The sequence below is a fragment of the Suricata suricatta genome, chromosome 4 (assembly GCF_006229205.1).
Source record: "Suricata suricatta isolate VVHF042 chromosome 4, meerkat_22Aug2017_6uvM2_HiC, whole genome shotgun sequence".
In the NCBI taxonomy this organism is placed as follows: Eukaryota; Metazoa; Chordata; class Mammalia; order Carnivora; family Herpestidae; genus Suricata; species Suricata suricatta.
The window spans coordinates 82,801,395-82,945,573 of record NC_043703.1 but is presented as its reverse complement, the minus strand read 5'-3'; the positions used below and the strand labels follow the sequence as shown (position 1 = coordinate 82,945,573).

The window sequence follows — 144,179 nt, the reverse complement described above, 5'->3', positions numbered from 1 at the left end:
GATTTTCATGGAACACTGGTGACATCCTGTGGTCAGCTTGGTTTAAGACAGCAACTGTCTCCAGGAATAAAGAAGCAGATGTCCCCCATAAATCTTACTGTGGTTTGCAAAATCAAAAAGAAAAGAGAAGAGACGTTCGTAGTCTTCATCATCTTTTGAGCAACACAGTTTTCCAGGGAACAGGGACCAAGCAGGTTCCAGTGATCGGTACTTTGGGCAAGGATAGATAATCCACGAAAACAAACTACAGCTGAATCCGCACAGAAAACGAGGGCCAGGATATCAGGCGGAGTTCTGCGATCATACCTGTTTCCCACCATCTGCTGCTCTAAGTCTTCCGTACCTTGGCTCAACTTCCAGTCCTTGCAGGAGACAGCCTTCTGCAAAAGAGAACACAGCATGGCTTAAAGGGAAAACAGTGGGTATTTTGGCATTTTTATACCAGTGACAATAAATTGAAGCCATTTAGTTGTAAATGCGATATTACACTTGACGGTTTCCCTTGGCAAAGCATGGAGCGGCCCATAGTGAGAGGGGCAGAGTTAGGGAGATGGGGAGCAAAGCCGGTCGCCAGAGGGGCCTACCGAAGGGGCTCGTAAAAGCATTTGTCGGTCATTTACAATCATAACTCAGCTCAACACTCACGGACCAGGGGCAAGCAGCTCGGTTTAAGCTGTGGAGGGCAGGCAATGGAGTTTATGTTGTTCTTCTGTTTATTAAAAACGGATGGGAGCACTTGACAGAAAAATCAAACTTCTGGCCATGGCTCATTAATCCCTGTTGTGTCTGTCAGGGGTATGTGTGTGGACTTCCAACTAGCTGCTAGGAGTAAAATCGTGGCTAAGCCTCGGTTGCTCTTTCTAACTTTGAATGGAAAAAAAGATGCCAATCACCTTGAAGGGGAGAAAATAGGAGGTTATTTTTAATCCACATGCTTTGGTGGACATTAAGTATAAGTGAGTTGGTTTGAGAGAAGAATGATGGTGAATAATCTTACCACCAATATTTGTCACAGAGATTTTCTCCAGGAGAAGCAGAAATGTAAACGTGAATGTGGGATGAAGGTCTAACATTATGGTTCTTTTATAAAAAGCAGAGGTGGTGGAGAAAGATCACTGGGGAAACTTACCAGACTCCTTCTATCTGCCTGTGGTCATGGAAGTGCCGTCGTCTAGGACCCTACATCCTGGCATCAGCCGCCCTATTGGACATGGACATTAGATTCTGATCAATCCAGACTGTTTACATCTACCCAGAAGAAAAAACCAGCAGCCCTTCTGTTGAGAACAATGATCATTTGTAAGAAAATGTATGTTTCACAGCCTTCTCTCTGTGCCTGGTACATCCTTAGTTGAGAAAGGCCATGGGACCAGGAGAAGTGTGGCTTTTTCCTGCCGATTTGGGGCTTCAGCTCTGAACCTCTCAAAGTCTGAGATCCCTTGTGTGTAAAAGGTATCTGAGGGTAATAATTGGGCATCCACCCCGGAGGCATTCCAAAGGAAAATTAAATGAGACCATTAGTGTGAGGCCCTTTAACTCAACATCTGGCTTATAGAAAGCACTTAGTGAAAGTCGTCCTTGAAATTATCCACAGTGACACCATCATCACCGGCATGGACAGCATCATCTGTGCTCCATTGCACTTTCCCCACACCCCATTCCTGATCGACGTGTCAAGAGCAGGTGACATGAGATAGGGATGAGGTCGGAGGGAGGTCCTGCTAGGTCAATGCATTCCACTGGCGGGAGCGATTGTGAAACTAATGATTTTGAACTCTACATTGACTTAGGTGCTGCGAACTGTACAGCCAAGTTTTAAATATAGTTTCTGCATTCAATAAACTTAAATCTAATCCATGTTCATGGATACAGGAAGTTTCTGTGCAGGCGATCTTAAATCAATAGCTTGAAAGCAAAGTAGGCTGAAGCCCCTGGAGGGAGCCCAATGCTACCCAGAGCAAGAATTCCGGAGGGAGCAGGGGGGTCAAACCTAGCACCTGCTACTCATTTGGATTCACCCCCTAGGAGCTACAGACAAGCTGGAATCATGCACTCAAGGGTTTCCAGTAGGACCAGCACCTCCTTGTATGTTCCTGGTTCTTTTTAAATTTGGCTTCTGTTTAGAAATGTACACGGTGGATCCCTCTCTTTGGCTAATAATCTTTGCCAATAGTGAATTGAAACCAAATCGTCTGAGCAAGGAGCACGTCTGAGATAGAAGTTAGGTGCTCTAATGACCCGTTTCACTGTGGTACTTCCTTCATCTCTCACCTAAATGCTAAATAAATCCTTCCAAAAATCATTCCCGAACACCCAAAATGGTGAGTAAAAAGCATGATGCCCATCTGGCCGGAAGTAGCCGGACGGTAGGGTTCCTCCATCACGGCAACTACATTCCAGGCAGAAAGGAGCCTCCCATCCACGGAAGAGTACTTTGTAAAACAGTAAGTGTTCGTTGACTCACTGGCTGTGAGCCAGCGAAACAGGACGGAGCGGAGGGGAGCCTATCTCTCGAAAGCCACCACGGAAGCTTTCTGAACTGAGAGATTTTGTTTCTCTGGGCCTTGGACGGGATGACTGGGATTGGTCAGTGTGATGCAGGGTCGGAGAGAGGGTGTTCCAGGAAGAGGGATGCGCACGGGGCGCCTGGGTGGCTCGGTGGGTTAAGCATCTGACTTCAGCTCAGGTCAGGATCTCACAGCTTGAGTGTTCGAGCCCCGCATAAGGCTCTGTGCAGACAGCTCAGAGCCTGGAGCCTGCTTCAGATTCTGTGTCTCGCTCTCTCTCTCTGCCTCTCCCCTGCTTGCTCTCTGTCTCTATCTCTCAAAATAAAATAAAGACATTAAAAAAAAATTAAAAGCAAAAAAAAGAAGAGGGAGGGGCAGAGCAGAAGCCTGGGGCCAAGAAGTGAGGGTGTATATACAGGAAGGTTTATATAAGGACAGGCCTGCAACATGGCCTCTGGAGCTCTCTGCTCACTAAAGACAAACGAAGACAGTCCAAGCCCTGCTTTGTGTGGGAAACGCTATCTTGTCGGGACCAGTTTATTCCGCCCAAAGAGGTGAATCAAGATTTGGGGACTCTGTGAACCTTGTGGTTCTTACTTATGTTATAACTCAAACCTGCATCCCCTTATGGCCAGAGCCTGGGCATCTAGGACCGTGGGCAGCATGGCCATAAAGGAGCATCGCGGCTGTGAGCCATATTTTCAATTTTTATTAGCATTTCTTATTTGCCCACAGCCTGATTTCTTTTAGGCTTGACATAATTTGCATGATTGAGTTAATCCAAGTGTGAAATGCAGTAGGGGCCCGATTCAGTGGGTGGCCGGAAAGGCAGTGTTCTGAGGGCATAAACGCCTGAGCAGGAGCCCTGGTGCAAACAGACTACAATAGAGCACTCAAACTGATCTGCAGGACAGAGAACGCTCCAGAAGAATAAACTGTGTGCACTTGGAATCCGAAATGCATTGTTCAGGGCGCTTCTTCTCAAAATATCTTTCAGGGGAGGCACTGTGTTTGAGCTGGGCAAACAGACACTCTCCTTGTGGTGTCAGAATCTCTCCATCTCCTCTGGCCCTCTTGTAAAAAGGATCTTTTCAGTACTGTACTCATTTTTTAACCTTATGTTTTTACATGATGTTACATTTTCAGGAAAGTACTGCCGAGAGCCTCTGTCTACCCTTCACCAACCTCCCCTAATGCTAACATATGACATACTAAACTTAGTACAGTCCTGTGACCCAGACAGTAGACTTCATACGGACCTCCCAGTTTTCCCACTAGGGTCACTTTATGCCTTTTGAAAGAGATATGCCATCCTAAACTGATGGCATAAATTTGGGGTAATTTTTCACCACCAGAGAAAGTCGTCTGTGAATCCCATTTTGCAAACCAATGGCCCTGTCTGATCTCGGGGTTGATTAGGGTGTAAAGCGCACTTCCCACAAAGCTGAGCAAATCATGACAGGCCCCATGTGCACCTCCGTCCTTCCTGGAATCTCTGAGGAGGACAGATTTCTGCTCAGCCATTCTTAGAGCACTGAGAAAGCCAGAAAGGTGGCTCCAAGGAGCAGCTGTTCATTGACCAGCCATCAATCGATTCTGGCTCCGAAATCCCAGAAGGGGTCTTCAGACCCCAAGGAAAAATCCCAAAGGGCAGTAACACAATGATGTTCAAAGAGGGAGCATTCGGTGGGGTCTCACCGCACAGTGGTTCTTGGCTTTCACCTTTTTCCTGCTAAGTCCTTTAATAGTAATATATAATCCCTCATATTCTGGAATTACTTTTCCAAATAATTTCACTGTTTCATGACTTTTCAATTAAAAGTATTTTATATCGTGTTATCTTAAAGTTCATACTTTACCATCTTTAAATCTTATTACCTATGAAATATATCGCATTTTAATTTTTTTCCAGAGGTGAATGATATAGGATGTGTCACTTTATTATTTTTTAACAAAGCATCTCTTCACTTCTTTTTTTTTTTTAATTTTTTTGTGTGTGTTTATTTAATTTTTGAGAGAGAGAGAGCATGAGCAGGGGAAGGCCAGAGGGAGAGAGATAGGGAGAGAGGGAGAGAGGGAGAGAGAGAGATACAGAATCCAAAGACAGGCTCCAGGCTCTGAGCTAGCTGTCAGCACAGAGCCCAACGTGGGGCTCAAACCCACGAACTGTGAGATCATTACCTGAGCCAAAGTCAGATGCTTAACCGACTGAGCCACCCAGGTACCCCAGGATGTTTCACTTTAAATAAGAACCTATTGATGAGTTAATTTTCCTGATGAATTAATTCTTAAATAATACATTTTCCTATCCTTGGAGATTGAATGTATATGAAAATGCAGGTTGAAATTCAACGACACATTATTGTGTCAAATGGACTAAGAATCTAGTTCATGGTCTGATATTTCAAAATCTTGTATATTGCTCTTTAAAAAGTAACTGGCTTGTGTTTATAATTTTTTAAATTTTCCTATCCATGGTAAGATAAGGGAGAACATCTCACACTGTTTGTAAAACCTTTGCAAACCACACATTGATTATATAAATAATTAAAAAATTTTAATTCCCAGTAAATTAAAAGCCAAATTGGATATATTTTATCTTTTTAACACTGAATTTTGAAATGTTAGTGACATAGTTGGGTCCAATATAAGGCATTCTGCAGGTAATATTAAGAAAATTTGCAGACTCATTGCCATTTTATGCTTCTTTTTAGTGACCATTTTGCAATGCCAATGTCCATTATGTTTCTTTTTCTAGTCAAATGGCCAAATATAAGTTTAAACAACATACTGTGTGACTGAGAATAAAAATTAACTCTGCGTTGCAGTGAAAGCCATCCTGGAATAAGATGTGTTCAGGGGGGTGACAAAACCAGGCGGTCATTAGCATGCTCATGAGATCCTGAGTCATCCCCAGGCAGACCCCCTGGAGACCTATCAGAGGGCTCCCAGTGTTAAAACAGACAACCCCTCCAAGAGTTATTTCATCCATTTAACCCGATGAACAATCGGATGTTCGGGGACAACTGCCCGTACAGCTCTGGTCTCACATTGCAGAAGACCCATGAATGGGCCCCACAGGCTTTGACTACTTGGGGACAGGGAAGGGAGGAATGTGGAAAGAAGAGAAACAAGATGGGTGTTTGATCTTTTGCTACTGGTGAGCTCCCTTCAATTTCATCACCTTTGACCCCCTTCTCTTCTGCGGTTCCTGTATCTGAAGATCCTTATCTCGTAAGTTCACAAAATTTCCCCACCACACCTTTTTTTTTAAGTTTGTTTATTTATTTTGAGAGAGAGTGAGAGAGAGAGAGAGAGAGGGAGAGAGAGAGAAAATCTCAAGCAGGCTCCACATTGTCGGTGCAGAGCCCAAAGCGGAGCTCAGTCCCATGAACAATGAGATCATGACCTGAGCTGAAACCTGAAATCAAGAGTCAGATGCTTAACCAACTGAGCTACTCAGGCACCCCTCCTATCAAAACTTTCTGAGAGATCATTCCACATGGGAAGAGACAGGGGGCCAGGTGGGGAGAAAAAGAGCAGAGAGAAACTTTTCAACAAAAACACTAGTCTTCAGCCTAAAGACATATATATATAAATCTGGTAGCAAAGCCTTGAGTGTGACACGTGTAACACAGATATGGAACATTAATTAAATTATCCATTGTCATAAACATGCTACTGTAATACGCAAGATTATAGAATTTGGCATTTTGATTTTGTCTGTAGTTTTATTTTATCAAAGAACATTCCAGACATCAGTTCTGTTATCCTCCCTCCACAAAATAAAGCCAGTAATTGAATTTCCGGGACTTACTCTGATCAAATCAAACCTCCTGGCCCATGTGATACAACTTTTAGCAAACTATACACTTTTATTATGTGATAAGAGTTAACCTACAGCCTCTGGTGAGAGATTATAAGCGTGAAAACATCCAATTTGGGACAAATTGTAAAAGGACATTTTTATATTATTGACTCTCTAATCCTCAGTAGATATGTGATTTCAGCAAACTCAGGTCTGATGGCCAGTTTCCATCTGGTATTTGAGTTGAAATTGGGCTATGCGTAGGGAGACAGATCAGGGGCCTGTTTCAGGACAGAATCCGAACTTCTTGGCACTACATCGACCCCTGCCATGTCCTTGTCACCCACCCACTGCTTCAGGACTGGGATTGTAGATCTTAAGAGGGCTCAGCTCTTGCCTGTTTAGCTCACTACTGTATGCCCAGTGATTTGCTTTTAACTGGAACAGGGGAGAGACTCAGTGAATATTTATTTCATAAATGAGTGTAAATCTACAAATGAAGGGAGGGGTAAAATTAATGAAACCCACATGTCAATCAAGTAAGTCATACAAAGAAAAAACTAATAGAAGGTCTGGAGCCCTTCTAGGCTGGTCAATTCATAAATTCAGACCAGCAAATGCTACTAAGAGAAAAACAAACTTGTGGTGCACCTGCCTTGCTAACAGTGGGTAGAATATTTGTAGAAGAATGTTTCTTTTCTTTTTTTTTAATAAATTTTACTTTTTATTATGAGATTGTCTAAATACATAAGAGTAGAAAAAATAACGTGATGAGCCTCCCAGTACACATCACCCAGCCTCGATGGTTGTTTACACAAGGCCAAACACCTGCTTCCCACTCATTCACCACTCCTCAACCTGCACTGGATTATTTGAAAGCAAATCCCAGATGTTGTATAATTGTATCCATAAATATTTCAGAATATATTCATATTATTATTATTATATGCAACTAAATTAATTAACAAAAACTCCTTTATACTATCAAGTTCTCAAGCACCATTAAGGTTTTCCACATGGTCTCATAATTTTTATTAAAATTTTGTTTATGTAATGTTATAGAATGCAGAGAATTGTTGAATCACTATATCGTACACCTGAAACTAATATAACACTGGAATTAGTAATTTAAAAGGGAAAACAATAAATAAAACATTTAACTTAAAAAACCCCTGTTTGTTTAAATTAAGATTGCAACACGATCCAATTTGCATTTAGCTGATGTGTCTCCTAAATTTCTCTTAATACAACTTATCTGTTGAAGAAAACATGTTGATTGTTTTGTAGAGTTTCCCACATTTTGGGTTTTCACTGCATTCCCATGGGCTCTTCAATGTATTCTTCCATCTCCTGTGTTTCCCATGAACCGGTGGGTAGAATTGGAGGCTTGGTGAGATTCAAGTTCACGTTGTATACTTCCTATTATATCACCTCAGGAGGCGATGATATCTGGCTGCTTCTCTTTTTTTGTGATCTTAAGAATGGTTAATAGGTTTAGGCATTGTCAGACTGATCTGTCCATTGGAATCTTTGTCACCAGCTATTGACCTAATGGTTTAGCCACCATAGTGGTCATTAGCTAGATCCATTCTTTTATCTGAGGTTTTTAAATAGTGGTATTTTATTTCTGCCATGTCTTGTGAAAACACATTTCTTAAAAACAAGTCACTGCTCTATGAGGATCTATGTATATATAAAGTGAGGACAATAATACCTGCTTTACCTACCTCACAGATGCTCTTGGGTAGATCATGAAGGATTTGGTAAATGGAAGTCACTATGCAAATGTAATGGTAGACATCATGGCTGATCCCCTAAGATCCATTCCACTTTAAAGGAAGCATAAACCAGATTCCTGTTGGTCACTGACTTGGGAATGGGCTTGTCACACTGCCCTATGGATGAGTCATGAAGAGAAGCCTCTCAAGAAGCTCTGGGGAAAAGTCCTTTCTTCCCAGATAGAGCCACAGGAAGAGACAGTAACTCTTCTTTCCCCTAAACAATGTCATATCTGGAATGTCACCAGGAATGAGTACTGTCACTTGCTACCAGCCTTGCTGTCCCACTGAGGAGAGATGGTAAGTGCCTGGATCCTTGGCAATGCTATTAATTTGCTGCATCAGTTAACTGTGCCGCTGATCTGCAGAATCTCTGGATGAAACATATTGTATGTATTGTTGATGGTCGGTTTGAGTTGGGGTTTCTGTTGCAATGAAAATCATCCTAACTGGTAAAGGAGGTCAGGAATGATCATGGTGATAGTGGTGGTGAATACAGCCTTATAGAAAAGCACTGAGTAGAAGTTGGTTTTAGAGGTGTTGAATAGAATTTAAACAGGTAAGCATTCAATGTTAGTCAACACTTATTGTATATAGACTCTGTATAAAGCCTTGTACAAAATGCTAACATAATTTTAAGCATAGAAATTTCCAGAAATGATCTACACATAATTTCTACTTAAAAGATGTCAGGACTGATTTCCGTGCTGGGAAATGGTATCAGCGTATGACTTCATGGTCCTTCTTGAATTGGGTATTCTTTTCAATCTTTAAATCTTGAAGTCTCTTTGAAGGGTAATGACCTTTAAGAGTGGAGGAAGTGTTAAATTCATCTGCACCTTAGGAAAGTGCTAGATGACTTACCCAAATTGTGACTTCCCACCCACAACTCATAAGATACTGTCAAAGGTACTTTAAAATGTACAATGTCTTTCTCATTTGAAAAAAAAGTTCTTTTTAGAACACAAAATAATGTATCTCCAAGAAGATACTTTTAAATCCCAGGCATACCCTGTATACACAATTCTTGCATCTAACTTATATGCAACATCTTCTCATGTTACATTGCAATGTAAAATTGTGTACTTTGGAAAATGGAAGAGAATGACCCTAAAAGCACATCATGCAATTCTTAGACCTCCAAAATGCTATTATGAGGCCTCAGTCTTAGGGGTCAGTCTGGATATAGTAGTTTACTGGAAACTGCCACCTAGCAGAAAACACTACAATCCATCTTCTTGCTGGGAGAGACCTTAACCAAGTGAAGAGAAAGGGTCAAGCCAGGATAAAGTTGTGGACATGAATGTAAAAGATGGAGGAAAAAATATGGGGGAGGAACCAGGCCTTGGCTTCTATAGATGAAGCATAAAAGCAGACCCCAGCAACCCCAGAACAAATCGAATCAAAGACTGAATGTAGGACCCATCATCCAAGATGTCTTGAAAAAGAGGAAAGGGTTCATGTTTGGTCCAGGGAGATATGGTCAATGGGGTTACCAAATGGAGGCCCAGAAAAGATGAGGAAGTGGCTCTAAGATTGGTATAGATTTTACCTGACACCGGTGTGACAGTCCTGGACAACAGAGAAAATGGCCTTACCTTCCATGATCCAGGCCCAGCATGACCTAGAAAAGGTGGTCAGTGTAGGAACCAGTGAAGCCTGGGATGAGTCAAGGCTCCCAATGCATGAAGTCTATGGATAGAAAGTTCCTGTCTCACCTGTTTAGTGGAGTCGAACCATTTAGAGCAATGGAGATGAGACCACGCATGTCAGATATCAGGAGAACAAGAAAACAGCCAAAATTCAGTGACAGAAGGGATGCAGGAAGGGCTAAGGACTCAAATGACCAACTACAGGGAGCCAAATCCTTATAAGAATAATCTTAAGACAAGGTCCAGAGGAAAGCTAAGATCAAGGTCATTGGGCATTCGCAAGAAAAAGGGCAAGGACCTCGGTCAGAACAGCTAATGGCCACGAAGACCTATTTGCCAGGGGACCACCTGTGAAGGCATGGTACACCACAAGTGCCCCTCCCTCAGCCTTAAAGCCCTGGACATTGACAAGACCGGAGAGCTTTTCATCCTGAAATCCTTATGGCAAGACTATGTATGGGATTGGCCTGTGGAATTCCTGGCAAATGTGACAAAGTATTTGGCTAGGTCTGGGCTAGGAAGTCTTCCACATGCCCCTCCAGATTCACTGCTCATCCTTCTTCAACTTGCTCAATGGCCAGGGAGGTTCACCTGCATGGACTGTATCCATGGGTTCCATTGGCTTCCAGCCTCTGGTTAGTTTGGCCATGAGAGGAGGACGCTGGTGGGAGGTCAGAGGGAAGGCAGAGAGTGGAGGATAGGCATTCATTCCCTCAATACCTTCCCTAAGTCAGAGTGTTCTGAGAAAGGCCACAACTTCTCCCAGCATACTCCATCTGGTCAACTCACACCCATACTTCCTTTGCACCCCAATCATACACACACACACACACACACACACACACACACACGCACGCACGCATGCACGCACGCACGGCGTGCACACACATCTTTCAGTCATTCCTTCCCCTTGTCCCTGGTCAAGTTCAGGTATGGTGAAGCTTCTGCTGTTAGTAGATACAGATACTACACCTGCCCTTATTGCTTTTCCTAAATTTTGCCCACACGGTTGTAAAGAATCCTTTTTATTTAGCTTGGCTCCATTTCTCAGTTCTGGACGTGCCATTACACAGGATTCTTACTGCTACATGGAATAAACAAACCATTGACAATAAACTTGATGTTTTTGTTTTTGTTTTTGTTTCTTTGCTGGCAGGATGAAGCCTTAAAGGAGTTGGTAAAGCAATCTCCTTGCTTGTAATGAAAAAGAAAGGGCAAGATGACCCCCTTGTGGGAGTCAGTGTGGGGCAGCGACTGCATGCTAGAAAGAGAACCAAGACCTCCCCACCCCCCGCCTCTGCACCCTACCACAGTGCTAACAAGGAAAATCAGCCTGGACACACATCACCAGGAGGTGTGCACACACACTGTGGTAGCCAGGCTGTCCATGCCTGCTGCAATGCTGTTTCAGGGGGACAGCTAAAGCCAGGCCGTGGGACCCCCAGTTTTGCAGGAAGTGCAATAGCAACAACTTACGAGTGAGCAGAAACACAATCCGTTGCTGCTTTTGCATGACCTATCTGAGCCCTCTTTGGCAAAACTCTTCTCTCTCTTCCGGCGAGGGTGGGTTCTCTGCCACCAGCATTCACCCACAGGCAGGAAGTCAGCTCGGTGTAAAGGGTCTGCAGGCCAGTGAAGGACAACCTCCTCCTGCATCCTTCTGCATCTTTACATTCTAGAATCTGGGTCTCTGCTGGGGGTTGGCACATCCTGACTCCCTCACCTTCAACAAGACTCTCCAGTGCCTCTGAACGGAGTTCCACAAGACATTTTAGTGCTTTTAGATGAGGTCAGTGACTCAGTGGTGAGCAGTCATCAACAGATACTCCTTGAGCTTTCTCTTAGAAGCAACATCCAATAGATGGTTCTGCAGGTAACTCGGTTCTCACAGGTCTGGTCAAAAGATTTCAGTACTGGGGCACCTGCGGGGCTCAGTGGGTTAAGCGACCGACTTCGGCTCAGGTCATGATCTCACAGCTTGTGGGTTTGAGCCCCATATCATGCTCTGTGCTGACAGCTCAGAGCCTGGGGCCTGTTTCACATTCTGTGTCTCCTTATCTCTCTGTCTCTGTCTCTCTCTCTTTCTCTCTCTCTCCTCCCTTAACAATAATTTAAAAAAAAGATTTCAGTACACTCTTCCTCACCGAAATTAGGCAGTCTCTTCAAGTAGCCCAGAGCCACTAGGTGATTGCATGGACTGTTGTAATTTATACCATGTAGACCATTTCTCCACTCATTCACTCACTTGACAAATATTTATGGTTTGCTAGGTACTGGAACTGTACTTATTCGTAAGAATAAATAAAGACACGGTGTGTGCCTAAAAGAGCTCCAACTCTCTTCAGGAAGTGGAAAAGTCAACAATTGCCTAGAGCATAGAGCCCAGGAACAAAGAACAATTAGGGACAGGAAAGTGAGTGACCAATTCTGCCCTGGTGGGGCTGAGGGTAGGGAGTCAGAAAGGCTTTCAGAGGTGGTGACATTTTAATTGGGTCTTGAAAGATATATGGGATTTTACTAGGCAAAGAAAAGAGAGGCAAGGGCTTTCCAGATCAAGGGAACTGTATGAACAAAGATATAAAGATTTGCCTCAGCCAACCTACCCCTAGTCTTGTCTTCCATAACCTCCAAGCATTGGAAACCTTTGGACCTTGGGCCTGGGCCTTGAGTTTTCTTCTCTCCTCTATCACATGTTCTCATCAGTGAACTCATCTGATTTCGTGCATTTAAACCTCTATGCTGGTATCTCCGGAACTGTCTTCTGCGCTCCAGGCTTATTATCTAATCATTGCCTGGACATTTCTCTCTCTTTTTTTAAAAACATTTTATTTATTTATTTTTTTTTATTTTCAAGAGAGTGGGGGGCACAAGCTGAGGAGGGACAGAGAGAGAGGGGTGACACAGAATCTGAAGCAGGCTCCAGGCTCTGAGCTTCAACACGGAGCCCGATGTGGGGCCCAAACCCATGAACCACAAGATCATGACCTGAGCCGAAGACACTCAACTGACTGAGCCACCCAGGCAACCCTGGATTCCATATGAATTTTAAGATTATCCCAACCAAACTGGCTCTCAAGAAAAGGCCACGCAGTTCTCAAGTCCTTAAATCCACTCATTTTTCTCCATTTCTATTGTTACACTTGTGTCTAAGTTACCTTCATACCCTGTCTGGATCATTGGAATAGTCTGACAACTGGCCTCTCCAAGTCTATTCAATTCTCCATATGGCATCCAGGCTGATGTTATTAAAATGTAATTATTTTACTCCCCAGCTTAAAATCCCTTAATGATTACTCATTGCATTTAAAATAAAACCCCACACACTCTGCCTAGCTTACGGGGGCCTCAGGATCTGGTCCTGCCCACCTCTGTCAGTTCCTATCTTCCTCGACTCTCTTGCCTAAGATACCACCTCCTCTGCTTACTCTCCATAATAGTCTCTTAATGATTTCCTTTACTGAACCCACCACAACACAAGCAGCATGTGGATTTTTGACTTAACACTTATCATGTCTCTCCCTCACTGGAGCTCAAGCCCTTCAATGCTGGAAACCCTGACTGCCTTGTGCTCTATCTTATTCTTAGAGTCTGGCTCAGCGCCTGGCACAGAGTGGGCTGTACAATGATGCTTGCTTGTGACCAAATGAATGAGTGAGTGATGGTTTACTCTCTCCTGGCTATCTCCTCACCCTCATCACTGAACTCTCTTCCAGGGGCACGTTCCTGGAAGCTCGATCCTACGCCAGATCCTGCATGGACTGACTAAGGAAGGGATGGACTTCTTTCCAGGTTGCGGATGTGGGGTGGACATCACAATATTTGGAGTGCAAAACTTCTCCCTGAGCTCCCTTCGCTGCCAATTTAGAAAAGATGCAGTGCGGATGAGGACATCCTCCTGGGTTAGGTTTGGTTTGATTTTTAAAATCTAAATCAAAGCTTCTTCCTCAACCCCACTTCTACTCCTTCATTCCTTTCCTCCCCCTTGTCCACAATGGCTCAGGGCCAGGACTGACCGGCTGCCTTCAGTGTACTTCTGACATGTTAGAACCAAGTGCTTTTGATGGGAGAGGTTGAAGGAGCTGGTGAATTACCTGCCTACTGAGTAAGGTCACACCGGGTGGTGGGGCCTTTCTGACTCTTGCTCTTTTTTGACCTTGCTCAGTATGAGAGGAAGTCAAAAATAAAGATGAAACCTGAGCAGTAAGAACTGGATGGTGAATATTAATACAATTATTCGTTTCCCTAGTAAGACTTAAGAACAGCTTTCCGTAGCTTCCATTTATACTCCTCAATTTTTTCAAATTTACTTTTAATTTTCAAGATGATCATAATGAGTTGAAAAGAGGGAGATACCTGTTTGGGAAATATGTAATTAAATACAGGATTTAATCTAACCATTAGTTGATATTCTCCTTTCTCAATTTATGTTGATTACAATCCACTTACTGTATGTGTGGACAAGTAATTTATTGTGGTTCAACCTTTACTGGATATAGATTATATGCTGGGTAATAAGCACATCAGCCACAAGGGACCCAGAGATGAATTAGACACCCTATCTGTCTTGAAGGAAGTTCAGAGGGCAGGCAAACACATAAACCACTAATTAAAACAGCGTGATGCTTGCAATGATGGTAGGGTGTACGCAAAAGAGAGAAGGGGGATGTATTTTGCACACAGGAGAAATATAAATAACTTTCAGCCACGGGTTGGGCTGTGGCAGTTTGTAAATGTAGCCCTGAATCCTGAGACTTCTTTTCATGAGAGCAGATGTCTGTGTCCCCTGCCCTTGAAAAAGGGCTCTGTGACTACTTGATTGATAGAGAATATAGTGGAGATGACACCACCAGTCCCCAAGCCTTAAGGAACTGGTAGCTTCCATGGCTTGTCTCTGATGTTGTTTCCTGTTAGAAGCTGATACTGTGCCTGGAGCAGGTCCAGAGTAGCCCTCCTAGAGAAAGCATGTGTGTGGTCTTCAAACTGGATGAGAGAGAAAGAGAGAGAGATGCTGGCCGGTGCCCTCACCGCTCTGCCCCTCACTCTTCTGTCTTCTGTCTGGCTGACTATTCTGCTGGTCTTCTGGAATTTCTCTATAATTGCAATCTGTAGGTAGCTGGGGCTGGAGTCATCGGAGATCTTGACAGAAGCACTGGGGTGGCTGGCCTCTCTTCCTCTCCATGTAATCTCGGGGCCTTTCCATGCAGCTACCTTTGCCTTCCTCATGGATGATGGTGTCAGGGGAGGTGGACTTTTTCCATGGCAGCTATCTTCCCCCAGAGTGGGTGTTCCAAAAGAACAAGATAGAAGCTTCAAAGCATCTTATGACCTAGCCTTAAAAGGCTTGCTGGTAGCCCAGATGCAGCACCAGAGGGCCCACCAAAGGGCATGACTATTGGGAGACAGGGCTGATGGTGGGTGCCATCTTTGACAATAAGATGGTAGTCTAGATATTACCTTATGGATAACAGGGCATCGTTGAAGGCTTTTAAGCAGGAGCAGGATTTGATTAAAGTTTTGTTTGAAACACTGATTCTGGGACCAGTGGACTAGATCAGGAGGAAACAACCCGTTTCTCTTCTGGGTGACACCGTGGTTACATGGGGAGGCTTGGAGATCTCTGAAATGCCTAGAGAAGGTGCAGGGCTGGAAATCTCATGGCCTCCCAAACAGAAAGTCTTGGCCCCTATAAATAGGGCAGTCAGAGCCACAAGGATGGAGAGGCTTCAGCATGATTAAATTCTCTCTGCCACATTGCAATGTAACTTCCTAATGTCCCAGAGGAAGCCAAGAAATGGATACCAGTTGGAAACAAAGCGGGACGTGAAACCAGCTCCATAAAATGCAAAAGGCACGTCTTGGTTTTCTTTATCGCTGGATAGCATGAACACTATAATTATAGGTGTCTGGGTGGAGAAGAGGGGGAAATTAAGGTAAAATACGAAAAGCAAAGGGTAATTGTGACTCCTCTCTCATGGGCAAGAGTGCACCTCATCGTCACGCCAACCTGGTCGGTTTTGCCTTTAAGGAGTGGAATGCTCGGGGGAGGAGAAAGGCTGCCAACAACGCTGTGCAGGTGTTAGATGCCAAGCCTTGGCTCACCTCCTTACCAACATCATCTTACTTAATTTCCAGAATGGTCATCCAAGGCAGGAATCACTGTTGGGCTTTTGGAGATGAGGAAGCTGGAGCGTAACTCACCCAAGATCACTAATGTTATAAATCCTGGAACCAAAGATAAAATCCATGGCTTTCCTTTTAAAAAAAATTGTTTTCATGCTTAGTTATTTTTTTTAAGAGAGAGAGAGAAAGAGAGAGAGCTGGGGGTGGGGAGGGCAGGGAGGGAGACACAGAATCCGAAGCAGGCTCTGCACTGTCAGTCCTGACTTGGGGCTCAAACTGACAACTGGTAAGATCATGAGCTGAGCCAAAGTTGGACATGTAATCATCTGAGCCACCCAGGCAGCCTGGAACCATGGTTTTCTGACCCCACATTTATGCTGTGTATTTATTAGGGGAGGGGAAGGAGAGAGGGAGGGAGGGAGGGAGAGAGAGAGAGAGAGAGAGAGAGAGAGAGAGAGAGAGAATCCTAAGCAGACTCTGTGCTGTCATCTGAGAGCCTGACATGGGGCCCAAACCCAGCAACTGCAAGATCCTGACCTGAGCCAAAATCAAGACTTGGATGCTTAACTGACTGAGCCCCTAGAAGGGTTTTTAAAAGCCCCTCTTCAGCATTTTCTTGTCAGAGTGTATATAAATGGAGAAGGAAAGGACCTTACAGCTGACCATAGTTCCCTGAATTCCAGATACAACTCTGGCCACCAGAAGTGTAGTAAGGGCTTCTGACAGCTAATCTGGGACTTTGAGCTACAGTCACTCAAACCCAGAGCCAAACATTCCTTTGTGTCATCAGAGATTTTAGGATCCTCAGCAGTGCCCAGCTGGAAAAAATCAGCAAATGCTGCCTCTGTGGCTTCCATCTCTATCATTCCTTCAGTCTTCCTATTGCACGGACTTTTCCTACCAGTTCGGTACCAGGCAAGGTTTGGGGGGAATAGAGTTTCTCAGCCAGCAGCTCTATCTTCACAGAGCCGCACAGGGCTCATCTCAGTGACAGCAAGTCCTGGTCCATGTAGTCTCGGGGATCAAAAGGAGGCGGAGATCTCAAAGCCCCACGGGAAGTAGTCATCTTAGTGCCTCCTCGGCACCTGATGCATGCATCACTTGGTGTCCAGCCGGGAGAGGGAAACCACATCAGAGGTCATGTCACATTAACAGAGATCATTGAATATAAAGAATCGTTGGCTAGATACTGAAAGTTGGAAGGGCAAAAGGGAAACACTAAGATATGACAGAGGTAGCAAGTGCAGGAAGCAGCCCCCTCCCCCAGCTAGCAGCCGAATTAGAGATTGTGCAGAGCTAGGACCTGGAGGTCTGAGAAGGTGTGGGCATCACCGACTGTGGGAGATGAAGCCGGCCCTGGAGCCTCTGCACAGCCATGGACTTGAGTCAACACTACCGTATGAATGAACACTGCTTGTGTGAGCAGAGAGGTGGGCCTGGGCAAGGCTACAGGAGCAGAAGACAACGCAAAGGACAGTGGGCCCCTCCACCTCCAAAGTGCACTTGCCCCTTCTAGCACCCCCAACTGGCAGGGTCCGTCAGGGCAGCGCTGGCCAAGCAAAGTGTGGTTTTCAGAGTCCCAGCCCCAATATCGTAAATATTACGCAAGTGGGTTGGAGAGAAGTAGGTCCAGACGAAATAGCTTCATAACTGGCACATTTAGTGACACTTCAGAAATACAGTTGACCCCAGAACACCACCTCCAAACCCCCACCTTCCAAAAAAATCACAACACGAAGAGACACTCATTTGGGAAAATGTTTTGAATTTAGTCACTTGCTTTTTATATTAAGCCATTGCCTTGGTACTGGAAGGGGAGAAAAGTGTTACATTATTATTGGAAACCCTGCATTGAAGTAATGCAAATCTGTCTTCAAGTTCATTTAACAAAGTGACATTTAAATTACTAAGAAGAATGGAATAAACTCTATGTTATTTGCACTCTCCCAATACACTGGGATGAAATTGTCCTGGGATCAGCAACTGATTAAGCTGATTACATACCTCATACATGTAGGATGTGGTTTTCAACCGGCCACAATCAAAATACAATTGACTTCTGTTAGTATCGTAATGTAGATGCTATAAAAGACATCTTTTGGTAAGTGTTTTTCATTTACATTTCTCCTACTATTAGCAGAGTATTTTCACAGCCTCACTCTGACTTCTCCCTGCCTTCAATTCCAAATTCTTATAGTGGAATCTTTTGGACCTTCCTGGGTCAATACTGAAAGGGAACCTTGAGGTGTGATGGGAGCCGACAAGCCTTGAAAGCCTCACACACACACACACACACACACACACACACACACACACACACACACACACACACACGCCAGCCCTGAGAGTGGTGATAGAATGTGGATAGTTTCTGTAAAGGTGTTAGGAAGACAGTGTAGGCCAGCAGAGCAGCTCAAAAGTGCCAAGTTGAAATGGATCTTCCAACCACGGTCATTCTCTGGGGGCTTCTGTTCTAAAAGCAATGCGGGCATGAGGACAGTGATCCGCATGGCTAATGGTTCATCAAAGAGGAAGGCAGCTGTACTGACTCACTCACCACTCAGATGACTAGACTCCTGTCTACGGTCTCTGCTCTGATCAGCATGTCCGTTATGGGTGTCTGCATGCCTCCTCAGATCACAGGAAGTCTGCAGACCATTACCAAAGTGTGGGGGGCTCTTCTCATTTGCTTCTAGTCAGTCCTGCAGGAACACGTGCACCCGTAAGCCATCTGTCTGTGCCCGCTGCCGCCACCCAGTCCATGTGTAATTACTTTTGCTTATTACTACATCATCGTCCTGTTCCTGTCCCTTCCAATGATTCTCCACAAAGCAGCCAGAGCGAGCTTCTGAAAAACTCTTGTTGAATCATCCCCTTCTCTTATCCAAAAGCTTTCAGAAAAGGCAGGTTCCTGGTTGGCTCAGTCGGTTACGTGACCGACTCTTTTTTTTTTTTTAATAATAGTTTATTGTCAAATTGGTTTCCATATAACACCCAGTGCTTCTCCCCACAAGTGCCCCTCTCCATGACCGTCACCCCCTTCCCCTGCCCCCTCAGCCTTCGGTTTGTTCTCAGTATTCAATAGTCTCTCATGATTTGTGTCCCTCTCTCTCTCCAACTCTCTTTCCCCCTTCCCCTCCCTATGGTGTTCTCTTACGTTTCTCCTATTAGACCTATGAGTGCAAACATATGGTATCTGTCCTTCTCCGCCTGACTTATTTCACTTAGCATGACACCCTCGAGGTCCATCCACTTTGCTATAAATCATGACCGACTCTTGATTTTGACTCAGGTCCTAATCTCACTGTTTGTGAGTTCAAGCCCCGAGTCAGGCTCTGTGCTGAAAGCTCAGAGCCTAGAGCCTGCTTCTGATTCTGTGTCTCCCTCTCTCTCTCTGTCCCTCCCCTGCTCATGCCCTGTCTCTTTCTCCCTTTCAAAAATAAACATTAAAAAAAATTAATAAAAATAAAAAGCTTTCGGAAGTTTCAGGGTGTCCTGGCTCAGTTAAGTGACCGACTCTTGATTTCGGCTCAGGCCATGATCTTATGGTTTGTGAGTTTGAGTACCAACTGGGCTACACACTGCCAGTGTGAAGCCTGCTTGAGACTCTCTGTCTCCCCCTCTCTCTGCCCCTCCCCTACTTGCTCTCTATTTCCCTCTCTCTCAAAATAAATAAACTTTTAAAAAAAAGCTTTCAGAAGTTTCCATTTCGCTTTGACTGAAATAAAAAAATTTTAGCAGAACTTCCAAGACCCTGCATGATCTCATTCCTGCTCAACCTGTTGACTTCAGTGGGTGCCATTCGCCTTGTTTCGTCTGCTCTAGCTGTGAGCCTGCTGCTCCACCCGTCCCCCAGCTTCCCAGAATGTTCTTTGTTCCATGTCTCCTGCATATGTCTGTTAAGCACTCTTCATCCTTGAGCTCAGAAGTCAGGTACTCAGAAAAGCCTCCCTTGTTTCTTTTAGCTTTACCCAATTTAGGAAAGATCCTCCACATTGCTCATTTTCTTCCTTATCTTAATTATAACTCACAATCCAAATGCATTTCTCTAGTTAATATCCTGTTTCCCACCAGCAGATAAGTCCCAGGAAGGTAAAGAACAGGACTTTTTTTTTTTTTTTTTTGTATTCTAGGTGCCTAACCCAGGACCCAATATGCAAAGGTGCTCAATAAGTACCTACTGAGTGAATTATTGGTGTACCACCATACAGTCTGACTAGCTGTCCTCAAAAGTTTTGTCATCCATGGACATAGAAAAGGCCAAGTTTATCCTTCTAGGCCCATCTTTTTGGTAACTTTTCAAATCACTTTCCCACTCAGGCATTCCTGATGTCTTTCCTCACCTCACTGGCTGCCATCCGCTGACATTCAAAGTCATATGACTTTATTTTCTGCCTCAGATAAGGACTGCATGTACCTGATGCCTATGCAAAGCGCCAGATCCACCATTCAAAAATTGATGAAGGTGATTTACCAAGTTAATAACGTACTCTTCTGGCCTCAATCCCTTTCTGGCACTGGGAACCTCCACACTGATAGTTTGTCCTTCAGCCGAGGCCCCTCTAACACTGTTTCTGTAAGTCAAGGGGAAACTGGTTGTTGTCGTTGATTTTATTAATGTTTATTTATTTTTGAGAGAGAGGGTGAGCACAAGCAGGGGAGGGGGCAGAGAGAGCGAGGAAGACACAGAATGCACAGCAGGCTCCAGGCTCTAAGCTGTCAGCACGGAGCCCGATGCTGGGCTTGAACTCACCGACCGAAAGATCGTGACCTGAGCCGAAGTCGGATGCATAACCAACTGAGCCATCCAGGCGCCCCTGTTTTGTTTTTTTTTTAAGATCTTTTCCCTTTTCAATCTCCAGAACAACATCTTAAAATCATGAAAAATTTTAGTTCCCTTTACACATGCGGTCTGTGGGTGGTGTCTAAACCCAGACCACTGGATTCTGGGTGGAGGACAGGAATTTGTCTCTGAAGTCAGAAAAGTGTAGCCATTTGAAGGTGGAGTCTGGGCTCACTCATGGAAGATACCAGGCACAGTGCGGATAAAGCAAATAGACCTGGCCGCTGCCGATGCACCCTGCTTCTAGTGGGTGACGGAACACGGGGAGAAACCTTTCTTTCCTGGGGACCTGAGAAAGATGGAAATTCTGATTTTCAGCACAGACTTGACCTCATTGTTAAAATTCCCTAAAACATGCCAAAATATTTAAAAATTAAGGACCCTATGCTTTATGTCAAGAATATTTCACTTCTTATTTTCAAGTACTCTGGTTTACATAGAGGCAGTGAAGAATATTTTAAACTAGATAAGGAGACTTACATTTTCATACATACACATAAGGAAAACACCGAAAACACCCAGGAGACCCTTTATTACCTTAACCACAATGGCAACATCCCTGATTCAGTAGGTGGGTAGCAGTGTGACTGTACTTCCAGAAAGAAGAGTGTAAGGTAGTTGAGTTTAAGGATTTATGAATCAGTACCTGAGGCAGAATTATAATCTCAGTCTGAACCAACACGAAACTAGTAATCGTTGCTTTGGTGAGAACCTGACGTGCCTTCCTGCACTGACCACCATCACGTGTGCCGCCGTCCTGTGCTCGCAGTGGTAGGAGCATGACCTTCTGTGACAAATCTGCCAGCATGATGCTACGGTCCCAGATCCTGAGAGCAGCAAAGACAGTGACGGAGTTGATCATGCCTAAAAACAGAGAAAGGATATGCCATCATTAAACCGGTATAAAATAGGACCCTTTGGTGCAGCAACATTAAAGAAAAAAAAAAGTCAGGGAGTTTTCACTTCTACCAATTGTAAGCCGTTCGACTTTTTTCTTTTTAAGTTCAAATACTTAAAACAGAGACATATGATCCAAATGGATAAGTATAGTCAGAACTTCCATGAGCGCCTTTTTCCCCAAGGCCTTTTTGCTCTCTTAATGCTATGCTGAGCTCTGTGTGTGAAAGAGGAGCAGAGAAAAAAGCAGTGGTCTCCCCAGGTCATTGGTTACAGGCTGAACCTGTAGCGTTTCATCTTTAAGCAAACACATCGGCCATTAGTCACTGAACCTGCATTGCCACATTGTGTGGCACTCTGGGAGAAAAAAACGGAGCCTTTGGGAATTGAGCTCTGGGGATGCTGGAGTGGTACATGGAGGCTGGTTAATTCCACACCCTATGACTTAAAAGCAGTTTTTAAAGATATTTTTTTATTAGGAAGATTTTTGATCTAAAGAGGTTCTTCAGGAAGTAATCAACTGTTTTACTGCCAGATTGAGAGCATAGCTACTTCTCAGCCTATATAAACTTAAATAATATCCATATCTTGGCCCGCGCCAGGAGAATGAAGCCCTTCACAGCAGATTGATGGGGAAGGGCTTTTGAGAGTTAGAACCCCCACGACTCACTGAGCAGAGGAGAACACGTACTGATCAAGTGATGAGATAAGAGGCAAATTTTATCCACATCAGTTTATTTCTTAACACTCAGTAAATGTTTAGATAATTTACTCAGTTTTTCAAAAATGTTTTTTATTTATTTTTGAGAGATGGAGAGAGACAGGGCAAGCAGGGGAGGATCAGAGAGAGAGGGAAACACAGAATCTGAAGCAGGCTCCAGGCTCTGAGCTTGTTGTCAGCACAGAGCCCGACATGGGGCTCAAACCCACGAACCTAAGATGATGACCTGAACCAAAGCCTGAAGCTTAACTGACTGAGCCACCCAGGCGTCCCTATTTACTCAGTTTTTAAAAGTCATTAAAAAATGCTTTTGTCAGTATGCTTCCTTTACCAATGATTTAATTTTCTACACTTTTCTAAACTATGCAAGAATATGGAGACCCAGGGGCGCCTGGATGGCTCAGTTGGTTAAGCGTCTGACTTGGCTCAGGTCATGATCTTGTGGTTCATGGGGTCGAGCCCCGCATCAGGTTCTGTGCTGACAGTTCAGAGCCTGGAGCCTGTCTTCAGATTCTGTGTTTCCCACTCTCTCTGCCCCTCTCCAATTCGTGCTCTGTCTCTCTCTGTCTCAAAAATAATTAAACCATTTTTTAAAAAAAGAATATGGAGACCCAGAATGATATTTATTCATGAATTTATTTTTCTTTAATTTGCCTTCTGTTTTTTATTTATTTTTGAGAGACAGAGAGAGACAGTGTGAGCAGCAGAGGGTCAGAAAGAGAGGGAGGGAGACACAGCATCTGAAGCAGGCTCCAGGCTCTGGGCTGTCAGCACAGAGCCCGACGCAGGGCTTGAACCCACAAACTGTGAGATCATGCCCTGAGCCGAAGTCAGACGCTCAGCCGACTGAGCCACCCAGGTGCCCCTACTCATGCATTTAAATCTGGCCCTTTAGTGTGGAGCTGGACGGCCCCAGTGAACCGACAGAGGTGAATCTGGATGGTGGCGTGGACACCGTGCCACACTGTGGAGGTGTTCCTTGCAGAAGTGTGTTTACACTGTTCGTCCAAAAGACTAATTCAAATTCATGTGTTGAATACATAATACATGTAGAGGACACTTTACATTAAGTTGTAAATTTCTTTCATAGATTTTAAAGTATTTTTACCTTTCTTAAAATCCATTTCTAAAACATGGGAACATTCTCAAAAAAGAGCAGTAAGTTTTCTTCTTCCTATTTTGCAGACTGAAAACGGAAGAGTGATGGAAGTTCCTTGAAATTTCAGAGCACAAAGGCAGAAGGGGATAAGACCAAAACAAACAAAAATTTCTTTCCACCAGAACACCTTGCCCTCAACACTAATACCATCACTGAGATTTCATTCTGAACTCAACTTCACATAAAATTAAGAATTTTACGCTCAGGGAAAGCTTTGAAAAATTAAGACACATTTCTTACTCCACTTAAAAACGTTCTAAATGCAAGGAATTGTGAATAAATGTTTCCACTCATTTTTCATTCACTAATAAAAGTAGAAGGAAGACAAATTGATATAATCAAGCCAGAAACTCAAAAATAAGACTTATCTTGCCTTACAGTTTCCACAGACGTATTGCATGTTGCTCCTTAATTACCCTTCAACACCTAGGTGAAGCAAGGGTTTAGTGCAAATAACCACCTTTCTTTCTGATGAAATAATGGGCACATTTTGAGCTGCAGCGTGATATGCTGGTTATATTTACAGCAACAATCATTCTAAAAGTTTGACTTAGATTCTTTTAGCATCGAAAACACTTTCAGGAGCAGCTCCATAATTATCTGTCATTTGCATTCCTTTGGTCAAAGGAAACATATGCTTCCATTCACTAATCCCCTCATTCAGGCATTAGTTGAGAGTCTACTATGTGTTCCAGGCACTAAGGCTGTAGCAGTGGGGAAAATGTCATGTACATTCACGGTCTGGTGCCTGACATCCTAGATGAGGAAACAGGTGATGAACAAAACAAGCAAGTATATGATAAGGAGACGATGATGAGTGTTTTGGAGAAGAATGAAGAGGAGAAAGAGGATAAGGGCTGCAATTTTAATAATGCGGTCAAGGACATGGCATTGAAAATGGGACGTTTGAAAATATTTTTGGGGGGTGTCATAGGAGCAACTATAGCAAGGGGTGAATGTCTGGACTGTCAGGAATCCAGGACCTGAGAAGAACAAGGGACAAGGTTCTACATGGGAGCATAGTTGACATATTTGAGAAAAAGCAAAAAAGACCCAGTGTGGCCGGAGCCCGTTAACAAGGGGGACCCAGTAGGAGCTGAGGTTAGGGAAGAAAGGGCAGGTCAGTAAGCAGGGTTTTGTAGTCATTGTAAAAGCTTTTCTTTCACCCTAGGTGAGACGGGAGCCACTGGAAGATTTTGAGTACAGGGGTGACAGGACCCGATTGACATTTCAAGGCAGCCGAAGTGGAAGTGGGGAGGTCACTCGGGAAGTTATTGAAAGAATCCAAATGAGATAAAAGAGTAGCTTGAGCCAGGTTGGGAGCAGCGGAGGTGGTGAGACATGAGTCTATTCTAGTATATCTGTATATACTTTCAAAGTTAATTTACTTGTTTTGCTATTTTGGGGGTGGGGTGGGCAGAAAGAAAGAAAATCCCAAGCAGGTTCTGTGCTTTCAAGGCAGAGCCCAACATGGGAATGGGCCCTATGAACCATGAGATCATGACCCGAGCCAAGACTAGGTGTCAGCCATTTAACCAACTGAGCCACCCAGAGGGCCCCTATTCTAGGTATATTTTTGAGGTAGACTAAACAGGATTTCCTGAAGAAGTCAAGAATCCCTGCAGGTTTCTGGTTTGAGTGCTGGCAAGGCAGGAAAGAATGGTGGTGCAGCAGGACTGGGGGAAGGGCTGAGGTCAGTTCACTCTGGGGAATGGTAAGTGAGAGATGAGTACTGGACACCCAAATGGAAGGGTCAAGCAGACAGTGAAATTTACCAGGCTATTGTTCAAGTGTGTTCAGAACTGAAGATTCCAATCTGAAATTTGAAACCATAAAACTACATGAGATCATCAAGGGAGGCGAGTGCAGGTTGAAAGGCACAAAGGTCCCAGGACTATTCTCCGAGCACTCAAACCTAAAGAAGCAGAGAAATGAGGAAGAATGGGCAAAAGTAAGAGGAAGATCAGGGACTTGTGCCAAGCTGGGAGTCCAACGAAGGACATGTTTCAAGGAGGGACCAACCAGCTGTGACAGCTGCCACTATGTGTAACCACTGAGAATCAGTAATGCATTTAGCCAAGCGGAAATCATCATTGGCCTTGTCAGTAGACTTGGTTTAAGATAGGAAAGGAGGAGAGCATTTGGCAAATTGCCCAGAGAAAGCGAGCAGGAAAATGGCACAGTAGCTCAAAGGAAAGCGGAACCAAGGCAGAGGACTGCCTCCATCAGGTCCCCTTGAGAACTTCACATGGACTCTATGACTTCTGTCATGGGCAGAGCCAAGGAATTGATATACTAGTAACATTTTTTAAACCTAGACTTTAGGGGCCCCTGGGTGACTCTGTTGGTTAAACCTGTGACTCTTGGCTTCAGCTCAGGTCATGATGACATGGTTCGTGGGTTCAAGCCTTGAATCAGGCTCTGCACGGACCATGTGGAACCCACTTGGGATTCTGTCTTTCTGCCCTGCCCCCACCCCTGCTTGCCAACACATGCATGGGTGCTTTCTGCCCATCTCAAAATAAATCAATAAGCTTAAAAAAATAATAAATAAATATAGACTTTATTCTTTAGTGCAGTTTTAGTTTCACAACAAAATTAAGCAGAAAGTCCAGAGTTTTCACATATTGCTGCCCACACACATGCATAGCCCCTCCACTATTAACATCCCACACAATATAGTCCATTTGTTACACTCAAGGCACCCACCCTGACACATCATTAGCACCCCAAATCCCTAGTTGACATTAGGGTTCATTCCTGGTGTTGTACATTCAATGGGTTTTTCACAAATGTACTAATATTTTACATAATTTAGAATAAATTTATGTGACAATGACTTTTTTTTAACATGGTAAGAATACTTAACATGAGATCTATCTTCTTCAATATTTTTAAAATTTTGTTAATGTCAATTTATTTATTTTGAGAAAGAGAGAGAGAGTGTGTGTGTGTGTGTGTGTGTGTGCATGAGCAGGGGAGAGGCAAAGAGAGAGGGAGAGAGAGAATCCCAAGCAGGCTCTGTGCTGTCAGCGTGGAGCCCCATGCAGGGCTCCATCTCACGAATAAGATCGTGACCTGAGCTGAAATCAACAGTTGGACCCTTCACCAACTGAGCCACCCTGGAGCCTCCACCCTCTTAAACATTTAAGTGCACAGAACAGTATGTCCGATGTTGAATGGCAGTGCTCTTGAACTTACTCATTTTGCATAATGGAAACTTTACACCCATCACATGACAGCTCCCCATTCTCTCTTCCCTCCAGTCATGACAACCACCATTCTACTCTGTTTCTAGGAGTTTGGCTATTATTAGAAAATAAAAGATAACAAGTATTGGCAAGGATGTGGAGAGATTTGAACCTTTGTTGGCAGGAATGTAAAATGGCACAGCCTCTATGGAAAACAGTTTGCAGGTTTTCAAAAAAAATTAAAGGGGCCCCTGGGTGGCTCAGTTGGTGTAGCGTCTGACTCTTGATCTCAGCTCAGGTCAGGATCTTACAGTTCCTGGGAGCAAGCCCCACGTCGGGTTTTGTGCTGGTAGTGTAGGGCCTGCTTTCGATTCTTTCTCTCTCCCTCTCTCTCTCTGCCTCTCCTCTGCTCATGCTCACCCTATCTCTCAAAATAAATAAATAAATCTTAGAAATAAATTAAAAATAGAACTTCCAGGCTCACTCAGTTGAACATCCGACTTTGGCTCAGGTCATGAATTCACAGTTCGTGAGTTCGAGTCCCACATCAGGCTCACTGCTGTCAGCTCGTCAGCACAGAGCCCACTTCTGATCCGCTTACCCCTTCTCTGTGCCCCTCCCCCAGTTAAGCTCTCCCCGTCAAAAGAATATTTAAAAAAATAGAACTCCCATTTGATCCAGCAATCCCACTTCTGAGTATATATATCCCCCCAAATTGAAATCAAGACCTCTTAAGTGGTAACACCCCTCAGTCCATTGCAGCGCAAAAGCCAGGATGTGGAAAAAACCTAAATGTCCACAGATTGGATGAATGGATAAAGAAAAGGTGGTATATACATACAACGGAATACTATTTAGCCTTTAAAAGGAAATCTTGGCCTATTGTGACCAAGTAGATGAACCCCAAGGACACTATGCTAAGTGAAATAAGCCAGTTCCAAAAAGACAAATACAAGCCACTGACGGGAAGTTGCGAACAAAATAATATTCAAAGCATTGTTTTTAAGTAATTGAAAACATCTTTAATTTAAGGTAGCATTCAAAATAATAACATTTTAGAAAGTGGTCATACTTTTATCATACACTGTTCTGTGGGCTAATCAGGAAAAATATTATCAACTAGACTTTATAATTTCAAGAGCAAAAGTACAAGGGTGCTGCCTCCAAAGGCAGTGCTTTTCCCCTGACACTGCACAGTGAGTACACAACACAGTTAACCGTGCTCTGTCCCACAGAACCCACTTGGGTGTCAAACGGCTAGGTGGTGCTGCTGGCTAAGTCGCTGTCACAAATACTAACAAGCCTAACAGAATGTGGGAACTAGTTCAATGTGCAAACAAAATGCTTTACACAGTAAAAGAAAATTTCAAAGGACCCAACTTAAAGAACTACACACAAATACAGACATACTCTGAGCGAAGTACAATTATTATAACATCTACTAGTTATAACATACCTACTATCTGCTAAGATTTTAGCATTCCTTGTTGCTAACTACCAGCAACCACCTCCATTGTTGGGGCTGTTGTTCCAAGGCAGAGGCTGAAGTTCAAGGGGGCTTGTCACTGAAAAACTAGAAAGTGTCCATGGTGGATTCTGAACTGAACTGTTGGTGTCTGACAGCAAAGCCCATGTTGTTTCACTTGCACCTTGACACCTTATCGGAAAAACAAACAAGCAAAAACAAAAAAAACCAAAAAAAACCCCAGAAGTCAGTAACTTTCTGTTCACGACTCACAAAAACCTTCCTGGGAAAAATAGGACGTTGCACATTTAAGAATAAAATGCTACCCTAAAGGAAAATGGACAAGGGTAATTCTGCAGCCTGTAGTGTTAAATGCATTCTGCTCTTTCCGGAGAACATAAAACAGCTTCAAGGAGGTCCCAGAGATAGTAGTTGACCAGAGGAGATGTGCAAACGCTTTATGAACTCAGCTGATAAGACTGTAGGTATCCAAACAGTTTCATCCTAAGATTACCAGAACGTGTGACTACGCTGTAGCCAAAGGAGTAAAGTATGCCCTTGCCATATATTTTTTAACACTTTATGTAATTCTGTCATCTACCCGGAGAAACAAGCATCGATAATATTCAGCCGCGTGCCAAAAATCTAGACAGATTGGGTCAAGTTTCCATCATCATATTACACCACATTATATTGCCATTTCAGCAATAATGTCAGTAATTAGATATTGGCTAAGTGCCTAAATCCTGGTTCGCAGCTACAATTTAAATACATATCATACTAAATAGTGTCATTGTGCAAAGCCAAGAGGTATTCCGTGGTTAGTGTTTTCCCCCTTCCTGAGACACAAAGAAGCTTATTCTCTTCTCCAGAATGCAGGTGTAACATTGGAAAATGCCTTGAAAATTCCACATGTGCATTTGCCTGGGAAAATAACTGATTTTTTAAGTTATAAAAATATACTGGCTTTTCTACCTCAGTGGGCAGATGGAAATGGGTAGAAATGTATCATTTCCAGCTGATACGTTTATGTTATTGAAACCTTGAAAACAGTTCAAAATAAACAGCTCTAAATAGTCAGGCTAATAGGTCGAAATGTTTGTCATACTTATTGTTTTACATTGAACCTTCGCTTGTACACAGGAAAATTAGATTAAGGCCATTTCAGTACATTTGGAACTTGTCTTTTCAAACAGTAACTTGCTGTAGATGCAAGGTCAAGAAAAAGCAAACATCTTCTTAAACTCAAGCCCAATACATTTGTGGCAACCGAAGAATTTCCAGAAAAACATGAGTGGGAGAGGATAATCATGCTATGTACGCCTCCACTACCCGCACTGAGCGTCAGACAAACGGGAAATAGCGTAGAGCATCCACATACCGTTATTGCTACTTGAACCTGAGTTTCATTGCAAAATGGCTTTGGTCACAGCATGCAGTATTTACAGAAATCCTATTTCAGTTCTCCTGAGCCCAAATTAAACAGTCTTCGAAAGTGATACTTATGAAAAGGAAACAAAGGGCCTATTTATTTGATAGTGTGGACCAAAAAGAGAAGACGTAAATGGCATTAATGTCCCCTTTCTATTCTAACTCCCCAGGTCCAAAGCAGCATTGCCTTCGTGGTCTGGGCACTCTTACTCAGGATGGTTGAAAGTGGCCAGAGGAGTGATGTCCGTGACCTGTCCTGTATTCTGATTTGGCCCCTGCTGGCCCTCTGTTTTCTGTTCCTTGGCTTATTCTCCTGGGCGTGCTGAGAAGGAGGCATATAGGTTAGGGCATTATGGTAGATCACTAAATGTAGCCATAATTTGTAACTCCACTCATCAAGGCCTAAAGTCTATTTCTCCAGCTCTTAAATGTGGGCTGTTTGTGACCTGCTGTAAACAACAGACAGTGGTAGAAGTGAGGTGGGGTGTGTTCCAAGCCCAGGTGTCAGGAAGCCTCACCGCTGTTGCTTCTGGGAACCCGTTGGGCACCACGTGGACAAGCCCGGCCCGGCCTGCTGGACAATGAGCCACGTGAAACTGGCGTCATAGCCATCCCAGGCTTCTCGGCCAAGGCCCCAGACAGGTGAGGATGCCTTGCTAAGAAAAGTCAGGCTGGGAACAGACCAGAGAGGGAGCCCAGTGAGCTCAGCCCAAATCACACAGCTGTAGGTGACTGTTACAAAAGCCCTGTAGGCCATAACAGCCCTCTTAACAGTGACTCCCTTGGCTCAGTCCTTCCCCTGAAAGGAGGTCAGATTTTCTGACAGATCTTTATCCGCCAAAGGTGATTATATCAACTACTACTTTATCTAACTTAAGAAGACAAGCTTAATTGTGAAAATCAAAAGGTGTCTCTAAATTAGGTATGCTGGCCAACGAAGAAATTAACTCTAGTCCACTGTACAAATTAAGCAAAAAGGAGAGTGTTCCCCTAGATTGAAAGAACTATAAATTAAAGGTCCCCAGTAACAAGAACATCCAAAGAATTGACCAAAATTTCCCCCAAATAAAGATTAACTTTGACAACTCTACCAGGATCAGTGGGCACAATACTGTCCTAGGAAAGTACCAGTAAGACATTTCTCCTCACTTTCCACTCTCCTGCTTTTTGGGGTACTTTGCTTTGATGGACAAATGGGGAACAGAGCCTAGGGAAGAGATAAAGGGGCATGCTCCATGTCCTTGGCCTACCTAAAGAAGACTCCAGCTGAGTGGGGAAGCAGGTTTTAGCTAAGTCAAGTTTAAAGACTTGATTACTGTAGATATGGGTAGTACATCAGAGGGATCTAATCCTCAGCTTGAAGCTACAAGCTGCCCCGTAGAGGGCCAGAATCTGAGTAGGTGATAACCAGGTACTATTGTGGTATTGCATTCAGAAAGGAAAAATTGGCATGCTAACCACTTTGAATCAACTTTTGCTTTGGGTGTCCTAAAAATGGAATTTAAAACAAATCAGAAAATCACCTGGTTGAGATGACAATTTATTTTCTGAAATTAGTAGTCTCTAAAATGTCTAGGGGTATATGTCTCTCTATATCACATCAGTCCTACATGTCAGAGAACTAGGCACTAAGAGGAGAAAGGCATTGTGGATGCCCACTCTGTTCTACCAGCAGTCATAGTCATGAGCTGGTGTTGGTGACATAACTTACAAGACAGAATACTCTTCACTTAGCGCCAAATTCAGTTCTTTATATTGCCCAACAAAAGTATGATCTATAAAAGGAAAATTTCATAGATTATAATTCAACAAAATTAAAATATTTGCTCTGTGAAAAGCCCCATTAAGGGTATAAAAAGATGAACGCCATCACAGGAGAAAATATTTGAATACCACATACCCAACAACAGACTTCTATCTGGAATATGTAGGGAAGTCCCAAAACTCATCTTTAAAAAAAATTCTTGGGGTGCCTTGCATGGCCTAGTCAATTAAGGATCTGACTTCAGCTCAGGTCATAATCTCACAGCTCCTGAGTTCAAGCCCTCCATCAGGCCCACTGCTGTCAGCACAGAGCCTGCTTTGGATCTCCTGTCCCCCCCCCCCCCCCCCCCCCCCCCCCCCCCCCCCCCCCCCCCCCCGCCTTCCCCACTTGCAGGCACTCTCTCTCAAAAATAAATAAATCTTAAAAACAATTTTTGTTAGAAAATAGACAAAATACATTAACATTTTACTCAAGAGGATACATAGATGGCAAATAAGCATGTGGAAAACTGTGCCATTTCATTAGCCATCAGGGAGATGCAAATTGAAATCACCACGAAATACCATTACACACCTATCAGAGTGGCTACAATAATTTTTAAAAATAGTGTTAACACGAAACACTGGTGAATATGTAGAGAAACTGGATCACTCATGCACTGCCGGTGGTAATGAAAAATGGTATAACTGATCTGGAAGACAGTTTGACAGTTTTTAACCAAACGAAATTGGTAGCTATCATACAATCAACATTGATCCCAGAGAGATGAAAATTTATGTCTGCACAAAACCCTTACACAAAGATCTTTAAAAAATTTTTTTAATGTTTCTTTATTTTTGAGAGACAGAGCACAAGTGGAGGAGGGACAGAGAGAGAAAATCGGAAGCAGACCCAGGCTTTGAGTTGTTAGAGACCCACGTAGGGCTCAAACCCACGAGTTGTGAGATGGTGGCCTGAGCTGGTCGGACACTTATCCGACTGAGCCACCCAGGCGCCCCTATTAGTTGTTTTATTCATAATAGCTGAAAACTGGAAACAAACCAGATGACCTTCAACATGCAAATGGTAAACAACCTATGGTACATCCACACCATGGGGTGCTGGCCAGCAGTAACAAGGAACAAACTTTTGACCCACACAAATTCCTGCATAAATCTCCAGGAATTCTGCCCAGTAAAAAGAAAAAAGCTCAAGATGTTTGATTCATTACATTTATAATAACATTCTTAAAATAATGTAATTATGGAGACAGACTTGACTGGAAGTTGCCAGAGGTTAAGAGTTGGTAGTTGTGAGCAGAGGCTATAAAGAAATAGCATGAGGGGAGCCTGGGCAGCTCAGTTGGTTAAGCGTCCACCTCTTGATTTTGGCTCAGGTCATGATCTCAGGGTTCATGAGTTCCAGCTCGGCATCTGGCTCTTGGGATGCTTGTGATTCTCTCTCTCTCTGCCCTTCCCAGACTCACATGTGCTTTCTTTTAAAATAAATAAATAAACTTTAAAAAAAAGAGAGAGAGAGAAAGCATGAAAGAGCCTTTGTGATTATGGAACTCTCTTTGTACCTTGACTATCGTGATGAGTACATGAATCTACACAGAGATAAAATTCGACATTCTCTCTCTTTCTCTCTGTCTTTCTCTGTCTCTCTCTCTCCCTCTCTCTCTTCTTCCCCACGGTCCCCCGCAACAAAGCGCAGTAGAACTTTACCAAATAACTGGCAAAATCTGATAAGCTCTGTGGATTGTCACTTTCTCTGTGTGACACTGCTCTATAATTACTCAAGAAGATACCATTGAGGGAAACTGGCTGAAGAGTACATGAAACCTATAAGTATGTTTTTAATTTTGCAGCTCTTTACAATTTTTTTGAATCTTGTCATGTTTAATCTATAATTATATCTTAATGTCGGGCTACGCCTTACAAGGATTTCAAAATAAAAATGTTAAACAAAACTAACAAGGAAGGTTGTGGAATGGGCAATACAGCGCATGCAGTAACAGCAAAGAGGAGTCTCATGACCCAGTACAGGTTCCCAGACACTGGTCATTCATTCAGAATGAGTCACCAGAGATGGGGCTAAGTGGGTGTGGCTCCTGCCAGCCTTCATCTGGTTAGACATGTGCCTCCCATTCTCCATTTCCTCAATACTGGTCACTCATTACTGTAAGCAATCTCAATAGCAAGGGACGGGAGCTAGCCTGGGCACGTAGACCCAGGCTGAATTCTATTTATCTTGCATCTCATCTATGCATCCTCCTAACGGCTTCCTATGGTAGTACTGGAAAGGATGTTCAATCAACACCTCTGGCGTCCCTACGGGAAGCTAGAGGAAAGGCCACACGACCTTCCACCATTGCAATACCACACAGTGACATTTACAGATAGCTGCCACACACTCGGAACAGGGCGGTGCAGTCAATTCAATCTGAACTCTGGAGTATAAATGAGAATGAGATTCTAGCAAAATATAAATGACCAATGCCTGGAGCCTAGGGAAATCTACACACCCTGCTAACTGGTAGAAACCAAGTCTTAGATGGATTCTACCTCATTCCAGTTTAGTGTGTGTGTGTGTGTGTGTGTGTGTGTGTGTGTGTGTGAGAGAGAGAGAGAGAGAGAGAGAGAGAGATGGGTCTACACATACTTTTTTATCCCTCATCAGGGGATATAGAGCATCATTCTCAAAGTATAGAAGGAAAACCTGTTTCTGAAAATGCCTATAGAAATCAGAGGAAAGTTTAAGTAACACTTATGCATCTAATTAAGGTGAGAAAAGACAATTGTGTTCTCAACGACACAAGAAAGAGTCATAATAAAATGCTATTAAGAAGGCTTGGAGAGATAAGTAATTGTTTAAGGAACTTACACAGTCACTAATACATTTATGTGTTAATGTTTTTAATAATTTTTAAAATTTATTTTGAAAGAGAGAGAGAGCAGGGGAGGGGCAGAGGGAGAAGGGGAGAGAGAGAGAGAGAGAAAGAATCCCAAGCAGGCTCTACAGGGTTGGATAGAGTCCCAGGAGGGGCTTGAAATCATGAAACTGTGAGATCATGACCTAGGCTGAAATCGAGTCAGTCACTTAACTGACTGAGCCAGCCAGGCACCCCAATGACTTACAGTTTTTAAATGGTGGGGTAAAGAGAATTGCTCTTTCTCCTTCTCAAAAGTCACACTGGAGTCCTAAAAGAATAAGTACATATAAAAGTATTAAAAGAAGAAACAGAAGCAAAATCCATTTCGACTGAAATGAGGAAGCACCTGTAACCTTGACCACAGCCTGGGAGGAAGAGTTGGCAAAAGTGGGGAAGGTCAAACAGAAGTGTGAAGCTGCCCAGTGGACGTGTCCCCAGGTCTCTGGTGACCCGAACCCATCATGAAGCAGCTCTCAGCCTCCATCCAGTTCAACCACACTTCCCTTACTGTGGGGTGCGGGCATTCTGCAAACCACATGTCTCCTGCGGGAGTCTGCCAGTAGGGAGTGCTAGAAAAGGACCAGAAGGAAGGAGGAATGGTGGCTGCTGCTTCCACAAAGAGTCAATTCCAGTTTCCAGGAGTTTTCCCCCCTATATTCTCAAAGCATCATCTTATCCCCTCTGAAATAGCAACCAACTGGCTGACCTCTTACTGTCCACAGAGCTCTGTTTCTCCCCTCCACCAAGCCTCTAGTTTATAACGACCTTGGGCTCTCCTCTAATCCCCTCCAGGGCTAAGAGTGGTAGGTGCCTCCTGCAGTTCGTATTGTTCTGGTGAGTTAGTGTCCCTTTTCCCATTTTTCATCTGCCAGGATCTGTTTAATCCAGTCCTTATATTAAACTCCCTGCTGAAATAACTCGTGGAGTTCTGTTTTCCCGACCAGAACCTGACATATATAAAATCACTATCCTCAGAAGTAAGTGACCCACTGAGTGGGGGAAGAGCGGGAACTAGTCATTCTTGAGGGCTGGTTGATGCGGTGTCCCTGGCCTCCGTTTGATGGGGAGCTTCCAGAAGCAGAGAGGGTGATGCTGAATAAACTATCACATAAATCACCATTGCAGAAAGAGATGTCTTGGTAAAGTGGGAGAAGAGGGGAGGACAGAGTGCTGAGCCCCACAAACTGACTGCAAAGCTTAGATTTCTTGTCTAGGGAGAAGTCACTGCCAAGAGAACAGTCATACAGGGTCTGTCCCAGAAATCCTTGCCAGCCTAGGGCATGACCCTGCCTGCTGTCTGACCTGCCTCTCCCATAGACCACTGGTCCAGGAAGGACTCATCTCATTTAAAGATGAGCAACAATCCAAAATGAGTTTGCCATAAATTATATGCAGACACATACCATGTTCTACATGTGAAAGCAATAGCGTAAGAATAAATAACCAAAATTCTAAGAAAGCTATTAAGCATATACAGTCAAGCAGGACATTTTACAATGCTATAAAATAAATAAATAGGATTTGTTTTTAGATTGATAAGATGCTTCAGCTATAAAAATAAAAGCCCAGGGCATCTGAGTGGCTCAGTCGGTTAGGCGTTTGACTCGATTTTGGCTCAGGTCAGGATCCCAAGGTCGTGGGATTGAGCCCCAAATCCAGCTCTGCACTGAGTGTAGAGCCTGCTTAAGATTTTGTTTCCCTCTGCCTCTCTCCCCTGCTTTTGCACTCTCTGTCTCTTTAAATAATAAAAAATAAATAAATAAGTAAGTAAATGAAAGTCAAATAACTGGCGGTTATTTTTTAGGTACAAAATGTGAACAAAATTCTATACCCATTACAAAAATGTTTAATAAAAGTAAAGATTTTTTCTTAAACATTTAAAACAGTATTTATCAGAAATCAATAGTAAATAATTCTGAAAATTTACAGGTATTCCAAATAATTTCAGGAACAAGCCAAGTATGCTGACTATATGTATTATTCAAAACTACAGTACTTTGGGCAGTCTATTTAATAAAATAAATCTAGAAAACAAAATGAACAGAAAAAGTGAAGTGACCATATTTGCATAAGATATGATTGTATGCATAGAGAAAAACCACCTGAAACAAATATAATGTTACATGTCAAATGTATCTCAAATGTATCTCAATATTTACAAATTAATATCTTTATTTTTTATTAGCCATAACTAGTTAGAAAGGTATTGAGAGAAATTCCATTTGCAAAAATGACAACTCAAAAAATTCAACAGGAAAAAAAAAGTAAGGGGCGCCCTGGGTGGCTCAGTCAGTTAAGTGACCAACTTCAGCTCAGGTCATGATCTCACAGTGAGTTCGAGCCCTGCATCAGGATCTGTGCTGACAACTCAGAGCCTGGGGCCTGCTTCAGATTCTGTGTCTCCCTCTCTATACCTCTCCCTCACTCATGCTCTGTCTCTCTCAAAAACAAACAAACAAACAAACAAAAAATATATATATGTATACACACGCACACACACACACACATATGTATATATAAACTGCAGCATTACTGCAAACGTGAAATAAAGCCCCAAATGAATGGGAAAACATACCATTCTCCTAGACAGGAAGACTCAAATAACATAAAAATGTCAATCTTCCCAAAGCCCTATGTAAGTACCATGCTTTTTCAGTCAGAATATCAAAGGAATTTTGAAGGAATGTAATAAATTGATTCTAAATTTCATCCAGAACAGTAATTCCATCTGAATTGCCAAGAAATACTTGAGAAATAGAATAATGAGTAGAGACATGTCTTATCAGATATGAAAATGTCCTTGAAAACTATCGTAATTAAAGTAGCATGTTATTATACCAGGAATAGACAAATAGACTGTTGTGTCAGAATATAATCCAGAAATATATATCTATTTAGTGCATGAAAATGTGACATTTCAAATCAGTAGGTAAAGAATGAATTATTCAATGTATTAATATGGAACAACTAAATATACATTCTGAGTAAATCAAACTTAGGTCCCTGCATTATGAGATATATATGTATCTGTACATGTATATGTATATGTGTGTATATACAATTATATACCAGTGATGGTTTACAAAACTATTAGAGAAAAATTTAAAGGTTAAAAAAATATTTATTTGGAGAATGACCTTCTACATAAAGTCCATAGGCCAGAGAAAATTGGACATAATTCCTAGATTTTCTTACTAAAATTTAAATTTGCTCTGTGTTGAAAAAAATTACCATAGACAAAAGTGAAAAGATAAAACAGATTAAGAGAGAATGTTTGCAACTCAGAGAACACAGAGGGGCCAGCAGGGAGCTGTGGTCTGCTTTCAACTTGAGGTTTTGGTGACCTGGTGAGTCTAGTCATCAATTTTCAACAGCTCAGGAGAATAGGGGTAGAAGAAAAGTAGGACCCTGTCCCCCACCCCACAAGTCTGGAACACCTAAGGGCTACATTCTCACAGTAAAGTAAACTAGAAAAGACACTTCCCCTGATGCATTGGGCTGGAAAGACCTGGCCAATCTCAAAGTTGGATGTTGCATAGAAAAATGATAACCCATCTTTAAGGCAACGAAACAGCCTGAATTCAACTTAACTAGGAGTTTTGAAGAACCCCAAGACCAGAATTTAATCTAGAACATTCTGAGAGTGCTCCCAAAAATTTGGCAAAAGCAAAACCAAATCCTTTCTTCAGAAGTGCACCTTTATCCAAGGTCCCAAGTATTTCCCTCCCTCTCTTCCTCCAAAAGAAAGAAAGAAAGAAAAAAAGAAAGAAAGAATAAAGAAACAAAGAAAGGAAGGAAGGAAGGAAGGAAAGAAGGGAGGGAGGGAGGGAGGGAGGGAGAGAGAGAGAGAGAGAGAGAGAGAGAGAAAGGAAGGAAGGAAGGAAGGAAGGAAGGAAGGAAGGAAGGAAGGAAGGAAGGAAGGAAGGAAGGAAGGAAAAGAGAACAAAAGAAAAGAAAAGAAAAATCCAAGGAAAATGAGTATGTTTCAGTGAAAACAAAACAAACCACAAAAACACAAGCACCATGAGTGAGCGATAGCAGCAACAACAGCTAAAAATATCTGAATAAATACTTTAGATGTGTTATTCTCAAAACATAGAGCCTAAACTAAGCAGTATCAGCACCACCTGGGAAGTTGTTGAACTACACATTCCTAGGCTCTGCCCAGACCTGCAAATCACAGACCCTAGGTATGACACCCAACCATGTGTGATTTAACAAGTTCTCAGGTAATTCTGATGCACACTCAAGTTTGGGAACCTTTGCTTAAATATTAAATTTAAGGGGCTCCTGGATGGCTCAGTCGGTTAAGCATCCGACTTCAGCTCAGGTCATGATCTTGCAGTTTGTGAGTTCGAGCCCCTCGTCAGGCTCTGTGCTGACAGCTCAGAGCCTGGAACCTGCTTCAGATTCTGTGTCTCCTTCTCTCTCTGCCCTTGCCCAAGCTTATGCTCCATCTCTCAAAAATAAATTTTTAAAAATGTTTTTAAAAATCTAAAAAAAAGATTATCTCTCTCCCTCTCCCCTGCCCCTCTTCCCTTCTCTCACTCTCCCTGTCTCTAAAATAAACTAAAATCAAAATAAAATAAATATTAAATTAAAAAACCCAATGTATGGTGCAAATATGTTTGATAGGTTTCTCAAGAGAGGCTTGGCAACATGACAAAAGAGGAAATGATTTTGAATAAAACCAAGCGGGACTTTCAGAAATGAAAAATATGGTAACTGGAATTTAAAATTCAGTTGATCCATTTAGCAGCTGACCCAATGGACATAGACAAGGAAAGAATGAGTTACCTGAAAGACAGAACCAAAGAACAGTATGGAATGAAGACATTCCATTATGTCTGAAGACAGAGACATAAAGGAGACAAGTATAAAAGGCAGATTAAAAGACTTCATGATGCATTGAGTGAATATGCATGCATTCCCCATCCCATGATGTAAAGGAAACATTATTAAATGCTTGGATAACACCTATAATTAATACAATCCAATTAATGTATGCATATTGAGCTCTGCCATCCACATAGAAGTCGAGAATCATAAGGGAGAAATGTGGCCTTCAGGACATGGTCATTCATCAAAGGACAGCAGTCATAGGGAAGGGTGAAGGTAAAAAGGTGGGTATGGGGAGCCTACAGCAGCATTCCTAGAAAGGAAGACCAGAATGACCAGAGGCTTCTCTCCATGCCAAATGAGCAAAGGGTCTGAATAGGCTGTTAACAATATTGGACTTAGCTGGGGTCCCTAGGGTGGGCGTAATCTCATATTTGCATTGCTTTTAGGAAATGAATGTAAGAACTTTCAAGTTTCAATCAGGCTTCAAGAGAAAAGGCAGACTAAGTAAGAGTCTGAGCCCTCTCTTACAAGAGAATTCAGGACATTTACTTACTAGTAAATTGAGTGTAAACTAAAAGTTGCTCATGGCAAGCAATTGGGACCAACAGCACTTGCAAACTCCATTATATGCAGGTTTTATATGCTCTAGAAAGTAGATGGTTGAAACTAACATCTAACTATAGTGGGAAAATAAAAACTGTTGGAAAACTAAAAGCAAAATGCTCTCTCCTGGACATGATGAAGACTATCTAACTTAAGAGACCCCTGGCTGACTCCACTGGAAGAATGTGTGACTCTTGATCTTGGGGTCATGAGTTCAAGCCCCATGTTGGGTATAGAGATTACTAAAAGAAAAAATAAAACTCTTTATAAAAAGAATATCTAAGTTAAACAATAGCCAACACCATACTTTCATAAATCCCCCAAGAGATTATTATTAAAAAAGAAGAGATCAAAAATGGCTGCTATTGAAGAATTAAACTAGATTATCTTCTTACGCCATACACAAAAATAAACTCAAAATGGATGAAGGACCTGAATATGAGACAGGAAACCATCAAAACCCTAGAGGAGAAAGCAGAAAACAGCCTCCTTGACCTCAACTGCAGCAATTTCCTACTCAACACATCCCCAAAGGCAAGGGAATAAAGAGCAAAAATGAACTATTGGGACCTCATCAAGATAAAAAACTTCTGCACTGCAAAAGAAACAATCCAGAGAACTAATAGGCAAGCAATGGAATGGGAAGATAGTTGCAAATGGCATATCAGATAAAGGGCTAGTATCCAAAATGTACAAGGAACTCACCAAACTCCACACCCAAAAGACAAATAATCTAGTGAAGAAATGGACAGAAGACATGAATAGACACCTCTCCAAAGAGGACACCCAGATGGCTAACAGATACATGAAACAATGCTCAGCATCACTCATCATCACAGAAATACAAATCAAAACCACACTGAGATACCACCTCATGCCGGTCAGAGTGGCTAAAATGAACAAATCAGGAGACTATAGATGCTGGTGAGGATGTTGAGAAACAGGCACCCTCCTACACTGTTGGTGGCAACGTAAACTGGTACAGCTGCTCTGGAAAACAGTATGGAGGTTCCCCCAAAAATTAACAGTAGAATTCCCCTATGACCCGCAATAGCACTGCTGGAGATCTACCCAAGGGATACAGAAGTGCTGATGCATAGGGGCACATGTACCCCAATGTTCATAGCAGCACTTTCTACAATAGCCAAATCATGGAAAGAGCCTAAATGTGCATCACCTGATGAATGGATCAAGAAGATGTGGTATATATATACAATGGAATACTGCATGGCAATGAGAAAGAATGAAATCTGGCCATTCGTGGCAACATGGATGGAACTCGAGGGTATTATGCTAAGTGAAATAAGTCAGGCGGAAAAAGACAGATACCATATGTTTTCACTCATAGGTCTAACAGGAGAAACTTAATAGAGGACCACCAGGAGGGGAAGGAGGGAAAAAGAGTTAGGGAGGGGGAGGGAGGCAAATCATGAGAGCATCTTGAATACTGAAAACAAACTGAGGGGCGTCTGGATGGCTCAGTCAGTTAAGTGTCTGACTTTGGCTCAGGTCATGATCTCACAGTTTGTAGGTTTATGTCCTGCGTCAGGCTCTATGCTGACAGCTAGCTCAGAGCCTGGAGCCTGCTTCAGATTCTGTATCTCCCTCTCTTTCTAACCCTCCCCTGCTTGCACTGTCTCTGTCTCTCAAAAATAAAAATAAAAACATTTTTAAAAATTTTAATAAAACAAACAGGGCTGATGGGAGATGGGGAAAGGGAAAGTGGGGGTGATGGACTTGGAGGCACCACCTGTGGGGAAGAGCACTGGGTGTTAAATGGAAACCAACTCGACAATAAACTATAAAATAATGGCTGCTACCTACAAATTACTCCCATTGAAAGTAAAACCTAAGGATACACTAAATAACTCTACCAAATTAATTTATGGGCCATGAGAATTTAAAATAAGTATAGTAGAATTGATACATAAACTTTCTCCATGTCTTTGAGATTCTTCAATTTTATGGTACTGTACTCAGAGGTAGGACTGATTTTATCACCCAGCCTTTGAACTTTTCCAACCTGAGGAGCTTCATTATTTCTTTCCTTCTAGAACATGGAATATTAAATTCTATTTAATAACAGGCAGTTATTTTTTTATCAAGAAACCAAGTGGAAATAATTCAAAACTGTAAGTGGCCAAACAAAGAACCAAATGTATGGGGTGAATGTCAGCATGGATTTCACCGGAAGCAGATTTTATAAGCTGAAGATCAGATCGAGAAATCCTCCCATCAGAAGGTAGTAAAGAGTCAATGTGCTGGCAACAGGAGTACCAAAAGGACAGGGGAAAGCAGAGGGGAGGAAGCATTTGCAAAAAAAAAAAAAAAAAAAAAATGATAGGGGTACCAGGGTGGCTCAGTGGATGAAATGTAGGACTCTTGATTTTGGCTCTGGTCATGATCTCATGGGTTTGTGAGTTCAAGCTCTGAGTTGGGTTCTGCACAAACATTGCAGAGCCTGCTTGGGATTCTCTCTGTCTGTCTGTCTCTCTCTCTCTCTCTCCCTCTCTCTCTGTTTCTCTCTCTCTCTCTCTCTCTCTCTCTCTCTTTTTGACCCTCCCCAGTTTGTACTCTATCTCTCTCTCTCTCTCAAAAAAAAAATAAAATTATAATGAGTGGAAATTCTCAGAAGTTTACAGAGAAAAAGCAAATCATATACCAAGGACCAAAATAAATCAGATTTCCAACAATACCACTGGCATCAGGAAGGGGGTGGTAAAGGACATCGAAGACACCCCAAGAGGATGAGCTAAATGGGACTGCATCCTTGCCTCTGAGAGGCAAGAAGAGGAGAAGGAAAAATGTGGACAGAGAAGACAGTGGGGGAGAGTGAGCTGGTCTGAGGCTGGACAGGGTGCCATCCAATGCAATCAGAAGAAATGTCCCACTTGGTGAAATAGCCAAAGAATATTTAAGGACCACAATTTTGAGGAACTACGTAAGCCATGGTTCAGAAATTTAGAGTGAAATATTTTCTTCTGATGAATGCTTTCTGTGAGTGTGTGTCTGTGTGGGTGTCTAGGCACACGTGAAACATTCACAGAAGAGGTTGAATGTGCCATCTGGATTGATGTGTAATAAAGAAGACAACCTCCTTAAATGAGGAGGTTGGAGACAAAGGTGATCAAAAGGGTGTCAGCTCCCAGGAATCTTTAGAAATCTTCAAAGGCAGTGGGGGTAGGACACCTGCAAAGGTTTGAGTCAAGTGGACCTGGACAGCCAGGATCTGGGGGACTTCATTCCAGCCCATGTCTGGGCAACAGACCACTTCTACTTCCAGAACAAAACTGTGTTCTCTGTGGTTCCTGCACCTTGGGGTTTTTTTTTTCTTTAATATTTATTTGAGGGAAAGGGTGTGTGAGCATGAGTGCACTAAGTGTTGGAGGGGCAGAGTGAGAGCAAGAGAGAGAAGCCTAAGCAGGCTCAGTGCTAACAGCGCAGAGCCTCCCGAACACGTGAGATCATGACCTGAGGTGATATCAAGAGTCAGAAGCTTAACCGACTGAGCAATCCAGGCGCCCTAACCTTGGGAACCTTCTGTCTGAATCCCCTGACAAATGTCCTCCCTGTCTCTGGGCTCTTACAACTTCCTCAGTTTGCTCTCTTGTACTCTGCCCATCTCTTTATGAGCTTGCCTTTACTTTTTCCTTTTGTGGAAACGGCATCTTCCAAAGTTCCCCCCAGCACACCCCTTCTGCTTCCCAATGCTTGCTGATCCAGGAGGTCAGCCCAGAAGCCACAGCTGGCCGAGTTCCATCTCAAGGATACACGAATCACCTTGAACTTGAGGGGCCTGAACAGCGGCAGGTTCACCGGGTGGCTGGAGAGAAGAGGGACTTGGTTGTAATATTCACTTCATTTCAAACTTTTCAAACTTCTGGAAAGTTTAGTGACTATTTTAGATTTCGCAGGCCATATGGCCTCCGTAGCAACCAGGCAGTTCTGCCATTTTGCACGAAAGCAGCCATAGATGATATGTAAACAAATAGTTGTGGCTGTGTTCCAGTAACACTTTATTGACAAAAACAGGCAGTGGGAACGAGTTGGCCCACAGGCCTTCTTTCGATGTAAGCAAGCACTTGCCAAGATGAACCCCCCCCCCCCCCCCCCTGCTCCCCACCAGGATGTTAAGTATAGCAAAGGCCTGGGGAATATTGGCCCAATCTCCCTGTTGGTGTCCAATCCCTCCCCCAAGGTTTTCACAAATTTCAAGATTTCTTAAGGTGAATTTTATTTCCAGACCTTGGCTTTTGCTTGAGTTGCCTCTGTCGTGTACCTGGTCTGCCCTGGTTTATGGATGTAAGCCATTTACTGACTTATGTCCTTACCAAACCATTCACACTATAGTCTGATGACTGGATCTCTCTGCGAGGGCTACTATACCAAAGTACCAAGGCTGGTGGCTTGAACAACAGACATTTATTTTCTCAAAACTCTGGAGGCTGGAAGTCCAAGATCAAGGTGTGAGCAGGGCTCGCTTCTTCTGAGGCCTCTCTCTTTGGCTTGAAGCTGTTCGCCATCCTCTTTCTGTGTCTTCATGAGGCCCTCCCTCTGTGTGTGTCTGTGTCCTAACCCCCTTCTTACAAGGACACGAGTCATGTTGGTCTAGACCCACCCAGTGACTCCATTTTAATTTACTTTTTAAAAGAATTGGTCTTAAATACAGTCACATTCTGAGGCAATGGAGGTTAGAACTTGAACTCCCCCTCCAATATGACTTAAGGGATAATATAACTCAGCCCATATTTATGAGAATATACATTTTATAAGGTCTTATAGTTATAGGAAGGGGCCTCCATATGTATTACGTAGCAAAATTGTTAAGCTGCTTGCTAAACACTCCTATTGTTAAAAAGCCTTTTTAAAAAGAGCCTGAGTGGCTCAACTGATTAAGCATCTGACTCTTGGTTACAGTTAGGGTCATGATTTCATGGTTCATGGGACTGAGCCCTGCACCAGATTCCATACTGACAGTGCAGAGCCTGCTTGGGATTCTTTCTCCCTGCCCCTCCCCTGCTCTCTCTTTCTCTCTCAAAATAAATAAACTTAAGAAAAAGCCTTTTAAAAAAGTTATTTCAATTTCAGCATTAACATACCATGTGATATTAGTTCCAGATGTGCGATATAGTGATTGATCACTTTCATACATCACCGCTCATTATGACAAGGGCCCTCCTTAATCCCCATCACTTGTTTCACCCATCCCCTCACCCACCTCCTCTCTGGTAACTGTTTGTTTGCTCTGTATAGTTAAGAGTCTGTTTCTTGGTTTGCTTCTCCCCCTCTCTCTCTCTCTATTATTTTCCCCTTTGCTCATTTGTTTTGTTTCTTAAATTCCACATATGAGTGAAATCATACGATATTTGTTTTTCTCCGACTGACTTATTTTGCTTAACATACTACTCTCTAGCTCCATCCATGTCATCATAAATGTCAAGATTTCATTCCTTTTTATGGCTGAATAATATTTCATTGTACATGTATATATACCCCATCTTATTTATGCATTCATCAATCAATGGACATTTGAGCTGCTTCCATAATTTGGCTGCTGTAGATAATGCTGCTGTAAATATCAGGGTGCATATACCCCTTTGAATAGTGGTTTGTATTCTTTGGTTAGTGATGCTATTGCTGGGTTGTAGGGCAGTTCTATTCTTAACTTTTTAAGGGACCTCTATACTGTTTTCCAGAATGGCTGCACTAGTTTGCATCCCCACCAACAGCACAAGAGGGTAAAAGCCTTTTTTGACCACTCTGCCACTCAAGGTTTTATTATTTTTAAATTTTTTATTATTTTTTTAACTTTTTTAACGTTTATTGATTATTTTTTAATTTTTTTAGTGTTTTTATTTTATTTTTGATACAGAGAGAGACAGAGCATGAGAGGGGGGGGGGCAGAGAGAGAAGGAGACACAGAACCGGAAGCAGGCTCCAGGCTCTGAGCTAGCTGTCAGCACAAAGCCTGACGCGGGGCTCGAACCCACAAACGTGAGATCTGACCTGAGCCGAAGTCGGAGGCTTAACCGACTGAGCCACCCAGGCGCCCCCGTTTATTGATTATTTTTAAGAGGCAGACACAGCGCACCCATAGGAGGGGCACATAGAGAGGGAGACACAGGATCTGAAGCAGGCTCCAGCACAGAGCCTGACACAGGGCTCCGAACTTGGACGCTTAACCGACTGAGACAGTCAAGTGGCTCCAGGGGAAGTTCTTTTAAAAAGTTTTGAATATGCTTATTTATTTTTGAGAGAGACAGGGGCAGAGTGTGAGTGGGGAGAGGGCAGAGAAAGAGGGAGACACAGAATCCGAAGCAGGCTCCAGGCTCTGAGTTGTCCCCACAGAGCCCAATGTGGGACTTGAACTCCCAAGCCTTGAGATCATGAGCTGAGCTGAAGTTGGCCGCTTAACCAACTGAGCCACCCAGGTGCCCCTCTTTTTAAACTGAAGGTCCTTTCAAAATAGTTAAGTAAGACTAGTGCTCCTTTTGGCTCTGAAGGTACACTTGTATCATCCTTGAAGTACTCAAAGTATTTTAATATAAATTTTGTTTTTTCAATCATATAAAATTGTATATTAAAAAATGCCTACAATACACAGGAAGAAAGGGAAAATCTCCCGCAGTCATTCACACTACCCATCCACTGTTAGTATTTTGGTGTTTATTTGGAGGCTTTTACTATCCTTGCTAACACAGTGGTGACAACAAGATAAATACATTGTTGTTTCTTGCAAAGAATATTTTTTTCGTCCATGAAGGTAATTGATTAGCTGGGTTTATCTCTACTTTGTCTCTGGAAATTATATCTGCTCAAGTACGAGAAATTTACCAGTGAATCACATTATTAAGACATGGCCTGCCATTCTCACACGGATACTTATCTGAAAGATAAAGGACAAAAATCAAAGCAGTATTAGTTACAGACAGCATTCACCAATAACTTATTCAATAGTATTCAATAGTAACTATATTAATATGCTCCTTTTTAAATCAGCTAATGGAAAGTTAAGTGTTAGCAAGGCCTGTTCCCAGATTTAACAAGAGTCATCAGCTTCCTGATAGTCAACTTTTGGGTTGAAGAGGTTTTTCAATGGAAATGTGTGCATTTGATGAATGCTAATTGCAGGGTTCCAAATCTTCTTTAGCCAATCCATTTGCAGCTGTTATCCAAGTTATTTTATAAACGTCTGAAACAGCTGTCAACATTCTGAGGGGGAAGCTCTTCAATCAATGGATTGACAGAAATGCAATACTTAGATTTTTCTGAGCAGAAGGCACGAGAACATAATATACATCTATTTAGTGATGTAGCCAGCAATGAAAGGCAACGATTGATACCGCCATTGTGTTTTAAAGTGTTGAAGAAAATTTTCATGCTCGTGGGCATGGAAAGTACATCTTAAGAGCACACTGCTTGGGTGGAGGGAGACCCACAAAGTCAAACGGGATGTTCGAGTGTCCTAAGGATATAAGCAATGCAATCTTACTTCCTGTCAATAAGAATGCTTCTAGTGGTGTAGAGCAACATTGTAAATCATATTTTAATTAAAATTTTAGTACTTGTTGATGTTATTTGTTTATTGTCTCAATAAAACATTTTTAACAGATGACATCTGGACATTTTGCTTAATTTCTTTCTTTTTTTGCACTATAAAATTCTTTAGTAAATCTAATTGCTGGGAATTGCATCAGACTGACAGCTCGAGAAAACGAAGCCTTTTATGCAGGCTCAGAATCTGTCTATTCCCTTTATGCTGCTATTGGCCTCCGTTCCATACCGAGACTAGAAGGCTCAGGTCACTTTTAACCTTCATCGAGCATTTGCTTCTTTGCTAAGGTTGCAGTCTTCAGGGGAAAAATGAGCATCTGTAACAGCGGTGCTTTCTGGAGCCTCTTGTGTCAGAAATAAGATTGAAGCCCACTCTGTCTTTCCCTCCACAAATGGTACAGATGATTCCTGAACTGTCAGGACCTACTTAAAAGTAACTCAATGTGTTGTTTTTTTTTTCCACAAATGGGAGAGAAAGCTTGTCTGCTCTGAATTTTCATGGAACGATGTCCCTGCATGGCCATGTCATAATTTTTCATGCCAGTAACCAAAGAACTTGATGAGGGGATGTAAGTTTGCAAAAGTCTGCCTTGTTAAGTCATGATAGCAGAACACATATCTCTGCAAATTTGATCCTGATGATTGCATACATGAAACACTTGGCTATTGGGGCTGCTCCCTAATAGATGAAAACATCAACAGTCATGGCATGATATCCCTGGGAAGCTTTTCAAAAACACACAAAATCATCTTTTAACTTTCAAATGATTAAAGTCCTCTTTGTTAACCCTGAAATTTCTTCAAGCATTGCTGAATAAGTTTGTTTGTTTCCAATCAATGTTTTGCTCTTTATTACTTCCTCTTTCCTCTTTTAACTAACCTACTTCTGGGGCTATTTACCATGGAGCCACCAGAAGCAGATACTGAGACAAAGATATGTGTGCAAATGATTTATTCAGGAAGTGCCTCTCAGGAGAAATTAATAAGGGACTGGGGAAGCAAGACACAGACAGGGAAAGTGCAAGCCAGGATATGATCTCAGGCAAAATTCACTGGAGAGAAGAAGCGGACCTGGCCTGGGAACTGGATTACAAGCTTTGCCTCAGTTTATCCCAACCGGAGGCAAGGGAACTGGGCTTTCTTTGGCTGCACCAGTCAGCCAATTGGCTAGGGGCTTCCCTGAGGAGGCAAGAATTCCCAGGCATTTCTTGCTTTCTGTACTCGTACCAAAGTGACTTCAGCAGACCTTGGGCAGACCTCCAAAGAAAGACACAGGTGTGGACAGTTACGAGCAAAACCATACCAAAGCCAAAGGATGGGCGTGTAAGAATAAAAGAGATCCAGTTGAATCTGGCTGAGACCCAAAAGTGTCCAATACACACAGGAACATTAGACAATATGCCTGGAATTGTAAAGTGGGTATAAGTGCTCATTCAGAAATCATGAGCTCCATCCTGAAAGAGTACAAAAATGTCTGTGCAGTCATTTTGAGTAGCATGCTTATGGCCACGAGACAAAGAAAGCACAGAGTAGAGATTCCCATGCTCATTAGAATCACCTGGGAGCTTTCAGAACTCCCAAAGCCCAGGCCATCCCCCAGACCATTCAGTCACCATCTCCCGGCCCGGTGCTAGACATCAGTGTGTGTTCAGTGTTAAGAACCTTTGACATAGAATATGGTCTCAATATTGATGACACTTGCAAAAGGATGTCGTTGCCTTTCCTAAGATGGTTTTTTCTCCTAATCTGTAAAAACAAAACAGAACAAGCAAACAAAAATTCTGCTCCTTAATATGATAGATAACATGTGAGTGAGAAAATGTCATGCCTTTGGCAAAAATATCAGTCTATTTCCCTATGACTGTATGATTTGGTACTTGTTTAAGAATTGTTTAATTGGTTCAGGGACAAGCTATTGAGAGTTTTGTAGAAATCTATGGGGAAACATTGTATTATTTAAAAAAAAAAGCAAAGAGAACTATTTTAAGAAATAATAAGAAAGCTACCTTCTATCTTACAAAAATAAAGGGATGACTCGGAAGATAGCAGAGTAGGAAGCAGCCTCCCTACCTAGACAGTAATTGCACTGGCAGGATCTGTCTCATAGAATGATTTGGGGGCTCTGGTGTCTACTGAGGGCTTGCCACTTCCAGGGGAAGTAAATTTTCTGGATGGTAAATTGCACTTAATCTTAGTCATTTCACTGTAGCAACTACCCATCTCCTATCCTCTGGCCCCACAATAAATAGCTGTGCACATGTTTCAGGAGGAGCTTGCATACAGCTTGAAGGAGCCAGGGAGGATACTACAGACTCTGCTTCCAAATCTACACTCTGGTCACTGATTGCTGGAGCACAGTGCAGACACAGAGAGGCATTGTTGCCTTCCTTACTTCACTGTTAGAAGCCTTTCCTCGGTAGGCTGGAAAGACCGTCAGAGGATTTAAAGGGTCAGTGTCTTTCCAAATGTTCTTTTGTTTTCTGCCCCCTCTTATTTTCCTCTATTGGCAGCCAGATAGTTAAGGTCTAGGAAATTCAAAAGCAACCACAAATATGGGGGAATTTAGAAAGTCATCAGGCATGCCCAGGGAAAGGTGCAGGCTCAGCGAGGAAGACCTTTAATTCATACCTCAGGCTGATCAGAGACAGTCTACAACAATCAAAAAATAAAAACAAAACTAAAAATTGACAAGCCCTGGGGAAAAGGGAGAATCTGCTTTCCAGAGTTACCACATTATTATATTCAAATGCCCAGTTGCCAATAAAAAAAAAAAAAGCACAAGACATTCAAAGAAACAGAAAAGTATGGCTCATTTAAAGTGAGGGGGGGGAAAAAAACCAACAGAAACTGTCCCTGAGAAGAACACAAGATGGACCTACTGAACAAAGACTCTAAAACATCTGTTTAAAGATGCTCAAAGAACTGAAGCAGACAGGAAGAAAAATAAAGAAAATGATGTATAAACAAAATATAAATAACAATGAAGAGAGTTAAAAACCTAAAAAAAAAGAAATAAACAGAAATTTTGGACCTGAAAAATACAATAACTAAAATGAAAAATTCACTAGACGGATCAGAGGGATTCAGAAGCAGATTTTAGCAGGCAGGAGAAAGTTTCAGCAAACTTGCAAATGGAAAAATTGAAAATACCAAATCTGAGGAAAGAAAAAAAGACAAGAAAAGTGAACAGAGTCTAAGGGACAAGTGCGACACCATAGCCAATCAGCATACACGTTGTGGGAATTTCAAAAGGGAGAAAAGAGTGAAAGGGGAAGAGAGATTATTTAAAGAAATAATGGCTCCCAACTCCCCAAATCTGATGAAAGGCATGAATATAAACGAGAAGTTCAATGAACTCCAAGCAGAATAAATTCCAAGGGATCCACACCAACACACATTACAATGCAGCCATTGAAAGCCAAAGATGAAGAGAGAATCTTGACAGCAGCAAGAGAGACGTGGCTCTCAACAAATAAGAATCCTCAACAGAATAATCAGCAGACTTGTCAGCAGAAACTTTGGAACCAGAGGCAACAGGCTGATATATTCAAAGTGCTGTGAGAAAAATCCATCAGTCAAGGATCCAAGATGCAGCAAAACTGTCCTTCAGAAGTGAAGGACATAGTAAGAGATTTCCAGATAAATAAAAGCTGAGGCGGTTTGTTACCACTAGACCTGCCCTGTAAGAAATCCTAAAAGGAATCTTGAAGGCTGAGATAATTGGACAAGAGACAATTCAAAGTCATATGAAGAAATAAGGAATTCAGTAAAGATAAATACATGGGCAATTATAAAAGTTAGTATTAATGTAATTTTGATTGGTAACTCCATTTTTTGTTTTTCTACATGATTTAAGAGACAAATACACTTAAAAATTATTAGTCTAAAAGCTAGTGTTAAAAACTTTGGTTTGTGACTCTACATTTTGTTTTGTGCATAATTGAAGAAACTAATGCATAAAAAATACAATTATTACTTTACATATTGGACTTCCATGTGTAAAAATGTAATTTGACATCAATAACTGAAAGTGGTGCAAATAGAGCTGTAGAGGAGTTTTCTGTGTTAGTGACGTTAAGATGGTATAAATTCAAATTAGAGTGTTTTGACTTTAGGATGTTAGATGTAATAATGGTAATCACAAAGAAAATATCTATGGAATATACACAAAAGGTAATGAATACATTTCACTGTGAAGACATCAACTAACCACAAAATAATACAGTAATGTGGGAAATGAGAGAGAAAAAAGTGATAAAGCATATAGAAAACAAACAGTAAAATGACAGAAGTCTCTCCTCAGTAATTTTTTTAAAAAATTATTTATTTTGAGAGAGAGGATGTGTGCACACAATTGGGGGAGGGGCAGAGAGAGAGAGAGGGAGATGTGGGGCTTGATTCCACAAACTGTGAGATCATGACCTGAGCCAAAATCAAGAGTCAGGCACTCAACTGACTGAGTCACTCAGGCACCACATCAGAAATTACTTTCAATGTAAATGGATTAAACTCTCCAGTCAAAAGACAGAGATTGGCACAATAGCTTTAAAAACATGATCTAAATATATGCTGTCTACAAGAGACTCACTTTAGAGCAAAGACAAATAGGTTGAAAGTGAAAGTATAGAAAAAGATATTCCATGCAAATAGCAACCACATAGCACATTATTCACAATAGCAAAAATGGAGAAGCAACCCAAGTGTCCACTGGCAGATGAAGTGACAAGCAAAATGTGGTATATTCATAAAATGGAATGTTTTTGAAGCACCTGGCTTAGTCAGTTAAGCACCCAACTTCAGCTCAGGTCATGATCTTGAAGTTCATAAGTTCGAGGCCCACATCAGGTTTCCTGCTGCACTTAATGCCACTAGATTGTACAATACAAATGGTTAAGATGGTAAATATTACATTATGTGTGTTTTATCAACAAGAAAAAAGAGACATTAATATCAAGCTAAGAAGAGGGAGAGGGTTTGTGTGGAATAGATAATAAGTTAAAGGAAAATGGCAAGGAAAAGACAGAGGGATGTCTCACGTACTAGTATTTTTAATCCTTATTTACTCACTCTTACTCTGATTTTGGAGAATAAGTTTGAACCCCTGGCTAAGGGGTTATTTCATGAAACCTGGATACCAGTATTTAGCACAAATTAATGTTTGCAGTGATGAAATTATGTCAAAAATCATTAAAGGATTTTTTTTCACATTATTCAGGGTATTTTGATTCTGTGTGTGTGTGTGTGTGTGTGTGTGTGTGTGTGTGTCTGAATAAATTAAGACCATCTAAGAAACTTAAACGATAATTCTATTTTCACAACCAATCTACCTAGCTAATGCTTTGTTTTTCCTTTGAGGTATTTTATTTTCATAGTGTTAATAGGGTTTTTCTAAAGATAAAATAACACTTTCCCATTGTTAATATATGCTTTTAACATTTAAAATATGCATGCCAGTGTATCCAAACTTGACCATTTCTGGTATGCTTAAAATCTAATTAGACTGTTGTGCAAATCAAATGGAGTAACATATATAAAAAAATGCTTTGAGATACATAAATTATTGAATAAAGTTAAGGTCTATATTTTGTTCTAGATGTGGTTATAAATCTAATTATGGAGAAAAACAAATCTCACAAAGTGGAAATTTATAAAATAAAGCGTGGAGTTGTGTATCGTGTGCAATACATTCAACTTTAATTAATTCCTAAAGGTGCTGAGCTTTGAGTACCTCAATTAAATAATCATCACAATAATTCATTTATAGAGATAGGTGCCTGCTGGGTCTGCACACAAAATGAAACCGAGATGTCTGAACAGAAAATGAAACCCCAGCGAATTTTTTTGGGAAATGAAACAATCAGAGTTTCTAAACTCAGGAATAGAAAATAAGTTAAAAATCGCTATTACATATATGAAACAAGGGAGAGAGGTATTTGCCGAGAAACTGGCAGTTCTCCTTGTTATAACCTTCACCTCAAATCACAGAAACAAAGCCACATGGAGGACACGCTGTTTGGGAAACTCTCCTCATGGTCGGTATTTCCTGACTAATCATGTTGCATTTGCCTTGCTTCAAGGTCCAAGATGCCACTGTCTAAGCTTAGAAGGAGGGCATTTTCTGAAGGTAAAAATCATCAATGATACTCTTCTGGGTAATAAAAGTAGAAAGGGACCCATTGGACAACCACACTATTACTGTAACGGCCAATCTTACATGGAGTCAACTAAGCATCAAAATAAATAAGCTGCCAGAATAAAGAGAAGGTGCACCCTAACATGTTCACAAATTCTCAGTTTGTACACATCCTTAATTTAGGAGAAGGAAGTCCAATGACAAAATATCAAAAATATCTATATGACATCAATCAAAAATTGGAGAATAGCCAGGATATGGACTTTGACCACTGAAGGATGATGGAGACAGGAGAAAAAGACAGTTTATGTTTCATGCAGTCATTCGTTCAGTCAACAGGCATTTATTGATTGCCTAGTATTGTGCCAGGCACAGTCCAGCTTTGGGATACAATATGAACAAAACAGACATGGACCTTGCCCTCGAGGGATTTGAAAAGGACTTCAGATTCATCTCCTATAAGCATCCACTAGAAGCTTAAGCCCCCTCTGTTAATACCCTATTAAGTGGTTATTGCAAAAACTGTGGATTAGCTTGCTCAACATCCCTTCCAATTTCCTTCCTTCAACACACATGTGTACTCCAGGCACTGGGTACTGTTTGAAAAACTGTTAGAAGTACAGCAGTGAGCAAAACACTTAAAAGATTATTTCCCTCCTGAACTGCAAAAGCGGGAAAGTTAAAGACTCCTTTGCAGCTTGAGTTCCAGGTAATGGTTTAGTTTCTGTTAATCAGAGGGATCCAGGTGAAGCTTAAAGCAGCAACTGCTTTGAGAGGGAAGAGATGAGCAGAACAAGAGGCATATCCAGTTGGCTGGTGCACGTAATAGCAGTGTTGTCCTCAGGAAGATGTTCCTCAAAGTACGGCCACAGCCTGATCCACCCTCCCTTTCAGTGATTTTTAAACACCTAGTAATATATCCCTTTCTACCAACACCAGTTAGATTCAATTGCCTGAGAGTGAACACAAACTGACACAGTGTTATTAACACAATGCTTGTACCTAGTGTCTAGCAGGAATTCCTCCCTGCTGCTGGGAAGCTGTGAATCTACAGCACTGATTATGGACACACAAAAGACAAAAGATGAAAACTGAAATTTCGTTTCTTTTCTCACATTCTCTCTTTTCAACTATAGGCCAAATGTATATATATATAAACAATCTGCAAGTAACGCTACATCATCCCATCAATCTTACCTTTGGCATAACTGCATGAGTTGTTGAATTCTTCAGTTGAACTCTTGATTCCGACACCATAAAGAAATGCATTGCCCTGATTGGATAAGAAGTTGTAAGGAAAATGGTATTTGACGAAGTTTGTGCCTTGAGTTCAGCAATCTATATCTAAAAAGTGCCGGAAACATAAATAAGATGACAGGAAATCATGGATTTACCACATAAGCCTAAATATTTGTAAGTTTCAAACTGGGTTATTAAGAATGTAACTCTAATAGTTTGGCTTGAAAACTGATATGCTTATTTCAGGAATCTGTATTTACCAGGATAAAATGTTCCTTTGAGTCTAAAGCCAGAATAACACCATGCAGGTGTTTACAATCTAATCACAGCAAACTATTCATAAAGAGATGAGATAGTTTAATCAGACACCAGGCTGTGATATGCTTCTTGAAATTGGACACAATTTCAGGTTTCAGATATGATACTTGATTTTGGAAAACACTTGGAATATGGGCCAGCAATGTGTCTTCAGTGGAAATCGGAAAGGTGGCATGCAAATGCTTAAGAGTCATTTAAGGATATTGAAGAATAATTTTTAATCGCCTGATTTGATAAATTGAGATGGAAAATTCTACTTTGTAGGTATTCTAAAATGTGGCAGGTTAATTGCTTTCAGAGAGGGTTTGGAAGTGGTTCTGCATAATGGTAAAGAAATGAGTTAGATGGCTTTCTTATTTTGATTTGCAGCTCTATAAAACATTTAGGAAATAAAACCATCTTGATCCATTTGGCAGGAAGTAGTGTTTTCCTTCTCAAACTCCCAAATTACTTTGCAATTCTTTCATGACTACATCACAATCTTTCTAGAATGATCATATTTGTGTAAATATCTTTTTCTCTATATGTGTTTATAAGCTTTTGAAAGACAGGTATCATATTAATACCCAGATGGTTCCTATCAAAGAGCATTTCAAAGTATGTATCAATAAATATTGGGTTATAAAGATAAAATAGTTTTTTGTATAGATTAACTTCTTACTTCAATTCCTAAAGTACCAAATTTCAACTTTTCAGTTGGGCAGCCAAGTGAGCAGACATACTGGGCAGATTTATCTATGTCTCCAAAATATGAAATATACAGTTTCTTGGTTGGCCTTTGTGGAAGAATCCTTTTGGCCTTAGAGTCCCAGCATTCTTTGCTATCTTTGGGTGGGCAAAATCTGAACAGAGGGGTTCGTGTTTATGTCAGGAAACACTTAACAAGTGCATATGTGTAGCACTCATAGTGGGCACTGTAGGAAGCAGGATGGAGTATGAACATGCATGGGAACAGCCTGAGTGGGTCCCAAGAGTGGAAGGGGACAGGGCAAATGGAGGGTATGTGGTCAACTTAAAGCATCCATATTTAAACTTCACACACACACACCACAGTGCAGACCAAAGAAAACGTATCTGAAGGGCAACCAGTGTTTGACCTCTGAAGAACAACCTAGACAGATGTACGCCCTTGTCCTTCCACAGGAGATGGGATGGGTGGGAAGTATGAGAGCAGCAGACAGAAGAAATACATGAGGCAGGATGCTAACGCAAGAGGACAATTGAACTGGGTCCCTAAAGAGAATGGTTAAGAGCAAGCAGATACAATGTATAAAGGGCGAGTGAGGGTTCTAAAGACACCATTATTGACTAACTCACAGTTCTCCCAGGACCAGGCATGTGGAAGAATGGTTGGGTGTGTGTCCTCCCGCACCATGTGGCTTGGCTCCATCCCTTCCTAGTTGTGGGACACTATTCAAGTTACTGAACATGCCCATGCCCCACTTTCTTATGTCTAACATAAGGAAAATAGTAGTGTCTCCCTCATAAGGATTATGATTCAATGAGGCAAAAAGTTAGCACGGCCCCCAGTTAGTGCCATACAATGTTACATGATGCTCTTTAAATTAATATTTTGTCTGTGTTCATTTGCATATGATGTATAATTTATAGAACTCTTTTACAGTTCTTACAACTGCATTGCATGGACCATCTCAATCCATATGCTTTCTCTGATAGAGACATTAGAAATATTTTGCTCTTACCTTTGCTTCCTCAAAAGCATCAGAATGAAAATGGTATTTGAGAACTCTCCTCCTCCCCCTCCTCCTTCTTCTCATTCTTCTTTTTTCAGGCCCAGATGACAATCTTCTTCTAGTTATTTACATTGTTAGGAGGCATCAACTTCTTAGCAGCAATCTACTTGTTAAGGTGCCTCCCTGCTGGGTAGAGTAGCACTTCCTCTCTTTGTCCTAAAATAGTCTCTTTTATGCCTCAAGAAGTTTATTTTGGCTCTAGTTTTCTGGAATTTGATTAAGTCTATGTTTATTTTAACCAAGCCCTCACTGATTTTATTGATTTCGACTATATTCCTTCTTAATATTCATATTTTTTTCCTCTGACATCCTAGTATGTTGGCTATCTTCAGTCAAACAACTCCCTTTTTCTAGACCTTTTTACCTCCATTTGGCATTCATCACAAGAAAGTTCTGTATGGAGCCCAAATCCATCCTTAGGGTATGGATGAAAGAAATGCACACAATGTCATAGAACATTTTCCGCACGCTGTTATTCCTAATAGAGAAACCATGTATAATTCCACCACCCAATCAGAATAACTACTTCTACTGTCTACATTAAAAAATGCCGTAATCTATGCAAAATAATTACAAATAGGGTCAAGAAGAAACTGACCCTAAGCACACTGCCCCTGAACCAGTGTATGTTGGAAATCATTTTCAAGGCACAACAAGTGGTCTGATCTATCCACATTTACGTTCCCTGTGAATTTGTCTTATTTTGGATAACGAAGCCTGGAGAAATGATTCTTGAAGCATCATAATATCATTGACTGACAGCTCCCTAAGTGCTAGTCTTTTATAGCAAAGCATAATTGACAGCTCATAGGTAAAGAGCATATGTAGATGGATTGGGCCCACATTGAACACAGTGGGGGAAAACACCAAAGAAGACATTTGTTCTATTTTTTATTAATTAAAATTCAATTAATATGGTAAAATATATGCATCCTGGGAGAATAGATTTACTTGTAGGCTGAGACAGATTCAGTTTTTAAGCTGCTATTGAAGCTTCTTCTATAGCAATTATGCACTAAAATTACCTCTCATAAATATTTTTACACATCAGTGAAATTTGCATTACTCATTTCCTTAGCCCATGTACACTGCTTATTTTACTGGGAGTGGTCTTGATAATTAAAACTTTTTAAGTTGTAGATCTAAAGATTGTTGAAGTTGTGTGGGCACTTGCCCATGTAGGTAAAGTTAAAATCTGGCCCCACTGAAAAGAATCCTCCAATGCCACTTCTGGGTATGCACCCAAAAGAATCGAAAGCAGGGATTCAAACAGATACATGTACCCTCATGTTCAGAGCACCATTATTCACAATAGCCAGAAAGTGGAAATAGTTCGTGTGTCCCTTAATGAATGCAAAAACAGAATGTGGTATATACTTACAATGGAATATTATTTGTCTTTAAAATGGAATGAAACCCTGAACATGGTATCACATGGGTGAAACATGAAAACATGATGCTAAGTTGAATAAGCCAGGCCCAGAGGGACCAACATTGTGTGATTCCACTTACATGCGGTACTTAAAATAGTCAACTTCATAAAGACAGAACATAGAACGGTGGTTACTAGGGGTTGGGAAGAGGGAGATTGGGAGGTGTTTAATGGACACAGGCTTCTGTTTGGGAAGATTGACAGTTTGGAGATGAATGGCGGTGATGGTTGTGCAACACTGTGAACATGCTTAATGCCACTGAACTGTACACTGTATAAAAAGTGTTAAGATGGTAAATTTTAAGTTATGTATTTTTTAACCACACATGCACACAAAAGACATGTAGGAATCTGTATGATCAGTCCAGATGGTCAAGTTGAAGGAGTACTGACGTGGATGAAACAGAGTGGAGTCTGACCTAAATAAGAACCATGAATTATATGGAGGGTTTTAGGCTGAGTGTCCTTCCCAGATGTAATAGGTCTGGACTAGGAACCAAGAATTTTCATTCCTAACAAATTCCCAGGGGTATTTATGATCTAGTGCTGCATAAAAATTGCCCCATATTTTAGTAGCTTAAGACAACATCCATTTTTTATCTTGAAATTTCTGTGGCTCAGGAGTCTAGAGGTCCTGGCTCAGGATCCATCATGAGGTAACAGTCAAACTGTTGACAGAGGCTGACGTCATGTGAAGACTTGGAGGGAGGACCCAGTTTTGGGATGGCTCACTCCCACCGCTGTTAGCAAGAGGCTTTAGTTCCCTACTAGGCAGATCCTTCTCTATGTCTGTCTCACCACACAGCATCTGAGTTTCCCAGAGTGGATGCTTCAATAGAGTGAGAGCAAGCAAGAAACCAGCTTTTGTGACTAGTATCCAATTTCTACTCTTCAGAGATGGGTCATTAAATCCAGCTTGTATTCAAAAGGAGGGGCTCTACCTTTCAAATGGAGGAATACTGAAAAAAAACAATTTTAAAACCTAATATGCTGGGTGTATTCCTGGGTCTGCTATAAGAAAGTACCATGAACTAGGTGACTTAAACAACAGACATTTGTTGTCTCACACTTCTGGAGGCTGAGAATCCAAGATCAAGATGTCAGCAGGGTTCGTTTCTTCTGAGGCTTCCGGGGGAAATTTTGTTTCCGATCTCTGTCCTTGCTTCTGGTAACCTCACCCTTTCTATGGCTTACAGATGGCCATGCTCTCCCTGTGTCTTTACATTGTTTTCCATCTGTATGTGTCTATCTCTAAATCAAAATTTCCTTTTTTTTAATAAGTACTACTGTCATATTGGATGGAGACCCACTGTAATGATCTCATTTTTACCTGATTACCTCTGTAATAACCCTTTTTTCCAAAATAGTTCACGCTATGAAGTCCTGGGTGCTAGAACTTCAACATCTTTTGAATTGAATACAAGTTAACACACAATACAATCAGCTAATGCTGAGGTCCCTGCTCTGGGGGCCATCCTTTCAAGAATCACTGGTCTAATCCACCCCTTGGTTACACTAATGAGAAATGTAGGTTTTTCATAAGCTAAATGAACCACCATGTGTCAAAGAGTGAGTTTGTGGCAAGGTGCAGATGACAACTCATATTTCTGGATCCACGTTCAATACACTTTCCATAAACCACAGTGTGTTTGGTCATCCTTGGCCCCAAGTTCTCTGAAGGTCTGTTATCTGTGGACCCATGAAACCTTTGTGTTTTTTCTAGGTTCTAGGTTTTTCACATCGACTCACCAAGCTCTGAAGTTCCAGGAATTCTTTAAGTGTGTGTGTGTGTGTGTGTGTGTGTGTGTGTGTGTGTGTGAATTTTCTGGAAACTACGTCATTCATCATTTAAGCTGTCTACATTGGGAAGGAGAAGACACAGGGTAGGAAATGAAGAGGAGATAATGAAGGAGAGAGGAATAAAAAAATGAGATATGAGAAATACAGGAAAAAGCAATAGTGTACCAATTTAGACTCCTGCCATAGCCTGCTTCCTCATCCAGTTTCAATCAGGGTGGGAAATGAAATAAAATCAACTCTTCCTATTACAAGTATCTATATTTTTAGAAATTCAAGAAGAAAATGAACACCTGTATATATGCTAGTCATCTAAAGACAAAGAACCCTGGCAGAAACACTGATGCCTCTGGGTCCATGGCTCATCGTAGTCTCTCCCTCCTTCCTGGGCTATTCACTAGTCCCAAGTTTGTATTTGTCATTTTCTTGGTTTTTGTTATGGTTTTACTACATAGAGATAGACCCTTGAGCAATATCTTGACTAGTTTTATCTGTTTTTCAACTTTAATAAATAAATGGAATCAGCCCTAGTGAACATATATGACTTTCTATTTTTTCCACTACCTGGTGAAACCCATCCGTATGGTGTGATTATGGTTCATTCATTGTCATTGATGCCCATCCGTCCTCTGATCAATAGATAGGTTACTTTTGTTGTTACAAAAAAACAATGTTATAAACATTGTTATGTTAGCATATCAATGTGTGTGCACTCCTTGGTGAGTTAGACATAGAAGTGGTACCAGGGGGTATCTTTACAAGGTCATTTTTATTTACAGCAAATAAGGAGATCAGGGAGAATAATTTCCAAAGTTGTGACTCCCACAACAAGGGTAAGCAGGTTCCTTTTATTGGGGTTTGGAATGAAAATTCAGAGACAGGTCTCATTGTCGAATGTAATGGGCAGGCATCAAGTTACACATTCCCACTCAGAAAACATGCCTATACATGTATTTTATGTTATCTAGTGAGGCTTGTTTCCCTCCCTGGGTGAGAGATTTTAACATTATAATGAAGCTCAGGTAATGGTTAGATACTTTATGGATTCATGATTCATCTGCACAGGCATCTGTCTTGGGGGATCATATTCAAAGATTTCTTTTCTTGTTCCAGCAAGTTGTTAGTTTCTAAAAGATAAAATCTACAGGTAGGCAGGAGCTTCTAGGAGTTTCCTGAGGTCAGGGTCTCACTGATGACACTTACACATGCCTCCTGATACACTGTGTAAGAATTTCTGCAGGGTATATGCCTAGGAATGTAATCAATGGAGTGTAGGGTATACTCCTCTTCACATCACTGATTGGTTGGTAGATTTCAGGGGGGCTGTACTAGTATACTAGTATACTCCCACCAGAAGCATCTAAGTTATTGTTAGCTCACAGCTCAGCAGCATTTGTTATTAGTTCAGTATTTTGACTCTCCTGATGTTTACCCGACAAGCTGACTTTAGAACCATACCCTCGCATTAGATGTGACACCACCATATTGGACTTTATGATCCTTGTGCCTAGGATGCCTGATGCCTCTGACATAATAAGTGCTCAGTAAATAAGACACAAATTAAATGAATCCTCTGCTTTAAGCTATTTGATAAAACTACATTTTTTTTTCATTTTAAATGTTTATCAGCACATTCCTGATTCCAATCATTCCTTCTGACTCCAAACTATGTACCTAGTGTCAACTGTTAGTGGTATATTTGTTCCAAACTCAAAGACTACACAGGAAATTTAATGCAGCAGTCCAAGTGTTGCCCCTAGAGGTGGGAAATGTACTACCTTCACTCTACTGTAATCTAGTAAAAGATTGTAACATGAATTTAGAGAAAAAATAATAGAAGAAAAAATACCTCCACAGTTCTTAACCTTAATTTCAGAACCTACTTCGTTCTTAAATGTTCCAACACGTCATTTTTTTTAAATAGTAAAAATTCTGCATTCACATACTTATTTGATTGTTTTCTACTTAATTAAATTTCCAGTTAAGTTAAAAACTTTTTGTGTGTGTGTGACAATGTATAGGAAGGAAATGTTGTTTAAAGGCATCTATTTTAATGAGCTATAAAGTTTTGGTTTCCAAATGCTACTTTGTGGACCTCTGCCAGTTCTGATGAAATTAGCCTAACAGGTAATAACAAAAAAATAGTGAGCTTTTCAATACAAAGAAATGCGTTTCATTTAAAGGAACACCCCTTACTTTCCCCCTTAGATTATGTCATTTCTACCTTTTTAACGACAAAATGTATTTTAAGAAATGGTGGTGTATTTATTTGCTTGACAATGTTGTCCCAACTCAGATTTGGTGTGTGTCTGTTTGTGTTCTAATTTTACTAATCCTTCAAGTCTAAATGTTTAGAAATCCTTTCAGAGCAGCTTAGTGCATCATTTAAAATGTATTTTGCAGGAAGCACTCTGGGAATTACTCTCATGAGTACACGAGGTATATTCATTTCTAGTTGATTACTGTGCACTAAAGTCTGATTCTTTCCATACTAGAAAGACAGATAAGAGCCAAGGTCTGGGGTCCATTCCTGCGTGAGCAAGGGGAGCCGTGTCCGGGTCGGAGCGTGAAGAAGACAAGACCGCCGAGGGAGGTGCGGACGGGTCGCGCAAGTTATGCCGTTCGGGGAGAGCCGGCTGGAGGTGCAGCACCAGGCAAGGGGAGGAATGGTTGGTTAAAGAGCCACGTGGAAGTCGCACCAAGACTTAGACAACGACAGAACCCAACAGCTGCCGCAAGCGAGGGGCCAACAGTTACCACCCACTACGAACCAGGAGGTGGAGGCGGACACGCCCCGAGGGCGTCACACACCCAATCAGCGACGAGCCCCTTGACCCTTCCCGACAACCTCGGGACTCAGAGTCTTACCGGCGCCTGCGCAGCCGCCACGCCCCGCCCCTTCACCCCCCTGCCCAGGTCTCCTGCCGCCAACATGGCGGCTCCCTGTGTGTCCTGCGGCGCCCCGCTTTCTTACCGGCTGTTTCTCGGAGGTAGGGTCAGCTTTGCCCGCAGACACGGCGTCTGGAAAGCCGCAGCGGCTGAGTTGCAGATAGGTGCCGGATCCCAGGTAAGGGAGAAGTGGAAGCACGAGTGTGTGGAGCCGGCGCCTGGCGTCTCGCGTGCCCTCGGACGGGGACCCTAGTGTCCTGGGTTTTTAGTAGAGTTCTGTAGCTGAGAGACGAATGGGTATTGGCTGGCAGCGGCCATTTGGGTTGGTTTCTGGTTTTCGCAGAATGCAGTGAGGGAGGAAGTTATCTGCAGACGGAACTAGAGCGACCCCCTTCCTGAGTTGGCTGCCAGGCTCAAGGGAGTCTGTGCCTAGGTGTAACGTAGGGTCCGGTCCTTCCCGCTTTCCCCGCGCTCCGCGGGGGAGGAGGGCCGGGCCGGAGCTGGTGAATGAGAACTTGACTCCTGCAGTGGTCCGGAAGACTTCCTGGAGAAAGTCACACAGTGGAGAGGATTGATAGCGACTTTAAAAGTACCTTGCGTCTGTGCAGTTTCTATCTTCTTAATTTTCCTGACACCCTGTCTCTGGAAAGGTGGAGACCAGAAGTTGAACATTTACTGTCATCCCGAGGGCAGTGAAAAGCCAAGATTCTGGCTTCACAGCTGATTGAGTGACGATGCCATTAACTGACATGAGATCTCAAAAGGAGGGACAAGATCTGAGAGGGTACAAAACGAGTTGGGTATCATTGTATTTATTATATAGTTATAATTGGGATGTCCAAGTGGAGATTTTTAGTAGGCTCAAAGATTGGGAAGTGTATAGGGCAAGAAGAGAACTGATTTACATGCCTCTGTTACCTTGTAGATGGTAACTGAGGCCTTGGAAGTGAATTCAGACACCTAGTGAAGGTGCACGTAATTGGAATAAGTAGAGGGACAGGGTCCTGAAGGACAACAGTCAAGGAAGAAGAGCGTCCCAGAAATTGAGAATGAGCTGCCAAACGAGTAGGGGGCAAACTAGACGGCGTGGTGTCATAGAAAACAGGTGACTGTTTTAAGTAGGGAAAGTGATAAAGAAGTACCAAATATCGGGAAGACGTCAAACATTATGATAAAAAAGCCTCAGTCGCTTGAGCCTCCGACTTCAGCTCAGGTCACGATCACCCATTTCTCCAGTTTCAGCCCCACGTTGGGCTCGCTTCTGTCAGCACAGAGCCTGCCTTAGATCCTCTATCCGCTTCTCTCTGCCCCTGCCCCGCTTGAGCGCACTCCCTTGCTCTCAAAAATAAATAAACGTTAGGGAAAAAAAACTATTGAAAAAAAGAATATTTTAAAATCATCTTTCTTTTATATTTTAACCTAAATCAAGCAGTCCATCTCTTCATTTGTGCATCATTTACTTTTAATTCTTTTTTATTGGAAAATGTGTTGGGAATTTTTTTTCCATGCATCTTTTTTGAATATAATTTTCCCATGTGTGCATAGTTATCTATAAAAGGGTCTGTAGCATATGTAATGTTTTTATTGCTGATACTTAAATGTGAGTGTCTGGGGAAGATGCTAACTTTCTCTCCCTCCCTGAATTTCTGGAATCTGTGCATCTTCCTATGTCTTTCTCTATGTTCTTTTTATTGTATTCAAACATGCATGCATATGTATGCTTTCGAAAAGAAAAATAGAACCCAATTTGCATTTTGCTTCTCCAACTTACATATATGGTAGAAATTCCTTCAAGTCACCCATTATATGTCTAACTGCTGCATAATATTTTGAACTATGAATGTGTCAGAGTTAATATTTGATGGCCATTTATTTTGTTCCCGTTTCCTTCCCACTAATAAAGTGTTCATTAAACCTGCTGGCATACTCCTTAGTACTGTTGCTTTTATTTGTACAGTAGAGAGTTCCAGTTGTGACATTCTTGCTACAAAGTATGTGTCCATCTTACATTTTAATAGGTATTTCTACATGGCTTTCTAGGAAGGCGGTAGCAGTCCACACTCCATCACTCTTTTACTAGCATTAGGTATTTTTTCCATTAAGATGAGTGAAAATTTTAATTTTCATCTCCCTGACCACTCTTGAATTAAAGGTTCCCCCCCCCCCATATGGCAAATGTTTACTGAGCACTTTCCTTGAGCCAGGCAGTGTGAAGTAAACAAATATTATTGAATAATTACCCAGACAGCATTGACCCTTAGCACTCTCCAGGGATGATCCTGAGACAGATCCCAAATTTGTGAACAGTATCACAGCTCATGTTTTACCACATGAAGTAGGACTCAGACATAACTGAAAGACTTAACTGACCCCAATCAGACCCTTTCTGCTACCATATATATGGTTAAAGACATTTGTAAAACTTTGTCCTGGCACAGAACTTGTCTGTCTTAATTAAATATTAATTTTCTTCACTTCTATCTCCAACATTGTTATTTTTTTTTCTTAGGGGCCATGTTTCTTGAAACAGTAGAATAATAATAAATACATATCATACAGGGTATTTTTGCATTTTGTTTATATGTGTAAGTGTGACTGAGGTGTTACAGTGGGTCACAGTCAAGAAAGTTTGAGGAAGACTGATGCCACAAGGAAAAAGAAAGTTTGTGAAACTAGGATTCCTTTGTGCTCAGTGGGGACCCTCACTAGCAGACTTCCTCTTGCATACCAGTCTTGCGGTATACACATTTCATATTACTTTCTCTACAACTACAACTTTGGTGTGGAAGAAGGAATCTTACATGTGAATGGCAGAACTTGAGATTATAAACTCTGGAGTATCAGGGACCTCCATACAGTGTACTGAGATTTGCAGAGGGAGATACAGAAGAGCACAGATGTGTGGTGCCTAATGCAGATGAGTTGTAACAGGTAGAGTGGTGTGGTGGCAACTTCTCAAAGGAGATGATGGAGTTTTCAGGAGCAATTAGAGTTATATGAAACAAGAGAGGTGTTCTGTTCTGGGAAGATGAGATAGATTACAGAAGGGACCAGATATGTACAGAGAGCATGGATTCCGCCAGTGGCAAACGGTTATAGCACTTATAATCTGCATAATAATTGCAAGAATGGTGAGAGATGGGAAAATTTGGCAGGGCCCAGATTATGGTCTGTTTTGCTTTCACTAATGAGAGTAGCACTGACATTAGTATAAGCAGTTGACAGTCATGGTGTTGCAAAGGTTTTTCATGAATTCTTAAATTCTCTTTAAGTGTAATATAAGAATACTGATTTAGTTTTCTGAAATATTCATGACTTTTATAATAAGTAAAGCAGTAAACCAATTTCTGTTTTTTATTTTATTTTACTTATTTTTTTTTTTTTTGAGAGAGTGAGCAAGTGAGCAAGAGCAAACACAAGCCAGGGAGGGGCAGAAGGAGAGAGAGAACCAAGCAGACTCCATGGCCAGCGCAGAGCCCTCAACGCAGGGCTCAATCTCAGTACCGTGAGGTCATGATCTGAGCCACAATTAAGAGTTGGATGTTAACTGATTGAGCCACCCAGTTTCTATTTTGAAAGCTAGTATTCCCAAATATCAATGGCAGGCCCTCTTAATTTTATTTTCTACTAACACTTAGCACTTAAACCTTTTGTTTTTATTGAGCCAATATACTTCCCTTGTTGAATTGGACTGTCTGCGAAAGAATGATCAGTGGCATTTGGGAGCTTAGCCCTGTATATTTCGGTTTTATTGGAAAAACATTGTTGTCCTTGTCTTAAAGTATCTGTTCTTATCCTGTATTTATCATAGTGTCCAGTTGGTTTATGGTAGAGTCTTAATAAACTTTATTGATAAATTGCTTAAAAACTCTTTGAAAAACAAATTTAAAAATTGACTTGAGTTTGTATCAAGTGCTGGATGCAGCTCTATAAATTACTTATGTTTTTCCCTAGGTAACTTTTGAGTTTAAAAAAAATCTCATTAGCAATGGAAATAAAATCTCTTTTGGTGGGATAAATTGTTTCTTTTGAGATCTCACCGTATCCTTTTAAGTATAGATTTAATGTGTTCCTCACTGCTTAATGATGAAAACACAGACATTAAAATTAGCATTTTCCCTATGTAGTAGTTTCTTATGTAAAGAGAGTTTCATAACAGACACTACCATCATTCTCACCTATTTTGTCCTTAAACAAGTAAGTTTCCCTGTGCTGTGCTTCATTGTGGTAATTAGGGGGGTGAATTAATTATTTATTGCTGTGTAACAAGTTTATCCCCAAACTTAGCAGCTTTAAAACAGCAGACACGCGTTATGTCATGGTTCCCGGGGTCAGGCTTCTTCCACGCACAGACTAACTGGCTTTTGTGCTCAGTCTCCCCGGTCTAGGTGTTGGCTGTGGCTTTTGTCCTCCCCAGGGTGGAGGGTGGAAATCTACCTCCCAGCTCCCTCTTTGTGGGCGTCAGCAGGACTCATTTCCTGGCAGGCTGTTGGGCTGGCTGTTGGCTGGAGGCCACCCTCAGCTCATGCCACGTGGACCTCTGTAGGGCAGCTCACCACATCTGGCTTCTCTCAAGTTGATCAATAGAGCGGGGGAAAGAAGGAAGACCATCTTTTTGTACCCTAATCTTAGAGATCATGTTCTGTTACTTTAGTAGTAGTCTGTTCATCAGACACCGGTTACTCAAGCCCGCATTCGCATTCGAGGGGGTTGAATTGGATGAATATCAAGTCAGATCACTGGGAGCCATCTTGGAAGCTGCCTACAACCGTGAAAGACCCACATTTCCTTCTTTTTTATTATCTAAATGTTCGTGTATTTAGGTCTTTCCCTTACAGTTGGTTTTTAATCCTCTTGAGACAAATAGCATAACCTTTGTAGCCCTACTCTCATGCTTAGTGCAGTGCCCACAGACCCCTCCTAGACGCTCACTGGCCATTACTTCAGTTAAGCGTGTAAGGAGTTCTTACATGTAGGGATGTGTGTGCATGTGTACGTGCGTGTGCCATTTGTATACATGTGAACACCTGCCGTACTCTTTTTTGCCAAAGAGATAGTAGCTTAAATGAGAAAACTGCATTTTTACCGTGTTTCCTGTTTCCTTCTCTCAGTATGGCAGCTTTCTCTTTTTAACACCATTCAATTCTGCTGGACAGTTCTTTATGTTAAAATTCGATATATAGCCTGGCCCATGGTAGTTGCTTAAATTTCTTAAAGGAACTTGTAAGATAGTTTACTTTTTAGAATTTTATTATGAAAAATAAAGCATGTTCAAGTATTTGCAAAATTAAAATGCTGTAATGAACCCCATGTATAGGTCAACCAGCTTCAACAATTATTAATGTTTTACCAATCCTGTTTACTCTGCCGTACTTTTTTTTTTCTGGAGGCTTTTGTGTAAATCCTAGGCTTTCTGTTATATTACTTCTATATATACTTGTTTTTTTGTTTGTTTGTTTTTTTTAAAGAACATAGCTTCCTTGGGGCGCCTGGGTGGCTCAGTCAGTTGGTTAAGTGTCCGGCTTCGACTCATGTCATGATCTCGTGTTTCATGGGTTCAGGCACTGTATTGGGCTCTGTGCTGACAGCTCAGAGCCTATAGCCTGCTTCAGATTCTGTCTTCCTCTTTCTCTGCCCTCCCCTGCTTGCGTTCTCTCCCTCCCTCTCAAAAATAAAACATTAAAAAAATTTAAAAGTAAGGGACGCCTGGGTGGCTCAGTCGGATAAGCGTCTTAACTTCCGGCTTCGGCTCAGGTCATGATCTCATGGTTAGTGGGTTCGAGCCCTGCGTCGGGCTCTGTGCTGATGGCTCAGAGCCTATAGCCTGCTTCAAATTCTGTCTTCCTCTCTCTCTGCCCCTCCCCTGCTTGCGTTCTTTCCCTCTCTGTCAAAAATAAAACATTAAAAAATTTTAAAAATAAGGGGAGCCTGGGTGGCTCAGTCGGTTAAGCGTCTGGCTTCCGGCTTCGGCTCAGGTCATAATCTCACAGTTCGTGGGTTCGAGCCCCGTGTCGGGCTCTGTGCTGACAGCTCAGAGCTTGGAGCCTGCTTCAGATTCTGTGTCTTTCTCTCTCTGACCCTCCCCTGCTCAGACTGTCTCTCTCTGTCTCTCAAAAATAAATAAAAAACATTAAAAATAAAAGAACCTATCTTACATGCCACTATACACATATCTAACAGAATGAACAACAGTTTTTAAATATCATGTATTACCTATTCCCATGTTCCAATTTCCTTGGTTGTTCCAACAATAATTTTTTATAGTTGGTTTTGTTCAAAGCATGATTCAAAGTCCAATATATTTTCTTTGGTAAATATGTTAAGGCTCTAAATTTATAAGTTTGTGGAGTGAATATAAATTGTGACTTTTCCTCCAGTAGTCTAGTACATTTCCTTGTTTGTGTAACCTGACATCCATTTCCTGTTCATGGGGCACTCCTGTTTTCTCAGGAGTATGAGTTCTTCCCCACTGGCTACAGTCTGGAAGAACTGTAACCTGGGGCATCTGAGCCACGGTTGCCCCATTAGATCGTCCCTCCCTTGAGATCTTGAGCAGAGAGATTAGGGCAGTTGGAATAGCATTTTACCCTAATGGCCACAGAATCATGAGTGTGCCATGGGTCACTGCAGTTCTGCTGTCTAGTCGCCTGCCTCAGCTGTGGTCCGGGGGCCTGTTAGTCTTCCAGGAGTGTCTCTTGTGCTTATGTTGTCATTTTCTTTTGCTTGCTTCCAGAGACCTCTACTTGCTAAAAATAAAAACCCATTTAGAAAGATTACTATCATTTCTCTCTTGGTGTCCTTAATATTTCTTTCTTTCCACGTTTTCCCTAATCTGACTTCAGTCTTTACCTTTTCTTTTATTCCTCGAAGCATTTCTTTTTTTGCCTTTTCTGTTCAGATTATCAGCAGATTCGTCTTTGTTCCATTTTTATCCAATTAAACAAAAAGGAAAGTCCTTACTACCCTCATAGTATCTTTAAAGTACCGTGTGGCACTGGCATTTGGCCAAATTTGGGACATCACTGCTCTGTCAGGATGTGTCTGCTGCTCTGGCAACCTGCTTGATTGAAATTATAGTTGTCTGACTCACTGATTATCTTAAAAAAGAAACAAATCTGTCAACTTGTATCTATACCATTCCATAAAAACAAAGTGTGAGGAAAATTCTGTCACAGCTTTTCAGTTGGAAATAGAACCTATAGAACATTTTGCTGGGGATTTGCACTTAACGGTAGCAAACCACATTCTCCCCAGGAATTCGGACCATTCATAGCTAAAGATCTAGTCGATTCAGATTTAGCCTCATCTTACTTAATGGATTGTACTAATGAATAATGGTCTCTTTTAAATGTAAATATTTTTGTATGAATCATTGCTAGAATAATTTAGAACATTTATAAATATATTCAGCAGTCTGGTCCTGGTGCCTTGATGGCTTTGTAACTTTATTAAATACGAATTTCTAGAAGGTCCTATTCTTAGGCAGTGTATACAGATGTCTTTGAAAAGATCTTAAATAGATTTTATGAAAAGTAGCAAAGTAGGGACTGTGTCAAAAAGTTCTTTCTAAATGAACAGCAATAGAATTATTTTACAGTTTTTTAAACCTCATTTATGTTAAAACTAAGAAAGCTGCCAACTGTCACAAACTCTGAAGAATATAGATAGACACAAGATCAAGTGAAGATCAAGTGAAGAAATAAGTCTTCAAGCCAATAATCAACTCATTTGCTTGAGATGATACCAAAATGTTGTCAGAACAAAAGAAGAAAAGGAACTGAGTGGGAGAGAGAGAGAGATGAAGACAACACAGAAGAATATTTACTCAGCAAAATGGAAGAATTATTTTGCTATAACTGCTTTTAAAAGGGGCACTTTAAAAAGTTGGGTGAAATAGAGGTGTATGAAACGGGTTTAGACAAGAATATACAACTAAGGAAATGATTAAGGAAAGATTTTTGAAGATATATCAGTCATTTAAGAAGCTAAAAATTCAGAGTGGCTGCAGAATTGGCACTGCAAAAAAAAACCAAAACAATCCCCCACCCCCACCCCCACCCCGCCTCCTAGGAGTAAAAGTTTAAAAAGTCATACAGAATGCAGAACAAAGGGTAAGAAGACGGAGAGGAGCGAAGCTGATATGGATGGAGGACAGAAAAACATAATTTCTACGGACTAAGAAGAAAACAGGATAAATAGATGAGAATTTAATGAATATTACTTTCTGAAGTTGATGGAAGAAATACATTTAAACATTTTATTTGGAGACCTGTAGGTAATCACTCCTGAAATAAAGGCAGGCTGTATAGTATCCAAAGTGCCAGATCAAAAGACAAATAAATATAAAAATCTACAGACCATCTAGTAAAAGAAAGAAAATGGCAATGAAAGCAGAAAAAACAATAAAGGTAAAATCAGATGAAAAATGAGACAGAATATCTATGAAATCCATTTAAATGGAATATTCTCATGTATTAAAAACTCAGATTGGGTCAAAAAGAAAACCTAAAAAATGATTCAAAATTTAAGTGAAAAGTACAGGCAGTAACATTCCAGGGAAATGCAAATTGAAGTTTGAAAGGGTTACAATATTATGATCCAATAGAATTAAATTTAAGACAAAAGTATTGTCTGGGAATGGAACACTTTATAATGCTGCAGGGCACAGTCTGTCCTAAGGTAGAACTCTCCTGAACTGAGTAGTGCATTGAATACTCCACTGAAACATACAACAGAAATCTGTAGGAAACAAAAAGATAATTGACAAAGAAAATATTGTAGCTGTTGTATAGATGTAGATTCATAACTCTCTCGTTGGTGATATTCTTCTGGCACACATCCAGTATAAAGGGTACTTGAGTTTCTTCTTCCAATTTTCTTCCTTTAATTGTTCTCCTTTATAGTGGCGGTATTGTTGCTCTTTGAACATGAAGTATTCAGTCCATCAGACCTGTCACCTCTCACTCTCCAGACCTGTTTTATAAAAATAATGGCCATAAGGCATAAGTCATCTTACCTTTGTGCCCCCATTCCCTCACAAACTATTGTTTCTTCACATAGTAGAATAGATGTTTCTTACTCTAACACTAATGCTTGCCATTTTCCCCACTTTGATGGTGTCACATAGTGTCCCGTGCTATTATTAACAGACGGCATCACTAGCTCAGATCTTTCCTGTGCACACACCCACAGAGCCATCTGCCTCCTGGACACCTCTCTCCAGAGATGCCCATCTAGCATCTCAAACTTGTCATGCACCAAATTGAACCCATCACTTTCCTCCGTAATCTTACTCTTCCTGTAGAACTCCTTACTTCGGTGAACGAGTCTCCCAGTGAATATGGGAGGCTTCCATTTTTCATATGGGCTGTGGTTGGTGATTGGTGGGAAGTGTAGTGGGTTCAGCTGTATTACACACGAGTTGTTTTAGCTGTGGACAGAAACATTTTGTCATATGACTTACCAAACCCACAGCATAATCGTCCTTTTGGCCAGTGGAATATTTGGGAGAATCTCCTCCACTGAGTGACTGCTCCTTTCTCCTCCAAAGCTATACCTTTGCCATGATTCTTGGGACAGACAGGCATTTTCTCTTCACTTTGAATATGGGAAGCAACATCTTCCATTGTTCAAAGAAGACATGGAATCATAAAAAAAAGAAAGAAAGAAAGAAAGAAAGAAAACAAGCAATATCCTGGAAGAAGTAAAAATAATAAAAAGGTGAAACTTCTGAGACAGGATTTGGTCCTGGCGGTGCTTGGCTGTGGGGAGAGGTGGCAGGGTGCACCGAGGGGCAGGCTAACAGCTTAAGCAAGTTTGGGTCGTGTTTTTACTTGTTGGTAGCGACACTGTTTCTTTATAAAGCATCTTAAGATTCGTGATTAATAATATAAAGAGAGAAACTCCTTTGTGCTCCCCTAAGGAAAAATAAACTGTAAAATTTCATGGAATTTTAAATTGCACTATCTTATTCATTAAAGATTGGAAGAAATCATTTTATCAGTATTTTGACTTGTTAGTTTAAGAATGTAATTTTTACTCTTAATAGGGTACTGTAATACTTGTCCTGTATTTTTTTCTTCTACTTTTTATTATAGTGACAAATGATTATAGTTATTTGAATCTGCTTCTCAGAGGGCTAGGGCATGAATGAGGGGAGGGATGGTGGTGGTGGTGGTATGTACGAGAGAGATTTCTATGTTGGTGAAAAGGGAAGCGAATGAGTTACTAAGAATTGTAGTTGTTAAGAGCTGAATTGCTTAAGAGTGTTTAAAATTGTTGAGGCTGGGATGAAGGTTGAGAACCACAGAGTAAGGTTTTGAGAAAAGCCGGGACCAGCAATATCTGTTCTGGTTACATCCAGCTACTGAATGTAGCTAACCGTCATCTGAAAACATTTTTCTGGTTCTTTAGCACCTCTTATTGCAGGTGAACTCTTAATGCCGTGGGGGGAAATTCCTAGTGCTACAGCGTAAAATGATTCACAGCAGCAAGTGTGATTCTATTACTGATACTTTAAAAGGAGGGGAAAGCCCTTATTTCTACAGTTAGCATGTGGAACCAAGTTAATGGTAAGTCTCAGTGTTTAGTGAAGCAGTCTCTTCACTGTATCAGCCTAAAATAAGGACTGCAGGAAAGTCTCAAGCTAAGCTAAACTATTTTAAGGCATTGAAAGATGGGCTATATTTGTACCCGTGAACAAGGTGACTAGTCTAAGTGTGCTATTCCCAAGTACACGTCCCTTCCTCCCACATCTTCTGTTTGCTAGTTTCTGCCAGCATGTGCATTTGCCTTTTTCTCTTTTTAAAGTAGGTGTGAAGCACAGAGCGCAGTGTAGGCTTTTGCTTGAACTCAGGACTCTGAGATCATGACCTAAGCTGAGGTCAAGAGACTGAACCACTCAAGTGCCCCTGCATTTGTCTCTTTTTAAAGGATTGGCATTTTACTCTTCATTCCCTGTGTGTCACATGTCACAACTAGTTGACTTTGACCAATCAGTATCATACATGGATGTTTGTCATAGATAAGGAGTGGCATATCACAGGTATTTTGGGTTTTAATGTGTTGAAATGCTAGTAGTTTAAACTGTGTAACCTTTTAAAAAGCAAGCTTTTGAGTGGGGGACAATTCCTAATAGCTTTCTTAATAGGCCTTTTACCTGTTTCCAGACTCTTGCCAACTGAGTACTGTAATAAAGACAACTGTTTGAACATCCTGTTTTATTTAGAGACAGTGGCCTACAAGGTCATTATTTACTTTAAAATCTTTTTTCTTTTTGTTTATATTTTCTGCTAGATATTAAGGCTAAGACACACCACAGGTGTGACCACAAAGAAAAATGTTGCAGCCTTAAGACGTGAAACTTACACAGTGGATTTTATTAAAAAGCAGATTGAAGAGTTCAACATAGGAAAGAGACACTTAGCGAACATGATGGGAGAAGATCCAGAAACTTTTACGCAAGAGGATATTGATGTAAGTACAGTTACTTTGTTGGGAAACTAATTACTGTAGAGTTTTAGATACTGAAAATACTTTTCTCCAGCTTGAGTTCTTTAGTTCTGTGTAAATTTTAATCAAACTGTCAGAATAAGGACAAATACCACTATGCATTGCATGTTGGAACCAGGCTTTCAAAAAGCGATGCTACTCTGTATTTTGAAGCATTATAAAGCAGAGTGAGTTTTAGACTTTAATGAGAGATGAATAACTTTCTTGACTCAGGGTCCTAGGAGCCATTACGAATGCTTATACACAATTCGGAAACATTGATCCTGTTGTATAGTCTTAAACTCTACTTTCTTACAAAACGATAAATGGTGATGGAAATGTAGGTGAGTTTATAGGAAATTCCATAAGTAAACCTGAGTCAGATAACTATACATTTACATTTTCAAAGTCAGGGCATGTTCTAAATGGTTGAGACTTAAGAGTTAGAACTCTGTTGTCCACCCGTGCGTTGTTGTAACTCTCCTAGAAGTAGTAATGATAAATCATACATGTTTGCTAGGCATGTCCCAGCATAGCGAAGATACTTAAAACTTAACAACCTTGTGATGATGTGTTCTAAGTTTTTTAAATTTTATTTTGAAGCCCATCGTAGTTGACGCATAGTGTTATATTAGCTTCAGGTGTACAGTAGAGCGATGCAGCACGTCTGTACAGCACCAGTGCTCCTCAGAGTGCTCCCCTCCCATCACTCCTTTAACCACATCCTCCTACCAACCTCCCGTCTGATAGCCATCAGTTTGTTCTCTCCAGTTAAGAGTTTGTTTTTTGGTTTGCCTTTCTCTCTTTTGTTTCCTTTGCTCATTTTGTTTCTTAAATTTCACATACGAATTTTCAAAATCATTTTGTCTTTCTCTGAATGAGTTATTTCACTTAGCACTATACTCTCTAGCTTCATCCACTTCATTACAAATGGCAAGATTTCATACTTTTTAATGGCTGAATAATATTCCTCAGTGTGTATGTGTGAATCGGCTCTTCATCTATGCATGGACCCTTGGGCTGCTTCCATGATTTGGCTATTATAGATAAAGCTGCTATAAACATAGGGGTGCATGTATCCCTATGAGTTAGCGTTTTTGTATTTTCTGGGTAAATACTCAGTGTGTGATTCTTGGATCATAGGGTAGTTTTATATTTATTTATTGTCAAGTTAGCTAACATACAGTGTATATACGGTGTGCTTTTAGTTTTGGGGGTAGATTCCCATGGTTCATCACTTATATACAACACCCAGTGCTTATCCTAGCAAGTGCCCTTCTCAATGCCCATGACCCATTTCTCACTCCTCCGCCCCGCCCCCCCCAATCAACCCTCAGTTTGTTCTCTGTATTTAAGAGTCTATTATGGTTTGACTCCCTTTCTGTTTGAAACTATTTTTCCACTTGCCTTCCCCCATGGTCTTTCATTAAATTTCTCAAGTTCCCACATAGGAGTAAAAACATATGATATCCGTCCTTCTCTGACTGACTGACTTCACTTAGCATAATACCTTCCAGTTCCATCCACGTGTTGCAAAAGGCAGGATTTCATTTCTTCTCATTGCCAAGTAGTATTCCATTGTATATATAAACCACATCTTCTTTATCCATTCATCAGTTGATGGACATTTGGGCTCTTTCCATAATTTGGCTGTTGTTATAAGTACTGGCTGTAAACATTGGGGTACATGTGCCCCTATGCATCAGCACTCCTGTATCCTTTTGATAAATTCCTAGTAGGGCAGTGCTGGGTCATAGGATAGTTCTATTTTTCACTTTTTGAGAAACCTGCATACTCTTCCAGAGTGGCTACACCAATTGTCAATTCCACCAACAGTGCAAGTAGGTTTCTTTTTCTCCAGATCTTCTCTAACATCTGCTGTTTCTTGTGTTGTTGACTTTAGCAATTCTGGCAAGCATGCGGTGATATCTCTTGTAGTTTTGATTTGCGTTTCCCTGTTAATGAGTGATGTTAAACATCTTTTTGTATGTTTGTTGGCCATCTGGTTGTCTTCTTTGGAGAAATGTCTGTTAATGTCTTTTTCCTATTTTTAACCGGATTATTTGCTTTTCGGGTGTTGAGTTATAGAAGTTCTTTATATATTTTGAATACTAACCCTTTCTTGGATATGTCATTTGCAAATATCTTCTCACATTCAGTAGGTTGACTTTTAGCTTTGTCATTTCCTTCACTCTGTATAAGCTTTTTATTTTGATGTAGTCCGAATGATTTATTTTTGCTTTTATTTCCCTTGCATCAGGAGACATATCTAGAAAAATGTTTCTATGACCATTATGCAAGAAATTACTTCCTGTGCTCTCTTCTAGGATATTTATGGTTTCAGTTCTCACATTTAAGTCTTTAATCCATTTTGGGGTTTTTTTTTTTTTTAAGAGAAGGCACAAGTGAGCATGGGCCACAAAGAGGGAGAGACAGAGAAAGGGAGAGAGAATCTCATGAGGGACAGAGAGAGAGATTGGGAGAGAGGGAGAAATGAGGCTCACCCGAAGTGGGCTTGTGTTCACCAAAGCAGGGCTCATGCTTACCCAAAGCGGGCTCATACTCATGAACCGTGAGATCATGACCTGAGCCAAAGTCAGATGCTTAACAAACTGAGCCACCCAGGTGCCCCTTTAATCCATTTGAATTTACTTTTGCATATGGTGAAAGAAAGTGATCCTTTTGCATGTAACTGTCCAGTTTTCCCAGCACCATTTGTTGAAGGGACTTTTTCCCAGTGGATATTCTTTTTTGCTTTGTTGAAGATTAATTAGCCATATAATTGTGAGGGTTTTTTGGCTTTTCTATTCTATTCCATTGATCTGTGTCTCTGTTTTTGTGCCAGTACCATATTATCTTGATCACCACCACTTTGTAATATAACTTGCAGTCTAGAATTGTAATACCTCCAGGTTTGCTCTTCTTTTTTAAATTTGCTTTGGCTATTCAGGGTCTTTTGTGGTTCCTTATACATTTTAGGATTTTTCTGTTCTGTGAAAAATGCTGTTGGTATTTTGATAGGGATTGCATTAAATGCATATGTTGCTTTGGGTAGTATAGACAGTTTAACAATACTTGTTCTGCTAGTACATGAGTGCAGAATGTCTTTCCATTTCTTTGTATTGTCTTCAGTTTCTTTCATCAGCGTTTTATAATTTTCAGAGTATAAGTCTTTCACCTCTTTGGTTAGGTTTATTTCTAGGCATCTATTTTTGGTGCAATTGTAAATGGGACTGCATTAATTATTCTTTCTGTTGCTTCATTATTAGTGTATAGAAATGCAACATATTTCTGCATGTTGATTTTATGTCCTGTGACTTTACTGAATTCATTTATTAGTTCTAGTTTTTTGTTGGAGTCGTTAAGCTTTTCTATATGTAGTATCTTGTCATCTGCAAATAGTGAAAGTTTTACAATTTCCTTACCGACTTTGAATGCCTTTCTCTCTCTCTCTCTCTCTCTCTCTTTCTCTTTCTCTCTTTCTTTCTCTCTTTCTGTTGTCCAGTTGCTGTGGCTACAACTTCTGGTACTTTGTTTGAATAAAAGTGGTGAGAGTAGACACCCTTGTCTTGTTCCTGACCTTAGGGGGAAAGCTCTCAGTTTTTCCCCATTGAGTGTGATGTTAGCTGTGCGCTTTTCATTCATGGTCTTTAATACATAGAGGTATATCTCACTTAAATCTACTTTGTTAAGGGCTTTTATCATGAATGGATGTTGTAATTTGTCAGATGCTTTTTATGCATCTATTGAGATGATCATAGGGCTTTTATCCTTTCCATTATTGATGTGATGTATCATGTTGATCGATTTGCAAATATTGAACCACCTTTGCATCCTGAGAATAAATCCCACTTGATTGTGGTGAACGATTTTTTAAAGTATTGTTGGATTCTGTTTCCCAGTATTTTGTTGAGGATTTTTGCATCTATGTTTATCAGAAATATTTGCCTATAGCTCTCCTTTCTTCTGGTGTCTTTATCTGATTCTGGTATCAGAGTGATACTCTTCTCATAGAATGAATTTGGAAATTTTTCTTCTATTTTCTTGGAATAGTTTGAGTAGGGTAGGTCTAACTCTTTAAATAGAATTTGGTAGAATTCGTCTGTGGAGCCCTCTGGTCCTGGACTTTTGTTTGTTGGGAATTTTTTGATTATGGATTCAGTCTTCTTGCTGGTAATCAGTCTGCTCAAATTTTCTATTTCCTTCTTCTCAGTTTTAGTAAGTTATGTGATGTTTCTAGGAATTTTTCCATTTCTTCTAGACGTCTAATTTGTTGACATATAGTTTTTCATAATATTCTCTTACAGTTGTTTGTATTTCTGTGGTGTTGGTTGTTATTTCTCCTCTTTCATTGGTGATTTTGTTTATTTGAGGGTTTCTTTGTTTGTTTTTGATGAGTCTGCGTAGAGGTTTGTCAGTTTTGCTGATTTTTTCAAAGAACCAACTCCTGGTTTCATTAATCTATTCTACTTTTTAGTTTGTATATCATTTATTTCTGCTCTAATCTTTATCATTTCCTTACTTCTGCTTGTTTGAGGTTGTATTTGTTCTTCATTTTCTAGTTCCTTTAAGTGTAAGAGTAGATTTTTTATTTGGGATTTTTCTTGCTTCTTGAGGTACGCTTGTTTTGCTATAAACTTTCCTCTCAGAACAGCTTTTGCTGAATCCCAAAGGTTTCAGGCTGTTGTGTTTCATTTTCATTTGTTTCCATGTACAGTTTGATTTCTTTGATTTCTTGGTTGACCCATTCAGTGTTTAGTAGCATGCTTTTGAACCTCCATGTATTTGTGCTCTTTTCAGTTTTTTCTTGTGGTTGATTTCTAAATTTGTAGTGTTATGGTCAGAAAAGATGTATGGTATGACTTTGATCTTTTTGAATTTGCTGAAGCTTATTATGTGGCCTGATATGTGATCTGTTCTGGAGAATGTTCACATTCACTTGAAAAGAATGTGTATTCTGTTGGAGGATGGAATGTTCCGAATATATCTGTTAAATCCATCTGTTCCATGGTGTCATTCAAAGCCACTGTTTCCTTGTTGATTTTCTGGTTGGATGATCTGTCCGTTCATACAAGTGGGGGTGTTAAAGTCTGCTCCTATTACTGTGTTATTGCCAATTAGCTCTTTTTTGTTTGTTATTAAGCATTTTATTTATTTGGATGCTCTCATGTTGGGTGTATATATATTTACAATTGTTATGTAATGTCTTTCTTTGTCTCTTTTTATAGACTTTGTTTTAAAGTCTGTTTTTGTGGAGTGCCTGGGTGGCTCAGTCAGTTAAGTGTCTGATTCTTGATTTTGGCTCAGGTTATAATCTCACAGTTTGTAAATTCAGCCTCTGTGTTCGGCTCTGTCCTGACAGTGCAGAGCCTGCTTGGAATTCCCTCCCTCCCTCTTTCTCTCTGTCTCTCTCCTTCTCTCTCCCCCCGCTTCCCTCCCCTCCCCTGCTTGCACACTGTCTCTCAAAAATAAATAAATAACCTTAAAAATAGTCTATTTTTTGTCCAATATAAGTATTGGTATCCAGCTTTTGGGTTTTTTTGACATCCATTTGCATGAAGTTTCTCCATCCTCTCACTTTCAATCTGCAGGTGTTTTTAAGTCTGAAATGAGTCTGTTGTAGGCAGCATACAGATGGGTCTTGTTATCCACTCTGTCACTATATATCTTTTGATTGGAGCGTTTAGTCCATTTACAGTCAAAGTAATTATTAATAGATACGTGTTTATTGCCGTTTTGTTACTTGTTTTGCGATTGTTTATGTAGTTTTCTGCATGCAATATACTGTCACTTGCAAATAGAAATAGTTTAACTTCTTTCCCTCTAGTCTGGATCCATTTTATTTCTTTTTCTTGCCTAATTGCTCTGTCTAGATTATCCAGTAATGTTGAACAGAAATGACATCCTCATCTTGTTTCTGATCTTGCGGGAAAGCATTCAGTCTTTCGCCAATAAATAGATTAGCAGTGGGCATTTTTCAGATACTTTTTATCAGGCATAGGAATTTCCATACCTAATTTGTTGAATATTTTTATTGTAAAGAGGTGCTGGATATGTCAGATGCTTTTGTTTTGTTTTGTTTTGTTTTTATTGAGATGATCATGTCTTTTATTGGTATGGTATATCACTGTAATTGACTTCTTCATATTTTATCAGTATTAAGTTAGAGTAGTAACAGCTACTTTCATATTACAGAACTAAAGAGATAAGCATAAGCAGGAAAAAAATACGATGACATAGCAAATCACAAAGCCAGTCATAAAGGAGGGAGGGTCTCATTTTACCGATAGGTTTGTTCTGGAGATGATGGAAGCAAATGCTGATTTTTGTTTTCTTCTTATTATATTTTATTTACATAAATCGATGTGGATGTGTTGTGTTCCTGGAATAAATCTGACTTTGTGTGAGTCATCTTTTTTTATGTGCTTCTGGAGTTGGTTTGCTAGCATTTTGTTGAAGATTTTTGTATCTTATTGATACTGATCTGTAGTTTTCTTGTAACATCTTTGTCTCACTTTGAATTCAAGGTAATGCTTGGCTTTATTGAAAGAGTTGGTAGGTATTTTCTTCTGTCTTTAGAGGAGTTTGTGAAGAGTTGGTATTCTCTAAATGTTTGGTTGGATTCAGTTGGGCCTGGAATTTTTTGTGGGTAGTTTTCTTTCTACTACTCTTTGCACTTAAACCTGAGTAACTGTTCTCAGCAAGAGGATCCCACTACCCAGCTGAGTTGACCGCTAAGGCATTTCTGAGCATCTTTACTGCCTTTCTGGGCATATGGGCATATTTAGCTCATTGAAAGAAATAGATTCATTCGGTGGTTTTGTAATTCTGTTTGAGAAGATAACCATTTTCACAGTTTTAGTATTAAAAATTAACTGTGTTGTTTGGAGTGGTTTAAGTTCAGTGCTTGGATATTTAATCAGAATATTAGTTTGGGATATTAAAAATACTTGCAAGAGGATTTAACTTCTAGGTAGCAGACATGGCCTACAGTTTAATTCATTTACCTGCTTGAAAGTCTAGGCTCACTGTATAATTTTCACATTGGTAAATTATGTGCCATTATATTCAGATTAAACTATTTGTTATTTATATATTTTAGAAATTGGTTTTCCATACTACTTCTCCAGTTGCTAAAATAATGATAGCTGAAACTGTCTGTGAAAAATGTACTGAAGGAAAAATACTTAAGATTGAAAACAGCTTTCATATATTAAGATATCTTTAAAATTTGTCAGGGTGTTCGCAGCAGACACACTCTCCATCCAGAGTATTCTTTTAAGGATCCTATCATTCAGTCAGGTTGAGAGAGTATGTTTTGTTCTGGTTCTTAATATACTGAATTGTTTTCCAGAGAAGAGGCGTTGAACAGTCAGTATGTGAATGTGAGAGGTGACAGCTTTTCTGTGCTTTTAAAAGTACAAGTGTGTATATAAATGGTAAAGGTAACTTAGTGTTTTGTGTCATTTTGCTAATAGAATATAGTAAAAGTCTCCCTTAGATTTAGCCAGTAGAGTCATAAAATCATGAATTAATATGAAAACCATCCAGTTGCTTCTTTGAAATTGTCTAAAATGAAGCAGAATTTCTTGTGTTGTAAGGAATACACATATTTGCAGAACATATAGGAATTTGTTGTTAAAAAAAATATTTTTTTAAAGAAATTCATTGTAGTTGAAGTGATGTTGAAAACCACAGAACCTGGAATCAGGAGGTCCCTCGCAGTGTCACTGGCCGGTGCACTGTTTGGCAGGTCACAGTGCTCTCTCTTGTTTTTCTCATCTCTAAAGTAATACCTGTTTGCCTACCTCAGAATACAAGTAAAGAGTATGAGATTAATGCAGCGTGTTATTTTTCTCAGTCTGTTAGATGTCGTAAGTAAAACCTGCCATAATTTGAGTCCCTTACTAGTTCTCTAGTCACCTTGGTCACACGAGTCCCATCCCACCTAAGACTGGGTGTTGAGGAGACCGTGGGAAGGGCCGTGGGGTACACGGATTTATCGCTGAGTGGGTGAAACCAGAGATTGCACTGCACCCCTGGTTTGGAATTTTGTCTCGCCTGGCACACTGCCTACATGCCTGTGTGGAAGTGAGTGTCCCCACTGGTGACATAATTCTGCTGTGTGGGTCTTCCCTGCTTGACGGAGTCTCACATGTAAGTCAGATAACTCTGGGCTTTTTATTAAATATAGTGGACTGTCTTTGGCATCTAAGTAGATGTAAAAGCAAAAAAGGACGGAGACCACCAGCTGTAACCAAAGAATTAAAATTATATATACCTATTGCAGTTCCTGTTTCTGTGTGTTTCCAAACCTATTACTTGTGTTAGAGATTTGAGTGTATACGTATAACCTGAAAGAGAGAGAGTATATAGCTCTCTACCTAATGAGTGTTAGGGAGCGTTTCCATGCTGACCGCTGCTTAATTATCTCTAAAGACACAACCAAAAATGAAATCGGGAAAATACTTTAAACTTCCAGATAATCTTTGGAAGAACACTGTTATTGCTTTTATATAATTAGAAGTTGTAATGCTTTTTTGTAATGTGTTTGGCTTTTAATGAAGAATTTTAAACCAGGTACAGTAATTTGTCTCTTATTTTATAGATGAAGAAATTTCTCTTATTTTATATGATGAAATATTCTGCAAAAGTGAAGTTACCAGATAAGAGAAAACTATTTTTAATTGTTATCTGTAATGAGAAATATCACCACTTATCAAAAGCCTCCTGTATCTGTGCAAGATGCTGTCTGGGAGCCCGGTGTACATTACCACATTCAGTCTTTATAAAAACCTTACAGGCTCAGTATTTACTGTTGAGGAATCTGGGGCTGTATGGGTCTTTCTGTACGCAAAGGCTGTTTTTCCGCACTTTCAAAGATTAATTTTTTGGGTACAGTTTTCTAAAATAAACTATGTCTCCCCAGCCTTATTTAGTAGAGTATAGTGAGTGTAACTTAACCTTACTGTGCCTCAGGACTTCCCTTTTAGTCCGGTTGTTAAGCCGTGACAGCCCTGCCTGTGGCTCATGGTCCCTGGCAGTCCCTGCACCGGGTGGCCTGGCCCTGCTTTATTACCAACCCCGGCCGCCGCCCTGCCTGTCGATGTCTGTGGCGGCGCATCATCTCTGGCATGGTAACTAAACTTGTTAGGTCTGAGAATTGAAACTGAGCCACTGGACTTGGCGTGAGGACCTGTGTGCCCTTCCTACTAAGTACAATCACGAACTTATGCCAGCTAATTCAGCTCTTCGTAGGCACATTTTGTGGCTTTCTAGGTTTAGAACTTTATTCCAGTTCATGAATAGAAATTTGGCCTTGCTGAGTGCAGCATGTAAAATGTGTGAAATTACACCTTGCTAATCATGTGTAGCATGTATAAAGGCTTTTAAAAAGAGTACAGGGGCGCCTGGGTGCCTCAGTCACTTGAGTGTCTACTCTTGATTTCAGCTCAGGTCATGCTCTCATGGTGTGTGAATTCAAGCCCTGCATCAGGCTCTGCACTGACAGTGCAGAGCCTGCTTGGAATTCTCTCTCTCTGCTCCTACCCTGCGTGTGTGTTCTCTCTCTCTTTCCCTCTTTCTCAAAATAAATAAACTTAAAACAAATATTTAAAAAAACCTCCAGATGTAGATTGATACAATAAAAAGAGATATATATGATATAAAATTTTATGAATAAAAATAATTCTGCTTGTCATTTTTGTTTACTTAAAAGTTACATGATTTAGAGTTTATTATTAAAGCTATAGCACTGTATATTTACTAGCATTTTTCCAAAAAATACTTTGCTATATTTAATACTCAATCTTATATTACATTTATGTGAAAAAATTATTTTTGGTTTGTGAAATAACAAATTAGAATTAGTCATGGGCAAAATAGATTTGCTGCATTTCAGGATAGTTTAGTTTTTCCTAATATTTCAAGTTCTTTTGAAAAGAAAGGAGCCACTCATGACACTCCCCCACCGTGATGCTCCTTCACCTGCAGCAGACCCGCGAGAAGGAAAAGCTGGTCCCCTCTCCCACTCAGCAGTATATGTGGTCACTTGCTGGAAATACTTAAATGCATGTTGCATGTTTTGAAAATCTGTCGTAATCCTGTGGTTCTCAACTGTTCCTTAAACCTTTTACAGGTTACTGCCAAATGTTGACCAGCATGTAAAAAATACTTTTGGCTATAACCATATAGTTACCCTGAGGAGTACTGAACTGTCAGATTGAATAGTGAGCTGAGTGGGCTCTGTATTCAATGTAAAACTGTTACAGTTTGGCCAAGAGAAGAGTATGTGCATGGACATTATAAAGAAATAAGCCCCAAAGTGTATAACGGAGGCACGGTTGCAACGGTTTTCCTTAGTAGTGGACCCACGGCAAAAGGCTGGTCTGGTGACATTGTCGCACATTGTCTTGCTAGAGTAGACGGTAGGTTACAGTTAATTCAAAATCATGCTGTCGACACACAAAAAAAGTTGAGGACCACTGCTGTTTGCTACTTTCTGAACTAAGTAGTATCACTTACCAAGTGTAAGTTGGAGACATTTCAGTTGTATTAAATGTTATGGATACAGAAGTGCACTTGCATTTTCTAATGTCTTTATTTGGGAATTAAAAGTTAAGTTCTACATTACTATAGAATTTCAGGAAAAAAGCCAGCAACTTGATATATAACACTGCTGAAGTCTACCAATTACTTTTTAATTGGTATTATAGACCTCATTCTGAAACCAGAATGTTTTATTCTCCTAAGTGTGAATATGCTGTATGAAGTTTCTCTAATTGATTTGCTGTGCCCATTCCATTTGATGTATCATTTTTCACAATATTTCATAATTTGTGCTCACTTCTAATGAACAGAGTCGTTAGGACAGGCATGTCTAAGTACAACTGACAGCTAACATTAGGTGCCAGATGCAGTTTATAAAGCTATGTAGAGCTGTAGAGAACAGTTTAAATAAATTAGCACCTGTACATTAGTCTCACTTGCTGGTAATTTATAAGCGAATCAGTAGAGATGACATTTAGGTAAGTCATTGATCAAGTTAACAGCTGCAAGCCCACTGCCCAGCTGGGATACCTAATTAATAGAGATTGCATTCCTGACCCAGTGCCCCTCCTGGGTTGAGCCTGCAATCCTTTTATACTTTGATTTAAGCCTAAGAATGTAGTTAAATACTTTGCCTTCATTTTAGGGAACCCTTGAATTACCAGTATTCTAGTTAAATATCTAAAACTGTAAGAAACGTATTTACAAAATGAGAATCACCTTACTCCATGACTTAGGTGAATGAATATTTTTTTAATTTACATTCTTTATTTTTGCAACATTTTTTGTTTTAGATTTAGGTAAATCGTGCTGTCATCTAATGAGTATTTTTAAATGTTTATTTTATTTTGAGGGGGAAGAGAGAGAGAGAGAGAGAGAGAGAGAGAGAGAGAGAGAATCCTAAGCAGGCTCCACACTGTCAGCACAGAGCCCCATCTCACAAACCATGAAATCATGACCTGAACCAAAATCAAGAGTTGATGCTTCATCGATGGAGCCACATGCTTATCATTAAATGTATCCTCCACTTTTTTTATTTCCAAAAGAAGCAGAGTTTTTGTGTTTTGTTTTTGTTTTTGTGACAACTATTGAACCTACATCATGTATGTAACATTTTTTTCAAATTTGACATAAGTTTAAAACACCTAAGAACCTTGCCAAGTTGAATTCCAGAACTTAGTATAGGAAATGTTAGGCTAGAACTTATTATAAGAAAATACTTTTTTTTCCCTTTTTTTCCATCCCTGTGGCTCAGAGTTTCTTCTCCATGAACTTAAGTCTGAAAGATTAAGTCATCAACCTTAAATCAGAGTAAGGCAATGATGTTGTATCTATTTCAGGTACATAATTGTGGACATTTGCATACCAGTATTATCTGCAAGCTACACCCAGAATCTGGTTCCTAGACTAAGAAAAGGTTCTCTTGAAACACAAATGCTAGCCTAAGACAAATACAAATATTGGGCAAGTAATATTGTTTTCAAGATTCTTAAAGAAAATTGAGCCCCTACTGATACACAGTTGGCCTTTGAACAACACAGGGGTCAGGGGTGCGACCCTCTGTAGAGTTGAAAATCATCATAGAGCATCTGACTCCCCCAGATGTCACTTAACCCCCTGTTGACTGGGAGCCTTACCGATACCATAAGTAGTTGATTAGCACGTATTTTCTATGTGTATCATATACTATGCAATTACATTAAAGCAAACTAGAAAAAAAAGAAAGTGTTAAGAAAATCACAAGGAAAATACATTTATAGTACTGAGTTGTGTTCATTGGAACAAAAATCAGCACATACATGGGCCTGCAAAAATGAAAATCTGTGGGGGCGCCTGGGTAGCTCAGTCGGTTGAGCCTCTGACTTCGGCTCAGGTCAGATCTCATGTTAGTGGGTTCGAGCCCCGTGTCGGGCTCTATGCTGACAGCTAGCTCAGAGCCAAAGCCTGCTTCCGGTTCTGTTTCTCCTTCTCTCTCTGACCCTACCCCTCTCATGCTCTGTCTCTCTCTCTGTATCAAAAATAAATTAAAAAAAATAAAAATTAAGAAATTAAAATCTGTGTTGTTCACTGGTCAAATGCATATATTTCTGTTTTTTGTTTCTGTGGAAGAATTGGCTGTTTCTTAGTTTACGTAATAGTTTTTTATGTAGATTGCTTAGAAGTGAAAAAATGCTTATTTCAGATGATTAAGAAACTTCTGTTAATTCTGTTGTAGTTGACAGATGTGGTCCAAGTGGGCTAAACCACAATTCCAATGTGAATTACCAATTTTCCTCTAATTTTAAGGTACTTGAAGTCCTAGGCCATGTCCTGCTGATGCTTTATCTCTCGTGCCCAGTACGTGCCACACATGTGCCAGGAAACCCTGGAACGTCACAGGTGACAGATTAACGTTAGCAGAGCCTCAGATATTTCTCTCCCCACCTTCCTTCACTGATTTCCTGGTTGACTTAATTTCACCTGTCTTAATATTTAAATTCTCCATTTTCTGTCATGCTAATAGATGTTTCTGAGTAACATCAGGAAAACCGCAAAAAGAAAAATCTGAAGTACTTTCTTTGCCTTTCTCATTTTCATTTTTGGTATTTCTGAACCTTTCCCAACCAAGTCTTCACCTTAATTTAAAATTTTATATGAAAAAAACCCTCTGCCACTAACCATTCTTGTTACTTCTTTGTTATAATTATCTTATTTGAAATACCGTCCTTAGCTTTATGTTGAGTTAGGACTGGTATTTTAGGTATTGCGTATGTTAGGAAGCCCCGAGGACTCGAAATCAGCCCATGGAAGACTTTATCTTCCACAAAACATTTTTCAGGTGTGGGGCAGAGGCTGTCACTTGTAAGGAGTGAGGATGAAGTTGTAGGCCATTTGCAGGGAGAGCTGGGAAGTCTCTCCAGCTGTGGCTGTTGAGAGAAACTGATTGAGGAAGCCAAAGGGGCAGATAAGTGGTGTATGGAGAGAGAGGGGGAGGTAAATGCTGTACTTGGAAGGGCTTGCACAGATTCCTTTCTACTAAAATAAATGTCAAGTCCCCAGGCCCTAATAGGCTCCCTTAGGGGTGTGGGATGTGCTTGCCACTGAACTAACGTCTCCCAGCCTGGCCTTGATTACAACCAAGTAATCCTGGTCAAGGAAGGTGAAATCTTATCCTTGGGTAAGGAGACAGTGTGAAAGGCAGGAAGCAGTAAAGCTGTTGTGCTCCCATTGCAGGGGCCGCTACCCCCAAAGATGATGGCAGGGCTTCTAGGAACAAGAGATGGCAGTGACTTCCATGAGACTGTGCTGGGGAGGTTGGTGCTGGAACAGCAGACTGCAGCACACACACGGTCTCATACTTGGGAAACGTGCAGAGTGTCCGGGAGCCATGTCACTACCAGCAGCGGTAGAGAAAGCTGATGGGTGCCTTGCTCCCCTCACCATTCCTGCCTTTAAGGTGGTGGTGGAGACTGTTACTGGGGACCTGGTCTGAATGCCCTGCAGAGTCTGGCAGAGTGTTCCCTGGAGGGCATGTTGCAGATGAGGCTCTGCCCTTCCAGGCTCTGGAGGATGACATTGTTCATTCAGGTGGGCATTCTTAGGCCACAAGAAAGAAGTGGATCCGTGTCATTTTGGTTGTTTTTTTTTTCTTCCTTTTGCTTTGTTTCTAGGAGAAAAGACGTGCAAAACAAGCAGGAGTTTTCAGTATTGGTTGCAACTTGGTATTTACATCTCTTTATTTCCAGTAGCAAGTTAAGATTAACTGGGGAAAGGAACAATAGGGGCGGGGGTGGGGGTGGGCCGGAGGGAGCTGTGCTAATAATAATAAGGGCCCCTGAATTAATAAACATTACAAGAGGACTAATTGGGTACCGGTGGAGTCCTGTGATATTACTTTCATTTTCATCCCATATGAGTGTTAGTGTATATATACACACACGCCTACATTTTCCTGCTGCTTACTGTATATCAGCAGTTTCTGCCTCCCGCCCCCAGCATTCACATTTAGGCTGAAACGGATGTAGAATCCAAGTTCAAGGACACAGTAAGTTAAAGTCATTCTGGTTAGTAGCAGAGCCCCTCAGTGGCGTCAAGAGAGATGTCAGGAAAATTCGGCTTTGTACAGGTTTCTCTGGTACTGAGTCCCCATTCAAGCCCCCAAGGAATCAAATCGCAGATCCAGAGTATTAAAATGCCCTCACCTCACAGAGCAGAAAACTAGGAATGGCTATCAAGTTAGTTAATATTAAGTAACATTAAAGTTTAGTTTCTCAGTCACACTAGCCACATATCAGGTGCATTGTATCTGCATGGGCCTGGTTGTCACATCAGCCACCACAGATTATAGAATATTTCCACTGTTGGAGAAACTTCTTTGGACTGTGTTGCTTCTTCATTTCCCCCCAAGTAGGAGTTTGAGTTTTTTGCCTTGTATTATTTGAAAGAAAGAGAACACTTTGGAAGTATAAGTATAAGTAATATCATTCTGTGGTTTCATTTTACATTGTCTTTCATTAAAACAATTCAAAAAATACTTGAAACATTCATTGGTTTTAAAAACAGTTAAATTTACACTGAAAGAATAAATAGAAATTTAGAAGTGTAGAAAATAGTTGCTTGTATCTGACTGAAACTGCGTTTACTAAAACCATTTCAGTTCAATTATAAGAGAATAAAAGATTCATCACTCGCATGTGTTTATGTATCTGCACACACACATCTGTGTATTTATGTATGTATATTAAACATGGGGGTGGGAACCAGAATTGAAAAAGTGAAACATTCTGGGCTAATAGCAATAAACATTAATTTGTGTATTTTTCTTGTGAATATTTCAGTCATAAGGAAGAGGAGAAATCATTGTACAGTGCATGCCCGATGACCATCAGCTAGTTTAAACAACCTGACATTTTGCCATATTTGGTTCACTTGTATACATTTTGTGGCTGAACTATTGTCTCTTAAAGTTAATTACAAATGTTATGATACACTTTACCCCTTCACACATGAGTGTCTATCTCCAAAAAGTTGGGATGCTTTCCTGTACGACCACCATACCATTATCACATTTACCAAAACTAACGAGTATAGTCTGTAGCAGAGTGTGAGAACATTTATACATTAATCTGTATGTTTCCCCAGGTGTCTCTAAGACGTTCTGTTTTCTAGTTGATTCACTCGAGGACTCTATGGTCCATTGGTTCTTGATTTATCCCCTGAGTACAGTGTCCCCTGCTGTGTGTGGCTGTGCTTTCTGTGGTTACAGTGATCTGTGGCGAGTCCCAGGCCAGTAGCACAGGGTCCTCTTTCTGACGTGCCAGAAGGTCAGTGTGGCCTAGTATTCCGTCACAATGTCTGCGCCACTCACCCGCTTCATCCCATCATGTAGCATTTGATCATCTCTCACTATGCTATCACCTAATATAGTGAGAAATTACGAAATAGTAAATACATGTTAATTTGCTTTTAGCTGAGATTCTTTTTAAGCCAATGCCCCTTTTCCTAATCCTTTCACGAAATTGCAGGGTATTTCTAGCAAATTCTTTTTTAGCTTGTTTTTATTCTTTAAAACTGACATTTAGACACCCTTTGCAGTCAACACTTTATTTTCAAGTTCTGCCAATTAACTTCCTCATGACTTATCTGAGTCTTAGTTTTCATGAGTTGTGGGACAGAATTCTTTACATTTTCATTCTTCTTGGACTTTTTTTGGCAGTCACCTAAGTTAATGATAATTTTTGTATTTGGCAGTGATGCCAGTAACAGCTTGAACCTAGTGTGAAAGTGGGTTGGGTTCCCCCTGTGATTGTGGCGCGCTCACCCCCAGCTGAAGAGCTGCCCGTTGGCCCTCCGTGCTGACGTTCTCACCAGGGCCCGGAGGCAGTGGCCCCTGGCCAAGATGTCTGACCGGCCTTGGGGCTGCAGTGTCCGACTGTGGGGACAGGCCTGCGGTCCAGCCAGCCCCCAGGTGCTGGAGCCTCATGGCAGCCCTGCTGAGACAGGTTAGGCTTGGAAAGACCTGACTGACTGGTTTTTACATTTTAAACATTTTCCTCAGTTTTTTAATTGGAAAATTTTCAAATTTCCAGGAAATTTGAATATTCAATGAATAGAAACATACACACATATAAATATATGTATACCTTTCACATAGATTTGCCACTTAACGTTTTGCCACATTTCCTTTCCTTCTCTGTATTTATAAAGCTTTTTTTGAGTGAGCCATTGAAAATGCAGATGTCACAACACTTAACCCCTACACAGATCAGCACGTACCCCTTTATACTACCTTTATACCCCCTTTATACCATTTTTTCCACAATACCACTATTATATCTAATACAGTTAAATAATTCTATAATGTTATGTATTATATAGTCTATACTTAAATTTTCTCAATTTTCCCCGAATGCCTTTATAGCCAGCTAGTTTTGTAGACTCCAGACCATTTGTCTTCTACAACTGTCCCACATTCTGATTTTCTACTTGCTTCGTTGTGATTAAATTTAGGGTGTATAAAGCCTAGTACTTGACGATACTGTGTATTTCTTGTTCCCTCACACCAGGAGGTACATAGTGAGTTTGTTGCACTATTGACCAGACATCTTATCCCTTGGTCTGGTAAAGTAGTAACCACTAGACCTCCTTATTGTAAAAGGAGCTTCCCCCACCCCCTTGTAACTGGCAGGTAATCTGCAGGGGGCTACTTTGGATCCGTTTGAATATTCCATTCCCCAGTAACCTTTCATCTGGTGATTTTAGCATCCACTGGTGATCTTTGCCTGAAATTGGGGATTACCTTGAAAGTTATAAAACAATGATTTTTCTACCTCTGCCATTTCTTCTACTTTCATTAACTGGTATTGTTTCATAATGAGGCTTTCCTTTTCTCCTTGCCCCCTACTTCAGAACCCTGGATAAAGAGAAAGAGAAAGAGAGCCAGGTGGCAAGCGCGCGCACGTGTGTGTGTGTGTGTGTGTGTGTGTGTGTGTGTGTGTGTGTGTACACGTGCGCATAAATGCACACTCTTCAACATGTACATATTAAGTGTGTTATGAGGCATTGTCATTGTTCTTTTTGATGTTCACATTGTCCCAGGTGTGGCCAGTGGGGGCTCCTTGAAGCTGGCTTCTGTCAATTTTGAGCACTTCCTTGTTTTCTGGTACAGGAAAATGTCTCGGGCTTATTTTAAACTTTCCACGCCTTAGGCCTGACCATTTCTCTACCATACTCTGTTCCTTATACTAGGAAACTATTTAGAAACCAAGATTTGGATGCTAGGAGGCACCCATTGCTCCCAGAGTTTCATTGCATCTGTGCTCTTTCAGGGGACACAACTGAAAAGGAATATCTTTTAAATACTACAGGAATAATATAGGAAATAATATTTTTTAAAGATCATAAGTGTGTATTGATTTGTCTAATTCAAACTTAGATTTCTTTTATATTTGTATCTCCTCTACAATAAAATTTTGGTCACCATAAAATTAATATATGTGTTTACTTTATGCTATAATATACACAGAATATTTTAGAATTTTAATATTAATATCACTGACAGTAAGCCTTTCAGATAAAGTTGGGGATTTCTTTGCAGTTTGTTTTTTGTCATCAGAAGTTAGGTTTATTTGTCTGTGTCTGTATTAAGTTTTAGAGTTTCTTTTGAGAATTTTAGTCTTTAACGTGTACAACATATTCACGCTTCACAGTGGAGCTGAATAAAGGCTTACTCAGGGAGCCTCCTCATGCCCAGGCCCCTCACCCTGTGCTGCCCACCCCTCTTCATAGATGACAGTTTTTCTTAGTGTCCACTTTACCTTTCCGTGTGGAAGAAGCCTGTGTCCATTTCCTCCCATTCCTATATTTTCTTACTTCTCTTTCTTACACCAGAGGTCCCACTCTAAGTACATTTCTTCCTCATCTTGCTTTCACCTGTGTTTTTTTTATGGCTCAAGTGCTTGATGGGAAGGGTGTGCCATCATTTATACAACCAACCTTTTCGGGGGTGTTGGGTGTCTCATATTTTGTTGCTACAAATCAGTGAATAAGCCGTGAGTATGTTGGTTTTGCCTGTGGGGTTGTAGCTTATAACGAAATTCACCACGTTTTTCTTCTGTACTTGGTTGACTTGATTATCTGTGTTTAGCCATCTGACTCATTTGAAGTTTATTCTTGTATATGCTGTTGGGTTTGCATCCACTTTTATCTTTTTCTAAATGGCAGTCCGTTCTCTCATGTCACTTATTAAAAAGTCTACCTCTTCTCCTTCAGAGAAGGAAGGCAGAGTAGTCCCTGGTTTTATAAAGAAAAAGTTCACAAAATTAGCACTCTGATGTTTGATCTAAGGGTGTCTTCAGTGTCAATTTTGTTGCCAGAAGGCTGAATGGGAGAATGAAGCTTGACCTAGAGTCACAGATGGGCTGCCTAATATCACTGAATGCACAAGCCCCAAATTACAGGCCCCTCCTTTCAGGACCGGAATCTGGTCTGGCACATGGACTGTGTGGGTGGGCAGGGAGGCCTGTCCTGAGAACAGCCTCTCTAAAGGGGCAGCACTGTGCCCACATGGGCTGCAGTTCATTTAGAGTTCAGATAACACTGCTGATAAGATCCAAGGCCACCGCCTTCCCATCCGACACCCTTCAACAGAAATGACAATGCACGTGGTTTGCTTTTCCCTGTGAGGAGTGGTGTCGGGGAAGACGCTGGAATGAACGGCTTATGCCGTTGTTCTCAAGGTGGAGGCGCACTAGGCGAGGGGCATCTGGAAACATGGGGGGATCGGGCACAGGCACCTGGGATATTGCGGGCATAGGTTGTGGAGGAGCCAGGGCGTCCAGTGACCTGCGGCACAGGGGAAGGGGAAGGCTGCCCACGACGGCTGTCACACTCAGAACAGAACGCCAGAGGCATCCACGTCGGGGAACAGACATTGTGGAGAACTTGGCTGGAAAAAATGTAGCCTGGAAACCAATCATAACTTCTAGGAAGAGTTCAAAGAGCACCTGAGAACGTCGGGGCTGTCTCGGCAGATGAGACGTTGAGCCTGCTCTTTTCCGTATTTGGTGTTTGGCGTGTGCACTGCCGACGGGGGTTTGCAGGGCTGGTCTGGAACGCGGGGGGTGCTCCTCATTCGCTTCGAAGAAAGAGGTTTGAGACATTACCTCCATGGTTGAGACCGACACTTGAAAATCGTTAATAACCAGTTTAATAGTTACAAATTATTTTTCTTTGGGGGGATATGTATGTGGTACTTGTGTTACCCCTTTTAAAAGATTAGGAGATGAGATAATGTATACGAAACTCGTAGTTTGCTGTCTGGCATGTCGTAAGCACTCAGTAATGATCAGTCATAACATTAACGTATGTGTATAATAATTGTTGATTCATCTTTGTGTGTATTTTCAGAGAGCTATTGCTTACCTTTTTCCAAGCGGTTTGTTTGAGAAGCAAGCCAGGCCCATAATGAAGGTAGTTACCTTAATATTTTTTTTAAATTAGACTTAGGTTTCTATGTTACAGTAATTATCTAATGCACTTTAATTTAATTTATTTTACAGCATCCTGAACAGATTTTTCCAAAACAAAGAGGTAAGTTCGCTCAAGAACAAATGAGCAGTTCTTCCTTTACTGCCTTGCTCCCTTGCGTGTCTGCAGCTGCTCATACGTGATGGTGAGGCGCTCCTGTGTCATGGCCATTGTGGAGTCGGTCGGTGATGTTTTATAGCTAATCAATGACTGCAGTTTACAAACTGGTTTCTTAAGTTGTATTACAGTTAGGTTAGAGTTCATGCCTATACTAATGTCATACTAATCTGTTTGCATTCTAATATGCTTTCTTGAGGAAGAGTTTGGTACAGATCTGCTGGAGACTAATTCAGCTTTTCTTTACTTGAAAACTAAAAATTTTTGTTCATTTTGGAAGCATATTTTCACTTAATATAGGTCCTCCTCTCTGTTTTGGTCTTTCCTTACATTAGTGATATGATTCCATTGTCTTTTGTCTTGGATTGTTTCTGATGAGGAGTTAGCCATCATTCTTGCCTGGCCCTCTATTTTCTCTGGCTTCTTTTAAGCTTTTCTTTTTATTTTTTAAATGTGTACAGTTAAATCTCAAAGAAGACCTATGCCAGGCTTTAAGGTTGCCAGGACACCGTGTGTTTACTGTTGTCTAATTTACATTAAAAGCCTGTTCCCAGTGTGGACTGGTGATAGTTGTCAGTTGATTTAAAAAGTATGAAAGCTAGAAATCACTTCTTAGAAACACTCAGTATAAATTTACATTCATCCATCAATCTTTTGCTATAACCCTAGAGGGTATTTTTCTTTGAGTAGGTATCTGTTTCTCTGTTTCTCTGGCATAATCTTGCTCTCATTGACGTATCATCAAAGTGTTTTAGTTTTGGTTTCCTTACAGCGGAGCAACGTACTTAAACTTTCCAAGAAATCTGAGTGCAAGATATTTCTACACGTCTACAGACTTTCTCTTACCACCCTGAAGATGAACAAACCTTGTTTTTTAGTAACTTGCCTTTCAGTTTTTCTAAAGCATTCAACTTCGTTTTATTAGATGCAGAAACTATCTTTTCTGTTTCTACTCATACTCCATCCATTTACATAATACTTAACTCACGTAATTACAGAAAGAAATACAACTGTCGTAAACGGGTTTGGGAGTGAGCACAACGGACACTTAGTAAGCACGTAACTCAGCAGCAAATATGTGCTGGTAGAGAAGAGCCCGGTAGCCACAGATGCTCAGTGTGCAGGCAGCATTCATTACTCAGTATCTAATTAGGGCTGATTAAATAGAGATTGGTAGGAGAGCAGATACTTCTATAAAGCGTGTATTTGCGTTGCCGTGACACTCCGGCTAGAGCCGAGCCGGTGTGCAGAGCCAGCCGCTCTTTCCTTCTGCTGCTTCCCTTCTCTCTGTGGAATGATAACCTGTATTTTGAATCCTGTTAGAAATATTAGAAGTCTTTTTATAAATACATTTTGTCTTTTTATATTTTCTCATTTCTTTGACATGGTCAGTTATAAACTGTAACATAATTTCAGTTAATAGCTCTTGAGATAATAAATGAAGGCTTTGTTACAAGTACATGTCAGTTTTCAAGACGCAGCTCACTTGTATAGAAATAAACCTGCATATACAAGGCACAGACACCTAAACCTAGTGGCTTGTCTGTAAAGGTGAGAACTGATTTGTTTTCTTACTTTAGTGGCTTGTCTCTTTTTCAGCCTCACAGGCTCCACACTTACGTGTCTTCTTCCCTTTGTTGTGTATCTCTACTCATTGCACCTCTTATGCATCCACCCCTCTGAGGCTGTTTCTTTCAAATCCTACCAGCTTCTCCGTATCAGAAGTTTGTTATTACATCAGCTGGAATGTAACACTGAAACTTCTACACATCCCTGCAACATGCTTGCTATTTTGGAACTGTGTCAGTAGTGGTAGGATTTTATTACACTGCGGTTAACTATATTTAAACAGGACGCCTTTAGAATTAGCAAAATTTCTTTTGCCTCCTACCTCCTCGTTTTGCTGTACTTTGTAAACGTAGGCAAATTGATCTTTTATGTTTAAAAATACAAATGAAATTTAGATTTGAATAGACTGTGATGCTTGGAAAGTGCCACCTCCTCCTTTATTAAAAAATAGAAGTTCCAGATTGAGTTAACATAAAATCCTGCTCTCCTGTTAAAGGCAAGTGATAAAAATATCAGAAAAAAAAAACCACCAAAGTTATTAAAAAAAAAAAAAAACAGATTGATGACAGGCTCAAGGAATAGCACCTAACACTAGATGAAATGGAATTCAGGGAGGTCGGGGAATGGCTCGATGAGACAAGAATGTTAATTTATATTGATAGAATCTAATATCCATTAAGTGGTTTTGACGACCATGAACCTTTTTGTACTAAGCATTTAGCATTGAAATGTTCATAGCAAAAGCTGTTAACTAAGGCTCTAAAGAATGTGAATAACACAGCATGATTTTATAGCTACACATACAAGTACAAAGAATACACTTTTATATACGGGTGCTAATGGAATATTAATAGAATTATATAGGTCATAGAAATCTAACAAATTCCAAGAAGTACAAATTATATCGATTTTCTGACTTAAAATCTATAGAACCATAAAACCGTTGGATTAAGGAGGAAATCAAAATTGAGATTGAGGATTATTTAGAAATGTAGAACAATGAGAACTGTTCATAACAAACCCAACGAAATATGGACAGGTTATACAGAGGCAAACATGTATGTAGTAGACATTAAGAAGGACTAGAAGTAAATGAACTCAGTTCTCAGTTCAAGAATGTAGGAAAATAACTAAATTGAATGAAGAAATTTCAAAAAAGAGGTAAGATAAATAAAACCAACTAGTTCTTCGAAGAAGCCATGAAATTGATCAACTTCTGGCAAATCTGGCCAAGGAAAAAGGAAAACATAAAAGGACAGTGTTAAAATGTTTAATATTCAGAGGGTATAATTATTAAAGTATAAGATTGTTTTGGGTAGCTTTATTCAACTTTGAAGAATATCCTAAGTAATAACAATAACAATATTTATTGAAACTTAGGGCAGGTCAGGCACAGTTCTTGGTGCTTTGTATATATATACTCCTACTCTTCACAACAGTCTTAAGTAGATACTACCGTGTTCCTCATTTTCCAGATGAAGGAATTAAAGCACCGAGACTGCTCTCCCAGGGACACAGGATGTGTGAGGCGGGATGTACCTGGGCCCCAGGAGTTGTCACTCCAGAACATTGCCGCACTCCACTGACTCTCACACAGGTAGTTTAAGGAAAAACGTCCTTCTCAAAATTGCCCTAATCAGGAGAATATTGGTTAGACTAAAGCTAGAGAAGGCAGAGGTAGTCAGGGAGGAACAGAGCCCGGAGGCTCTGTCCGTGAGGTCTGTCATACCTTGGAAAAGCATGAGCTTTTTAAGCTGTTATGGAGCAGAAAAAAAGAATGAAAGCTTGCAGATTCACTTTAAAGGCTCACAGAATTCTTAGATCTGGACATGAATTGCATAAATACCTGTAGTCTATTCTCACTAAATAAAATGATAGCAAACCAAACAAAGCATTATATGAAAAAAATATACCAAAGGACCTTTTTACCCCTAGGAGTATAAGGATGGCTTAATATTAGGAATTTACTAATGGACTATTTGAGTCCGGGAAAAATTTGCATAGATGAAACAAACACCGCGAGATCATGACCTGAACTGAAACCGAGAGTGGGGCGCTTAACTGACTGAGCCCCCCAGGCACCTCCAGCATTTATTTTTTTGATAAAAGTCTTAAACTAGAACTAAAACGAAGCTTTTTTTAGTTTGAGAAACAAACACATTAAATTTAAAAACATATCATTGGATTCCTTTACCTTAAGTTCAGAAATAAGTGTGTCTCCACCTGCTTCTGGTATTCAGTGTTGTTTAGAAAGGTTTAACCAGTATGATTAAAAAAGGCACTGAAATTAGGAATAAGTCCATCATTATTCATAGAAGTTAGGATTGCCCACTTAGGAAATACAAAACCACAAACTGGAAACTATATTAGATTTACAGTAGAATATCATTATTTAGAGATCTGAATATTAGAAACATTGAAATTATCAATTGTTCTAATTTTTTAAAATGATACTCTGACAAAAACATGCCGCAGTGTAGGTGACGGATGACATGTTACGTGTGCAGAGATGATAATAAGCATCCTGCCGGTTGGTGACAACAAGGTGGTCAGAACCACACAAACCAGTGTGGAATGGAGTGTAATGATGATCTAAGTAACATGATGGTCTCATTGGTAACAAATCAATTGTGATTTTTTTTCTCTGCCTGTATGTATTTCATTGGACAGGAGCTGTTTTAAAAACACTGATTTCTAACTTTACAAATAAATACATGTCTGTGCATACACATACAAAAATATGTGTCTGTGTGTATTCTATTTTTTTAAATTTTTTATTCTGTACACTTCTTACCCATCTTTGTTCTAACTGTCTATAATTAAATTATTAAATGCTGCCCATAACTCCTTTTCTGAAGTTTCCCTTGTCATCTCTTGATTGAGAAGAGTTCATTTTCTAGTAGATTTCTTCAAAGTAGATGGAAATAGGTGTCTGCATTTCTGTGGACAGAAGTGTCCTGTTTCTTAATGCATTCAGTGGAATTTAAAAAAAAATTATATCCAGAAGATGACAGAACTGGGTCAAGACTTAAAAGTTCATTATCACTTTGGAATTAAGAGATTTAGATTCTAGAGTAGAATTAAATAAAGTGGCTAGTTGAAGGATAAACATATAAATATCTAATAATGGATAAGATTATGTCAGTAAGTCACAAGAAAAGCAAAGGACAGAGATCAATAAATTATTTTAAGATTCAGAACTTCTTTTTAGAAGAAAACACTATAGATTTAAAAAGCAACTAGGGTGCCTGGGTGGCTCAGTTAAATGTCAGACTCTGGATTTGGGCTCAGGTCATGACCTCACAGTTTGAGATGGAGCCCCACATTGGGTTCTGTGGTGACTGCATGGAACCTGCTTGGGATTCTCTCTCTCCCTTTCTGTTCCTCCCCACTCCCTCAAAATAAATAAACTTAAAAAAACAACAACAACAACAAACTGGAGAAAATTTGAAACAAGACAGAGTCTGATATCTAGAGTAAATACTCTTAAAAACAGCTTAACAGAAAAACAGGCAAGTCATAAATGAAAATTCAAGTAACCAGTAAACATAGGGAACTATTAGAGCAGAGCTCTCTAAAACAATGACCAGAAATCATTATCCCTTAATAGATTGGAAACTAAGTATCATGTGTCAACAAAAAACTAGAAACGGTCTAAATGTTTACCAGTTTAAGGTAGCTAGCTAAACTGTCAGAGAACCCTCCTGTGGAGTGATGTGCTGGTGATCAGGAGAGGTAGTTCTCGTTAGTACAGAGGAGACACTGTTGGGTAAGAAAAGCAAGTGAAAAGGCTGTAGTGTTGTCTCAGTCCGTCCAGCTTACCATACACCAGGTGGCATACAAACCACAGAGATTCATTTCTCCCACTTCTAGAAGCTGGGAAATCCGAAATTTCACACTAGTGAGAGCCTGCCTTCTGGTTCACAGACAACTGTCTTTCCCTGTGTCCCCACTCGGTGCAAGGACCAGGGGTCTCAGGGGTTCTTTCCGTGAGGGCACCCATTTTGTTTGTGAGGGCCTTGCCCTTACAACCTGATCACCTCCCAAAGCCCCCACACCGGAATACTGGCACATTGAGGACCAGGCTCCAACGTGAATTTGGGGGAATGTTTGTCTACATTCCCTGTAAGTATGTAGTGTAAATACAGATTAAATATTGTGTATTTTAAAATACATGCAGACAGGCCTCTGTATTTCAGTAGGTATATATATGTAAATGTACTGAAAGAGTCCAGAGCAATAAACTTTAACCTTGCCTCTGGCAAGAGAATTGAAATATTTAATCTGTATAAGGGGAGTAAGCAAAAAAAGTGTTCAGGAGGAAATTTATAGCATGGAATGCATATGTTAGAGAAGAAGATCTAAAATCATTTACCTAAAGTTTCCATCTTAGGAAACTAGACAAAGAGCAGATTAAATCCAAAGTAAATTAAAAAAGAAATGGTAAAAATTACAGCAGAAGTCAATGAAGTTGAACACAAGAGATCAGTGGAGAAAATCAACAAAGGTGGCTCTTTGATAACAGATTTTATATATGTTTTATTTTATCAGTAAAATCGATGAACCTCTAGTCAGGCTAACTAAAACAAAGGAGCGAGGATAACAGGGACACTCAAAGGATAGTCAAGGAATACTGTGAACAACTCCATACCTACAGGTTTGGCAACCAACGTGGAATGGACCAATTCCTTGAAAAATACAGTCTGCCAAAACTTACACCAGAGGTAGATAATTTGAATCGGCCTAAAACACTAAAAGAAACTGAATCAGTAATTAAAAACCCAGAAGGCCATGGGTTTGGCCATTACTTTTTATATATAACACCAAAGGATAAGCTGGATTTCATTAAAATTAACATTTTCTGCTGTGAGAAAAACACTGCCAAGAGAATGAAACACGACAGAAATGTTGTAGAAAAGGACAGTTACCTAAAATACACAGAAAACTCTGAAATGCAACAGTAATTTCTTACTCTTGATGACCCAATTTAAATGAGCCAAAGTTCTTTGTAGATACTTCACCACAGAAGATATGCATGTGGCAAATAAGCATATAAGGAGATGTTTCACATCAGGGAAGTCCAAATTAAAGCAACAATAAAATCCCACTACCCACCTATTAGAATGGCCAAACTCCAGAACACTGACATGACCGAATTATGCCAAGGACCAACGGGATCTCCTTGTTCGCTGGTGGAAATGCAGAAATGGGATAGCCACCTTGACGGATAGTTTGGCAATTTCTTACAGAATGAAGCCTACTCTTACCCTGTGATCCAGCAGTTGTAGTCTTTGGTATTTATCCAGAAGAGCTAGAAACTCAAGTCCACACAAAGTCCACACAAAAACCTGCATGTGGCCGTTTAAAGCACCTTTATTTGTAATTGCCAAAACTTGGAAGTAACCAAGTAACCAAGTCACCTGGAAGTAAGCACATACTTCGGTATGTGAATGGAGTATTAAACTGTGGTACGCACAGACAATGGAATATAAGCACTAGAAAGAAAGGTGCTGACAAGTCATGAGAAGACATGGAGGAGACATAAATGCAAATTACTGAGTGATAGAAGCCGATCTGAAAAGGCTGCCTACTGCATGATTCTAAGTATAGGGCATTCTGGAAAAGGCTAAGCTGTGGAGACCTTGAAAAGGTCAGTGGTTGCCAGGGACTAAGGGGAGTAGGTGGAACACAGGATTTTTAGTGCATTGAAACTACTCTGTATGAAATTACACTGGTGGATCCAAACCCCACTGAGTGTGCACTGCCACGAGTGAGCTAATGTCAAGTACAGCCTTCAGGTGATAACGACGTGCCAGACAGAGTAGTTTCTTCACTGGTAACAGGGATACCACACTAGTGGGGGATGTTTATGATGGAGGGGGCTGTGCATAGGTGGGGGCAAAGAAAGTATCCAGGAAATCTCTACCTTCCTTTTTTGCTGTGAAATGCTCTAAAACAAAAAGTCCATATAAAAAGTAGTGAAAGAAGAGTATATTGTGTAATTAAAGTTAATTTTATAGAAAACATAGTTAAATGAGGGGGCAGTGTCAAGAACAGCAAAAAAATACGGACACAAAAATATGCAAGAGATGTATGTAGAAAATTATGAAACTTCAAGATTGTAAGTGAAAATCTGAATAGCTGGAAAAGACTTCATGTCCTGTAAGGAAAGAGATTGTAAAGTTGCTTCTTTTCAAATTATTAATAAATGTTATATAAATTTCATCAAAGTCCTGGTAGGGCTTTTGGGAGAAACTTAGAAACTTTGTTTGAAAGAGTAAATGTGCAAGAGGCAGCGAGAAATGTTTAAAACGAAGTAAGAATAATGAAGGAAACTTACCCTACCAGCCATCAACATGGAGCGAAAAGCTTCTTTTAATCCAGTGGTGGTCGTAGTGCGGTCTTCTGACAGACGGACCAGTGGACCAGATTAGAGGATTCGGCGTAGCACGTTTGTTGGTGCCTTACCTTGTGAATTGTAAGACAGGGTTTCAATTTTAAGATCTTTGACAGCAGGATTCATTTTACAATTAATATATAAACTATGATGATCAGCTTTCTTTCCTTTCTTTGTAGAAGATACATGACAAGGCATCTTAAAATCTTAAAGGGACATCTTTAGATGGGATGAAATATCATGAAATCAAGTATATGTACACGCACCCCTACATACTCTAGCACTCACACACGTGATATGAGACCCAACTCAGAAACCCCTCCAAGTTTTACAGTAGAGTCTGATATTTGCCTTTCTTGGGCACATTCTGACTGATTGCTTTAACAGTACAGGGAAAAGGGGTTGCAGAGTAATGTTCTAAATCTTGGAAGATATGCAGGATTTCATGAAGTCTCTGAAAATGATGTGGGAGAAGTATTTAATTCATCCACAGCCATTGGCAAATAAGAATTTGGTTTTTTTTTTTTCAAGCTAAAATCCCTATCAAGACTTTTCTTCATAATTTATTAGAAATTTTTATCTTTGTTTTATGTATATTCACTTAAAATAGTAAAGATAAAATATCCTACTTACTTTATAGGTGGTATTTCAACAGAAAGCATAGTATCAGAAAATTAATGGGTTAATGACTCTCTTTGCTGGATGAAGTGATAACTTGGATTTCATAGAGATGAAATTTCTGCACATTAAAAAGATAAAAATTCCAGAAGGAAATACAGGAAAATAGTTTTTAGAAAGCCCAAAGTCTTAAAGCATGCTCGCTGGAGGAGTGATGTTGTCCCTGAGGAGGCATAAAAGGGTGCATAGAAGGTGAGAAAAGTCTGAGCTGTTACAGTGTTTATGACCCTCCAAAGGGCCACCGTATATATCCACAGATACGCAGTGTATTTGTGGTATTAAAATTTCATGGAGAAGGAGGCATTTGAGGGGGAGAGATGCTTCAGAAGACTTCTTAGTAGAGGTTTTAGTGAAAAACAGTCAAGAAATGGTGCCAGAGAGGAAGTGACAGATTCTGTAGTATGTGTATATATACATATATACACATATAACTTATTGATTATGAAAGACACTGTAAACCAAATTAAAAGGTGAATGACAGATTGGGAGAAGAGAGGTTTTAACTTTTGTAATGGACAGAGGAGTGTACCTTTAACATACTGGTGTTCCCACAAATGGTTAACCAAGAAACAACTCAGCAGAAAGGGCAGAGGACTGGGAGTTAGGTTTAGTTTTTTTAGTGCAGTGACTCCATTCCTCAGTTTATTTGGTGTTTATCAAATGTGAATGACCATCTGTATTTCAAAAGGAATTACACATAACACCTTGAGGGGCCCCTTCTGTTTTAGATGGGTAAACTCTCGGAGGTATGTCACCACAGAGTTGGAACAAACAATGTGGCATGGAAAAATCCATTTAGTTTTTTCTTTGTTATATTGTGCTTTTTCCTAGTTTCCTGATTGTAAAACATCATTGACGTTATTGATTTTCCTTTTAAGGACTATGGGAGCATATTGTATTTGCAGCCAAACTTAAATCTTTTTGTTCTAACAAGATGATTTTGCCTATTTTATGTGTGTTTATTTAAAACATGTTATAGAAATTCTCATGGTGAAATATATAGGAATATTTTATCAGATATAAACATTGTTTTATGTTGTGAATACGAAAATTGTGAATATCCTGAATCTTTACATGTTAAACATGCTGACCTAAATATTAAAATACTATATATTAATGCTGTTTTGTTATCTTAAAAGTTAATCAGAATTACAGGCATGTCTTAACTTCAGTTCAGTACAGCTATTTGGGCTGTCTTTCTCCGTGTATATTTTTATTTTTGTTTATTTTCTTCATCTGGCTTTTATTAGCGGTCCAGTGGGGAGAAGATGGCCGTCCATTTCATTTCCTCTTTTATACTGGCAAACAGTCGTATTATTCATTAATGCATGTAAGTATATTACATTTATGGTTAATAATAGGAACTGTAAGGTAAGTGACTAATTAATTATACCAGAGATTAGTCAGCTTTGGAACTTAACCTTGTATGTTTCATATTGAACTAAAACTAAGATGTCTAGAGGTAGGGCAGTATAATGAAAGGCTTTATATTTTACTAATTCATTTTTGCTGATGGTAAACATCATAGAATTTATGTCAGGGTGGTTTGTTACTCACAAATTGAGATCGTTTTAGGAGATAGGTGCTCAACTCCGTAATCATGCACGCGTGTGCATCGAAGGTGAGACGCAAAGCAGGAGAGGGGACGAGTATGTGCTGTCAGGGGCGGAAAGGCACTTACCGCAGGAAAGAGTCAAATTGTTGTCTGTGCTTTTTGCTTATTCATATATAATCTTTTTGTTTTCAGAGGTGAATGCAGGGTAGGACTCTAGAATTTGTGATTTCAAGAGACCTAAGAAATGATTTTATTGCACCTGGACTCGCAGCTGCATTTGAGTGTACTGGGGCCCGCTTCTGTTTTGTTTCAGATCTCTAAGTGTTTGGTGGCAAATTTAAGAATTCCCTAGGGTACCAGGAATAAAGACTGGATGCTAACATGCAGTTTTCAACAACAGAACCTGTTTCACCATAAGAACACGATGTCAGGTTTTATTTTCTTCATTATATGATTTTTAAAAGTTATAAAAACATTCACTGAGCTTCCCCCTCCCGCCAACCACCCCCCCCCCACCCCAGCCAGATTTCAGGTTACTTGAATCCCAGGCACACATTCACTCTGCCTTTTTAGAGTACTCTGGTGTTTATTTGTGCACCACAGACCCAAAGGACAAAATCCCCACTTGTCAGGTACATTTATTTCTTGGGGAGGAAAAAAAAAAGAAAACCTTCTTTTCGCTTTTTGTTGACCTTGGGCAAATGAGCTTCTTGCCCTGGCAGAAATGAAATGAATGATAAATGTAGAGTGTGTCTTTGCTGAGTAATGGAGCTGCGCTGGCGCCGCGCCGAGCTTCTCCGCGCCGCCCGGGGCTGCCCGGGGACCCCTGCTGCTCATTTAAATAGGTATGTCAAATCTGCCTCCCAACGCCGCCGGTTTGATCTGTGGTAATATTTGTGAAGGTTCCATATGGACTTGAGCCCCCTGCAGTGCTAAGAAATAATGTACAACGCTTCATGGTGCAGACGCAAATTTTCTCTGAAAAGGGATGCAGTGCTGCGTTTTAGCTGTCGGAGGGGATGATGGAGCTGACGCGCTAGGCCTGTCAACTTGTTACACGGATGGGTTGCACGCAGCGAAGCTGTGGAAAATCTGTGCCTTTTAACTTTTCTACTTAATCACGGTTGTAGCATTGCCTTTAGACTGTATGCTACATTAATTCTCTTCCTGCCTTCTGCCTTTCATCCCAAGTTTCACGGAAGAAAGTAAAGCATGCAGGTCTTGTGGAAGAGCCTGATCAAACAGCTGTCAGCTGACAGGCCGTTTGCATTTGTTTGGGCTGAGACTGAGCAGCCCAAGGGCAAGATGTTCTGTTGCGTTCCATCATAATGAAGAAATTACACATTGTAAAAGAGGCCCAACTTTTATTTTGGCTGGTATGTGTGTTTTAGAAAGGTGCTGCTCCAGAAACTGGTAGGTTTCCCAGCCGATGAAATACTACCATACTCTGACTAAACCTTCAGAGTGCATCTGATTAATAGACGTTTTTTTCATTTTGAGTAATTCAGCATCTGTCACACAGAGCAGTCTTTGGGCTTTTCTGTTTCCGTTAAGTTCAGTAATTTAGGTCCGGTTTATTTCATCAGGTGTTTTGACTCCCCAAGCAGGGTGGGGCTTACCTAGCCCACACCGATGAATCACAGATCTTCCGGCTTAACTCAAGCATTTTAATTTAGACAATTAATAAACCTGTTTTTGCCAATTTTTTTAATGGAGTTTTAAGGTAAACTCATTTGTGAAAAAAAGGATAAATGCTTTCCTAAATACGTGTCGGTCGCTTTAGCATCTCGTAGGGCCGGTTTTATTAATTCACAGCTGCAGCCCCTGCCTCGTTTTCCAGATCATCCCAGACGCTCCCTTTTGTGCTGCCTTCTCTTGGAGGGGCGTGGATGCTGTTCTGTTCCGTGGGAGAGCCACCCCCGGACTGCTGTCCCACGTAGCAGGGACTTGGCCCCCACAGACCGTGGCAGGCATTAAACCAATCCTCGGAAGTGTATTGTTGTTACCGCGTCTCTTTGTTGTAATTTCTTAACGCAGGACTAGGTAACAGATCCTGAGCCAAACTCGGTTTTTATCCTTGGCCAGCTGTAGTCACGTGAGTCGTGGCAGTCAAAGCAAAAACAAAACTCAAAAAAACCCCACAGATCTAGGTCATGTGTGCAGTTCTGCCAGGAGGCCTTTCTGACATCAGTTAACCGTTTTTTATCTTCTGTAATAATGCCAGTTCCTCGTTTCAGAATTTGGTCACTGTATAGGAAGCTCATACATACCTTCCAGCAGCGAACACGAGAGCCCTGGTGTGGCTTACGGTGAGGGAGAACGTGTAGTGCTTTACTGAGCGCTGTCTCCACTGGCCTTTCAGTAGTCCATCGGGCTTTGTGGAGGAGCAGGGACGATTTTGAGGGAAGATGAGGATGAGAAGAAAGCAATTTATTGTTCCCAGAAGTGAAGTAGGATAGGAAAGCACAAAGTGGAGGAAACGTGCTGATCTGTGGCGTTCTCAGACCTCGTAAATGTGTTTTACACTCTAACGGTTGTTATCCCTTTCGTGGGAACTTCCTTTTTCCTATGGAGACAATATATGTCCTCAGGTTCCTGGGAAAGTCAATAAAAACCCATTTCTTTCACCCATATTCACTCAATGGTGAGTATGGTGTACATATGTAATATGAAATGTATAGAACACTACAAACAAGTCGTGTCCAAGGCAGTAAACAGTGTTAAGAAAGAACTCAGACACTCCGGGAGTTTCTCCAGGGATGACTGCGTACTGGACAGGGGGCTCCAGGCTTGCTTGGCACTGGCTCATCTTCTTATCTCACCCAAAATGGATAGCTTTCCATTTCCTTAATAGCCGTGTGACGAGTAGCACTTGTATACTGTTCTGACATGATTTAGAGTTTCAGTTTAGGGTTTTAGCAGCAGCAGGAGGAAGCAGAGGGAGAATGAGAGAAGTTTCCTGAAACAGTAGAGCCCAAGTGTAAAGGAAAGGGAAGAGGTTTTAAAGCAGATACATGTATTTGTGCAGAAAAAAAAACGCTGTACGGGGACCGACTGAGCTGGGAGTAGCCGAGGGCTGGATGAGGGAGAAGACTGTGTGTGCATAGTTAAGGGACAGGCCGGAAGGGCAGTCTGCCTTTGCGTCAGCCAGCCGGCCGGGGCCACGTACCCCTTGTCCACCGCAGCCGGGGCCTGGCCAGGCCAACCGTGCTGGTGGCAAAGAAGGCTGGACCCATGAGCAAGACACCTGCAGCCTAGCAGTCATGACAGAGTTTGGGGCAGGGCCTTTAATTATAGGAAAATGCTAATTCCCTGTTACTCGTCAGTACATACATGTTTTTGAAAATTTTTAAATCTGTTCACTAAAAGTGAGTTGAAAACTATTTAAATTCATTACAGGAGGGGATTATTTGACTCTGAAGTGGGAAACCCTTTGTAAAATATGATTCATTAAGTCCAGGCGTGTCTACAGCAGCCTTTCTCAAAGTGGTTGCTGAGAAACACAAGTTATGAAGTATCCTTCATGCAGGAGGTTCTGAAGCTGAGTGAGTTTGGCCGTGCGGCATGTTGCTTACTGGGGAGCTCTGCCGAGGAGCTACGGACAGCATGATAGAGAAACCTGTTGTAATAACCCGCTAGTGCTCAAACATCAGGCCACGGAACCCTTTCTACCCAGAACACCTTAACAGCCCATGAGGCCCGTGCTTGGGAAAGGCAGTACTGATGTTGCACCCAGTTGTCAGATGTGTTAGGCGTTTCCTGAACTTTTACGGAAGCTCCCTCACCCCGCGTTTGAAGATACAATTGTGCATCTCTAGAAATGGCTCTGGGAATTGAGTCCCTTATGGAAACCTCGTGTTTCAGGACTAGCTTTACAGTAAACAATGGGTGATTTTCAAAGTATTTCTATAAATTGAAGGAATTACATGGCCAAATATGAAATTTGTACCCAAAAAAGTATGAAATTAAGGAATAAGTAGATCTCATGCATTTAAACTATTCTGCTGAAGTGAAAAAAGGGTTAAAATTTGAAAGAAAATCAAGTAATTCTAATCCTGATAACTTATGCATAAATGAGATTCATTTGCCTTTTGAAAGAAGGCTGGCTTATTTATAAATTTTCTGGTTTATTTTAAATGACGTAAGTAATCTTCTGTGTTCATAAAGCGCGAGAATGGCAGCCCTAGAAACATGTAGCTTCGTTATGTGAAGATCCCAGATTCCCAATAAGCCAGAGTCCTGGGGACTTAGTACCACAGGATTCTTATGTCGTTGACATCTCTGTACTCCTGTGGTGAATATTTAAAATTTTTGATAGAGTGTTTTTATCTTTAAAAATGGAGTTAAAATAGTGATCCTTCTCACAATGAGGTGTTAGGAAATCACACCTTTAAAACGGTGCTGACCTGATCTCTGCGTGCGTGCTCTTTTAAGACTGTCCAGCTATAGCATATTAACGGTGAGAGCAGGGCTCTAGGACGACAGTGTGTCCTTGGGACAGGAGATGAATAGCAGTAACTGTGATAAATGAATCATATGTTTGTTTTATTTCATTTTGTATATGCCAGTAGCCAAGAAATTGCAAAGATTGCTAGTTAGGAAATTGATTTTTCTGTGATTTTTTTTTTTTTTTAACAAATACACATTTGAAGTCTGTTACCTTTCTGTTATTTAACTAGTATCTAAGATAATTACTGTTAGTTTATTATTGTATGTTTTAGGTATCAAAAACACAGTTGACTTCCTATACCACCCCCACAGGAAATTTTATTTGTTTACCCTTCCTAAACTTGGAGTTTCTACATGATTAATACAGCCAAAACAGATTTTAGAAGGATACTAAAAATTATATTGCTTATGCTCAGGGAGGGTTTAGTTTAAGTATCCTTTTTCTGCAACCTGAGCATCTGGTATTTTCAAATTAGGCACCTTCTAAATTTGACTCATACATTATGGAAATCTGATGACACGAGGGGTGGATAGGCTTGCTTTGATTTTATGAAATATTAATCATAGCTGTGATTAATGATTCAGCATTTCACATCTGGGCTATTCCTGTCATATTTGAAAAGTATACTATTAAATACAGTATATAAACTTAGGATAGGTGGGGTCACTCTAATTCTCTAGCGTCCTTTAAAAAATTAAGTGGAAACTTAACAATATACCAGAAGCTACCAGTGATAATCTGTGATGTTGACAGTTCCTGACATATTTTATACCCTCAAGGATTTTTAGATGCACGTTAGTACACATCTCTTCAGGGAGTTGAAGCTATAGAATCTACTTTCCAGAGAGCTGTTGTCTCTAACCAAGATAGAATCTCAAGAGCGGTTTTATTATATAGAGAAGAGAAAGAATAAATAGTACACCAGTAAAATTGTTTCAGTTGTTAGACTCTTGAATGCCATACCTCCCTCCAGCGGTCACTCCTTGACCATTACTACAGGACAGGCACTGCACTAAGTACTTGACCCGTGTTTTCCTGTTTGAAGAAGTATGTGGGGTGGTGTAATGAGAAGTGTGTAAATTGATGGGTTACAACCATCAGAGTATAAGCATCTGCCGTAGATGAATAGAACGTACGTTTGAAATTTGACATGTACTTTTCATGGGTGGTTTTTTCATATTACACATTTTTTTCTGATTATTTCACTCGCAGTACTTAACAAATTATTATGGAGCTAAATATAACCCTGGAAGGTAATAATAGTATAGTGGAAAAAACGGGATGAAGAGTATGGGCCTAAAAATTGGCCCAAAGTCACTAGAAAATGGTGGTGACTTTAGCATTCTACACATTGACTTGAAATTTGACTGACTCAGGCCAATTATTATTATTATTATTATCATTCTTATTATTGCCATAGTCATTACAAAAGATAACAAAAGGACCTTACAAGCAGGGGAGGACCTCTTTATTACTATTGTTGGTTTTCTCTTGGATTCATATTTTGTTAGCTGTATTTGAAAGATATAACACGTCTGACTTACATACTCTCAGAATCTCCAGACTCTGAAGCAGACCAGAGGGACTAAAACATCCCTTAACCAGACGCTGAGGTGTGGCAGTGTGCCTGGGGTCCTGCCTGCTGACGGGTTTGTGCCAGGTGCCATTACAGTGCTCCTGGCATTGTGTCTCTTCTACTTCATACAAGTGGAGCAGTATTTGTTCTGTAGGTTGTCATTTCTTCCTTTACCTATTCCTTTATTTTACCTATTCAGGGCACTTGAGAATTACTTTCTCGAAACAGTTGCACAGAAATGGTTCTGATATGGTATCCAGTTGGGGTCACAGCCAGTATCCTAACCTTTTAAAATGAGTTAAAGGTACCCTAAGCACAGTCAAATGAGGCTTAGCCATAATTCTTGCAAGAGAATCAAAAGTTCTTGTTACAAGTTCAAGTTCTTGTAACCTTTTAAGTTCAATAGCAGGCACGCATAGTCCATGTGGGTGGTTCACGCTTGCTTTTGCTTTCTTTGGGACGGACCGTTGTAGTTCTGCCTCTACTGGTGATGCATTTATACATTAGATATGGTTGTAGACATTGTTACACTTAATACGGACACTAGGGTAGAATTGACTGATTTGCCCCTTCGCGCTATTATGTTGACCTAGATAGACTCTTGGTACTTCTAGTGTTTAGATCCAAGCTACAGTAATATATCTCTTGGGATCATCATTAAAACAGGTGGCTGGGCGCCACCTCAGAGTTCCTCATCTGAAAGTACAAGCTGGGACCTGAGAAGTTCTATTTCTCATCAATTCTAGGCTTGTGTACTGCAGCTTCTTCCCTGGGAATTTATCTTTAGAATTACTGAACCGATGATAGTTTCTTTCACTTTATTTGGAATACTCATGTACACTGTTAACATATGCACTGGTACATACAGAGACTGGGGCAAAGGGGCATTTACCCTTTTCGAACATATATAGAGAGAGAGAGCAATTTAATCAGAGCCCACAGGAAGTTGCACCACAAAAATTTGGAATTCTTAAGACTGTGATATGGATGGACTTGTCCATCAGTAATAAGTCATGTTTTCGTGATCTGACATTAGCTAATGGTACTGGAGGGGTCATGATCAGCAAGAAACAAAGTCCTGTTGTCTCTAGTTTATGTTTTGAAAATGTCTACTTATTAGGTATCAGTTTGGTAGATGATACTAAATTATAAATGCATACACATTGGATGTGAGTTCTCAGTCAGAAAACTGGGAGACAATTTGCATGACTCTACTTTTGTAAACTCATTTCTTGGAAAATGTATTTTATTGATAATCTTCATTGCCAGATTATTGTTCTTTACAAGTTCTAGCAAAATGGTAGTTTTCCCCGTTTGCATTATAATTTAACAAATGACATATACTCACAGACTTTGTTAGAAAGTAAATTAATGGAAAGAAATCAAATAATGAAAAATAAATAGAAAATTTTTTTAAAATACAGCTAACATGGTGAGGACTTAAATATTATGTAAATATTGAATATTAGATAAGTAGTTCAACTGTAAATACCATAACTTTTATTGGTTAATTTCCTAACCTCAAAGTGCATATTGCCAAATAAATTATGATTTTTTTTTTTTACAGGAAAATTTTTGGTGTGCTTGTGGAACTTGAAAATAGTTGTAGCTTTGTTTTGTTTTTACCAACTTCACTGGAATTTTTTTTTTAGAGTTCTTTATAGAGTAAATTTCTTATAGGATAGAGTAAATTTTTATAGGGTTATTTAAAAATCAGTTAAGGTATACTACTGTGTATGGTACAAAATTCTCAGTGAAATTACTCTACTGTCTTTTACTTTGAATGAGAAATAGTATAAATAAAAAACCGTTTTCAGTATTATTTGCTGTGCAGCTAGGTTATGTGAGTAGGTCACTTCTGAAATGAAGGCCGCTCACAGGGAAAGTAGGAAGTAGAAATAATTACTGTATTTGTTATTTTAGCATATATGTTTTATTTGCTACAGGAAACATATGGAAAGCTGCTAGATGTAGAAAAACGTCAGAATCAGTTACAAGCTAAAGGTTTATTTTCAGAAAACACTAAAACCAAGTAAGTTTTTCTCTTGCTTGAAAACATATGAAAAATTGGGAACTCCCGGGTGGCTCAGTCAGTTAAGCATCCAACTTCGGGTGAGGCCATAATCTCCCGCGTCAGGCTCTGTGCTGACAGCTCGGAGCCTGGAGCCTACTTCAGATTCTGTGTCTCCCTCTCTCTCTGCCCCTTCCCCACTCACACTCTCTCCCTCTTGTAAAAATAAATAAATGTTTTTAAAAAAATGAAAAATTTGAACCAAAAACATGACACTTGTCATTGGTGTTTTGGGGGCATATTTAAAACCTAGCAATTTGCTCAGTATTTCAGCATTAATCATTGAAGTTAGGGGTCAGAACAAAAGGTGAGTTTTTTGTTTGGGAGAAAATAGATATTAAAGTTATTTTTATGTTACTCCATTCCAGATTTATGTATTAAATGGCACTTAAATTCTGTATTTGAAAATGATGTCCTTAGAATTTTTGTGGATGTAGCTGCCTATTTATTGAAATACCAAGAACAAAGAGTTGGACTTCCATTTGGCAGTGGAATTAGATTGGATCTACCATGAAAGAGTGTGGTAGATTAGATTTGTCGGCCTGGTTAGTCACTTAACTTTTTCTTAGGCAGAGGACACAAGTGTTTGAGCATCCGTGGCTTAAGTCGTAAATCCTACCCATGTCTCTTTGGACTTTATTACTACATTACTCCACTGACAGGCTAACTTTGTGTCAATAACTTCTCCTTTAAAGTGAATTGTGAAAAATAAGACCATTTTAATGTTTAAGAAACCTGATGCCTTTTATATCACGTGAGCTCCACAGTGGCATGTTTAAATCCTCAACAAAACACTTGCTAGACTGCATATCTTTTCTTAAGTAGATTGAGGGCATGAACAAACACTTCTCAGAAATAGTTTGCTTGGGTTTTAATGCTTTAGAATACAAAAATTTGTTTTCCAATCAAGAATCGCTACTACATGTGGGATCTTTTGTGATAGAACTCTAATTGCATGGTTAATTTAAAAGAGAATATATGTGATATTTTAACAGAGACCTGATTGGCAGCAGATGGCTGATTAAGGAGGAACTAGAAGACATGTTAGTGGAAAAACTGTCGGATCAAGATGTGAGTAATTAATCTTTTAAATTTAAGGGGACTGTGCCGTAAGAATGCAGACAGTCACTGCATCTAGGATCGTCATCGTAAGGTTTCCCAGACGCAGGTGTCCCTGAGACTTTTCCGTTCTAAGGCATATCCATGGCCAGTTTCTGCCACAGGGCCTTGTGGTCAGGGAGGTGACATGCCTGGTGTCCAGGTCCTCCAGTGTAAGTGCCTTTGTGTGCCCTGCCTGTTCCAGCGGACTGTGGCACATGTCAGTTTTTGCCTTTTTTGGTAAAGGCAGATAGCTCATTTTACAAGCTAATGGTAAGCATAAGGAACCATCACAGGTCAGGTCCACAAGAATGGGGCACCCAGGGACTTGCAGGCAGTCTGCTGCTCCCCGGCTCCCCTGCACTAGGGTCTAAGAGGCAGCAGTTTGCATCCTGGAGTCTGCAGCTCCACCTGCATCAGCGTCCTTGGGATGCCGGTCAGAAAATGCAGTTTCCCCAGACTCAGACCTCCCTCTTACTTTCTGGAGATGTGCTCCTGGAATTCCTGTTTTCAGCAGCTCCCCAGGGAGAATTCACCGCTATAAAGTTTGTGCCCCTGCTTTAGGTTTTAATTAGAGTCTTCTTTTGCTGAATGTTCTAATACATGCCAATATTATCAGAGGAGATTTGATGTTTTAAATATGCTGATGTTCTAAATTTAGATCATTCCTAGAAGATTTGAACGTAAATTTCACAGATTGTTCCAAGAAGGGTTTTTTCTTCCATGGCACTGGCTAACATTGTTAGTACCTTGCCACCCGTGTTGATTTTAAGGCATGTACTTAAATTGCTCTTTTTCTCGTTTAACATATTGGAGAAATTAATGATTTGGAAACGTTGCCATTTGCTTAACAAGGTGTCAGGCAGTTGGTGAGCGGTGGATCTGGAGTTAATTTCTAATATCCTAACTGCCAAGTCAGTACTGCAGCCTGGATCTAACCGAAAAATCTCTCTTTTTCATTGAACGCATCATTTCATTGTTTCTTCTGTTTTCTGGCTGCTTTGATTTTCATACTACAAGTTTGGGATTGTTGGTTGGTTTTTTTACCCCCCCCCCACTTTGAAGACAATCCCAAGGACTTTTTTACAGGTGTGTAACAGGGAAGAGAAAACAGGTAGATACATTTTATATACATATACATGATATGTGTGTATCATATACGTAGATAGCATATGTGCATATGATAATCTTCTCTACTTTTGGGGTCTTGGAACTGCTGGCTGTTACCAAGCTGGGAAGCACAGGGCGAGGCAGGGACTTTGTAAACCTTCCCCCTGGCCCCTGAGAAAGGCCACGCAGTATGTGTGGGTGCTCCTTCTTAGCACACAGCCAGTGTGGGGTGCGTGGGGAGGAGCGCTGAGAGCCAAGGACACAGGACTGTAAGTGGAAGGTGGGAGCGGAGCGCTGTCGGGCCTGGTGCCACGCGTGGCGATGTGTGTCCCCCTTACTCAGAGGCTCTTCTGTGATAACAGCCCGGGAAGCAGCAGTTGAAGCTGTCCGTTTAATCTTACTGGTGAGGTTTTTCCACATTTCAAATTATTAATGGTGGATGTTCACAATAAAGTCAGAGGTGACAGAGGAGGATGGTTTTTAGGGTTGACGAAAACATAAATAAGCTTATCAGAAATTGGGTCTCGCACTTCACATTAACTAAGGATCTCCAGTATAGTTGTCTCCTTCTGCATAAGCACTTTAGAGTGATTACTCTGGCTTCTAATTTTAAGGGGTTAATACCAAGTTGTTTACTTTCTAATCACATGTTCGAGAACTATTAAAAAAAACGCACAGAGTAGCAGGGATAATTTATTTCAAGAGGTTGCCCTTTAAGTCAAGTATCTCTTGAATTTTTAAATAGCTTGATTGTTCGGTTTTAAAGGAAATCATAAACATTAAAGTAACACAGCTTGAACAGCTAAAGATATATTTGCCAAATATATTATGAAATATAATTTAAGAGGTACATTTTCTCAAAATCAAACTCTTCCCATTTTGCTGTACATAACTTACTGGAAATTTATTTTGAACCTCCTCTTGATCCAGTTAATAAAAGAGTAGAAATTACACTTGAAGATCATCTCAATATTTTTTTTATTGAATTTAAATCTCTGTTTCATGTAATTATAATAGAGAAATTGATTTTTCTTTGCCTGGCAAATGTCTTTCGTTTCTTAAAAGAAAAGCGTGGGCACTGAGGATCCACAGGGAAAGGGGTGCATCTGCATGCTGTTCGAAAGCAGCGTGAAGGTGCAGGAGTGTCAGCCTGTCAAAATTCATCAAGAAAAGCAACATTGGAAAGAGCAAGTCTACAAAAATAGAAAAAATTTAGCAAATGCAATTACACTTGCATCTTCGAATGAATTTTTATTTTATTGTCTGCAGTACGCACAGTTCATCCGGCTGCTAGAAAGATTATTGACAGTGCAGCGTGATGCCGAAGAAGAATTTGTGCAGCAGTTTCGTAGGAGTGTAACTATTCAATCAAAAAAGCAGCTGATTGAACCTTTGCAGTATGACGAGCAAGGAATGGCCTTCAGCACAAGCGAAGGTAATGACACTGTGGAAAGAAAATAAATTTAGTGAAAACGGAGAAACTACAATTATTTTTATTTGCTCTTGCTCCCTGCTATTCATTTGAACCATTGGAGGGTTTTTTTCATTTTTTGTTTTTTGCTGCTGCTATATTGGATACTCTGATTTTTAAGGCTCTACTGAAGAAGTTTTAAAAACCTGAACTGTTTAATGAATGTCCCAAGAAAAAAATGTGGGTGTGTACCTACACAATCACATTAACACTTTATTTTTTACAGATTTATGTTCAATCTTTTTATTTTCACCTTTCCAACTGCTAGAAAGAGAAAATGTTCATAACAAAGGTTTCCTTTGGAAAATGAAAATGCTCAGGGAATCTGCTGTTAGAAACCGAATCCATGAAACATGGTCCTTGCCGCACTACCTCCTTGTAGCCATGCACCTTCATTATGATGCATCTTTTAAGGACTGACCCTATTGGATGATAAATTTGCAGCTCTTCAAAATTGAAGAAACTGTGTTTTCAGAGAAATGGACCTTTCTCCGGATTCCTTTCATTTCTACTGCGTATATCTTAGCATACCACTTATATATTTGCAAAAGGTATCGGATTAAATCCATTCTGATTGATTATAGAAGACAAACACTGTAAATTGGTTGTTTTTCTCAAGTAACATAAATACATATGGATTATCTCATTGCGTATTGAAACTAATTGAAAATCATTGTGGTATTCCTAAAATGCAATTGAAGAACAAAATTACCCCGTAATAAGCTTTACTACATTGATTATGGTATGGGTGCCGGTTTTGTTTTTGTTTGACTAGTAATAGTTACAGAATTTCCCTCCACCCCATTTAATATTGTCATTCGGGGGGGGGGGGGCGTCTCTAATGTCCTTTTACCTGTCTAAAAGCATTGGCCTAAAGGCCAAAGTCTTAAAGACTTTCCCTAATAGAAATTTTATTTTTAAAGGTAAAAGAAAGAGTGCAAGGGCAAAAGCTGTTGTTTATGAGCATGGGAGTGGAAGAATAAAAGTAAATGGAATTGATTATCTGCTTTACTTCCCAGTGATGCAAGACAGGTTAGTATTTGGTACCGCGGTTGCTTCTTGTCTTTATATTAAGGTAGATTCTGATTTTCTGATTATATATGTCTGAATGATAGTTTCTCTTTACCAGTGTGATTAATTTATCAAACTAGCTAGAGGAAAGCTATCACTATTTTTTATGCAGCTTTCCGGGTTTTGAAAAAGCATCTCTAGAATTCCTCATCCATTGAATCTTCCTCCTCTCCTCATCAGCTCCTACTAGAAGTGGAACATTTGGGATGTATCTCACATTCTGAAATGCGGACCATGCTAGAATGGAAGAGGAGTAGACTACCACCTTGTGTTTCCCTCCTTGAGGGGGTGGATGTGCACAAAACAACAAAAACCAACCTTGGCCCTTACCATCACAAATATTAGAAAAAGTCCACTTAGTCACTTTGGATTTTTTCTTACTCAGAGGAAATTGATTATATACTGAGCAAGCGAAGAAACCTGACATTTATGCGTTAAAATAAGAACTCATCAGGCTTTGCTTTAGTTCCCAGTGCTAAATATGGCAGCATTAGTTTTTGAACTTTGTGGCCCATGGAGAAATAGACATAAATCATAAATAAGTATTACAATTCAAGTCCTCCAAATATGCTTCTCTTAGATCTCTGTGAGTCACTATCCAAAGGCCTCTTTTGGAGACGGCTGGTATATTTCTAGCAGTTACTATCATTATCCACAAGTAACACAAGTTACTTTTTAATCTTGTTTCCTGAATGTGCAGTGTGCTATTTAAGGTGAAAAGGGGCAAAGCTCTTAGGATCCCAATGCTTACGTAAGAAAACGAGGACCCTGTTAATGTAGGGCAAGCTTCTGTGAGTACTTACTTCAGGACATGTATGTCTATTTTACTGCTCGTGTGTGTCAGAGTCAGGGAGTAACCAACGGTATTCAACCCCATTCAAATGGAGTACACTAGTTCTGCCATCCCTCTCGCAGGGAGATGGATGGTGGAGGAAGCTCTTCTTTCCCTTGAGAAAAGCCAAAGAGAGACCCAGAACTCGAGCATTGGGAAGTGCTTGGAGTGCCATTTGACCCAGAACCTGTTAGTTTGCTTTCAGATAGAACTCCTGGTGATTTAACAAGTCTCAGTTATGGCTTGATCTCCTAACTGAATGGTATCCTGACAATCCCGAGAACTTGTTCTTCACTCTGAAGTCAGCAGGCATTTACTAAGGATTGCTCGTGTGCACAGTCATGTTCTGGGCGTTGTAAAGAGATCAGAGCTATTTAAGATATGATTTCTGTCATGAAGAAACTTCTTCCCTGGGAAGCCTAAAGCAGGCTTGTCTGTAAGTGGTTGTAGGGATTTGGGGCAGCTGTGCTAGCCGTGAGCTGGCCTCTCTTCAGCGGCGGCCACTCAGGACCTTACAGACTCCGTGGCAAGGTGACCACTAGCCAGTGGGAAGACAGCTGGACGGAGAATCAGATGATCTTGCCTCTAGTTCTGTTTCGTAGTTGTGTGACCTTATCCCAGATCACTTGGGTCACTTGACTAGTCCGTAGGACTTCATCTCTCAGATGCTCTCCTGAAAGTCTGCTGCACTGCGAACATCTCCCCAGGGCCCTTCAGCCCGTTTGCACAAACACAGCGGAGGGATCAGTGGGAACACTGACTGTATTGCCTTCCAGAGTGATCAGAAAATTTTTATTCATTCGTTGATTCACTTACACATTTCTTACTACATGCCTAGCACTGTGGAATGCAAGGATTAATAGCCCTTCTGATTTGGAAAGGCCTTTGCTCCATCAGCTGCCACTAGAGCAACTCTTGATCATCTGTACGAAGAAACACAGCACTAGCCACGTAACAGGGGAGATAAGGTTGGCATTCTAAGCAGTCCCCGAAAAATTAGAGTACCCATTTGTACACATGCTAAGTTATAGACTTCTGAATTGGTGCCATAAGGGGTAGTGTTCAGAGAAGATAGAAAGGAAATTGTTTTATTTTTTTCAAAATAACTTTGATTACATGACAAAGAACAAAAGAAGATTGATTCTGTTAAGTCAGGATTTCCTCTGAGATGCCAGAGGGAAGATGAAGTCTGCTTTAGCCTGGGTTTGTTCGCATTCCAGAGCAGTTAGGTCATTGCTGTGTATACTCCTTTCCCGGTGGGTGTTTTCTCACCTACTTACAGATTTAGTTTTGTTCCCCCGCCCCCTCCGAGATGGTCTGGCCGCCCTGACCACTCCACCCTGTCACCGGAGTGTATCTGGAGCAGACTGTAGGATGTAGTTCTTCTGAATTTCAGTCTAGGTTTCTTTATATAAACATTTGTTAGGGACTCTTAGAATTTTAGGAATTAAGACAGATAAATGTTTATGCTCCCAAACACATGGATGAGCAGAGTTTCTCTTACTAATGTCTCTTCCCTGTCACTAACCACTTACCCGTGTTCCACAGTGGAAGGACCTCCCATGCAGAGATACGTGCCCCACAGGCCAGTGGTGTCTGTCTTGGCCTCTGTCGGCAAAGTGAACTGGTGGAATTACATTATCAGTCTCTAAGTTTTCTTTAGTTATTATGATAATGTGTCTATTGCTTATAGTGGTACTGTTTTTATGAATTCCTGTTTTTGATTTGGTTGCTTTATCCACAAAAACAACATATATTGAGCTTGTTTCAGGCCTGTGTTTGTTGTTGTTTCATCCCTATTGAAACAGCATCCCTGTTGAAACAGTACTATTGCAAACTCCAGTTAAACTGTGTTCTTGGAAAGTCTTGTTCAGAGAGCAGGTTCGGCCCGTGCATCGGCATGCGATTATTTATTTTGCTCATGTCTGAGGAGGACCACTGGGATGCCCCGTCTGCATCAGTCTTCCTGCATCAGTGTGGGATGATCAGCTCTATTTGGGGTCCAGAACGCTATGCTGGCAGATTAATGAAGCAAATGCAATATAAATTGGCTTTGCTAAATAATCAGTAGAGGTATTAAGGCAAAACAGCAGAATCAAAGTACCTGACAGAGGCAGTGGTGAGCACTGTACCTGGTACCTAAATGGTGTTCAAATGCTTGCTGGGTTGAGCAAGAGAAGGTCCAGGGCCATGCTGCATGTATGTTCCAGTCTCTCATGCTCGGGTGCCCGCCCGGGGCCAGGGGGGCACTCAAGGCTGCGGGAAGCAGTCCTGGCCAGGGTGGTGCACCTGGCACCAGGCAGGTAGTGGGATCCCACCCCTTCGAGAACTAGTACTAGGAATAGGTGTTTGGGCAGAGAGGAGAGGAGTTGAATGTGGTGCTGGTAATTTTAAAAACCAGCCATGCCAGGATGAGCATCAGACGTTACACAAGTATTTATGGCACACGTTGTTTAGTGAATCCAGGTGGTGTTTGGTACTGCTTGGTGACCAAATCCAGAGGGATTCCGCCGAGTAGGGGAGTTCCCCAACTTTGAGACTTCTTTATGGGGTTATCTTCAAGCTGCGCGGCATTCTCGTGAGAGAAAGGGGGTCAGCAGGGAGAGAGCATATACTGCTCTAGCCTCGCTGTCAGCAGAGCCCTCTGAATATTGGAAGTACCAGTAGTCCTTCGCCTGGTGGGTGGGTTGTGAAGCGCGAGCGCTGGCGTGCCTGACGCGCTTTTTATAAACGCTGAGGATGTGGGCGGTTCATAGAGCAAGTATCTTTATAATGAACTACCTTCCCCTGTGACATGTTTAGAGAACAGTTGATGTTCCCTTTCCACTTCCTGGACCGGCTTGGAAAACACGACGTGACCTGCACCGTGGCGGGCGGCGGGCCGTCTTCGCAGGCTGGAGCCATACGCTTGGCGATGGCAAAAGCCTTGTGCAGTTTTGTCACCGAGGAAGAGGTCGAGTGGATGAGACAAGGTGCCCGCCGAGGTGGGAGTCGGTGGGGGAGGGAGCTGTCTCCTCGTGACCTGTAAGTGTTCCCGGAAATCCGGTTGCTGGCTTTGCTTTTCGGCTCCAGGGCAGGATTTTTCAGGTGTGATTTCCGTGAGGTCAGTGTGGGTTAGAAAAAGAAAAGGAGGCCCTCCCAGCGCCAGCGAAAGTTGTCTTTCGGCCTTTAAGGCCTCACCTCTTACCCAGGCTGGCAGGCGCGCCTCCACGGTGTCTCAGGTGAGCCGGTGACTGCTTTATCACGGAGGTGTGTGACTGACTGATGGAATGACCAAGCCCACGCTGTTTCCCACATCATCAGAGACACTTGTCATTCCACTGTGACGTGACTGAGAGCTTTATGTTGTCTCACTCACTGCGGCACTCTGTCACCTCATCGTGAGCACAGGAGTCCGTGCAGTGTGAGGAGGACTGGGCGGTCAGTGTGGCCATCGCACCGCTTAGCACTTACTACAGATCAGGGCGGCTCTAGCCGGAGGTGGCCCTCCAGCTGTTCAGAGAGGGAAGAAAGCACTGTGGGTACTCAGCCGGCTGCATGGCCTGGGTGAGTCGCTTAGCGCCTCTGTGCCCGCAGCTCCTCTCTGGGCACGGAAGCTGGCTTTCCCGAGGGAGCCACCGGGTCCTCACTCTGTGCTGCAGATTTGCGCCACGCATGGCTTCGGCTAGTTGAGCTGTCAAGTCTCTCAAATTGATTGTTAAGAATCCCACAGGGATTCATATCTAATCATTAAAGTAACTTGTAGGACCTTAACAGTTCTGCTAGTTTGACTTACTGTGTATATTGAAAAGTAATAAAGTGTTTTTACTTATAATTCAAACTAGAATTTAGACAAGTCATGTCTGCATTTTGTCCCCAAATACTGTTTTACTCCATGCCTTTAAAAGACATGTAAATGCGAAAACTTACATAACAAGTGACTGAAGTTTGCCTTTGCTTTAGGGCCATTCAAATACTGCTAATAAGATACCTACACACTTGTGCAGTGAAAAGAAGTGCTGGTGTTGGAAGAGTAAAAAAGGCCGTGGGCTGTTTGCATGTTTATCAAAGCCAATGTTAAGAGCTTTCTGATCCATGGCAGTTTTGAAATCTGTGGTTGCAGCCACCACTTGGGCACGTTATTTGGGGCATATGCTTGAGAGTAACTCGTTAATTGCCTAGAAATCTTAATTGCCCCTGATGATTAAGAGAGTGAAAGCTTCCAGAAGTTTCTTTTCTCACATGGTTTGATAAGTCATGCTGCATGCTTGTATATTCATGTTCTTAGTCTACAGTGTCCATATTCGTCCTCTTACTTCACCACACAGTGCCTCTTCCGCCTCTCCTCTCCATGAGAACTCCCAGGCTTGTAACAGTAAGCGGGCGAAGTAAGTGGTCACAGGAGGGACCGCCCGCACGGGAGCAGACAAGTTGGACAGGCTTAAAAACCGACAGGGACCCATGGCCCTTGTGGATAAGGAGAACAGATTCAGTGTAGCTGGGGTTGGTCTCGAAATGGGGAGACGGTCTTAGAAGAGGGAAGGCAGACCGCTGACCTGAGACTTACTCCGGGCTGGTACGTTGTTACTGGGCTGGTTGCTCCCCGCTAGGCAGCGTGCAGTTTCCTCGGCTCACAGCGGCTTCTCTTTCTCGCCGCAGCGGGACTGCTGACCACCGACCCACGCGTCAGGGAGCGGAAGAAGCCGGGCCAGGAGGGCGCCCGCAGGAAGTTCACCTGGAAGAAGCGCTGAGCGCCCCTACACAGGCTGGGAGAGGAGATGCCGGTGTTTGTGCCCACGTGCGGCCCACGGACGGGAGAGATTTGCCGGCCAGTGTGAGGGCATGTTGTGGGATGGTTTGTTTTTAAAGGCTACTTTGTAAAGGTTACCTTGTAAATACAGTTTTTAAAACATGTTTAATTTCCCTCTCTTATTTTTTAAACTTTCTCAGAAGGCAGTTTTAGAAGCATGATTCATAGAATGTTGACATATTAGATCTGAAAGGAGCATTCAACAAAATCTAGTCGAGTTCCCTCATTTTGCAGATGAGAAGGCCCAGCCTCCAAAGTGAAGGGACTTACCAGCGCTACACTGCTAGTTTAGTAAGAGAGGGAGACCAGAACTCGTTTCTCCTGGTTCTGTGGCTTTCCCGGACGGCAGTTGTCACACACTGTTCAAACTGAGAGATAAAGATGCTTGCTCACTGAAATACGGCCATTTGTAGGAAAGTGGATGGACCTTGAGGGTGTCATGCTAAGCGAAATAAGTCAGGCGGAGAAGGACAGATATCATATGTTTGCACTCATGGGTCTAACAGGAGAAGAGGAGAAACCTAATGGAGGACCACGGGGAGGGGAAGAGGGAAAGAGAGTTGGGGAGAGAGAGGGACGCAAAACCTGAGAAACTATTGAATATTGAAAACGAACTGAGGGTTGAAGGGGGAGGGGGGAAAAGAGGTGGTGGTGATGGAGGAGGGCACTTGTGGGGAAGAGCACTGGGTGTTGTATGGAAACCAATTTGACAATAAACTATTTAAAAAAAAAAAATGCTTGCTCAGAAGAAGGAAGGGAGTCGTGAGCGTATTCCTCAGGAGCTGGAGAGGGCTGGGCTGCCGGCATCAAAGGTGGTCAGTGGCTTCGGACAGTGGGCGGGTCTCTGCCGGCCCCTGGCAGCCACCAGCCTCCTGTTTCTGTGGGTCCAGCTTTGTAAAGATGCTACAGAGGAGCGATACCATGTGGTGCTGGTCTTCACGCAGCTTCCTTCCCTCAGCATCACGCGCCCCGCGCTAGGTACGTGCTTTCAGCTATCAGAGGACCCGTTCTGAGGACCTCACATGGTGGTGATGATACTGCACTACGTGATGGAAATGTGCTGAGAGAGAAAACCAGAAGCGTTCCCACCAGAAAAGGGGGAGAGGGGTAACTCTGTGAGGTGGTGGCTGGGTTAGCTTCACGGTAGGAACCCTGGCACGATCCATGTGTGCACAATAGAGGCCCCCCACCCCCATCCTGGGCATGCGCTCCCAGACGCCCAGTGGATGCCTGAGAGCGCGGATAGTACCAAACCCTGTATACGGAGGGCTTTATCCTGAACGTAAACATCTGTGATAAAGTCTAGTTGATAAATTAGCCATAGCAAGAGATTAACAATAATGAAATGGAACAATTATAATATGCTGTAATAAGAGTTATGTAAATGTGGTCTCAGAACACGTTACTGTGCTGTACTCCCCTTCTCATGATGGCAGAGACAGTGCAATGCCCACGCGAGGTGGTGCAGTTAGGCGAATGCCCTGGGCATTGGGACGTGGCGTTAGGCCATGCTGACCGTCTGGTATGGAAGCAGGAGGACAGCGGTTGACCTCAGGTCTGAAACCACAGATAGGGGGGATTACTGTATACCGCATCATTGCACTCTGCATCTTAAATACATTAGCACACCTCCGTGAAGCTGCAGAGAAAGCCAAGTGAAATTAAAGTCTGTAAGCCCTCCCTGCAGTAGTGTAAACAGGAGTCTGACCCAGGGGAAGTGCTCCCCCAGCCCAGAGAGGTCTTAGCAGATGTGTCTGAGGACAAAGATCCGGAGACTCTGAAGGAAGGTGGGTAGGCCAGGAATTCAGAGGCGGAAGAGCAGAGGTGGGGGCCCAGGTGCTGAGTCCTTGACTGCAGGTGACCCTGGGGCGGCCCGCAGTAGCTGTCCTCGGGTCAGTGGCGGGGAGGGCTGCTTCCCCAGGACAGCCTCTGTACCTGCGTTGGGTCTGAAAGATCACAGGGTTTTTGGCCAACAGCCGGACTCCTCAGTCATAGCTATGTGTTAACTGGAGTTTGTTACAGGATTTCTAAAGTTCTTTGAGAAACTTAGATTTTAACTTTACTGCAACTTTGCAATAGGCTTCTGGGGGGAGAAAGGTAATTGGTGACAGAGGTACCTTAAATCCATTTTAATACAATTGTTTTAATAAATTCAGTACTTAAAAGAATTAGACCCTCAGTGTTGTTTTCCTTCCTGTAGAGAGTTACCTAGTACTCATTTCTTTGTAAATTTGTCTTTTAAAAAAATCTGGGCTGAGGTCCAAAACATGTACATACTTCAGACCTTTGGACGGTATAGTAACAGGAAACAAGGGCTGCAAGTGTCACTGCGTCGTACCCAGCGCATGGTTCACCTCCGATGGAGCCACCGCAAACCGTCCTTTCCTCCTGCGCCGCCGCCCTTGTCTTGCGGAGCCGGGACAGGTTTCGCGCCGCCCCTGCCCGTCGGAGCAGGCTGTCTCTCACCTGGACGAGACCGACATGATGCGTGGCCCGTCCATGCAGTGTGGGGCCGCTGGCGCAGGCGAGCACCTACCGGATGGGGGGGGGCGGGGGGAGGTGGCAGGCCGTGCACGCGCCCCCCCCCCCCCCAGCCTCTTCCAGCAGGTCCCTGGGTCATGAACGTGTCAGCAGTCTCCGTCATAGTGACACCAGGAATGTTGCCGCTGACCAGGGCCAAAGGACAGGAGACCTGGCCGAGAAGGGAGTCGACAAGGAGGCGGGAGGCAAGCTCATGGACGTTCGGGGGTAACCCCCGCAGGTGGAGTGCGGCGCAGAAGCCAGCCAGGTCTGCGGTGGCGATAGTGTCACGGAGCTGCCGCTGCTTACCGCCAAGGGAGATTCACGGCCTTTGAGAGAATAGCAGCAAGGGCCGAGCTCCGAACAAGGATTTCAGATGTAGCCACCCGACTCTTCCTTATTTCAGCTATTCGGTAGAATCACAGTGCACACGGGTCAACTTCCATGTGGATTTTTCAGTAAGTACAGTACTGTGAATGTATCATACCATTTCTCTTCAAAGAATTTTTTTTAATGTTTTAATGCTTGAGAGGCAGAGAGAGACAGCGCGAGCAGGGGAGGGTCAGAGAGAGGGGGAGACACAACCGGAAGCAGGCTCCAGGCTCTGAGCTAGCTGTCAGCACAGAGCCTGACGCGGGGCTCGAACCCACGAATGTGAGATCTGACCTGAGCTGAAGTCGGAGCCTTACCCGACTGAGCCACCCAGGCGCCCCACCATTTCTCTTTAAGAACATCTCTAGCTTTATTATAAGAATATATCATAAATACACGTAAGATGTGTTAACTGTTGTCAGCAGGAAGGCTTCCAGTCAACAGTAGGCTATTGGTAGTTAAGTTTCGGGGGAGTCTGAGATTACACATGGATTTTCTCCTGCCCAGGGGTCTGCGCTCCAAGCCCTCACGCTGTACAAGCGTCCTCCTGTAACAGAATCTAAGTGCCACCTTCCTGTGTGGTGGCTCTAGGGGACGTTCTCTACCTAATGAAGATCACAGCTGTTGCAGGAGGGACTCGAAGTAGGGGGCCCCTCAGGAGATGGCAGTGACACTGGGAACAGGCAGGATGAACTGAAAGGGGAAGGGTGTGGAATGTTCCAGAGACGGCCTGGACAAAGGTGACCGGCTGCTGCAGGAAGCAGGGGCAGATACCAAGTAGGAGAGTAAGCAGGCATCTGGTAATGCAGAGAACTACAAACACAGGAAGGGCAGTTGGTGGCAGAGAGTGCCACGACAGGGACTGGCTTGGGTTTTGCGGCGCTTCAGGTGTTTGGGGACCATGAAGTGGTGCTGCCTGGCACACACGTGGACACTGAGAGGCAGGCGTCAAGCTGGAGGAACACAGCTGGAATCCACAGGGAAGGACGCACGGCGCTCTGCTCTGGAGGAATAACCGTGAGGTTTGGAGCCTGCGGGAGAGAGAAGAGCCAGAAGCAGCACCGGTGATGGTGGAGGGAGGAGGTCTCAGGGTGAAGCCACAGGTGTCCTCCCCGTGCAGGCTGCTCAGGTGCTGGCTCTGGCAGAAACTCAGGTTTTATGAACTTGGCAGGCCACGCTGCCCTCTGAGTCTCAAGGTCCTCAAGTCAGATTGGGGTGGTGGTCTGCCCTGGCAGCGCCACCTGCCCTTTCACAAGGATCAAATAAGAGAATGTGGAAAAGTACCGGCGGTGGCCAGCTCTGTTCCCGCCGCAGCCCAAGCACCCGGCCATCCGAGTGGGGGGACCGGGCAGCCACCAAGAGGATCAAAGCGGCTCCAAGCCCTGGTTTCTTTGCTCAGCTTGAGGCAGCAGGCTCTTCCACAAACAAGTGGTTCGGCCTGGAGTGGCAGTCACTTGGCCTTCCAGCCTCTGATTCATGACCTTCTCGGCCACCTGGGTGGGAAACTTGGGGGAGCGTGTCCTGAACACCCACTGTGCGTGTGCACAGCGTGGGAAGGGCTGATAGCAACCAGTTTTTTCAAGGAGGCATTTGACAAGATTACAGCCTTGAGTTAATAGTAAGAGCTAATGGCCTCTGAGGTCCTAATCCATGCCAAACACTGTTCTAAATACAAAGAAGAACGCATTTAATCCTCACAGGAACCCTGTTAGACACAGAAAATCAGTGCCTTGGGAGGTTGAGTAACTCCCCAAAGTCGCAGAGTGAGGGAGCTGCCATGCCCGGTATCTAAGCTCCAGCACGTGTGCCCTGAACCCCCGGGCAGCATCAAAGCAGGACAAGATGGAGCACGTGAGCCACCCCAGCCGCCCACGCTCACAGGTCCACATTGTCTGATGCAGTCAGAAGATTCGGCAGAGGGGGCAGGGTTTCTGGCAGATCCTAATGGATGGGTAAGCATTGATTAATTCGCATTTATACCAGTCCCAACAACCAACCTAGAGCCTTCATCACAACCAGAGAGGTGTCACAGCTGCACCATTGAGATGGGGTCACTAGGACAAGAGTGGTGGAGAGAAGGTTCTAGATGAGGCATGAACAGTGACAGCAGGCCAGGGATGGAGCCCAAGGAAGGTGAGGCCTCCACCTCTCAGTGTACCTACTAATCTCAGTAGAACAAGTTTTCTCTCTTGCTCCCCACACGTCAGGGTTCGTGTGAAACCTTCAAGGTCTTGTGACTGGTCGTTTTTTTCTGGGCATAGGTCCGTTGCTCTCACAAGATGCCCAAAGGGGTTCCTACCTGTAATGTTAACCACTGGCAGAAGGCACATTTTGTTTGTTTCGTTCAAGGAAAACAAGCCTTGTGTGCAGGCCTGAAGGTAGTGGGTGAGGCAGAGGAGCTGGTGCGGGAGACGGAGAGGTGCTGCACCAGGTGGGTGCAGAGGGTTGGGGAGCTGGGTCCATGGGCATCCACTCAGTATACCTTCCACAGGTGACCCATAGGATTTTCGTTCTGCATTGTCACATGGTGAAAGTAAGTGCAAGGCCACCCGGAGGTGTCATTACAGTCTATGGAGTTCATGACTGTGACCTCGAGCAAGCTGACCTCCTTACCCCTCGGCTGCTCATTCTCAAAGTGGGAAGAGACAGCTGCACACAGCTGCACACGTCCGAGGATCATGAGGAGTCATGAAACCCACAGGCAGTGCTCAATAAATGGTGGCCATGACTTTCCTCCCTCTTTAACCTCTGTCTTTCAGTTAAACACCAGTGCACGGGGACCCACAAGCTTGGAGGAAGTGGTGGTGTCAATAGGGGTTACCTTCAAAACGAAGGTCCCGTCGTCAGTAGGTGTTTCCTCTTTTTGTAGCACGACGTTCACAGACAACTCAGAACAAACACGGTGGCACAAATGGTGGAATGATTGGATGTTGCAGACTAAGTGTCCCCAAATCTGTGAAAAGGCCCCATATCTAGGCCAGACTGGATGCAGGAAGGCACAGACATCACACGTGTTCAGCCTGGGAAAGCCCCCCAGAGCCATCGGCGCAGGCACCTGGCGAGGGACTGCAGGCGTTTGCAAGAAGGATCGGTGGGTTGTGTTTGGCAAACACTGAAGTAAAGTGCCTTTAATAGGCTGTATGTACCACAGTCCCCAGAAGCAACAGGCACGGAACCATAAAAATAAAAATCGTCACCCCATCGAAGTTACTACCCCTCTGGTGAACACCTGTGGGGTGAAAAACAACAGAAGCTTCTCCTCTTCTAAGCCTTTGGCTAAAACAATCAACGTGTAACTTAAAAATGGAAATAAATTTTGAAAACTAACCTATACTGAATGTCAGTCCTGCGCATAAAGTCTTAGCAAAGAATTTTTGCTGTCATTTTGCAGGAAATAGAATACAGATGATTACTGAGGTGCAAAGTGTGAAAAAGATTTTAAAAGAATTCAAGTCCTAACATTGTATTACTTGACTTTCAATCATTAGCTTCTTAAACTAAATCATCCGTGTGGGGCCCTGGACGGCTCAGTTGGTTAGGCATCAGTCTTCCGCTCAGGTCATGATGTCATAGTTTGTGAGTTCGAGCCCCATGTCAGGCTGTGCTGCCAGCTCAGAACCTGGAGCCTGCTTTGGATTCTGTCCCCTCCCCCCTCCCATGCTCACTCTCTGTCTCAAAAAAATCAAAACACTAAATCGATAAAATTAGTGTTACATATATATAAAAGGAACCAGAGAGCGAGTATTTCATTAGGATTAGAAGACACTTCAAGTTTCCGAGTGTAAATCATGAATGATTTATGGAGCAGAGGCCTCTTTTAACCATGTATTTCTGATGCATTCACATCCTGGGGCCAGATCTGCCTGCCTGCACATCTTCCATACACAAACCAGCCGGTCCGGCCTCCACACCCCCACCCACCGCCTATTTTGGCTGTCACTCCCCAGGACACTCTCCTCTAGCCCTACTCACCTCAAGGCCACGTGCCAGAAACCTAGGGACAGCCCCTGTGTCCCAGAGCCCTCCAAAGCTAGCCAACCCTGAGCTGGCCTCAAAAAAGCACAATAAAAACCATGTTTTCCACTTGCTCTGTGTCCCGGTCGGCCCTGGTGCTGCCCTGCATGGCCCCTTGTGGCACGGCGTGCCCTTTCCTCTCAGGAACTGTAATGAAAGGTCTTTCCAGTGGCAGTCACCTCCTGAACTGTTGGCCTCACCATACGTGAATCATAATAAAACCTACATGGTCAACAAGGCCTCACTGCTCTGCCATGACCTCTCTGTTCTACGATTGTAGTTAACTCTTCTGTGTTAGTGCTTTGTCGTATTCAACTTTTATTTGCCCACGCATTTACTTGACACAGTTAGAAGCACCAACCAGACAAGTTCCTTCCAGCAAATCTTTTTAAGAGGAAGGGAAGACACGCTCTCCTAGGGTGGTAAATTCCTATTACTTTTTTTAAGCTTATTTTTGAGAGAGACAGAGACGAAGTGTGAGGAGAAGGGGGCAGAGAGAGGGAGAGGCTCCAGGCTCCAAGCTGTCAGCCCAGAGCCCAACTAGGGGCTCACACTCCTGGATCACGAGACGGTGCCCTGAGCCAAGTCGGACGCTTAACTGATTGAGCCAACCAGACGCCCCCCTATTACTTTTCACCAATTCACCACTGTTTCAGCATAACGAAAGTTAGAACCACTTTGGGATCTCCTCTGAAAACTGTTCATCAGAAGTCCCAATTTATTCCTTTTTCATTTTCCCACTCTTCTAGAAAAAGATTGAAACCTCTCCACAGGCACCAGCCTCACAGCGTGAGGCCTTTGCCTCCAGGTCAGGAATGGAAGATTCCTACCCAGCTCTCCATGATCGCACCTTCCTGTAAGCCCTTCACACTGAGGAGGCCACCACGGCTTCTGGAGAAAACTGTTCCCTCACGGTGTTGGTGTCCCCCATGATTAAGATGAATTTCTCTTTCGTAATCTGAGGGCATTGCATCTCTAGAGTGAGGGGAGGAAGTGGCAGAGGGAAGGGAGGTTCCCACAGGGTGTTTAACAGATAAGGTTAAGGAAACAGCATTGCGTCAGTCACTAGTGGTGTTCCATTAGGATTAGGTGCTGTTAGGGCTCTCCTGGCCGCAGGCAACCAACGCCCCAAGCTGGGACTATCTTTAAACTGCAGAGAGAGATTATCAGGGCACCTGGCCTATTTGCAGGAAGAGGTACGCCGCCATCTTGCAAGAAGGGAGTAGCACCTCAGGTTCCAGGACACCGTGCTTCTGGAACTCTCACTGTGCCCTCTGCTTCCTCCCTACGGACTCTCAGGTGTCACCTGCTTCCCAAGGAAATTCCCAGCAATACTAGGACACCACTCATGAGCCCACCTCCAGCTCGCTGCAGGGAGCCGGGCTTGTGTCGGAACTGTGGCACCTCCCAAGGAAGGCCGTGGTCAGAGCAAGAGACGGGACAACTCCTGGAAGATGGTGAATCCTATCCCCAGAAGGCAGTGGTCCCACAGACAAAAGAACCTACGCCCCAAGGTCATCCCTGGGTCGTCTTAAAACAGAAATGGCCATTGAGGGGCTGTGGGAGGTAGTCTGAAAGGTCTATGTGCCACACGGTGGCCAGGGGCCACTGACCATTAAAGAATATGGCCTCTAGCCATCTTTCCAGGCTTGTTTCTTACTTCCAACACCCTCCCAACAGCCATGTGAAGTGCTGAGGCCTAGCCTCCCATCCCCACTGGCTCTCCTCCCTCCCACGGCACTGGCCCCCGCACAGTGGTCACAGAGTAGTGCCTGTGCATGTATTTTCTTCCCACCAGACTGTAAGCTCAGCAAAGGCAGAAAGAGCATTCAGCTTATCTTCATGCCCCACAGCCTAGCTCACAGAAGGGGCAGGAATAGTTCAAGGACTTCACTACTGATTCCTCATAAAAACAGGTAATTCCAAGGGTAGCGAATTGCCTGTCTGCCTTGTGCAGTCTGGCCTCTTCTGTGGCCCTGTGCACATTCACTAAGAACTCCTTTGGGTCCGGCAATAACAGGGTTACCAAAAAATGATCAAGTCAGAGCTTTGTCCCCAGAGTCTTAACTAGAGAAAACAATTAGAAGGTGATTGAGTCTTCAACCCTGCTGCAAAAAGTATCCACTAGGAGTCAGGGACTGAATGAGAGCTGAGGGCCCGACCAGGATAGTCACGAGAGGTGGCAACCATGGGGCCTCCGTGCTCTGGTCTCACTGGCTCTGAGCCAGGTGGGGCCTGGCACATAATAGATGCTTAGGAAACTGTGACTCTTCCTTCACCAAGCCTCAGCTTTCCTGTCCACTTTCTGAGGTTCTATGCATACTCAGCAAACATGGGCAAATACCCAGCAGAGTATCTGATGTGGGCACATCTGATGAGTACGTGTAATGGGGTTCAGGCAGGCTGCCAGTTTGGCATATTGATTATGTGGAATTAACATGACTTAATTGAGGACATTCTGACCCTCCTTTGTCCCCTGAAAGCAGAAAATACTCCCCAGGTGAAGGCTACCCTCCCTGCACCTGGAAGATGGAAGGCATCCTTATCCCCAAAATAGGGCACTCGGGGCCACCAAGGCTGTGTACGCGAACCTCATTACTTCTCCAATCATTTGCTACCCCAAGCCCAAACCCCCTGTCAGTTCTTGACAAATAATTGCTTCTGTTTAAAATGAAAGCTGCCTGCTTTGGTCACTTTGGGGAAACACCTATTTCTGTGAGCTCCCATATGTACAAAATTAAAGTTTGTTTTTCTCCTGTTAATCAGTCTTGTGTCAATGGAATGATAAGGCTAGAAAGGAAGAAAGGTCATTTTTCCTCCCTGACAGATTTGGCGCCCAACGTGGGGCTCTCAACTGGCTGCCACAGCTGAACCATGGGACTGCTGACAAGCACTGGCAGAAATGACATTTGTGCCACATCAGCCCCCTGGGGCTCTGCCTAGAAGCAGGATGGCGAGAGCCCTTTCCTTAGGAGAAAACATGAGTTCCTTGGGTACAGCGACTCTGGTAAAGATGTGTGAGGAGTACTTTTGCCCTCTTTTGATTCTGTTCCTCCCACGGACGGTCACTGCTTTCTTTTGTCTGTCTGTTGTGTTGTTTGTCACAGGGAAGAAACCCACATAGTAGAATGTAGGCATGGGCCCCATCCGCTGGTGGCCTCACACTGCTGAGCTCACAGTTCTCCCCAGACCAGCATCTCTTCAGACTGACTTTGCTGTGGGTCCCCTGTGTAACATGTGGATGAGGTTCTTCTCTGTCTTGAGAGCCTGGATTTGTGACCAGTGAGAGGATTCCTGCTGGCATCCAGCATCTTGAAGGTGCGTGTACCAGTGTGCATCTTGTGGCCAGTCCAAGAGACTGGGGATCCGAGACACAAGGTCACAGATCTTTGTCCTTCCATGTGGGCTTTCAGGGGACTTTGTTGTTGGGGGTCTCAGCCCATAGGGGGCCTTTGTCACCCCAACTATCATTGTTTTGCTAATGATGTTGGAAAAGCCCCATAAGCCCCATTCGTGGGGCACCTGCCCCCATGTCACGGGTTAGCAGGTCTGTGGCTGCAGGTCTATGGCTGCAGGCATCTCCTTTCCCCATGACAGACCAGAGCCACCGTTTTGACTACACCGTTTGCCTGTGGCAGTGAAGATCTGTGCTTTCATGGCATAACTCCTGGAGACTCTGGACTTGGGGGACTCCATCTTCTGTATTCACTTTGGAGATGCCTCTTACACCCACGGTTAAGATTTATTGATTTATTCTAAGCCTCGGAAGTTACTGCCAGGTCTTTCCATTAAAAAGGCTTACTGGATTGAGCCACATTTGGAATAAATATACTAATGGAGACTCCACTCGTCAATGGCTCTTCTGAAGGGGAAAATTTTCTGTACTTAAAAACAAATGTAATGAGCTCTCCTCCCACAGATAGCTCTGGGAAGATTGAATTGAGAACAGGACACCAGGGAGTACAAAGCCTGACATTAGGGGCTCCCTTAACAAGATGAAGGAAGGGAAATTAGACTGGGAGCCACGATTAAAATCCACATCCAACACAATCCCCCATCCCCACCTTCTGGTGCACCACTTTACCCCCCAGCTCCCTCTCCCCTCACTCCAGAAGATCTTTCACATCTCCAGGCTCTGGATCAAAGTCCCTCTTCAAAGAAGCCAGCCCCCACTCCCCAGGAAATTCCCGTAGCTCCCCTAACCATTCCACCTTCTTCAGAAAAATCCCTTAAACACCCAGCTAGCCATTTTAACTTCTCCCTCCCTACAAGTTTTACCGAGGGCGCTCTGGCCTGACTTCCCGGCCCAGGGTACATAGTTTGCCTGTGGACATGCTGACCATCAAGAAGGGAACATGGCAGAAGCACCTGGGCCGACCAGGCTCACTTACTGTCTCCTACAGCTTCTTCTACTTTCCGGGGCTCTGTATGAAGACCTACCAGCCTCAGGCCTTCTGATGCTCTGTCCTTTACGTCCTGGAACGCCCCCCTGCAAAGAATTCACGTCCCCCTAGAAAGCAGCAGGCCTTTGAAATGACAAAGCCTTTTACCTCCACTTTCAGAAGATCCTACCAAATGTAGAGAGGAATTAGGAAGATTAGCGGCCATTCACAAGCCTACTCACAGAGACCTTGATAGCCTGGTTAAGATTGCCCGTGATTAGACTGGGGTTATTAGGCAGGCCAGACCGTCCCTTGGAACCCGCCCTGGCAGAGGAAACAGATGGCCAGAAATTCTCCAAGGCCCTTCTGCAAATGACCAGGAGATGGCTCAACTGGAGGCTGCTATTCAAGGCTTGATAGGAACATTCGAGGCTTTTCTCCCTCGAGGGAATTGGTCTAAGGTTGAATTGTGAGCTCAGAGGGAAGAGACCATCCGAGGCCTTGGAGGAATGCTTTCTATAAATGCTTCAAACGTGTAACTGCACTGAACCTGGAAACTCCAGAATGTAAAAAACCTTTTAGTTTCCACTTGAGTAGGAAACTTTCTCCCTGATACAGAGAGGCAAGTTGAAAATAATCAAGCTGGTTGGGCCAGCCAGCCTATAAATGTTCCAATAGAAGCAGCTACTAAATTCTTTGAAAAGAGCTTGCAGGGGGGAAGAAGGTTAAAATCAACTATTCTTTCTCTGCAGTGTGAATCTTTAGAGCAACAGAATCGTAACTCTCAAAGCTACTCAAAGGCCACTGTGACCCTCCCCATCTGCCTCTAGACATTCGAAGATAGTATAACAAATACTATTGGAACAATAATTGTCCTCACTTGAGAGAGAAAAGTCAAAGAAGCAGCCCCTGGGACCTTGGCATCCCCAGAAGGTCAGTTTTTCTCCTGTGGGGCAGTTCACCATCAGCTCAGTCAGCTGATCCTTAGTCACACCCAAACCCCTGTTAAATTAGAAATAGAGGACCCAGGGGCTCCTGGGTGGCTCAGTTGGTTGAGCGTCCGACTTCGGCTTGGGTCATGATCTCATGGATCATGGGTTTGAGCCCCACATCGGGCTCTGTGCTATAGCTAGCTCAGAGCCTGGAGCCTGCTTCAGATTCTGTGTCTCCCTCTATCTCTCTGTCCCTCCCCTGCTCGCACTGTGTCTCTCTCTGTCTCTCAAAAATAAATAAATGTAAAACAATTTAAAAAAAAAAAGAAATAGAGGACCTGGAATTGGATTTTTTTTAAGTTGAGAGAGAAAGACCATGCACGCAAGCAGAGGAGAGGGGCAGAGGGAGAGGGAGAGTCCCAAGCAGTCTCCACACTCAGCGCAGAGCCCAATGCAGAGCTCGATCTCATGACCCTGGAATCGTGACCTGAGCCGAAATCAAAAGAGTGAGATGCTCAGCTGACTGACTGAGACACTGGGGGTCCCAGGAGACCGGATGTTTAAATTGGCCATCGTGTGATTTGCTCTAACTATCCCCTCAGAGGAGTCACCTCTGCCTGTCACCTGATTCTATTTAAGCCGCCAGAGAGTCCGGGCACCCTATTCCATGGCCCCTGTCTCAGCCACCCCAATATCCTCAGGCCCTCCTGGTGCCCGGCATGCCTTGCTGGGGTCCGGCTCTTCATCAGCAAACCTTCTGGTACAGAATTGTTGTGGAAGTTCAACACCACGATACAGGAGAACGAGACAGGTGCTTCTTTCCCTGCCCTCGGTCCAAACTGCAGGGCTCCTCCTCTCCTCACTTGTAACTCATCTTAATTTAGATTCCTCTGAAGAGGAGGTGTCTTTAAAAGATGCCCTGTTCGTCTCTGGGCCACACAGGCAGGTGAGGTTGGCTTGTGCCGAGCCGGGTGCATTTCTTGGAAAGGAATAAGCCATTTCCTTCAGCAACCTAGCACCCTGTCCCCGGACACACGGAGAGGAGAGTGAGCCCATGAGAGATTCGTTGGTAGCAGACTGCACAGGTCTTTACTGCCTCACCCTGCAACACTCCAAATTTTGCCAGTAAAGAAAGAAGTTTAATTTGACTCGGATGGGAATCAAATCTATTGATTTGTGGAAGACCTAAGGGCCGTAAAGTCCTGCACCGCCTCCTTACTCTGTGTCCCTAATCCGGCCACCTCAATTCCCGGGAATGCCATCTGGTTCACAGTGACTGACCTCTGCTTGGCTTTCTCTTTAATCCCACTGCACCCTGACTCAAGATTTCTTTAGGGAAGCAGTTAACGTGGACTCGCATATCGTAAAGATATTATGGGTCTCCCTCAATATTTTCCCAAGTCCTTAAAGCCGACTGGGATTCTGTAGCCTTCCCACAAGGCTCCCCTCTTGTTCCGTCGGTTGATGAACTGTTCTGCTGTAAAAACACGAGCCTGGCCGCTCTTACACACCCCTCATCTTCCTAAAGGCACCAGCCGAATGAGGCCTTCAGGCCTCCCCATCTAAACATCAGAGCGTACAAACAACGGTCACCTGCTTAGGACATGAGAGGTCCTCGTGGGATTGGTTCTAAAGCTCACTCTAAATTGCCTCGAGTCAATTTTGTCCATCCCTCTCCCCAAAACCAAAGCAGTTACATAAATCTCTAGCAGCGACCAGCTACTGCCATCGATAGCGTCTTAGTTTTGCTGCCCTTGCTAAATTCTGTGTGCGTCCTCCAAGAGAACCCAGAGCCGGTTTCCCAGCCAGCCTTCAAAGGCATTAACCTCCTCTGAAGCCTTTAAATAAACATCGTCTATGCCCCCAGCTCCCCACTTACCTAGTTTTGATGAGCTTTTTATCTATACTGCCATGAAAATAACGGGGTCCCAGGACAGCCTCTGCCTCTCATCCTGTGGCATACTGCTCATGTCTGCCAGACCCCGTGGCCTCAGGCATGGCTCCCAGGTTTGCACACTCTAGCCCCCACAGCCATCTTGATTGACAAAGCCTTTCATCAGGCTCACAATTCGCCTACGGTCCCCATGAGGGGGGCTCTGAGCTCTGACAAGCTCATAAGACACAGCATCTCTCCACACAGTGACAGACCACCTACAACCAAGTGCTTGTGACTAACCTACCATCTTGAGTTGTAATGCTTTCAATCCAGTGACCATGCTAACCACACCCTCTGCTCTACTCCCCACCAGTGTGGCTACCTTGCAACCATGGAAGTGTCTCAAAGCCACTGGAGGTGCTCCTAGACACCCCCAGAGACGGCCCAGATCCACTTCTAATTTGCCATGGCTGCTAGAAATGACTTTTCCAGGGAAACATAAACCATGGCTATGCCCTGGGGTCCCCATGTGAAACACTGGCATCATACTCCTTCCCTACCTGCCTTAAATCAGCCCAAGCAGCTGAACTGCTAGCTCTCACCACAGCTGGTACATCAGAGGAAAGGAAAGCTGCCAGTTTTGATGCGGATTTCAGATAGGCTTTGGGGGTCTGCCATGCTGTTGACGCAATTCAGAAATCCCTCGGATTCTTAGCCTCTGCGGTACTCCTGTTGTGAATGGGCCTATGATTGCTGCCTTATTCCAAGCTATTCCCCTCCTTCTAGCATCCCCGCTCTTCACAGCTCAACCCACACTAAGGAAATGGATGTCATATCTTTAGAAAGAATAGAGCAGACAGAGCTGCTAAGTATGCAGCCCAAAACAAGTCCTTTCCTACCTCCACCCAACTTTTAAGCCTTCTTTTCTCCTCAACCCATGTTATAAATGCTCCTCACCCTAATCTGAAAAAGACAAATGGATCCTAAAAGGTGCCAAACAAATTACCAGATGGATTACACATTGGGCCAAATGGACTTCTGTAGCCCCTTTCCTTCAAACTTGTTGACTTGTGTTTCTCTCCCACTGAATGGGACCCCTGTGCAGATGGAGTGTAGGTAAGGAACTAAAAGACAATGGATTCCACCCCAGCATCCACAAAATTGCTACCCAGATTCTTTCCCAGCACCCACTTCTCAGCCTCACCAAATTTCTAGAAGAAATGGACGTGCCCTAGGAAGTCCTCCCGGGGCCATGCCGCCCTTGGCAGCATTCCAAATGAATTTTATAGATTTGCCCCCAGGCTTGGGCTATTCTCACTGTTTGGTTTTTGTCTGTCTGTTTGGTGGACAGACTGCATGCTAGCTGACTAGATGCGCTGACCCTGCAATAGTGTAAAGGAACTTATGACAGATTAATCTGTGTTTTGTCATTCCTTTATGGATCAGGTCAGACCAAGAAATTCCTTTTGCAGGAGAGATAAACCACCTGCTTGGAGAGACTCAGAGATCCTCTTTACAGTTTCAGACTCCATAATGTCCTCGATCAACAGGGCAAGTAGAATGTAAAAATTTAGACATAAATAGGACTTTCGGAAAGACCAGTCAAGAAATTGGACTTAAATGGCCAGACACAATACCCTTGGCCTTTATAAAGATCCAGAAAAGTCCTGTTGGACCCTATTTCCCAATGTGAGTCACTGAGAATGGAATCCAAGAACACAAATGGAGTTGGTTATTAGGTGTTTATTTTAGTTGGGTTGAATGGCCCCTCCCAAGTAGGTGTAATCCTCAGAAGAGCACCCTGCAAAGCAGAAGCTCAGGGTTTGTATGGGTCAGAGTAACCAATCACCTACAGCATTTGATGGTACTGCGGGACTTGACTAGATGACTTTCACCCGTTGACTTTTCCCTTTCCAGGTGGGGTTGCTTTAACAGAATCTTACCCAGCTACATGCCTAGGGCTACCAGAATGGAAGTGAGCAAGTGAAAACAATAGTTGGCAATTTAGGATCTAACACTTCAAATTGGAAAATGGATTTATCAGTTCCAAAAGAGTGCTTGGACACCCAATGCCTCCTAACATTTAAAAACCTCCATTTCTGGGATGCCTGGGTGGCTCAGTCAGTTAAGCTTCTGACTTTGGCTCAGCTCATGATCTTACAGTTTGTCGGTTTGAGCCCAGCATCAGGCTCTGTGCTGACAGTTCAGACCCCGGAGCCTGCCTCAGATTGTGTGTGTCTCTCTCTCTGCCTGCCCCCCACTTGCACTCTGTCTCTCTGATAAACAAACACAAGTATTTTTAAATTATGAATAAATACATAAATAAATACAAACTTCATTTCCTGGGGCTCCTGGGTAGCTCAGTCAGTTAAGCGTCAGACTTTGGCTCAGGTCATGATCTCACAGTTTGTGAGCTCGGGCCCTGTGTCAGGTGAACTTGTGCCCTGATTTGGGTGAGCCCCGCTTCCCTCTCTCTCTCTGCCCCTCCTGGGATTCTCTCTCTCTCTCTCTCTCCCTGCCCCTCACTCACTTGTACCCTATCTCTCTCTCAAAACAAAAACAAAAACACCTCCATTCCTGGATTAAGCGAACATTGTGGGAACTTCAGGGAGCCGTGCAATGCTGTGACGAGCTAAATACAAGAACTACTAACTAGCATGCTTGAGGCGCACCGCCAGGAGGTGAAGAGTCATGGCCCCCACTGACAGACAAGCCTCACCATCGCTCTGGACCAGAAGACCAATAGATCTCAAGGTCTTTAGAAGGAAACACTGTCACCTCACTGGAAAGGACCTGACAGGGTCCTGCTGACCACCTACACCGTAATGGAAAAAAAAAAAAAAAAAAAGTCCTTCTGGATTCATGCAAGCTATGCCAGAAAAGACCCAGCTCATCACTTCTGAGATAATTGGAAGACAACCCCTACAGATGACCTTCAAGTAAGCATTTCTAGAGCCAATCCCCAGGCTCCTGAAACAGACAGTGAAAGAAAGTGGAAGAGGGTCAGTAAAGTACACTCCACACAGAGAAGGCACTTTCAGACTGAAAAATGAAGCAAGCCACTGTGCATACCATTTACACAGAGTTTTGTTTCAGATAACTTACTGACATGGAGATTGGGCAAGTAGGAGGGTCCAGGAGATAGGTGGCCATTCTCCATTCCCAGTCTCTGGCCAGACCAACCTTAATCTCCAGCTTTTCTGGAGTGAGGGGCACGTGGTGAGGTCCCAGGGTCATTTTCTATGTGCCAAAGGATCTCCACTAGTTACCCAAAGTGGGGCTCTCTCTACGCCAGCCATTACCAATAACTACCATGCCCTCTGCACACCACTTTAGGGCACATCAGATCAAGCCCTCCTACACTCCAGTCAGGGTGGACGTTAACGTCCATGGGACCTGGAACATGTGGCCCTGAGGGCTGTCATCATGGGGCATGAACAAGATGGAAAGCCAAAGATGGAGTCAATGTTGTCAGCACTTCTACCCTCTACCCCTGCCATTATTACAGCCCGCACAATCTCATGTCCTCCTGTGATAACCCTAGAGCCAGATTTCAGGAGGTGACTTGCACCCCTGTGCCACAAAAGCAATATTAATATACTGCCAGAGTCCAGCTCCAGCAGGTCCAGGGCTCCCTGAAGGATGGACGGTGCCAGAAAAGGGACTGAGAGAGCCTCAGCTTTCTTTCTGCTCACCAGGCAGGCATCTCTGCACTGACCAGAGTCAGCTTTATTTATTGAAAAAATGTAGGGGTACAAAACAGAAGTGGCAATTGCCATAAACAGTAATTTCTGATAACAAATTCTTTGATATGTAAAAATTTCCCAGAACATAGATTGGTGGAAGACTCATGCATAATCTTTACCAATAGATGACTAGATGTTTATCATATGGGGAAGGAAGGGATCTTTCGCATTCAAATACAAAGCAAAGTTTTTAGCATAGCAAAGGCAAGAGTTAGGTCTTTATGAGCAGGGGTCAATAGCCTGTTTTCCAAGGGGAAGGAAAACAGGTTTTCTCAGGAAATGTAACATTTGCTCCTATAATCACAAAAGAAGAAACTCCTATAACAAGTTTTTTCACAAGGCACAATTCACATATTTTTAGCATAAGAAGACAAGTCACTCCTGATATCAGTCAGTCAGGTGCTCAAGCAGAAATTGAGTGGGGGTTGAGTGGGTGCAGATGCCAGTCACCATCTGACATTGGGAGGCCTTGCAAACCTGCTGTATTTCAGAAATGGCTCCCAGCGATATACCTTTAAGCCCAAAGAAAAAACTCTTATGAATATAATTTATGGTCAAATTGGCTTACATACAACACCCAGTGCTCATTTTAACAAGTCCCCTCCTCAATGCCCATCACCCATTTTCCCTTCTTCTCCCCCCACCCCTCCCTCATCCACCCTCAGTTTGGTCTCTATATTTAAGAGTCTCTTATGCTTCCCTCCCTCCCTGTAACTATTTTTTCCCCTTCTCTTCACCCATGGTCTTCTGTTAAGTTTCTCAAGATCCACATATGAGTGAAAATATATGATATCTGTCCTTCTCTGGTTGACTTATTTCACTCAACATAATACCTTCCAGTTTTATCCACATTGCTACAAATGGCATGATTTCATTCTTTCTCATTGCCAAGTAGTATTCCATTGTATATATAAACCTCATTTCCAAAGAAAAAACTTAAAATTATGGTTCCCCAGCAACCCAGTAAAGAGGCCCTTTCCACAGAGGGATGGTGAACTTCAGTGTAAGTGGTGACCCATACCCGGAAGAGGTTTCCAGAGGTGATAGGAAGGAACATCAGAAATGTGAGGGTAGAGGCAATAAGACCAATGTTTTACAGTAATAGCTTTGACAAGTCTTCATTTCAGAGCAACACAGCAGTTTGGTCCCCATGAGTCAACACCACCATTGGCTTAGGGATTTTCCTTGGGGGATAGATTTTGCTCCTTAATATCATCAGAGAGTGTGTCCATACTGTCATCTCTGTTGGTACCCATACTAACAACACTGCATCAGCACAAAGAGTTGGAGGTTCAGAAGTTATTTGTGAGTGTTGGGCCCTGACCAATGTCCAGGGGTTAAGAATAATACGAGATGGAGCCTTTGGCCCCAAGGCATTATGACACCAAGCTTCCTAGAAAGGCACTCAAGGCTAATTTCCAATGAACTGAAGCCTTACCAGGTGGGAGGTATTGTAGCAATTTCAAAATGAGTCCTTCATCCAACCAGATACGCCTCAACTTCCAGACAGTCCTGCATCTGAGTGCCAACACTGCAGGGCTGCTGTTGGTTAGGCATTGTATGCTGTCCTGCTGTGGGTGAGGCGTCAAGGCATGGAATTGCTTCTGTTAGTCATAGAGACCATCCTCTGAGGAGGCTGTTTGATGACAAAGTCTTGAAAATGTTTGTGATCAGCTCATCCATGCTTTCAATTAGTCCTGTAGCAGTGGAGTGCCCGGCAGATGGAACGTCCATAATATGTCCTGGGTCTCTGCCCATTCTTGACCCTCACGGCTGGTACAATGGTCCCTTGATCACTATCTATCTGAGTCAGGTCCCATACATGCCCCTCTAGTTTGTTAATCCCTTTAGAGTTGCAGCCTGACTGGCTCTCTTACAGCAAAGGATGGTACAAGCCCTATAGCATCTGTGCAGTTCAGCAGGTAATCTGTGCCCTTCCAATACTGGCAAAGGGCCTATGCCATCTATTTGCCATGTGGTCCGACCAGTATTCCCCCGCTGTCACCAGAGGTGGCATCAGGGACAGTCCTTGTTAGCCGGTTGTGGATCTGTCTCATGACTGCCTAGTGGTGGTGATGGATACTGAGCAGACACATGCCATACTTGGATGGCTGCGTTGGGTTAAGTGCACACTTCCCACATCTCTTTTTCTGAACCAAAGTGGATCAGCCTCCAGTGGGGTGGCAGAAGAACTCCATTTGGAGTGGGCTTCCCCCAGCAACTGCCATCAGTGTAGCATGTGTCTGCTGGAGGTCAGCCTCCTCCTTCGTTACTTGGGGAGTAATGTGTGCTGTGGGTAAGCATGCCATGTCCGTGTGGTGCTTCCCTTGCACAGCACTCTTTGGTTTGCTGAATATGTCTTTAATTCATTCTCCTATCTGCAGAGAGGTTCCTACCCCCAGGGTCAGGCAGCAGGACTGCCGGCCATTGCTGTATGAGATCTACAGCTCATAGTTGTTTCTCCCTGGGAATACACCTGGCTTCTGTTCCTTTCCATAACTGAGACCAATCCTAACGGGATTTGCTTCTCATTTTGTCACTGCCATGACCCCCTGATGAACTCTTCTGGATAGAACTCATAGCTCATTCACAACTCGAGTGTGGCATCAATACCCCAGAGTCTTTAACAGTTTTGCCTTTAAGAAACTTCTTGTTGGTTAGCACATCTATCCCATCGACTTCCCTTCCTAAACCAAGGTATATAAAGGTCTTAATATCTGCTCTAGATAGAAAACAAAAGGTCTCCAGTAATCCAATAAACCAACAAAAACCCGTTACCCTTACCACGTTGGGGATTGGGAAGGCTCAGACCTTATGGATGACTGCCTCCTGCATCGCCTGTGTCTTACTCAACCAGAGGACACCCAGGCACTGTACTGATTGGCCCTGCCCTTGCATCTTGATAGCATTTACCTCCCATCTTTTAAGTATGCCTGGAGTGACGTGGCTGTTTGAGACAGGGAGGATAAATCATGACAAGTTAACATGACAACTACCTCATGAGAAAACACCATGTTTCTGGCAATATTCATTTTTCCAAATCTCTGGCCACCATCCCATTACAAATTGTGAGCCTATGGAGATACGCTTGGGACAATGACTGTAAGGCCTATTGTTTCCCATTGCATGTGATGGTGAACTGATCTTGGGATTCAAGTCTTAATAGAATGCCAAAAAAGGTGCTAGGTCCTATACA

The 144,179-nt window shown here is 42.0% G+C and overlaps 1 protein-coding gene across 5 annotated transcripts; it reads left to right on the top strand.

The window, feature by feature from the left end:
* The first annotated feature begins 62,817 nt into the window (after positions 1-62,817).
* MRPS9 (mitochondrial ribosomal protein S9) lies at positions 62,818-123,250 on the top strand. Of its 5 annotated transcripts, none has more exons than XM_029937093.1 (11): positions 62,818-62,990; positions 74,108-74,287; positions 94,238-94,300; positions 94,390-94,420; positions 104,369-104,448; positions 112,646-112,731; positions 113,766-113,841; positions 116,248-116,413; positions 117,469-117,481; positions 121,155-121,376; positions 122,991-123,250. In XM_029937093.1, exons 1-11 carry the CDS (start codon positions 62,856-62,858, stop codon positions 123,196-123,198), a joined length of 1,260 nt encoding a protein of 419 aa, XP_029792953.1. In that variant the 5' UTR covers positions 62,818-62,855; the 3' UTR covers positions 123,199-123,250. The 5 variants fall into 5 exon arrangements, with proteins under 5 accessions (XP_029792953.1, XP_029792952.1, XP_029792954.1 ...); XM_029937092.1 differs by having other exon boundaries at positions 117,373-117,481; XM_029937094.1 differs by having other exon boundaries at positions 117,373-117,481; positions 121,155-121,324; positions 122,991-123,165.
* The last annotated feature ends 20,929 nt before the right edge of the window (positions 123,251-144,179 follow it).

Bases quoted from the DNA above. Each gene is read 5' to 3' on its own strand.
- MRPS9 (XM_029937092.1), top strand. From the start codon at position 62,856: ATGGCGGCTCCCTGTGTGTCCTGCGGCGCCCCGCTTTCTTACCGGCTG. The intron at 62,991-74,107 runs GTAAGGGAGAAG...ATTTTCTGCTAG, and splicing joins AGATAGGTGCCGGATCCCAG to ATATTAAGGCTAAGACACAC. The intron at 113,842-116,247 runs GTGAGTAATTAA...TATTGTCTGCAG, and splicing joins AAAAACTGTCGGATCAAGAT to TACGCACAGTTCATCCGGCT.